We start from the raw sequence: 144,179 nt of genomic DNA, 5'->3' as shown, positions 1-144,179 counted from the left end.
TACAGTCGTGCTCCTCTCAGAATTCTATGTCTGGCAATATGCTCGATCTAGCAACATGTAGACTGCGGCACTTCCCAGAGGAAGTCTTGACTCCAGTCTTAGTACATTACTCTTGACTACGACCGTAGTCTTGAGGTAAAACGCGAGACCAGCTAATATGATATTGTAGATTCGCTTGAATTACACTCATAGCTTCAGCACCGAGAGGAAAGGGGCGATAAAAATTTTGTCGATATGTGCTTTCGGTCGACAGACGTCATATTAGCTGGTCTCGCTTTTTACCTGAAGACTACGGTCGTGTTCCAGCAGCGGTATGAATAAAATGATAGTAATAATAACAGTAATAATCGAATTATCCGGCAACTTCACACTTCACAGTGGATTTTCTCGAACTAAGAAATTTGCTGAATTTGTGAAAAATCAAAATGGCTTCACATCCAGCCTATGATGCCTAGAAGAGTCTTTACATCCTGCTGACATGAGAATAGCATAATCTCTGCGTCAGAAGCTTGCTTCTACTTGACCATTTAATAGACTCGCATTTTTTCCACCGTGACTAATTTTGTAAGCTAAGCACATCATCCGTTACAGCACACTCTTGGGGCTGGGTAATGTGGCCACAAAGGTATGGTGGATCGAGCTATCACAGGTGCAATGCGTGGGTTCAGGCATTTACTTTTAAGAGGCACAAACAGATTTAATTTACCTGTGGTAACCTCAAGAGAAAAACGTTATAATCCAGAATCCGCATTAAACATCATGTTCCTTCATTACCAACTGGGCAGAGCCGGTTTACGTTGGGAAATGACACAGCGGAAGTCATGGTAAACAGAAATACAGTCGCCAGTAAGCTTACTTACATTAGAAAATTTTATTTTATTTGATGAACCGATAGCCATTTAAAGGGACAGGGCTCTTATTTTACTTGTACTTGATTGAACTAGAGACGTTTAAAAATTTGGTGCTGGACTGTGATTCGAATTCGTATCTCCTCTTTCGAGGATCTGAATCTCTCGGAACAGTATAGTCCAGTCATTTCGTTCCTTCTCCCAAGACTGCAATCTTCTCTAGGTCTCCTCCAAAGGTAAGTATGTGGGTCTGAAACCTGATCCAGTACAAAAATATTCATAATTTCATTTCTAGCTTTATCAAGTGCACACCCACCTGCTAGTGAAAATTAACGCGCAATTTCAATGTCTGTTCATGTGTTTCCAACAATCGCAACAGGTGTCGTTATTTCTGGTCAAACACGCACACATCTTACTGTTCATGAGTAAGCAACTGATACTTAAGCTATATTCGTGGATGCACGGTAGGTGTGCAGTTCGATTGTCGCTTAGGCACAAAAGTTTGTATCCTTATTTTAGATTCAGACACCTAGCGGCTCGTAAGAAAAACCGATACGTAACATTTGTTTTTTCTTAGTTAACAATCGGATTACGTGTTGGGTTCGTATCTCCGTCACAGAACTTCACATCATGCACTTCATCTTTAAATGCATGCACACTTTGTTACTTCAGAATGGAGGCACATCAGACATCTTTCGTGGTTAGATAACAGGGACGAAAGGGTCTTGATAGGAGTCACGGTTTATTACAAAAATTGTCGTCTTTTATTTTCAAGTTTAGATTTGGTTACTGGTATGGGCCAAAATTTCGGTAATTCATGACTCTTCATGGCTAATCATCAATATGATGTGATTAGATTACATTAGATTAACTCTTGTTCCATAGATCATGAATACGACATTTCGTAATGATGTGGAACGTGTCATTTTAATGAAAGATTTCTTTAAATACCATGATTCAATTTCTTTACAACAATTTTTTACACTCTCTCTCATTGCTTTTTATTTATCTCTCTCTCTCTCTCTCTCTCTCTCTCTCTCTCTCACAAACACACACACACACACACACACACACACACACACACACATACTTTTTTATTTTTATTTGTATGTTGTGCTCGACTATCGGCGAGGCACGAAAACGCGTGTGAATGACTTTCTTAGTTTTGAGTACACTTACGAAAGAAATATAAAAACAACAATGAGAGTTACTGATTTATGATGCTCAGTTTGCAGTCAGTTCTGAGTATTATTAGTAACTACGCTCCAGTCCCTAAACCTAGTTACAGAAAGCGAATCAGACGCATTACGTATTCCAGGCCGTAGCAGCCGCGACTTGGAGACACCAGCTATGGTCACTTCCCAGACCGCTGTAGGATCACATCGGTTCGTCTTCTTCCTGCTGGTACTGTAACTGAGATTTGGCAACAAGGCAACGTATGTTTGGCAACTCTGTGATCGACGAGTTACTTCCTGGTGTGCACGGAATTAAGCCTCAAAGTTCACTTGATTTTACCTGTCATTTCCATTGAATAATCTGAGTTATTATCGCTTGAAGGGTAACAAAAGATTGAAAATTTACGGTTTTCAGCCCAGGAAAGTCGTTGCAGGTGGAAACCGCAACTAATCTCGACCTTCAAATAGCGGTTTACGAGTTCGAGTTCCTATTGCCCTCGTAATAGGAAGCTCAGACCCATACCTCCTCGCCAGCTCTGTGGTATCGTGTTGACCTGTGAAAAAGCGTCTGTTACGGTTCGCAGTTCCAGTTTCACTGACTGTAACGTTTTTATCCCTTCTGTGAAAGAGCTACAAGCAGTCAGATCAAACATCAATAAGGAAATCGCAAGAAAATGCTTTCAGCTCATAGTGCAATGTTGAAAAACTTACAATGCTGCACAACAGGTAAGGCCTCTTTCCGCTGCTGCCAAGCGAATTTTGGGTTTCTAGGAATACGTAACTATATTTATGAATTGCCACATTTGCATACCTCTTGAGTATGACACAGCATACCAATTAAACACAGACCCAATCAAAATCTAAGTGAGTAGTATTTTACTAATTCATGTCGATAGAGGCATGCTTGTGTACAGATACTTTCGTCGTAAGGTTATCATGGTTAGTTTTATTTCATTTCTTATAATACAGTGGACAATTTTCGTAAGGTTTCCTTTAGTGTTGTTAAAACAATAGTAAACATGAGAGAGAAATTAATCATCAACGATATATGCGAATTCTCTGATGTTACCTATGACAGTCTGACAATGCACATGCAGTTTATTGATTACATGCATGTAGAAAACTTGTTCTGAGTTGAAGCTGTCAAACAAAGTTTGAAGAAGAATAAAATATCACTACCACACGACGGCTAATGTAGAAAATACTTTTCTGACATATTATGGCACGATGCGCTCTCCCTGCACATCTTCGAGATGCATCTGCTGCCTGCTGTCTATTAAACCTGAATAGAACAAAATGTCACAGTAGTTAGCCCTTTTTCCACATGCGACTACTTTGGGTTGAGAAGTGAAGGGAATTATGTTCAAAGTTCCATTAGATTGATAGCTTCAGCAGAGAGCAGAATTGCGTTTTAAAAAATGTAGCACTGAATGTATTCGAACTCGCGACATCTTATCTGTGCTACAAGCTGACACGTAGCTACATAAGCTCCAGAACTCGGCAACTATTCCTCCAGAACTTTTGGATTCCACAGCACTGTGAGATTATGCATATGGCCAGGTCTTGACTTCTGAGAGACAAACAGTTACAGCTTTTCTTTTGGACTGAACGACGTTTTCTAGTAACAGATAGCGCAATAGAATAGCTCAAGTGGAAAGGAACACTTCCTATTTAAACTTCTGCATCCTACACTGTTGGCAGTTGTGTGTAGGTGGCAGTTACGTGATTTTATTTCTGTGATTACAAAATAGTCGAATGTGTGCACTGGGTAGCCGAGGCAGCTAGTTCATGGTGATTCGGCCAACCAAGTAAATGAATTTACTGAACATGCTGCAAATTACTACAGGGAGCCTGTGTGTCAGAATTCTCATCCAGTGTGGCGCAACTGCGTTACGATAGAAAAATGACTCGCAGAGAAGAGGATTTCGTGGTCTGTTGGACGGATGGTAGGTTGTTATACCTATGGTCTGGGTTCGATTCCCACTTCCGTCAATGATTTTAGATAGGGAGAGACAGATTCCATTCTCTCCTGGCTACACCAAGTGAAGGAGATATAATGGCTGCGTGGTCTGAAAATTCACATTAAAGATGATATTCCTTCTTTACCACGCAGACGGTAGGTTGAACCACGATAAAGTCTGGAGTGGCGACATGTAGAAACTCTATCACCAGTAACCTTTCTTATACTAGTTATTTATTTCAAGTGACGACACAAACGCTATGTATGGTCACAGGACACTTATTCCATCTTTTATTTGAGCTTCTGTATGTCGATAAAATTGGTTCTAAACTGGGAATGCAACTCAGACCGCCCTTAATGCGGAATTTGATCCCTTCGTGGCAATACAGCTCGGCTACAATTTGTTGTTTGTTCAAAACTGCAGATTCCTCAACACCTTCACATATTACGTGTGAATGGGATCGAATCCTGGCCCGGCACTAAAGATTTAATTATGTATTATCAAGCTCTATCAGGAGAACACCTATCTGCTGGTGGATAATAATTTTGATTTTTAATGTATTTTCATTCGTTGTCAACACTAACGATATCTGACGTTTTTAACTCCCAGTGAGACACAGAACTATTTGCGAGATGACTGTAAGTTCAAGATGCTATTCTGAGCAGCTGGTGGAGAAAAATTCGGTAGCTGACGTCTCTTTGTGTGTAGTCAACAACGATATGTGTGGGGCTCTATTCCCAGTGAGCGCTGAACTCTTCGTCATATTATTTCAGTTCGTCGTGTCATTTAATGTTCATACATATTCTCAACTAGCTGCTCGTGAATAACTTTAATTTTTAAAGTCATTTTGTGTTAAATAGTTCAAATGGCTCTGAGCACTATGGGACTTAACTTCTAAGGTCATCAGTCCCCTAGAACTTAGAACTACTTAAACCTAACTAACCTAAGGACATCACTCACATCCATGCCCGAGGCAGGATTCGAACCTGCGACCGTAGCGGTCACGCGGTTCCAGACTGAAGCGCCTAGAACCGCACGGCCACACCGGCCGGCCCCCACCATCTGGTATCAATGCATTAGCTTATCATCCATTATATATAATCATTGTCATAGTACACTTGATATTATAGATGAGTAGGACACAAGACAGGACATAGATAATGTCCGTTTGACGTCAACAGTGTGTAACATTTTACTTTTTTTTGAATAGGACAATGTTCCTCTCCAATAATTTTTAGATTAGTTACAATAAGCTTACGCTGCAAGAGAATTCGCTTGTATTTTTCAATATGTGGTCTGTTGTCGGTTTGAAGGCCTTCCATAACATCGGCAACGTAGTGCAACTCCACCGAGGGCTGTCTGGAGTAGGGTGGAGATAGCAATGTGAAAGTTGCGAGCTGTCGAAGACGATCTTCATATTCCTAATGCGATTAGGACATCGTATACTCTTGACGACGTTTAGCACCTGTGCAGTCAGTCACCCAATTTCAGAATTCATTTTGAGTAATCCTGCTAAATTCCCAAAATATTGTCTTTTTATATTGATGAGTAATATGGATAGTCGTCACGTTCACGTGTCGTCTACACCGCAAATTTAATGTTACTATCCTAGGAACTAACCTGCAATACGTTTTGTATTTCATAATCGGAACTATCTGCATTAACCGTCATCAGAGCAATGTCAGGGAACAGAATGCAGCAGTGCCTTGCTACCTACTTGAGGACCTGCTTGAGTCGTGTTCTAAGGAAAGGGTAGTTGCTGGTTCACATTATATTACACTAGCGAGAAGTACCGACTTTTCCTTTTCTCTGCAAACATCCAGAACTAAATTCAGTAACTAAATGCTAAGAATATATTTGCATTGTGCCAACTCAAAAATCAGTAGATATGGATATAGATATAGATACAGATTTTTATATTTAAAGCCATTCTCGTTCTGCGTTGGAATAAACATCATTCATTATTTGCTTGTTCTTGTTACGATTGTTATTGTCATTCTCTCACCCGCAAGAGTTTTCGCATTCCTATTTGGTATCGATGCACATGAAGAGTGGCTATGAAAGAAGGGAATACTGAATGTTACGTCATGCAGAATACACTCATTTACTTCGGCTCCTCGTGATCTACGCTACAGGAGAAGTGAGATACATAAAGTTGACAGTGTGAGGACAGACCTGGTAGCACAACTGTGCAACTACACAGTGTTACCAGATAAAATGGTGCTGCGGAATCGAAAATGTAGTACGGACTTTGCCACAGTAGCAGACAGCTGGTAATTTAGGACCATGACCGTGGATTACACTTTGGTCAGTGCTGGTTAGAGTGCTGCAACTGTAAATGGAAGGCTTTGTTTGATAGTCTTATGCTGATGCTGTCTGAATAAATTATGCCATTGGATACAAAGCGGTTTAGTTTTGAGACCTAATCCACGAGGGGGGAAGGCACAGTGGTCTGCTTCAGGAATTCCAAGCAATAAAACACAAAAAACAACCCAGGAAGGGAGACATGCATTTGGAATCTGTTCATCGTTACGGGGTCAAACAAGAGGGTAACATTACTGAAACAATGATCGGGCTACTTAGTATATAATAGAGCATACAGATTTCAAGGAGGAAACGTATGAAGACGCAGACTTCCTCGTTATCAATATGTGCGGCATATCTTTCGTGTTAACGAAAGTAAATTCCCGCTTTACCTCTTCTTACGTGTCAAATGAAATGAATGCCATGAGGAATAGAATATTTGTTGACTGCGTCTCTTCTTGCTTCCATCCTTACCAACATATTTCTTCATTCTCGTGGTAATCATGACATTCTATGTGTATGCTGCAAAAGATTGCAAGTGGACAAATTCGACATCGAGGTGCAAAGCGTTATATTCAATTCGAATAAGCTACCGGTGTATTTTTACTTCGTTTGTATTTTTAGATGATTATGAACGTTACGGAAAATTATTTCACATGCTTTATGTTGAATGAGAAACATTGAATGATCCGTTTTGCTTTCCCTACGTTGAAATGATATAATGTCGGCGTCAACAGCCTTCTTCCACGCCGGAAGCTGAAACTTGTATGATTCTGGATTAATGATAATTGAATGTCTCATACGTATACATAACCCACAAGGCGACGTCAGAAACCATCAGGGGAGAACGCCGCATAAAAAGCAAACGTGCGCGCGCGTCTCCACTCTGAAGAACCGTATCGGAGAATCACGGCCAGCATTTCGCTGAAGAGCTGCCTCGTCAGAGAGCCTAGAAATGGCAGCGTCGTAGCAAGTATTTGTCAACACTCTGATAGTGCATTTACTTCCGGGTGTAGGCCGGCGTTACCTCGCTAAATTCACTTGACATTCGTTTTCCACATCGAAGACTCGTACGATATAATCCAGTGCAAGATGACACAATTAGAAAGTATATTTAATTTCTGGACTCCAAGAACGGCGTTCTTCACATAAGTAACACCTGTTTGTGTGTGCATTCGGGAGGACGACGGTGCAATCCCGCGCCCGGCCATCCTGATTTAGGTTTTCAATGATTTCCCTAAATTGCTTCAGGCAAATGCCGGGATGGTTCCTTAGGAAGGGCACGGCCGATTTCCTTCCCCATCCTTCCCTAATCCGAGCTTGTGCTCCGTCTCTAATGACATCGTTGTCGATGGGACGTTAAAACAGTAATCTCCACCTCCTCTGTTCGTGTGTTTAAGGTTGCGTTTTGAGGCTCACGCAACATCGCAGTGACTATATTCCGCCTCTGGCAGCCAGTGTGTCGTTAGCTCAGAGGTTCCCTTGTGCGTTGCAGTGCTTGTACTATAAGACATAGCAGTTCGAATCACGGTAGAAGCCGCTGACTACAACCTCTTATTTTCCATTTTAATTAATGGAGTTGCAAACTGCTACTAAAAATTTCTTATGCGAAATCTGAAGAATGCCTTTAAACATCAATCTTCGTCCGATTTCGACTTAGTAAATTAAGTTAATATCACGGATTTCTGCTTTGAAAATTCCAAGGTGCTTCACTGTAAAATAGACCCTGAAAAGATTCAAACCGACTGTCAACGATATAAATTTGAGCTTTGTTCGTCATATAGGTCTAACATGTCAGAAGGTTGTTTATGAAGTGCACATGTTCATTAATATAGTTCCCTTCTTCTAAATTTTTGCAATAGCATTTAACTGTAGACGTTTTCTAACACCGGCGTTAGCAATTCCTTTCCGTTCTCTGAAACCTTCAAAACGACACATTTTTCTGGTTTAAATCTGATGACCTTAACTATCACTTCCGATCAACAATAAATACTTCATGAACTCCAAATGTGCAGTGTTCCTGCACTGCTACAGAGCATGCATTGCAAGGTATTCACACAGTTTATCGCATAGACTTACCATAAGGAATGAAACAAGAACTGTAATACACTTTACACCACAGACGCTCACTCTGGCTTGACGAAAACATCCAAACATTGACCAAAAGTTGCACAAATAATTGAGTTTGAAAGGAAAAGAAACGAGGTATGAAGCATTTGCAAATTCATCAAATGTAGTGAGGTGGTTTCATTTCGTCCCAGTCTATAAAATTAATTTCGGGCCATACTCAGCTCTTGCCGATTACTGTAATATAATACCCCCTACTAATCAGGGCGTCTGTCTCCGTTGCTTTTGAGCGTGAATGGAAATTGTAGAAATTTTCTGTGGAGCAACATTTAATAATAAAGCATTTTAAATCATCAAAAGCGATGAGCGGTAGCAGGCGCTTTCGATAAAGAACGGGGGTGTGCAGCGCCGCTGCTGTCGCCACGGCCGCTGCCAGTAGCCAGCAAATGGATCCCGGAGCTTTGCCGCATACGGCGTCCAGGGGAGGACAGTCTGCAGGAAATCTGCCGCAAAATCGTTACTGGATAAAATTTTGATATCGGTGTGTCACAAAGCGAAATAGATTGAATCTGCGCTACCATTACATTCACGTCTTCAGCATTCAGACAGAAGAGGCTATAAAAATATTTTATGCCAGCTGCTCTCGATCCACTGACATTATGAACAGAAACAACGCACGCTACCGCTAGACCACAGGCGTAATCAGCCTAGAGTTTCTCTATCATGGGACAAGTTTTCCTCCAGGAAGTGCCGCAGTCTACAGTGTTGCCAGATTGTGCAGATAACCGGACTTAGAGAATTAGCGAGTTGGCCAGTTTTTTTGTCCCATATCGCGATCGGCGCGGACTTAGCCTCTGAAGCGGCCGGCCGCCGGTCAAGTTTTATGTCAAAGAGTGTACATGAAGGAAACAGGGTGTGGAAGACAATTGCGTTTGGTAGCAGAGTACTAGCCAAGAGTGAGAGGAATTACGCAGTAACCGAGTTAGAGGCGCTGGCTATTGTATGGGCGTTTGAAAAATTCAGATACCTTCTGTTTGGTCGCAAGACGAGGATCTACACATACCACAAGGCACTCGAGTTCTTGATGACTGCAAAGCTTAATCACAGGCGGCTCATTAGGTGGGCATCATATCTGCAGCAGTATAACTTTTCGATAGAATATATCCCCGGCAGTCAGAACATTATTGCAGACGCCTTATCACGGTCACCGATCGGATTTGAGCACAACATTGAAGAAGATCTGGAGGAAAATCACTACTGCCTTTTCTATATTCAGAAAGTAGCCTTTGAAAATTTTATTACCTGTAGTATGCAGGACATCAAGAAGGAGCAAGACAAGGACCCTGCCCTAGTGTTATTGAAACAGAAATGGATAGACAGAAGACACGCCACCATCAGGCAGTTCTACCTCTTGCGGAAAGGCATAATTTTCCACCGAAATTATGCAAATGACACTGAATGGGAGTTATGCATCCCTGAACACCTAATAAACAAATTTATATGGCATACTCACGTCAGCTATGGACACTTCGGACCACACAAGTGCAATCTCAAGCTAAGGACCATGTGTTACTTTCGAAAAATGGGCGTCGAATTCGGAGGGTACTGTCGGTGTGTAAAGACTGCCAAAAGGCTAAGCACACCACTGTGAGCATGCAGGCACCATTATACCCAATCGTACCGACCAAATTAAGACAATTAGCAGCAACAGATTTGATGGGACCTTTGCCAAGAACAAGAAGAGGATATACTTACGTATTAGTGTTTGTTGAACTAACGTCCAAATACGTTACCCTTACGCCACTGTAGAGGGCGACAGGACGAACTGTACCACGAGCCCTAATCCGGGATTTCCTACCACAGGCTGGTCATGTGAGTAGAATTATTTCTGATAACGGGCCACAGTTTAAGTCAAAAACATGGAAGGAGACGTTGCGTCGATGTAAAATTGATCCCATTTTTATATCTTCACACCATCCGAGCTCAAATGCTGCAGAACGGGTTATTAAAGAACTCGGAAACTTGTGCCGGTTGTACTGTAACAAACAGCACACGATATGGGACGTTTTCCTTAAAGACTTCCTGGAGGTGATCAATGAGGCACCCCATGGGATAACAAAATTGGCACCCATTACAGTACTGAAAAACCGGATTCCTAAGGACTTGATAACCGAGGTCGTAAACTTCCCACCAAGGGCGCGAACGCAGCACCAAGCCATAGTGGATTTGGCTCTCAAGAGGATACGGGCTGCAGCAGAGGTCGGGAAGAGACGTGCCGACAGGGGAGCTCGTCTACGACACTTCCAAATTGGACAAAAGGTGCTCGTGAAGTCTTTCCGACTTTCGAACAAACAAAAAATGAAATGCCAAAAATTCTATTCTGTTTACAACGGCCCGTACCGTATAAGGAGAGCAGCTCCCCACAATGCTTATGAATTGGAGACGCTGAAAGGAAAGAAGTCCATAGGACTCCACCACGTCTCTCACATAAAGAAGTTCGTGGAATAGTAGTAGTGTAAGTGGTGTACATAGTAGAATAGGCAAATATATGAACCTTTCTTTGGGGAACAATAATCGTTGCATTAATAGATTAAGATTGTTAAAGTATTAACACGCTGCGTTTTCTCACATAAGAATTTACTGCTGTTAACTTTTTTTTTCCATGTTCGGGATCTCATCTGTCGTTGCGATAAGAGGCACTACCTTTCCATGAGCAATGTTTTTGTCCTTTCCTATCTGGTGTCCATGTTAAGGGATAAAGAAGAGTGACGAGATGTCGCACAAACGGGCGCATACAAGAACGTGCTCTTAGAAGCGTTCTGAGAAGTCGTGATACGCTCCATAGCGGCCACAACCAGTTCGTGAGACGTTCATACCAATGCTTGCAGGCACGCGTCAGTGCACTGCAAGATTGTGGTATATTGCGTGATTTCGAGGATGAATATGGGCAGTATAGTTTTTTGCAGAGCTGCGCCAGCGTCGTTGTCTTGCAAGACGGGGTGAACCTGTGAGCGTTTGACTCCAATGGTGCCCTAGACGAGAGAAATGCGGGCATAAAGCCTACCATGCCAATGTGCTGGTTGGGGATTTAGCGTGCTGCTCGTGACTGTCACAGATGAATAACCAGGGACTTATACTTGGATATTCGTGACATACTGTGTAGCTGGCGTGTGTTGGGCGACTGAATCCTCAACAGGAACCAGTCCTGGCTTGGTCATATTACATTGCCTCTGGAAAGATGTGCTTTGATCGCGAAAACCGCATCACATAGAGAAGGAAGTTGCAACTATAAATTTATTGTCGTGTATAGCCATGGCTAACCCAGTCTTTGGAGTTTCAGTGAGGCGTAATGAAAACTCGGAGGTCATGTCGTACGGCGCGCACATCACTGTCGTCAATAGCGGCGAGCAGCGAGACATCTCAACGTAACAGGAATTATGTAAGAGTATTGTATAAGGTAAACAAAAAAAAAAGGTACGATATACTAGGATATGTTAAACTGTAGGATTTAACAATAACTAGATTAATATTGTGGGGGTTTTCTACCACAAGTGTTTGGCGCGCGCCTGTTGGGATGTTATTTTTCAGGTCATCATATCACAGACCCAAGATGGAGGGACGACCGGCGAGCGAACGTAGAATAGTTGCTTGTTCTTTATAAGCTCAGTAAAACTTCGACCTGCATAATAACATAATTTATTCAAAAACATAGAATGTAGATCGTTGGCCAATGGTAGTTAATTCTTGAGCATGTCTACTGTCGATCTATATAATTAATAGTAATGTCCGCCCCAGTAGCTGAGTGGTCAGCGTGACGGATTGCCGTCCTCTGGGCCCGGGTTCGATTCCCGGCTGGGTCGGAGATTTTCTCCGCTCAGGGACTGGGTGTTGTGTTGTGTTCATCATCATTTCATCCCCATCCGGCGTGCAGGTCGCCCAATGTGGCGCCGAATGTAATGAGACCTGCGATATGGCGGCCGGACCTGCCCCGCGAGGGGCCTCCCGGCCAATGACGCCAAACGCTCATTTCCGTTTCCATTAATAGTAATATTAGTGCGGGCCCGCACATTTAGCTGTTCATCCAGTGTAGCGTCACACACGATGTACAGTAGTGAGACCGGTCTCTACACAAATATCAAGATAAATTATTTCCGCGTCTAAATTTGATACACCAAGATTTTGTTATAATGATAGCCATAGATTAATAACTATAAAAGTAAAATAAGAGTGTCTGAAATGAGAGACCATCAATGTGTCATTATGTAAATTTATTATAACATAGAAGGTCATGGGAAAAAGTTAGGCATAAGATTTTTGTCAGAACTGTGTAGATGACGGGTATCATGGCAATGCAGAGGCCAGCCAGCGCAAAAACAAGAGGTCTTCGGCTACCTGCAAGAAGGCGAGTGTCCGGTCCTGCAAGCTGACAGTCACCGGGCCGTATACTTGAGGGATTAGGCGGGATCCTCGCAGGGCCACAAGCGAAAGTGAGGCTGGCCGTTGACACTGACACGCGACCCACACGCGACGGCCTGCTAGCTCTCCGGACGCGGCACCCGTTTGGAGGGATTCCCGGCGGCAGACCACATTGTCGTGAGTACACGAAGAAGATCACATATCGTGTCAGAACCTGCGCCTCATGTGCCTCAGGACAGAAAGGGACGCTATATACTCACCTGTTTGGGTTTTTACAACTCACTAGCATTGGCCGATCTGCATACACAAAGCAGTATCATGCCACACTATCAAATGTATGGTCTCATTTCTAACTTCTCCTCTCTATTAGAGAGCAGTTTTAGCAATCGTCGCTCCTAGTTCGATCCTGTATGGATGACCTCACACACTTGTGGAGTCACTCCACGTGCCATCATCCCTCGTCGAACTGCAATATTGGGAAACGTAAAGTACTGTCCAGCGAGAGAAGAGACCTAGACTAGTGATGTATCCCAACAAGGAGACCTCAGAGACAATTAATCGACGTGAGGAGAGCCTATCACTGTGTCTTCCTACCGTACTGCCGTGATCATATGCGTGGGTCTTGGTGCAATCTCAACAGAGTACTGCAGATGCTCCAGCACACCCTATTGCCGTTGCAACAACATAGCAACAACACCTGACGTTTAGCCCTATGTGATGTCAGTACTGTGGAATTTGTGAAGTGCTTCGAATATTTCTAACAATGTGATTTAGTGCCTCATTCTCAGCACAGTCGTGAACTTTGTGCAATGTGCATGCACAACTTGATGCCCCATGAACCTTGTTTTTTTTCTTAAATTTATTTCTCTAGTGTTGTTTTTGTAATGTAAGTTATACCTTGTATGTGTTTGTGTTTTACACTGTAATTCTTATTACAAATTACTGTATTGTTCTCCACACCATGTTTTTTTTGTATTTTGTATTTATTGTTGTGTGTATGCAAACAGTGTGACTGAAGTCCCCATAAACTGAACCAGATACCACCACTGTCATTGTGAATGGACCATCAGTTCAGGGAACATTTTGTAAAGGTTATTCTTGCTGCAGGGAGACAGAATGAATCGGAGGTTGTAATTATATTCTGAAGGCTCACAAAGAGATTGTTAACTTAAATAGTATCATGTGTGAGTGAGTTCAGGTTAGTTTAATGATACAAATTGTTGTAACATCTTGGGCATTTAATTGCGGAGCACTCCAACTCTGATTGTAAAGAATAAACTGCTCCATATTTGGCTCAGATGCCGGGCCATATTTAGAGCGTGAATGTCCGTGTGAATCGGTGTTTGGAAGGGGCTCCCTGGGTATGGATGTGTGATGTGAGTGTTAGTGTTCCATATTAAGAAGGTGAAGTTGGCTACATCATAAATAATCCTCCCTCTATGAGCTGCATTTTTCAGTTGCAGTGATTTTCTTTATAGAGTGCGGCATGTGGAGTCAGTTTGCGAGATTGTTCATGGGCGATTGACTCACTACCTTGCTCCTAAGTGAGCCAACCGCTCACCAATTACAATCTAAAATGGCATAGGGGCTATGATAGGTGGCATGAGCCCCCTCTCATATTTCTATCTTACGATTTTCGTCTCTAATTGTATGTGGTGACAAGTTGCTATTCCTTCACACGCGGACTTCCCACGCAGCGTCTCTCGTCATCTGGGTGGTCTGGTGACAGGCGGGCTCTGCTGATTTTGAAAGGGTGAGCCGACGGGTGTGAAAGAGTCAAGTGAATGCTTTCCAGACGCCGACATTGTCAAAAGACACGCCCGGAGGGGTCTGAAGTAGCGGCTGGGCTAGAGGTTCTGTTACTTCACAGAAACTAAGCGAAAAAACTTTCTGGCGGGCTACCAGCGAGGCGTGGGAATGACTTGTGTACCCAGGCAGTTGTGGCGGGAAAATTTCCGCGCTTTCTGCAAAATAGTAACTGTGATTGGCTTGCTCAGGGCATAGCTCCGTGACGTAGCAAAATCAGCGCAGAAATTGGCGCCAAGAATCTCCATTGGTGGAATGGTAGTGCTCCGGCAATAGAGTGGAATTTTCCGCCGGTTTTCGAGTTGCTGATTGGAACGTTTAACCACGGCCACTGTCGTGGAGGCGGGACTGTTGTGTGTTCGGCCTGTACGGGTGCTGTAAGTAGTCGTCTCTCGCTTTTCGGTTGAGGACGTCGAAGCAACCAGCCATCGCCTCCGGTACGCCAAATCGTGTTCTTGCAGTTAAGAAGACAGATTGGTAATGTATGTCCGCAGCACCGGCAGACAGGGATTTTCCTAGGTGATAATCAGAGCTCAGCAGAGTGCGCCTGTTCATCTTTTTCTAACTTTGTTCTGTCATGGGTAGCAGCAATTAATGTTGGGTTGGCTATGTGTTTTCTCTTAAGATTTGAGTTGCAAGGAATTGGCTCCACATACCACTTCGTCATAATCCTCACAATCTAGTTTAGGGAAAACTTCACATTCACAGCGTTTGTTGAGTATCCAATTTGAGCCATTTGATGTATTGTAAATGTTTCATGTGTTTTTGTTTATTATTTTGTGTTCAGTCTTAATAAATCATATTGTTATTTTGGAGAGAACTTTCATTCTGTTATCGGTAGAGCAACCCTACCATTCCTCACTATGTTAATGAAACCTTCGTTTATTTAACTTATTTATCAAATTAAATTATTGCAGGTGCCAAACTCTCTTCTACTCCACTGTCAGGGTTGATTAGAGTCATTTTATTTAACTTATTTATCAAATTAAATTATTGCAGGTGCCAAACTCTCTTCTACTCCACTGGCAGGGTTGATTAGAGTCAGTTCGCGTATTTTTTTTAAATCCTTGTGCAACAGCAAAAGTCGGAGTTAGAATAGGGGGGGGGGGGGCTTAGAGCATCATTTACATATGTAGATTCTAGAAGAATTTAGTGTTAAATACACTGCTAGCCCCGGCACCCCGCAACATGCGATGGACTGTGTCCTCTGGCCCAACTGAACTGATCATTGACTGGAAATGGCTATGTTCGGTTACTTGGAGATCATTTGAAACCATTCGTGGACTTCACGTTACCAACCAACGATGGAATTTTTATGGATGACTAGGTGCCATGTCACCAGATCACAGCTGTTCGCGATTGGTTTTAAGAACATTCTGAATAGAGCGAATGATTTGGCAGCCCAGATGGTCAGACATGAATCCCATCGAACACTTATCGGACATAATCGAGAGGTCAGTTCGTGCAGAAACTTCTGGACTCGCAACACTTTAGCAATTATGGACGGCTGAAGAGGTAACATGGCTCAATATTGCTGCAGGGGACTTTAAACGACTTGTTGAGTCCATGCCACGTCGAGCTGCTGCACTGAGCTGGGTAAAAGGAGGTCCGACACGATATTAGGAGGTATCCCTTTAGTTTCTTCACCTCATTACTTTGCCCCACAGCTTGTCCCTTGGTCCACAGTCAAGTGCAACCTGCTTTCATAGTGGCTCCTTATCTAGGTGTAAACGCAATTAAACATAGGTGAGCCGTTGTAAAAATTGATGTTTTGAAGAGCGCGCCGCAGCGCGTAGTGTGAAGAAGTCGCCCTCCGTTTCTGGCGGTGGCGCCGCTGTGGCAATTTGGTGTCTCCCTCTGGTGGGAAAGGGGAAAGGTTGCCCGTTCACGTGCTATTAAGGGGCGCTATGAACTCGCTAGTCAGTCTGTCTGGGTCAGTCTCTCGTCCCCAGCTTGCTAGTCTGTCTCTCGTCCGCATTTGTTAGACAGTTAGTGTCTGTCTGTCGTTCGGATCAACCTTTAAAGCCGGCAAAATGAGAGTCTACCCACTCCGCCAGTAAGAGAATTCAGCGAGTGGTCGCCCGGTCGGGGCTTAGTTCCTGCATGTGAGTCAGTGCGTTAGGCCGCCAGTCTACTCGAGTTTGCACAGGCAATGGTCATCGGCGTGTGGATCGATTGGTTGGTCGGTCGCGGACTGAGACACAAGATGACTTGTCCGTCATGAGCGTCGACGCATGTGACGTCGCCACGTGAGTCCAGTGGGCCGCGGCGTATAGGGAGGGGTAGTGACTTCGCGGTTGACACGAGATCAACAGGAGTCAACCACGACATCAGTCTGGCCGGTGCGAGCTGCGACGCCGTGAGACGGGAGATCGGCGCGCCTTCCTGCGTCCTCTGAAGCGGCTGGCAGCGGACGGTTCGGGAGGGCGATTTGGGGGTGCTGCGCCAGGTCTTCTCGAGAACTCGTAGTTTATTAGAAGTTAAGTGATTGGTGATATGTTGTTTGATTTACTCTTGTTAAATTCTTCTTGTTTTCTTGGTGAGGTCACCAGCCGTTTTTTGGGGTCGTCCTACCATTCTTCTCCGTTTGACCACCCACGGGAAGGTGGTTGTTTATAAATTGAGTGGTCCGTTTTTCCCTTGTGGAGTAGAGGCGGGTTAGAGCAACTTGCGGTTCGGGTTGTTCGGTAATCTCCCTATCAATCTACCGTACGTTAGTTGCTGCCTCTGTCATGTTTGTCGGATTTGGTGTGTTAACGAATTCATTGCTTGGAGTGTAACGGCCTAATACCTGAAATATGTTTTGATCTTTGGAGACTTTGATATTATTACCTATGATCTTGAGAGCCGGTATCTGTGTACTGTAGACCGTCTTAACTATTGTTTGGCGAACCTCGTAGAATTTTATGTAAGATTGCATTTCATGGGCTTTTATTTAAAATCATTTTAGTATATAAAATTGCCACCCTTTCACCGTAAGACTTTTCTTAGAAGTTAAAATGAAGTTGCACCTTCGGTGGCAAGGTTAATATTTTAATTGTTAGTATTTTGTACCATTTCCATCCCTCATACGGGGGCTGCATAGTTTGTGTGCTTGTGTAAATTGTTAAAACTCTTAGTTTAAAGTAATCTGGTGTGTCGCAGATTTGCACCAGTGTAGTCTTTCAGAGACTGCTGCGAGCGTCGTAACTACGGCCGTGTCAAAAGGGAGCGGCAAGGTTTTCTGCCAGAAAGCTCATACAGTCAAAACTTGTTTCTTTCTACCTGTGAATAAATTGTAACTTTGATATTTAGAGGATGGTTTCTGATTATAATTTTAAATCTGTTTCTCTTAAAAAATGTTTCCAGGCGCTATTAAAGTGAATAAAATTCCCATTTGTTAAAAGGAATTTGGTTATGATTTCATCAGTTACTCCCTGGCAACTACTTCCATGCTTACATAGTGTGATTAAAGGTGTTAATGTTCTTGATGAATCGATAGTAAATAAAATAAATTCCTAAGAATATTCCTTGAAAATAAATCACGGTTCAATAGGAAATTGTAATGTAAGCAATTAAGTATTGGCAGCCAGCAGTACTGATTCATATTTCATTTTCCGGTGGAAATTAACTAATTCCGATTTCATTTGACTCTTTCTTTCGGGTTTTACATAGGTTGCAGAATAGTTTGGAAAAATGGTTCCGTAACACCGTACAACTATTAGTGGATATAAACGTGGCGTGTGTCCACTCTTCACCTCTATGACGGCCTGAGGTCTAGTTGGGACTCTTTCTATGTAGTGTGTGAATGTCTGTGGAGGAATGGCAGCCCACTCTTTCTCAAGAGCAGATGTTCCCATTGCAGAGAAGCAACTCAAATCACTTAATAAAGGCAAACCTTCCGGTCCAGGATCCTTTCAGAGTATGGTGATATATTTTCGTACTTAAAAAGCATGTAGAACCGCTGACTCCACGAAAAATCCGTACGTAAAGATTGGAAAGTAGCACAGGTCACAACAATACACAAGAAAGGAAATATGATTTAATCCATTGAATTTCAAACCTCTATCACTGACTTCGGTTTGCAGAAGGATTTTGGAACATATACTGTGTTCGAACATTATGAATTATCTCCAAGGAAACGATTTATTGACACGTATCCAGCACAGATTAGGAAAATATCGTTCTTGTGCAACACAGTTAGCTCTTTACTTTTAAAAGTAGTGAGTCCTATAAACAGGAGGTCTTGAACAGATTCCACATTTCTAAATTTCCAGAAGGCTTCTGATACCGTTCGTCACGGGCGGCTCCTATTTAAAATGCATGAAAATGTATTATCGCGTCAGTTGTGCGACTGGACTACAGATTTCCCGTCAGAAATGTGACAGTTCTAGTAACCGACACAAAGTCATTAAGTAAAACTAAAAGTGATATCTAACGCTGTCCACGGAAGAGTTATACGCCCTTTGAAGTTCCTAATCTGAATCAATGATTTAGGAGATAATCCGACCAGCTCTCTTAGATTATTTGCGGCTGATGTTGTTATTTACCATCTTCTAAACTAAAAATGGTTCAAATGGCTCTGAGCATTTTTACTTAATATCTGAGGTCATCAGACCCCTAGAACTTAGAACTACTTAAACTTAACTAACCTGAGGACACCACAAACATCCATGCCCGAGGCAGGATTCGAACCTGCGACCGTAGCGGCAGCGCGGTTCCGGACTGAAGCGCCTAGAACCGGCTCTTGTAAACTAATCAGCATATCAAAGCGAATCGAAAAATGATTCAGACAAGATAACTGTATGGTGCTAGAAGTGGAAATTGTTCCTAAGTAACGAAAAGTGAAGGTCAACTACATGAGTATTAAAAAGAACCCGCTAAATATCGGTTACACGGTGAAACAGACAAGTCTCTAGGCTCACAAATCAAGTAAGTGGATAGGTACTACTACAAATATTTAAGTTGGAACGATCACTTGAACAATGTTGTGAGGAAGGCGAATCGAAGATTGTAGTTTACTGCCGGAACATGTAGAAGACGCAACAAAGCGACTAAAGAGACTGCCTGCACTACGCTTGTCCTCCCTCTGCTAGAATACTGCTGCGCGGTATGGGATCCTTACCAGATAGGATCTACGTAGATATCCAAAAACTTCAAAGAAGGGCAGCTCGTTTTGTATTATTGCCAGATAGAGGAGAGAATGCCACGAATATGACACGCGAGTTGGGATGGCAATCATTAAAACTAAGGCGTTCTTCGTTGCGCAAAAATTCAATCACCAGTTACCTCATCCGGATGCAAAAATATTTTGCAAACGCCCACTTACATAGGGAGAAATGACCAATGTAACAGAATAAGAGAACTCAGAGTTCGCATGGAAAGATTTAGGTGTTCGTTTTGCCTACGCGCTTTTCGAAAGTGTAAGGTAGAGAATTAATCTCTGAAAGTGGTTTAATGGACCCTCCTCCAGGTACTTAAGTGTAAGTTGCAGAGTAGTCAAGTGGATGGGGATGTAGATGAAGAGCCCAAAAAAGATGATGTTGGATGCTGGGGTCAGGTCAGAAGTCGACGTTCTAACTCACCTCAAGAGTGTTCCATTCAATTTAGTCCGGGTCTCTGGGCAGGCTAGTCCATTTTGGCAACGTTATTCTTCACAACCACTGTCTCATATATGCTGCTTTATGACAGTGTTCATTCTCATGCAGGTGCAATCGTCGTCTATGGTCTTCTACCGCATGCAGGACACAACGCTGTAAAATGTTTTCATATTCTTAAGCGCAGTAAGGAGACCACACGCTAACCACGAAAATCACCCACATACCGTAACACAATCTCATTCGTACTTCATTGTTGGCACTACACGTGATGTGAGGTAAAGTTCTCCGGTCTCTCTCCACATCCAAACTCTTCCGCTTGATTGCCACAGGTGATAGCGTGATTCACCACTCCAAATCGCTGATTTTCACGTACAGTTTTATAACTTGGGCAGCCACAGCCGTTCGAATTCGTGGTAAATTGAACTTGAATAAAACCACAAACAGGTGTAAACTGATGACTTATCCACACGACCAGTTGCGTTAAAGCAGCATTTCCTATGTGAATTTTCGTTTCCTACTAGTTTTTTATTGTGCTTTATCCCCTGCACTACTCGCCCCAATGCTCTGCCGGTTACTGTTTGTTGACTACTTCCCCTCTTCGTGGTGTAGGTTCCTGTGACTAAGAACTTTGAGGCCGTCGCCGTGCGGTATTGTGTGTGGCACTGTTGGACAGCTTTACATTTAGGTTTGTTTTTATTGATTGTAATTTTTTATTTATGTAGATTTCGAGGGCTCTTTTCCTTCTCTGTGATCTCACCAGGAGATGCCACCTTGACCCTCAACGTCCCAGGCGCGGTCTCGCAAACTGCTAGCGTTTGTTGTTACTTTGGGTAGAAGATTACGGCTAGTTATTCTATCCCGAATCTTCCGTGGTTTCCTTTGTCGCTCGTGACTTGAGCGTGATGATGTTGGTTTGTGGGGCGCTCAACATCGTAGTCATCAGCACCCGTACAAGTTCCAGTCTTTCCATTTACAGTCTCGCCGCTACCCGAATGACGATGAGATGATGAAGACAACACAAACACCAAGTCCTCAGGCGGAGGAAAACCACGATCCGGCCGGAAATCGAACCATGGACCCCGTGACGCAAAGTCAGCAACCCCAGCCACAAGCCGCAAAGCTGCGGACTCTTGAGCGTGATGTGGACTGATACTATTACTATCTCCTTCATGCTAGCGGTCTCTGACACTGCACCTGGAATTTTGCTTTGTGGATTCAGTAGCCAGATCTTCGTCTACTGTTCGTGTTACAAACCCTGACTTTGAGGATACTGTTTTTAAGTGGTCTAAGGACGGTTTACGAACTTATATTGAAGCAGACAGGGAATACAAAATAGTAAGTGAACACAATTCAGAATCCGAACAGTATCTAAGCGAAAACGAAATTGTTTTGCTTAGCTAAAAATTCTTCTAGAAATATATTTCATCGAAGCAAATATCGCTGGTCTTCGAAGACCCTTCTCAAACAATTTTGTGTTCGACAGCATGACAGCATTCGTTTGCCAACTGTGCGACCACCTGCTCTAGTAGTTAATAATGCGGATCCGCTTACCATTCGGAATTTGCATATGACTGACGATATTTTGGGTGTCATATTGAAATGGGCTAATGCAAAAATAAACAAATAAGAGCCTGAGAATGATCCACATGTTTGTTATCAAGCTAATTTATATCAACTAAAACCATTTTTCCTGGATGCACTCGCCGTGTTTTGGGTGTAGCAGAAACAAGAGCACAAGTTGTCCTAGAACGATTAGAAAAACGCAAAACAAGCCCCACCTGTGACCTAAAAAAGAAGATGGAGCTACCCATGTACGCCATTGTTAATAGAAGCCAATCTTCCTCGAATACTCAACAAATATTTGCAGCGAGTGCAAAGAAAACTTCTGAGAAGGAAACTAAAACCTAAAAATTACCAGAGTAATTTTCATTAATTTTCAGGGTTTTATGGAAGTTTCATAAGTTTCTGGTGTTATATGTATAATAAACAATAACAATATAGTAAAAAGTAAAATTTAGATTACAGAGTATACGAGCTTTACAGCAGCAGCATTATCGTGCAGTGTGATGTTCATTTTGTGCAGTTTTCTGTTTAAATGTATTTTTTTGTAAAAATTAACTATAAATTGTATTTGGATATATATATTTTTTGCTATTACTGCAACCTTTTAGCCGGCGGCAGTGGCCGAGTGGTTCTAGGCGCTACAGTCTGGAACCGCACGACCGTTACGGTCGCAGGTTCGAATCCTGCCTCGGGCATAGATGTGTGTGATGTCCTTAGGTTAGTTAGGTATAAGTAGTTCTAAGTTCTAGGGGACTGATGAACTCAGAAGTTAAGTCCCATTTGAACCATTTTTGTAACCTTTTACATAAATAACTGAATTGCTTCACTGAAACTGCTGAATGTATTTTTTATGGCTGTTTAAATGTAGCGGTTTTATGACCGCACCTAGGCCAGAGTGTGACAAAAATGACCTGGGAGGTTAAGGGTTAAAGCAGCTAAACCTGTCGTGTCAATAAATCATCAATAACAGCTGTGTGCGTTTTTATTCAAGTTCAGTTTACCACTCGTTTTCAATCACCCACTGTCCAGTGGCGTCGGTTTTCACCTCAAGCGTCGTTTAGCAATAACTACACGAATGTGTGCTTATGTGCAGCTGCTCGACAATTGTATCCCATCTTTTTAACTCCCTACGCAAATTCATTGTTCCACCTGAAGTCATGGTAGCTCTTTGGAATTGACGAGTCAATCATTACGCTGATTTTAACCGGTTTTCTACAGCCACCTTCTGCAGTGTTCGACGTCTCTGCCTGTTATTTTATGAAGTGTCCCTGGTCTTGGCTTAGCTATGGTTGTTGCTTCGCCTTTCCTCTTCACAGTCACTTCATCAACACTCGACTTGGACAGATTTAGAAGGGCTGAAGTGTCCCTAATCGATTTGTCACTCAGGTGGCATCAAATGACTAGTCCATGTTCGAAGTAGAACTGTTAATATTTTTAAAAATATCGGATATCCGATACATCGATATTTAAAAAATAGTGTAGCTAATCTCAATATATCAAAACAATGCATCGATATTCAGGTATATCGACGGAAAAAATATCGACATAGCTGCCTATAAAAATATCGGCAGCACATAGTAAATATTCTGCCGTTTGGTTTATTTTTAGATATTCTGTAAATCAACAAGCTAGCAGCCTGCTTGTCCTTCTTTGACTAAGAACTGAAAGAAAAACGATGCACGTTCACACTTTGCGATAACCACTTTGCTAACTACGGTAACTGCACGTAAGTTGTACGATAAAATGTGTCCTATGGGTCCGTCGTTCGGTTTCGTCACATATCGGATTTCTCCGGAACACATCATGTCGACTTCCTCGTTTTCTCATTGCTGCCAACGCCTGCGACCTAGCAGCTATAGTGTCAAAATTGCGTGGTGAAGCAGATTCTGTTGGTAGCGCCGAGCTCCGATTACATCAGCATTTCCCCTCACGCATCTCCGCCCAACATATAGACAAATTTTTCTGCTTTCAACATTGCAGCCCAGTCAGCAATCCTGATAATCTAATATATAAGAAACTATAAGCCTCGATTGCGGTAATGAAACCAACCTTTACCTAGGTTTCAGCCCAAATAATTGAGCTTTCTTCAGAAGATATACCTGAATCTATAATTTGTCTAAAAGGATAAGGTCTAGAAATAAAACTGAAACAGCCCGAATAGGCTTCAAATGGTTCAAATGGCTCTGAGCACTATGGGACTCAACTGCTGAGGTCATTAGTCCCCTAGAACTTAGAACTAGTTAAACCTAACTAACCTAAGGACATCACAAACATCCATGCCCGAGGCAGGATTCGAACCTGCGACCGTAGCGGTCTTGCGGTTCCAGACTGCAGCGCCTTTAACCGCACGGCCACTTCGGCCGGCAATAGGCTTCTTAGACAAATTGTAGATTCAGGTATATCTTCTGAAGAAGGCTCAATTATTTGGGCCGATACCTAGGTAAAGGTTGGTTTCATCATTTTCAGCAGCTGTTTTTAAAGAATGCCAATGTGAAGAAATAGCACAACTGCCGTGCTGCATCTTCACATCGGAAGTCTTGTGATTCCATTCACAGCGCAGTCTCCCAGTGCAATCGGATTTGTCCTTTTGTACCACATATGCTTGCTTCACACAGTCAAAGGGAAAGATTGAACGTAATGAACGTCAGACAGTAGAAAGACTCCTTCACAGAGTGAAAGTAAAATTATGTTCTTCTACAATTTCAAAACAACAACTTCAAATGTTTGCCGAAAATTGTGAAAAAATATAATATGAAATAAAAATATTGGCGCTCGGTATTGCCATTTTAATATCGATATATCTGGGGAGAAATGTCCGGTTTATTAATCGATAGTTTTTGAATATCGATGTATCAATACTTTATAAACAGCCGTAGTTCGAAGTGACCGAACCGTTCTTGGTTACTACTTCTTTACTGACAACACTATACTGTTCGTCGCCTTTTATACTGGCAGGCACACCTGTCGTGATAAAGAGTGACCAATTACATACGGGATATGGATATTTCTGATTAGATAGTATAGTTAAGAGTGACATTCTGGATGCGGTCGTGAGATGGACCTCGCACGATGTCACGGCAGCACCCAGAACGGGACTAAAGGAACGTCTCAAACAGAATTTGGATTCTTATGGAGTCGAAGATTAGATATCTGCTACGAAATCATTTTTTGATTAGTTTTCCGCACACTTAAATAGCAGTACAGGAGTCATAGTAGAGAACAAATGAATTCGACAAATCTCATTACATTGAGAGCGATATCGAAAAGTGGGAGTGGGAGGGAAAGCAGGCGAAGCCACTTTGCAGAGCTGCTGTGAAAAGCCGTGTAACGCAACACGACCTTGGCATACGAAGAGCGTGCGATATAGGGAGCTGGCTGGGATGGTGGGATGCTGCTACCAGGCAATCCCGGTGCGAAGAGTCGTGATCGGTCGGCGCGATTGTCAGAGGCGAGCGGCCACGTCCCGGCTCGGAGTGGTAGGTTGGGTTAGAGCGGCTGCGATCCGACCGGCAGTTGGACCTTCTTTACGAGATTTGAATCATATTTGCCTTCCAGCATTCCAAGACCCAGACAATGAGCAAATAACACGTTATTAATTGAATATAAAGACAGACATCTGCGACCAGACACTTCTGAAGTACAGCTGACTCTTCTAAAGGCAAAGTATTTCATGTTCTGTGCATCCGCAACTATCAAAGGGTATGATGTTAAGAATTCCGGTGTCAGCTGGTAAAATTGTTATTCCACTGATACACAACCGGTTTCGCGGCCTAATGCCACATCAACAGGTGCAACCTAAATGGTAAGGAGTAATATATAGGCTCTAAACTTTGTGGATATTAAAATTAATAAAGGTAATATCTAAAATATACTCACAACCTTAAAAGGTCATAGATGTAGCCATCACTCCTAGTCACGATATATTGTTCAGCGAATATTGTCTACACTGCATTGGCGAAAGAAGGGCCAGGAAGACGTGATTCATATTAATGTATGAAGTGACCCTTACTGGTGAAGCCCAAATGGCTGAATATGAAGTTATGCAGTATATAACGTATCAAAACGGTTAACACCTAGAATTTGTTAACGCTAATAATGGAAGTACGTTGTTCTTTCCCATAGCGGATCAGGCGCAGATCTTATAACGCTTAGACCAACCGATCATACGAAGGAACGCTCTTACTTTCAGTAGAATGCCATATTTGGGTGCACTGTCCTAAAAAGCAGGCGGATGTATGAGACCAGCGTATTTTACTTCTTCGGTTCTACGTAATAAAATCAGGCATAAGGAAAACCTTTTAGCAAATAAATCTAATGACGCTGGTTTATGCTGTATTAAATGTAATGGTTACTCTAAGAAATGTATAGAGCAGAAAGGTTGTAAAACAATAAACTGATAGCCAAGATCGCAGGAATGGACTAAAAAGAATTCCTGCGATCTTGGCTACCAGTTTATTGTGTTACAAGCATCTAGATCGCTCCCACATGAGCACAATGTGCTCCCTGCAAAAGAGCAAACAGGTTATTTCGCAAAAGGTTTCAGGAACACCTTAATGTAAATAACCTCCGATCTGCACCAACAAACACTTACACGAATAGAGGCACTGTATCTCAAGCCCTTCAGAAAATTTAAAGATACGTCACAAAAAAGAAAAAAGCCGCATTTTGAATAAATTAGAGGAAGTCGTACTTTTTAGATATAAAAAAGAAAATTCAAAGTTCACGTTGAATAATCAGTTAGAATTAAAGCAGTGTGGCATTCTGGCTAATTTTCTTTATACGATTAAGTCGTAAAGTTCAGTATTAAACTGGCTTGTAAAGGAAGCTACCCAGCGCTCCTAGCCATGAGTTCATGAAGTCACACCGTCCACAAGCGAGGCCCACGAGAAAGATAGGCCGCGGTGCGTACGTTACGAAGGTGGGCCTGAGATTGCTCGCTTACTTAACTCAGCAGACAATATGCGTTTATAAACCTGTTAACTCACAACTGGTTGTGCAGTACTAACGTGAATCGCATCTTCCACTGGAATCTGCTACTATAAAGTCTTACTGATTACTACTCGTACAAGAAAACTTAAAATCAATTCACGACGTAAATGGTATAACCGCTTGTTTGTAGCATTTAGTCTCTTCTGTGTAACAGTCCTCATTTCATACAAGATGTGGTGCCTTATCCAGCTGATAGTGATTTTGACATGATTTCAATTTTATTGTACCCCAGTATAGCCATACCAAATTATTAGCAGATTCATGCACTTTCACTCACTATACGAGGTGCATTCAAGTTCTAAGGCCTCCGATTTTTTTTCTAGTTAACTACTCACCCGAAATCGATAAAACTGGCGTTACTTCGCCCTGCAGACGTACACATTTTTCACAACGCTGACGCCATGATTCCATGGCAGCGGCGAAGGCTTCTTTAGGAGTCTGTTTTGACCACTGGAAAATCGCTGAGGCAATAGCAGCACGGCTGGTGAATGTGCGGCCACGGAGAGTGTCTTTCATTGTTGGAAAAAGCCAAAAGTCACTAGGAGCCAGGTCAGGTGAGTAGGGAGCATGAGGAATCACTTCAAAGTTGTTATCGCGAAGAAGCTGTTGCGTAACGTTAGCTCGATGTGCGGGTGCGTTGTCTTGGTGAAACAGCACACGCGCAGCCCTTCCCGGACGTTTTTGTTGCAGTGCGGGAAGGAATTTGTTCTTCAAAACATTTTCGTAGGATGCACCTGTTACCGTAGTGCCCTTTGGAACGCAATGGGTAAGGATTACGCCCTCGCTGACCCAGAACATGAACACCATCATTTTTTCAACACTGGCGGTTACCCGAAATTTTTTGGGTGGCGGTGAATCCGTGTGCTTCCATTGAGCTGACTGGCGCTTTGTTTCTGGATTGAAAAATGGCATCCACGTCTCATCCATTGTTACAACCGACGAAAAGAAAGTCCCATTCGTGCTGTCGTTGCGCTTCAACATTGCTTGGCAACATGCCACACGGACAGCCGTGTGGTCGTCCGTCAGTATTCGTGGCACCCACCTGGACGACACTTTTCGCATTTTCAGGTCGTCATGCAGGATTGTGTACACAGAACCCACAGAAATGCCAACTCTGGAGGCGATCTGTTCAACAGTCATTCGGCGATCCCCCAAAACAATTCTCTCCACTTTCTCGATCGTGTCGTCAGACCGGCTTGTGCGAGCCCGAGGTTGTTTCGGTTTGTTGTCACACGATGTTCTGCCTTCATCAAACTGTCGCACCCACGAACGCACTTTCGACACATCCATAACTCCATCACCACATGTCTCCTTCAACAGTCGATGAATTTCAATTGGTTTCACACCACGCAAATTCAGAAAACGAATGATTGCACGCTGTTCAAGTAAGGAAAACGTCGCCATTTTAAGTGTTTAAAACAGTTCTCATTCTCGTCGCTGGCGGTAAAATTCCATCTGCCGTACAGTGCTACCATCTCTGGGACATATTGACAATGAACGCGGCCTCATTTTAAAACAATGCCCCTGTTTCTATCTCTTTCCAGTCCGGAGAAAAAAAATCGGAGGCCTTAGAACTTGAATGCACCTCGCAGGACTAATAACACTAAGATTCCATGATAGTGGATTCCAGCAGAAAATGCGTTTCTCGTTTGTACATACACACCCAGTTACGAGTTAACAGGTGTAGAAAGCGGTTTCTCTGCTGAGCTGAGCTGAGCGAGCGAGCTCAGCCTACCTTCGCAACGCACGCGCCGCGGCCTGTCTTTCTCTTAGGCCTCGGTCGAAAAGATTGTTTCCGCTCCGCCAGCCTGTTAGACTAATCACTTGTGCGGGTCACCTCTACTCTTCCCAATGCCCTCTTGCCGTGGCCGTCTCATCAGTAAGAAAATGCCACCTTATACTACTCCACATTGTATATAGCACTGGACTCGACTAATCACATAAGCAGGGACTATTTCGTAGCCAATCCAGATTAAACAGAATTAGCGTCCTCTCAATACGGATGACGGAGGATGACATTAATATTATTCTTCTTACGCAATCTGCCTATTTTAGAAGACACGTTCGCGACATATGGAAGGGACGCAGTTGATTTATAGTCATCTTCAGTCTCCTCAGAGCGTTGCTTCTTGTTATTATAATCGTGCATGGTCTTCGATATTTGACTCGAAGTATAGTCTTTCTCTTTAAAAATCTTGTTGGTGACGGCTATCAGTATCCGATATTATATGCGCCCGATGAATTAAAGTACTGAGAACACCGGCGGTTTGTGCGGGGTGATGGCAGCTGGACGCCTGAAGATATACATCTGTATGTGTGGGTTTCCTGTACACCCAAAGACCCATCATTCTTACGGCGTACTAACACGTCTTGAAAGGTTAAAGTCGCATATTCCTCAATCTCCATAGTAAACTTGATGTTCTCATATAAAGAGTTTAAATGACAAGGGATTTTTTCCAGTTCTTGTCTGCCATGAGGCCATCATCAACGTAGCGCCAGAAAACCGTAGCCTTTAAGACGGCAGACTCAACAGCTTTCTCCTCAAAGTCTTCCATAAAAAAGATTTGCCAGGGGACAAAGGGGACAAAGGACTTCCCACGGCGACACCGTCAGTATGTTTAACAAATTCGTTAGTACAGGACACACTAACTTGGAGAACTGCATTAAAAAAAGTCTTCGGACTGAAGACCACAATAGTTGTCTAAAAAATTGAGAATCCACAGTCATAAAACACTCTGGATAACATTTTGGCACGTGCCTTCTAACTGTTGATACATAATTACTGTTTTTAACTCATAGAACCTGCAGCAGATAGTAGACAGTTAATACGTTAAATGAAATTCAGTTCTTGTCTTTGATGAGCTTTCTGACCATAAGTATGAGATTTAATTGCATTCTAGAATAACATATTCATTGATACATGAAAAATACACGCTAACTGCGCTAACCGTGAGTATTCAATCTAATATGTTTGCGTTTTCACTTATTTACTCGTATTTTTAATCTCAGTTGATATTGTGCAAATGAGTGCTGCACATCCATAAATCCTTTCTCACGGATGCCTATTAAATTGCAACTGAAGTATGGAAGTGCGAGGTATATTAGATCGGCGAAATACCTTACAACCTGAAAAAGAATGTAATAATTCCTATTCCAAAAAAGAGAGGTTAATAAGTCATAATGAAACAAATTATTTCCAAAAGAACGGAAAACTAGCAGAATCTGGCCGCGGAGAATTTCAGACTGTATTCTATAAAAATGAACAAAAGCGCGGGGCAATACTGATCCTACGACTTGTCCATGAAGAAAATCAAACCTGCACTTATACCATTTGTACATTTAGTGGAAGCTTTTCACATTGTTGAATGTAAAACACTCTTTGAACTTCTGAAGGCAGCACGGATGAAATACATGGAGCGAAAGGCTATCTACTACTTGTTCAGAAAGCAGACAGCCGTTGTACAGGGTGTCCACATGAAATCTCCCTGATTTCCGATAGCAATTAAGGAAAGAGCTATGAGGTATAGATAATTGCAGTTTGCGGCGTTGAGTAAAGTAACTAAAACAATTTTTTACAAAAAATGAATGCCCTTCTACATGCACTCCCTTCGTAATTCGTAAAATGTCTTCAAAAAATGGTTCAAATGGCTCTGAGCACTATGGGACTTAACATCTGAGGTCAGCAATCCCCTAGAACTTAGAACTCCTTATACCTAACTAACCTAAGGACATCACACACGTCCATGCCCGAGGCAGGATTCGAACATGCGACGGTACCGGTCGTGCGGTTGCAAACTGAAGCGCATAGAACCGCTCGGCCACACTGGCCGGCGTAAAATGTCTTGACGATAGACTATGTCTGGGGTGCTGGATGCTATTACAGCCACAGTTCTGCCGGGATCGTGAAAGTCACGTAGATGTGAGGCATACACAATTTCTTTTTCATATAAACCCACAGGAAGAAATCCAGAGGGGTTACTTCCGGAGATCGCGGTGGCTACTTGGTAGGTCCGTCATGTCCTATCCATCGCTGTGGAAATATTCGGTCCAGGTAGTCATGGACGCCTAAGCTGGAGCGCATTGGTACACCATCCTGCTGGAAGATGAGCTCTCGTTCAAAGGTAACAAACTGAAGGACAGTAAATTAATTACTTAGCATGTCCAGATTTCTGTTCCTTGTTACTGTTTCCTCGATCAAGAAACATCGTCCAGTTACGCTGTCTTTCAGCAGCACACAATACACATTCACTTTTACGCTGTCTTTGATATTTTCGCGAAAACTTTGGGGTTTTCCGAAGCCCAGATGCGAAAATGTGCCGATTAATCTTTCCACATGTATGGAAAGGTGCTTCGTCAGAGGAAATGACATTTCCTAGATAGTTGTGGTTTCGGTTGAACCGATCCAGCATCTCAGTACCAAATTCATGGCAAAGCTGCAAGTCATTTCTGTCCAACGCTTACACAATTTTAAGTTTGTGAGTGTGCAAGCGAAGTCTTTTAGGCAGCGCCTTGTGAACTGTTGAGTGAATGATGTTTAACTTTGGTGATGCTTGGCGAACTGACTTTGATTGGCTTCTCTGGAAGGTCTCTTTGAGCTTCTCTATCATTTCATTAGATATGCATTTTCTGCCAGAACCAGACTGTTTGCTAATACCCGCACTGGCTGGGAACTCGTCATACCATGCTAATAACTGGCGGCTACCTTTGACATTCACGTCGTGAATCTCTTTGGACACCAATGGATGAATATGTTTGCGCTTACCAAACCACACATTGGACTCTGTCCCAAGGTGTAGTCATTTATGGTAGTTATTTAGCACATGAAACAAAAGTTCTCGAGTTGCTTTATGATACCGCAAACCACTAGTACCTATGTCCCGCCTTTTATTATTTTTGTTTTAAATTGAACTTTGAAATCAGAGCGATTTCATATGGACACCTGTACGTAATGTGCTCATGTTACATTTTCTACTGAGGCAAGAAGGATAGCTAACTAGATAACGGAATTTTTATAGGGTTAAAAGGTTAATAAGAGTAGAAAGACATGTAGGCGAAGCAGTAGTTGAGAAGCGTGTAAAACAGGGTTGTGGTGTGTTTTTCAGTCTTTACATTGAGCTTGCAGTAAAGGAGAACCAAGGAGAAAGTTGAAAAAGGAATTAAAGTTATGTAAAAGAAATAAAAACGAAATGGTAGTTCTGTCAGAGACGGAAAAGGACTTGGAGGAGCTGTTGAACTAAATAGATAGTTTCTTGAAATGAGGTTAGAAGACCATCAGCAACACAAGTAAAATTGGGGTAATGGGATGTAATCGAACTAAATCAGGCGATGATGAGAGAATTAGTTTAGGAATTGAGACAGTAGAAGTAGTAATCGAGTTTTACTTTTTGAACAACAAAAAACTATTGATGGCCGAATTAGAGATGGCATAAAATGCAAACTAGCAACAAAAAGTAAAGCATTTATGGGACAGAAAAATTTGTGACATGGTAGGAAAGGAAGTCTTTTCTGCAGGTACTTGTAGCCTTGTAAGGAAGTGAATCGTGGACGATAAATAGTGCAGAGAAGAATGGAATCGAAGCTTTTGAAATGCGGTGCTACAAAATAATGCTGAAGATTAGATGGGCAGATCAGATAAGTAATGAGGAGGTACTGAATCGAACAGAAAAGAAATTTATGGCCCAACTTGAGTAAAAGATGGGAGGTAAAGATGGGACACAGGCTGAGACATCAAAGAATTCTCAGTTTGGTAATGGAATGAAGCGTATGTTTGCGTGGGGCGTGTGGCGAGGAGGCCCTGTGGAATGATACCAAGGCTTTACTACAGTAAGCTGTTTCAGATGGATATAGGTTGCAGTAGTTATGCGGGCATGAAGAGGCTTGCACACGATAGACTAGCTCGGAGAGCTACTGTATATCAAACCATTCTTTGAGACCTCAATATCAAAATGGAAGTGCAATTAAAAGACGATATCTTTAGCGCTATTTGTTTATTTTATGTTATTTTGTGCTCGCCGCCATTGTATCGAAGTAAAGTCCATTACCATGTGCTACGAACGCCACCTGGCGAGTGGTTGGGTAATCTGCCTTTTTGAGAGTGGTGATGTAATCGGCAGTTGGCAAATGTACATGGTTCGGTTAGTACAAAAATTTACAGAATATGTAGATAAATGAAATGAATTCTGCACAGTTCTTTGATTGTATAGCTACATCATGATCGCTGACCTTGTCTATATAAGTATCAGCAATGACAGCAGCTGGACATCAACTAAATATAGGAAAATCAGCCGTATTTGTCTCCCTTGATATCCGAAAAGCCTTTGACCACGAATGGGATTCTGGACTGACTGCTTTCGAAGCTACAAACCTGTTGACACTATGTGTGCATTATAGCGTCCTTTTCCTTCACCGCCATCCTACATGTGGTAAATAATCCACTCCGCTCTCGCACTTACACTCTACCGTAGGTGCACCTCAAGGCTATGCCCTAACCCCTCCCCCCCCCCCCCCCCCCGCGCATCTGCATCCTGTACACTGCAGGCATTCCCAAACTGCCACTCTCATCCTACCTCGTATAATATGCCGACGACACCGCCTATCTAACTACCCACGACACCCTGTAATTCTCTCATGCCTCCCTCCGACACTACTTTAATCTCCTGATCCAGCAGTGTAACACGTGGACATTTCAAATGAATCCACATAAAATGCAAACCACCATCTCTGATCGCACAGTTCGGCATTTCCATCGTCCAAATTTCCTCTGGCTAACACAATAAAGTTTTTGTGACTAACTCTTGACAGAAAATTAACATGGAATGCAACTCCTTATCATCTGACACAAAGTTCAAAATCGACGAAACTTACTAAACTAGATTCCTGGGGTCTACATCCTTTTACCATTATCCTCAACAATAAATCATTCATCTGTGCCATCCTCGCTTACGTCAGCATTGCCTGGATCCCCACTTACATGCCTATGTTCGACGTCAAAGTACAATGACCACTCACAGACGGCAGGCAGCAGCACCAGCGCTGGGGAGTATGTAAGGCGTCCGTGGCGGAAGGGAACCGGAAAACGTGTAATCGTTGTCGCAATGAGGAATCGGAGCTATTGCCTGACGTCCAAAATAGCATGATCATTGGATTTCAGGCGAAAGGTGGAAGCTTTTCCTAAACGACTATAGTTCCGTTGTGCAAGACGCGACAGTTGGCTGCGACTGCGACGCTGCCCCCTCCTCTTTTCCCACCCTGGCAGACGGCGACACGGCCGCAACACGACTGGAGTCGTCGCTCTTTCCCAAGCTCCGGTCGGCGGCGGCGGATTCAAATACATAAGAAAATAAGAATTCCGATTTTCTTGCTGTAAAAAATACTGTATGTTAATGCAACAAAGTTACATCGGCTCCCAGAGTTAGTTTTTCGATACAGATTCTCCTTTTACTGTAAAAAATTGAAGAGTATCTCTTCCAGTTTTGCGTGTTTTTTTTCGCTGTATATTACTTCTCTATCAATTTTGAGGAAAGTAAAAGGCACAAAAAATTGATGTTTGCGTATCTTACAGTTTCACATCACAGCTTGATAATGAGGTGTCTATTTTTCCGATATTCGTCACAGTTATTCCGATACTTAATTTACAAGTGACCTACTGCATAAAATTTGAATTGTGTACAGTGAAAAATGTGGTCGCTGGCTACTTTACGTATGGTTCACGTTAGGTCATACATCGTTGCCGATGAAAAGAAGCTAACATATCGAAATTATTTTTAAAGTTGAGATCAGAATGATATCGATTTCCGTTTCCGAGTTTGGGCTCATATATCTCCGGGAGCCTCGCGACTAGCCGCCAGTTCTGTCGACGCGCAACGAGAATCGTGTGGTCATCACACGATAGAGAATGCATTTGTTTTGTTTCGCTGACACATTTCACATTTGGACCTAATGAAACCATTTTATGTCATATATTTCTCCGGTATGAGTTACTAATATTTCTCCATATGCTCTTGACAATTTCATTTAAAATGCCACGAAATGTAGGTTTCTTAAAGCCAAGTGATCAAGCAGAACCCATTTTCTTGGTTTTGCTGAGGCATCTGAACCTGTTCCAAACTTTCTTTCTCGTTTATTTCTCTGATACGAGTCCCGAATATTCCTCCATCTGTTTTTGCACATTTCACCTAAAATTCCAATGAAAGATAAGTTTATTAACAATAAGCGCACGCTAGCGTCATTGCATTGTTTCAAGTTCTTGACAACAAGATAGGGTTACACCTTAAACATCTCTAGAATTTTCATTCTGAACGTCTACAGTATACACTGGCAGAAATGTGGAAGAAATAATGTACGTGCTTGTTCAGAAAATTTCCCCAAATTATACTTGTCAGTTTCTCCCATGCAGAAACTTTTGGAACAAGCTAAGGCAACTTTCATAGCCGACTGACTCTTTATTCCCATCCAAATGAACTTCCATATTCCTATATTCTGACAGCATACATCGTTATGGATGACATGAACATTTAATCTTGCCAAACTGCACTCAAAAGATGACTCCAGGATTTACAAAAGACGAATTTCAATTGTGAACTGTGTCAGACCAGAAGGGCCTTGTAAAACAGTAGTGCACTTTTGGCACAAGTTTTTGAGCACCATCTTCTACCAATGACTTGAAGTGAATGTGACAAATTACTTATTGCAGCATACTGTTTGCGCAATCTGTTGAGAAACGCCTTCCTCAAAAACGGACATCTATTGATTACAGAAAGCTGTACAACAATCTGGTGGTGGTTTTTCACAACTAGAAGGTATCATCAAGATACCTATGTACCGTTTACTTTCGAAGTGAAGGTATTGTAAAATGTAACTTTCTCGTTGTACTTTAGATTGTTCATTTTATAATGTACTTGCCGTTTTCAATTTTTATCGTCACAAAAAAGAGTAATGCGAAAATTGACCTTCAAGTTCATTTTCATCATTCTAATTCTACACCTGCATGGATTATACTGATTTTCATAACAGGCCTGAAAAATTTGCATTAATGGGAAAATATTATATATTTCACTCACCTGCCAGTTTCAACTGTGCACCAATTTCTTCCCAAATTCTGTCTCTGAACATAGTGTCTCTATATTTAGGGTTCTTCAAATCGTAAAGGCGAGGATGTTGTGAGACCAGCTCATAGAGGAGCACATCCTGTGAGTGGCTCATTTCAGTTTTCCTTGACTGGCTCGACATCTTTCTGGCAGCCGTACGTCTTTGTGTCGTCCGACTTCCGTCGCAACACTGCTCACTAGAGTTGTGGCGATTCGTGAATGAGTCGTTCATTTGAACGACTCTAAATAAAGAATCGTAAGAATCGAATCGTCATACGGACGAAACGTCGTTCAAAAGAATCGTAAGAACGATTACGTGTTTCCGAGTCGTGACGATTCCAAGTTCCAACGATTCATCGATTCTTGGTACGCTATGCTTCGAAGGGAACTTCCGAATCATGCCGAGTCGTGCCGAATGATTACGACTGCCAGATGGCAGTCAAGTGGAGGATACGCGTGAACAGAGGAAGCTCGGAACGAACAAACAAAGCTGACACTTGGCTGTGGCTGACGGGAACGAGCGTAAAGGCATTTCCCATTTACTGTCGCTACCATCAGCCACCGCGCCGACGTCAGCTTAGTTTGCGCGAGTAGTACACGAACTAGTGATGACAGAAACGATATACAGCGAGTACACAGCTCCCAATACACACGATTAAAATCAAGAAATCCAAGTATGATGAGTAAATACGTATCTCTAATTGTTGCAGATGCAATGCAAAACACACACACCTTCTTTACACACGAGCAATAGCACTTGGATTATGTATTATATTTCGCGTATCTCGAAAACGGCCCTAACGATTTGGATGAAATTTTGTATTTAGACTGGTTTTTGCTTTTTGAGTTCACCTACATAGTTCCATTCTTTCGTAAAAGTCAATTTTACAATATATACAGGGTGTTTCAAAAATGACCGGTATATTTGAAACGGCAATAAAAACTAAACGAGCAGCGATAGAAATACACCGTTTGTTGCAATATGCTTGGGACAACAGTACATTTTCAGGCGGACAAACTTTCGAAATTACAGTAGTTACAATTTTCAACAACAGATGGCGCTGCGGTCTGGGAAACTCTATAGTACGATATTTTCCACATATCCACCATGCGTAGCAATAATATGGCGTAGTCTCTGAATGAAATTACCCGAAACCTTTGACAACGTGTCTGGCGGAATGGCTTCACATGCAGATGAGATGTACTGCTTCAGCTGTTCAATTGTTTCTGGATTCTGGCGGTACACCTGGTCTTTCAAGTGTCCCCACAGAAAGAAGTCACAGGGGTTCATGTCTGGCGAATAGGGAGGCCAATCCACGCCGCCTCCTGTATGTTTCGGATAGCCCAAAGCAATAACACGATCATCGAAATATTCATTCAGGAAATTAAAGACGTCGGCCGTGCGATGTGGCCGGGCACCATCTTGCATTAACCACGAGGTGTTCGCAGTGTCGTCTAAGGCAGTTTGTACCGCCACAAATTCACGAAGAATGTCCAGATAGCGTGATGCAGTAATCGTTTCGGATCTGAAAAATGGGCCAATGATTCCTTTGGAAGAAATGGCGGCCCAGACCAGTACTTTTTGAGGATGCAGGGACGATGGGACTGCAACATGGGGCTTTTCGGTTCCCCATATGCGCCAGTTCTGTTTATTGACGAAGCCGTCCAGGTAAAAATAAGCTTCGTCAGTAAACCAAATGCTGCCCACATGCATATCGCCGTCATCAATCCTGTGCACTATATCGTTAGCGAATGTCTCTCGTGCAGCAATGGTAGCGGCGCTGAGGGGTTGCCGCGTTTGAATTTTGTATGGATAGAGGTGTAAACCCTGGCGCATGAGACGATACGTGGACATTGGCGTCATTTGGACCGCAGCTGCAACACGGCGAACGGAAACCCGAGGCCGCTGTTGGATCACCTGCTGCACTAGCTGCGCGTTGCCCTCTGTGGTTGCCGTACGCGGTCGCCCTACCTTTCCAGCACGTTCATCCGTCACGTTCCCAGTCCGTTGAAATTTTTCAAACAGATCCTTTATTGTATCGCTTTTCGGTCCTTTGGTTACATTAAACCTCTGTTGAAAACTTCGTCTTGTTGCAACAACACTGTGTTCTAGGCGGTGGAATTCCAACACCAGAAAAATCCTCTGTTCTAAGGAATAAACCATGTTGTCTACAGCACACTTGCACGTTGTGAACAGCACACGCTTACAGCAGAAAGACGACGTACAGAATGGCGCACCCACAGACTGCGTTGTCTTCTATATCTTTCACATCACTTGCAGCATTACACGTATAAATCGAGAATCACACTTGTAACGTCATATGCATGTTTACTTATAAATAAACTATTTCTGGCATATCTCGTCATGACACAGTTCGATTCTAACCCCATTGACAACTTCAGACATGTCCTGCCATCTGTGAGTAAGATGTAGAACTTTTTGCATTCCGTAAGAATCGTGCCATTGCAGACTAGAATGAATCGTGAAAGAATCGTGAACGAATCGTAGGAATCGATTCGCTATGTGAGATTGAATCGTAGGAATCGAATCGGGAAAAAGAATCGTGTTGCCCAGCTCTACTGCTCACTGGTTCAGTGCTGCGGCAGCTGCCGCAACAGTCGCGCGTCGCATCCCAAACTCGAACTGCGCATGCGCCAGCAGGCAACTTCTGACGTCACGTAGCGACCCGTCGCAGTCGCTAGTGTGCGTCGCGTCTTGGACAATGTACCTTAAGTTTGTAAACTTTTCGCCGTGGTTAGAAAATACCGTGCATGGTAAAATGACGCTACCCAAAACAGGCGCCAAGGCAACTATGGAGTACACCAGGCCATAGACGACAGGTGTGAACAACAGCTGCGGAGATGTGTACAGGAGAATAAATGCGCAACTACTGAATAACTGACCACCCAGATGAACCAAAGGGCTACCAACAGTGTCTCCTCAATGACCGTTGTGTTTGGGCCTCCACAGCAGGTACGTGTTTCATTCACTCACCCTGATCACAGCCAGTTCCATACAACATAGATAAATTTCAGTTGAAATGTACGTGAATCATCTTAAATTTATCCAGGTTGTACGGAATTGGTTGCGATGTGCGACTCTGTTATAAACGTATGAAATAATTTTTACTGCTTTAGTTACATTCAACTAATATTTATTAGCACGATGGATTTCGGCAGCATATTGCCATGTTCAAGTGCTTTACTGCTACATGTATTGTAAGGTGGTCATGGCACTTGGTTTTTACTTGGCTTTTCTGTGTTACCGATGTGTATGTCAGAGAGGGAGCAAGTTAAGTTACTGTTAAGCAATCTTTGGTCTTGTCATGGCACAGCCTTTGCCTCTGCGCTGACTGATCCATTCTTAGTTGAAGTGTGGTAGATTATGGACGTATTTTGTAGTGCTGTGTGGATTTGTGATTGTGTCTATTGGATGGGAAAAGGGCAGCAAGGACGAGTATGATGGGTACATTGGAAAATGAAAGGAATATAAATTTTTGATAATGTCATATTTTTTGAAGAGAAGGAGTTTGAGGTAATACTGCAGCATTGCGCAGCTAGGAATGATTATTGTCAGCTAGAGTTGCTCAGAGTTGAGAGAAAGACCAGCCCACTTCGCTGAGTCATGGATTTGCATATTAATTGATTAATCTGTTTGATTTTTATAGAAATTCTCTATTAATTTTGTATCCCTTTTAAATCATTGACAACCTTGTTAAGCATGCTAGTGTTCAAACCCACGTTATATGTAAAGATCACGCGAAATATTAGTCTTTGAATATATATTTCGTTATAAAATCTTTGTCTTGGCATATCGTTTTACAGGAATAGTTACTCTCCCTACCCTACTGTTTATCATTGCGCATTACCGCATGCAACAGTTTGAATACGTCTTTAGAAACAGAAATCTAGCTTAGCCGCTGCCTGTTTGCTGTTGTGCTTTCGAGAAATCTGCAACATGGTGTCAACACGCGAGGTTCAAATGGTTAAAATGGCTCTGAGCACTATGGGACTTAACATTTGAGGTCATCAGTTCCCTAGAACTTAGAACTACTTAAACCTAGATAACCTAAGGACATCACACACATCCATGCACACGGAGCACAGTAATAAATACAAACGATTTTGTGCATTGCCAGACCGTGTCTTCGCGAGAATTTGAAAAAAAAAAAAAAAAAAAAAGGAGAGCCGGTCTTAGTCTTCGCTTATTGTGCCATTGTTCCGTTCTGCAGGTTATAATTCACAGTGTAAAAAAGGATGAAGGCAGATTAGGGGTTAACGTCCGTTCGACGACAAGATCATTAGAGACGGAACACAAACCCGTATTCGACAAAGATGGAGAATGAAGAAGGACGTGTGTTTTCCCAAGGAATCATCTCTTGTCCGCAGTTCGTGGTCTAGTGGCTAGCGTTGCTGCCTCTGGATCAAGGGGTCCCAGGTTCCATTTCCAGCCCGGTTGGGGATTTTCTCTGACCGGGGACTGGTTGTTTGTGTTGTGCTCATCATATCATCATCATCATCATCATTCGTGACAGTGGCTATATTGGACTGTGTAAAAATTGGACCGTGTAAACATTGGGCACTTGTACGGGCGCTCATGACCGCGCAGTTGAGCGCCCCACAAACCCAACATCATCATCAACGAATCATCTCAGCACTTGCTGTAAACAGTTTACGGAAATCATGCAAAGAGGAGCTAAAAATTAAAAAGATGGACGAACCAGTGGAAGGGACCCACGGAGTCGGTGGCGGTCGGATGCCGCTTAGATGCCGCACTGAGATACGGCAGCTGGCCACACGAGTTCGTGGCTGCCATTGCCCCTGTCCAGGAGCAACGGGCCCGCGACGACAAACATCGCAGCCGACGACCTCCGGCGAATGTCTGTCTGCTGTCACTGCCGCAGCCAGCTGACGTCTCAGGGCCTCCAACATCTCGCAGCCGTTTCATGGAACCCGTCAGTGCGTACTGCGGGAGCGGCGCTCGAACGAAACCCAGAAAGCACTTGATATATCTGCAAGGACAGTAAGACTTCTAGGAAGACGTGACGTTTCTTTACACAGTAGTTTATTATCTTATGAAGCTGAGATTCAATGTCTCGTTATTCAGAACAGCCTGGCACATAGTTTCATTAGAGGAGGATCGAAGAATTTTATTATTAATCGGATGTCTGTATTCTTTTAAAATAATGGAATTTGATCCCCAACTTTTACCTATCTGTCCATAGCTCAGTGCTAAGATAATATTACTTTTGACGACTAATGTCTATAACAGCACATCTATCCTAATCTTTGTATTCCGCTGTTTTACCCGAACATGGTAGAAAAAAGTGCGTGTAAGGTTTAAAAATGTTTTAAAATATGCTTAATTTCTTTTTTATAGCTTCTTTTATAATTTAATTTTGTTTTAGCGAGCTAAATGATTGAAATTAGACTTAATTTAAAAAAATAACACTTGAGTACAAGCTATAGAAATAAAACATGAACTCTAGTGCTGACTGATCGGCGGCTTAGACCAAGGGATAGGTGAGTTTGGAGAGGTACAGTTTGATTGTGAGTTGCCGAAGCTAAAGAACGTGAAAGTTAACCAGCTGGTTGTGGTGATAGACTGATCTGTAGCTTAGCCTGAGGCCTAGTTTAGGTTGGAAGGTGACAGTTGGGTTGCGAGTTGGTGAAACCAACGAATATGAAAGCTAAAACCTTTTCTGTGGTGAAAGGTTGGCTACAACTTAGCTCGAGGTATAGGTTAGGTTGGAAGGTGACAATTTGGTTGCGAGTTGATGAAACCAACGAATGTGAAAGCTGTAACTTGTTTGTGGTGAAACACTAATATGCAGCTTAGCCCAATGTCTAGGTTATATTGGAAGGTGAAAGTTTGGTTTGAGATGCCGAAGCCAACGAATGTGGAAGCAAAACACCTGATTGTGGTGTCACTGATCTGTAGCTTAGCTCGAGGTCGATGTTTGGTTGGAAGGTGACAGTTTGGTTGTGAGTTGGCCAAGGTGATAGTGAAAAAAAAATCCTGGTTATGGCGAAGAACAGATCAGTAACTTAGCCTAAGGTCTCGTTTAATCTGGAAGGTGACAGTCTGGTTTCGAGTTGGCGAAACCAATGAATCTGAAAGCTGAAAGCCTTACTGCGGTGAAAGACTGATCTATAGCTTAGCTCGAGGTATAGGTTAGGTTGGAAGGTGACTGTTAGGTTGCGAGTTGGTGAAACCAACGAATGTGAAAGCTAGAAACCTGTCTTTGATGAAAGACTAATATGCAAATTAGCCCGAAGCCTATGTTAAACTGGAAGGTGAAAGTCTGGCTGTGAATTGGAGAAGCCAACGAATACGAAAGCAGAAAACTGCCTGAAACATCTTGGGCTCTACAGAAATGCCAACACATTCCATCTCCACAGAGGCGTCACTCCACACAACCGTCACAACCTCGTTCAAGCATGTTGGACCCCCAATGACTACGACCAATAACAACTTCTTACGTCAATGACAATGAAACTATCAATTAGGTGTGGTGGCGTGCTTGGTTAGCCTAATGGTTAAAGTGAATTATCATGAAAGACAGGAAATCTGCATTCTAATGGCACTCTAGCACAAAGTTTTAAGTGCCACAACATACACATTACATTTCAGAGTCAGCACATCTGAACAGTTTGCTCCCATATCGTTTCAAGTCCTTGCATCTCCATTGATTTCGTTCCTGCGGATACAATCAGTTCATTTCAGCGCATCTAACCACATAAAAAAATAGAACTACGCAAATAAATTTCTGGCAACCGCCCTGGCAAAATAGTATCTAAATTGCATACAAAGAGAAAGCTTGTGTTAGGAAAAAACAACAGTAGTAGTATACAAAGCGTACCATTACAGCTTGTCTTTTAATAGGTTATGATCGAAATTATCAATGAAACTTCGTGACAAATAAAAAATAAGTGCTGGACCGTGACTCCAACCAGAAGCTTTGCTGTTTACCGACAGAGTTCTCATGGTTCAAATGGCTCTGAGCACTATGGGACTTAACTTCTAAGGTCATCAGTCCCCTAGAACTTAGAACTACTTAAACCTAACCAACCTAAGGACATCACACACATCCATGCCCGAGGCAGGATTCGAACCTGCGTCCGTAGCGGTCGCGCGGTTCCAGACTGTAGCGCCTAGAACCACTTGGCCACCCCGGCCGGCGATTTCTCAAGGAACCAATGATGACTCTCTCTAGCAGCTTCAATACTGCCTGTATCTCTCTTCTGCAGTCAACACTCCCCAGAAACTCTCTGCACTAACGCTACTAATAAGAATCCACGAAAGTCCCTACTCAGCGTCTTACAATAGACAATGTGGAACAGCCTCCCAAAGTGGATTGAAAGAATTGTAAGTAGGCTGTTTAGGTTCTTATATTGGTAACGCCACGTAGCGCTCTGTATGAAAATCACTGGCTGTGCTGTGTGCAGTCTGTGGCTAGTTTGCATTGTTGTCTGCCATTGTAGTGTTGGGCAGCTGGATGTTAACAGCGCGTAGCGTTGCGCAGTTGGAGGTGAGCCGCCAGCAGTGGTGGATGTGGGGAGAGAGATGGCGGAGTTTGGACATTTGTAACACTGGATGTCATGAACTGATATATATAATGTGACTTTTGAACATTATTAAGGTAAATACATTGTTCGTTCTCTATGAAAATCTTTCTTTTGCTAACTGTGCCTATCAGTAGTTAGTGCCTTCAGTAGTTTGAATCTTTTATTTAGCTGGCAGTAGTGGCGCTCGCTGTATTGCAGTAGTCCGAGTAACGAAGATTTTTGTGAGGTAAGTGATTTGTGAAAGGTATAGGTTAATGTTAGTCAGGGCCATTTTTTTGTAGGGATTATTGAAAGTCAGATTGCGTTGCGCTAAAAGTATTGTGTGTCACTTTAGTGAGTGTTTGAGTACGTTCAGTTTTGCTCAGCTGTTTGAAAAGCAAATAATGTAAGAGGTTTATCAGCACAGTAATTCAGAAATTTTTCTGAGGGGACGTTTCAGAATATGTAAAAGCTTTCCTTCTTATGTGATTGTATGCAATATCATTAAATTTTGTGTCAAAAGAGGCGAGTGGGGAAGCCAAAAACTCACAAAAAATTGTGCTTGCGAGGCTTGAGGGTACCATGAGCTATTTCAGTTGCTCAATGAAGAGAATAAAGCATAGCTACAAGTACTTCCCAATGTTTCACTACTTCAGAAAGATGCGAAACCTAACATAGCTGCAGGCCGCGCTGGCCGAGCGGTTCTAGGCGCTTCAGTTCGGCAGCGCGCGACCGCTACGGTCGCAGGTTCGAATCCTGCCTCGGGCATGGGTGTGTGTGATATCCTTAGGTTAGTTAGGTTTAAGTTCTAGGGGACTGATGACCTCAGATGTTAAGTCCCATAACGCTCAGAGCCATTTGAACCTAACATAGCTGAAAATGTTGTCAGGGGACTGACATGCAATTTCTACATTGCACATGTTGTTTACTCTACATGTCAGTATCGTAGTAAGCAATTTGGTCTGCTACGCTTCATCTCTACAACTTTTTTTTTTTTTAACGCGATTTTCTTGTGTTAGCATGTCGTAAATCTACTTGGTATTGCAGTGCCTGTGTTATTCCGAGTTAGCATGTAACGCTCCTTTGGACATGCATGCATGTCTGGTCCTGAGTCGTGCTCAGGTAGCCTAAAGGTAAGGCGACCGGTCGCGATAAGTGGAAAATCTAAGTTCCAGCTCCGGTCCAGCACGAATTTTCATTGTCGTCATTCCATTATACTGCTGATGGTTGTACATATTCGCAATTGCGAATACATTTCTTGTGGTAAATCTTCTCTAGCTTTGATTAACCCTTTGCTTAATGCAACTTTTTGTCCTCTGCTTAGAAGCTGTTGACTATGAAAACCTATATTTGTCGAATTATTGGTCGTACTCACGTAATATGTGAATACGATCGTTTCGCAGATGCTAGCTGTAGCGTACAAGTTATACAGATAGGTCTGTGCGTAGGCTTCAGCTGTCGGACTGCACCTCCCCTACCTCGCGGTGGCCCTTTGCAACGGAGTCCTCCCCCCACCTCCCCCAAGTTTGATTTTTTAGTATTAAAGACCACAACTTGTCTAATCTCAGTCCTTACAGCTTTTGAGGGCGTCTACAACATTAGGAGAATAAAAGTTAGGCACAGCCTAGTGCCCAAATAACCAAAAACACCAAGAATGGAAACACCAGCTGTGAAATGCTATATCAACTGTTCTCATCAGGTTCTGTACCGCCCACAGGTGGCCAGTGATGATGGGGCTGGGGGAGCTGGTGAGTTGAGGCGAGATTTTGGTCCAAAGCAAATTTAGGGGTCGTAGAAACGCTTGTACGAGAAAAATTAATAAATAAATAAAACATAAAATATCTAAATTCCTTCCCAGCAAAGTAATCAGTTTTCATTCGTGCGACATTTTCGAGGAGTACATGTCATTTTACTTAGAGAGTAAAACTTGTCTTATTTTATGTTGCTGTCTTTCCTTCAGCAGGCATATTGATGCGCTCTGATATCTGACGCGTTTGCGCAATGAGAGACTAGTGGCGTGTGCATTTCTCAACACTGGGTGCGATTGTTACCGCTGACTCAACAAAGCTTACTTTATAACAGTCTGCAGTGGTTCGTGGCAAGATAACATCCGTGCAGAATAGAGACGGAATCTGTGTTTTCAGTGGTTCATTTAACATTACAGTACTTCAGATAGTGATGCTTTCTGTTCACATGAGATTTTTTCAGAGGTGGTTCAGAGCAGCCTTCGGACCTCTACACAGTACATTCAAAGCGTTATTTACATGGACCGCTTGTTAAAAATGTATTTCTTTTGGAGTAATTGTCTACAATAGAGGAAAGATCACATATTTTATAGAATTATTTGTTTATTATTTCCTCCGGCGACTGACGTTGGTAATGTGAAGAGTGGTAACTGAACACACATTTATATGGATTATAATTTCATGTGTGTAAAGATTTCAGATAACAAATAAAGTAGCGTGCATTGTATGTAATATAACGGCAAAATATTGAAGTACTGCTTACCTACATTTCGAAAACTGTGAAATTACCCAAGGTATTGCCTAATCAACCACTATAAAAAAAACGAATATATTATGCGGACAATATATCGTGGTAGGCAGCCGCAGCCGTAAACAAACGAGAATTTATACTGAGTTGGTTCAAATGGCTCTGAACACTATCGGACTTAAACATCTGAGGTCATCAGTCCCCTAAAAGTTAGAACTAATTAAACCTAACTAACCTAAGGACACCACACACATCCATGCCCGAGGCAGGATTCGAACATGCGACCGTAGCTGGCGCGCGGTTCCAGACTGAAGCGCCTAGAACCGCTCAGCCATATACTGAGTTCTTCATAAGAATAAACTTGATATAAACATTACACAATGTATTCTTCCGCATTTGCTTGAATCTCATTGGATTTCGTTTCACAAGGGACGGAAGCCAAGCTTTGTCCCGCACAGTCAAGTAGGATCATAAGGATACATATCATGCTGTGTTACACGCACATACGCGTAGACTGAGCGGTAATGCAGGACAACAGCTCTACCATCGCATTTAACTTGAAAAGCACTTGTCAGCTAGCTGGTCCAACTATCCTGCAATGATGTGAGCAGTTGCAGTTCAGCCATAAAAAGAGACGAGCAAAGAAACAATATAGCTTTGAATGCCATTTACTTTTTATAGAGAATGAAAAATAATCGCCGTAACTCCAGTACTACCGCACTCTTCTTAGGTGACCAGACAGAAAGCATAAAATGCTCTCGTTCTCACCTAACATAGTATTCCAGCAACAAAGAAGAACAATGAAAATTCCTAAGAGAAACACAGGGTAATTTTTCTGAGCGAGCTATGTGTGATCCAAAAGCATACTGCACGATTTCACGGTATGGATGAATGTTGGAGCCACTGAAGATATTAATTACAGTCAATCATCTTGTAATCTCTCAGCTGCTTCCTTAGCCGAGACCGAGAAATACATTTCAATTCTGGAACTGTCATATGCTAATCAACAACAGAATCCACGAAGCCACCAAGGCGCCGCATTTTCTCCTCCTCTTTTCTGACGTGCTGTTCTGTGTCCAGCGAGCGTTTGGTCCTGACATGTGAGAAACCTGCACACGTTAGTTCCAGCACGTCTGGCACCTTAACAGTCTAGTATGTAACTAGAAACAAGAAGAGGTTCGTTATTAGTAGAAAATGAGATCAATTTTACAATTAAAATGTATGTATTTCGAATTGAAACAAAAGAGGATGACTAAGGTGACTTGCACGAGCGCTCCAAATATAGTCCCACAGAAAACTTTAAAGCCGATTTTTGTCTGTAAATTTATGAAAAAATTAAGAACAACCTATTTCTCGGCACTTTTTAACCGTGCTGCAGACACGTGTATCACTACGGATCAGGAAGCAGCCTCAGCCATTTTTCCATACTGCGTATTAACAGCACGACAGTCAGAGCACAACACTACAGAGACTGTGACTGTGCACGATTTTTGAAATAAAAACTAGATAGCTAACGTGTAATTAAGAAAAACTTCGATGGCTGTTAATACATTAGAATATCTTAAAGTTTCATTTAACGTAACTTAGTAATAGGATATACACTGAAGAGCCAAAGAAACCGGTACACCTGCCTAATATCGTGTAGGGCCCCCACGAGCATGCGGAAGTGCCGCAGCACGGCGTGGCATGGGCTCGACTAATATCTGAAGTAGTGCTGGAGGGAATTGACTCCTTGTATACTGCAGGGCTGTATATAAATCCCTAAGAGTACGATGGGTTGGAGATCTCTTCTGAAAAGCATTTCACAAGGCATCCCAGATATGCTAAATAATGTTCATGTCTGGCAGTCTGGTGGCCAGTGGAACTCACGAGTGTGTTCCTGGAGCCGCTCTGTAGCAATTCTGGACGTGTGAGGTATCACATCGTCCTGCTGGAATTGCCCAAGTCAGTCGGGATGCACAATGGACGTGAACGGATGCAGGTGATCAGACGGATGTTTACGTACGTGCCACCTGTCAGACTCGTATCAAGGAAGGGTCCCATATCACTCCACATCCAAACGACCCACACCATTACATAGCCTACACCAGCTTGAACAGTCCCCTACTGACATCCAGGGTCCATGGATTCATGAGATTGTCTCCATACCCGTACACGTCCATCAGCTCGATACAATTTGAAACGAGCCTCGTCAACCAGGCAACATGTTTCCAGTCATCAACAGTCCATTGTCGGTGTTGACGGACCCAGGCGAGGCGTAAAGTTTCGTGTCCTGCAGTCACAAGGGTATTGTATTGTATTGTATTGTATTGTATGTAGAACGACGGAGAGGCTCTGTCCCCGCCGCAGCCGCAGTGGTCCACAACCCCACGACGACTACCGCAGTCCACTTCACCCCTCCGCCGCCCCACACCGAACCAAGGGTTATTGTGCGGTTCGGCCCCCGTTTCCCCGCCCCCCCCCCCCCCCCTGGGAACGTCTCACACCAGACGAGTGTAACCCTTATGTTTGCGTGGTAGAGTAATGGTGGTGTACGCGTACGTGGAGAACTTGTTTGCGCAGCAATCTGCGACATAGTGTAACTCAGGCGGAATAAGGGGAACCAGCCCACATTCGCCGAGGCACATGGAAAACCGCCTAAAAACCATCCACAGACTGTACGGTTCACAGCACCTCGACACGAATCCGCCGGGCGCATTTGTGCCGGGGACCAGGCGCTCCTTCCCGCCGGAGAGCAGTGCGTTAGGCCGCACGGCCAACCGGGCGGGCAGTCATCAAGGGTACACGAGTGGACCTTCGGCTCCGAAAGCCCATATCAACGATGTTTCGTTGAATGGTTCGCACGCTGGAACTTTTTGATGGCCTAACATTGAAATCTGCAGCAGTCGTCATTGGTGCTGTTCTTACAGGATTTTTTTTCCGGCCGCAGCGATGTCGGAGATTTGATGTTTTACCGGATTCCTGATATACACGGTACACTCGTGAAACGGTCGTACGGGAAAATCCCCACTTCATCGCTACATCGGAGATACTGGTCCCATCGCTCGTGCACCGACTATAACACCACGTTCAGACTCACTTAGATCTTGATAATCTGCCATTGTAGCAGCAGCAACTGATCTAACAACTGGGCAAGACACTTGTTGTCTTACATAGGCGTTGCCGACAGCAGCGCCATGTTCTGCCTTTTTACATATCTCTGTATTTGAATACGCATGCCTATACCAGTTTCTTTGGCAGTTCACTGTACATCGGTAGGATCTACTCACAAGAGCGAAACAACACCAGTGTACGTGTGCTACGGCTTCCGACCAATCATCGTGTTTGTGTTTGTTTACATGACATTATTCTTATGATGAACAGAGTATGGACTGAACGAGAGGAGAAGAGTGGTGTGAGAAAACAAGCCCCGTCTCCCTCTCGCACGGCTGCCATCCTACGTCCACGTTCTGCGCTTCCACGAAAGGAGAACTGACACAACGGTCATAGGGATCGCTGATACCTTTTGCTGCGGTACGAGTTGCATTCGAAATCCTTCATACTCATTTCAAAATAATAAATAAAATACAAGCAATTGACAACACAGAGCAACTTGACGAACACAAAGCATTTGGTAGTGGCTACAGCGTAATTGTTTGTTGCAGTTGGCAGAGGTAGTGCACACCCGACCTCAACCGGTATCTTATGCAACCTTCATTCAAAACACTCACACCTAAAACTGCCACGCTATGGTGTCTGCATAATACCTCGTGAAGACTTTGGCCGTCGAATCATCGTTCGAAAAGTGTGTTATGATCAAAACTACTTGGAAAATTTTGTATTATTTATTTATGGATCGGGGCTGTCCGATTTGCTTTCTCTGAAAGAAAGAAGGGGATGTGGGCGTTGAGTAACTTTTTCTTCGAAAACGGGGCCCTGTGTAGGAAAAGGTTGAGAACCTATGGCCTAGGTTCTAGAGTTAATGACTCGTTTTGGACACATAAGGATTAATGTTAAGGATTCATGATTGAAGACAGAATAATGAATGAATAGCAGACGCTAGAGCGCAGAGAGGGCGATTAATTAGTCTCAAGAGAAAACCATTCTACAAGTTTATGCTGTTGGATAGCGAACTTCGCAAGCGTTTCTAATAAACAGCTACCTTGTGAGATTGCAGGAAAGCGCCCGCCACGAACTGGTACGCGGGCGGAGCACTCTGAACTTTTATCGGAGGCCCTGAGCCGTCAGGTGGCTGTGACAGTGAGAGATCGATGTGCTGTAGAGGTCAGCGACTTCAGTGTTTTGCCACGGCGAGGCTGCGAGGGCGCGGTCGCTGAGTAGCAGACTCGGTCTGACGCGAGACGGCACTGTTTTGCGTCATCACGCAACGTTGTAGCTCTTGGCAGTCATTCTCCAAAGAACAGAGAATATGATGTTCTTAAATGATGGGGAGGCAGAATGTAATTGGGATCTGTTCGTTTCAAATACAGTGCAGTAAAGCTGGCTTGGATACCTTTGGCAGTTAGTTTCAATAGCCTAATTTGTTCACATTTCCGTCCCAATTATGAATGTCATATCTCTGTACGGCTATTTACATTAGTTGAAATTTGGCCCCTAGCGGGTTACACTGGTCCCGCGAGCACTACGCCAACAGGAAGTGTAGTGGTACAGTCGGCTCTCCCACTAAGCAAAGCACTGTGCGTATCAGTTCTCGAGTAGAGTACTTTTCCCAACACGAAAATTCTGCCTAATTAAATTCCTACCTAATTAAAACGAAGAACAGCTTTCTGATATGCTCATAGATGCCGTAGGATCTATTCAACACGTGAATTTCAGAATTTTAATATGATTTTTAAAGGACATATAGATTTCAATGTATACATGTTACGAGTAAAATATTGACATAATTGCAAAAAAGGACACCATTATCCGGAACGTATATTGGATGGTCAGAATAAAACTGGCCCAAAAAATATTTATATTAAGAGTGATGCGGGAATGATCCATGTAAATGAATATAACAATTTTTAATCGCTATAGATCTAGTTTCGCCCCATTTTCCATTGCAGACTATGCAGCAGGTGTTGCCAAAAGCACCTCCAGTCTGGCATTTTTGCGCAAACAATCCTGCACACGTCTTTCATGTATACAAGATATCTATAGATGATTAGCATTAGCATTAATGAGCACATAATTATTTTCAGTGCTACTCATGCAACTACAGTTATCTTTTACTGACTATCAGTTTTGAAGTGCAAATTCGTCATTGCTATAGGAGTAGCCCAGGAGAAGTGGTTTTAAATTAGATTTAAAACTTGCTTCGCTACCTGTCAGGCATGTAATGTTACTGGACAAATGATCGAAGAAATTTTTTTCTGCATATTGAACTCCTTTCTAAGCCACTGACAGCTCCAAAAATGGGTAATAAAGGCCATTTTTCCCTCTAGGTTTGTAGGTATGGACACCACTGTTATTCTCAAATCGTGATGGATTTGTTACGACGACTTTCGTTAGGGAATATTTCTATTGTGATGGCGCAGTTACAATTCCTAGCTCCTTGAAGAGGTAACTACGTAACGTCCGTTGGTAAACACCGCATTTTATTCTTACTGCACGCTTTTGGGCAATCAGTATTCTCTCCCTAAGTGATGGGTTACCTCATACAATTATTCCATAGGACGTTACTGGATGGAAATGCGCAAGATATGTCAGGAGGTTGTTCCCGAGATTATCAATTATACAAAGAGCAAAAGTATCTCAACTTAATTGTTTGTGAAGTTCAATAATACGTTTCTTCCAGTTGAAGTTATCATCAATGTGTACACCCAAACATTTGAAGCATTCTACCCTGTTTACTGACTCCTGCTCATATACTACTTCAATTATTGGTATGACTATTTGTTGTATGGAACTGAATGTAGTGTGTTTTCCCTAAATTCAGAGAAAGTCGATTTTCGGAGAACAACTTAATTATTCTTTGGAAAATATCGTTTACCAAATCTTCTGTTGCTTTCTCTGTAATGGGATACATTATAACACTAGTATCGTCTGCAAAAAGTGCCAATTTTGCTTCTTCAATGTTAAGTGGAAGGTAATTCACAGAAATAGGAGTGGACCCAAAATTGAACTTTATGGGACTGACTCCCTTTGTGATTTTTACTCGAGTCACTAAAATTTTCTACTTCTCCGATATACTATGAATTATTCAGCACAAACTTTTGCATTCTCTTTGTTAACTATGAGTCAAACCAGCTGTGTGTAAAATCATCAGTTCCATAAAACTTGAGTTTTTCTGAGAGAGTAACATGATCTACACAATCAAACGCCTTGGAAGATCACAAAAAATGCCAGCCGTCTATACATTATCAATTAATGCTTGTACTATTTGATGAGGGAATGTATAAATAGCATTCTCGGTTGAGCACCCTTTCTGAAATGTTAAGTAAATTGTTTCTACTTAAGTGTGCGACTACTCTTGGGTACATTACTTTTCCGAATATTTCGGAAAAATATTTCAGTAAGAAAGTTTGACGATAATTGTTTAAGTCTTCTTATCATCTTTCTTGTGAGGTGCTTTAAAATTGCGGATTTTAAGCTGACAAAAATTTCCTGTGCCATTGATGCATTACATATATCACCAAGGACATTGCTTATTAAGTTGGAACAGCTTAACAGAATGAATTGTGCTTTCCATGACACTCAGCAATGAACAAGTGCTGTTTTAGTGTGAGCACGAGTTTGTGTTGCATTGAAATGGTCACTAAACACATTTGCTTCTCTCTTTCTCTCAAAGCACAGTACTCAAAATAGGGCGTCAGGAAGAGGAGCATGACATGTGGCAGCAGTCAACTGGCGCATCGAAATCAGTTTTGAGCATTTCCTGTGATGGGAAGTTCTCCTGTTTGTTAAGAATGGTCATTTTCGTACCAGTCCTATAAATATTTTGCCCACCATGTATCTACGAAAAGCTATTTATTTATTCATTTATTTATTGGTAAGAGGTAGCGATTTCAGATTCCATACTTATTATGAGCTAAATATTGACATAATTGCAAGAAAAAGCCGTTTTCTGAACCTGATACATAGCCAACTTTAAGTAATATGAATCTTATGGAAAGATCCATTGCAGAATGAGGTGTTTGGCAATCAATGAACTAAAACGTATTGTTAATCTATTAATTAAGCTTTTTGTCAGAGTTGCAAATAATATTTTTATTAATGATTAGTTTTGAATGTATCGATCATTCACAAAACCTAAATACAAATACAATATGATTAATAAAACATGAAAAACATTTTCAAAAATTTTGTGTGCACAGATTAGAGCAGTGCAAAAAATCTTTTGTGACATTCCTACATTTGTAATATTTCACTGTAAGTAATACATTTGTTTTTACATCAGATTAATATAACAAATGTTAAGAGTGTGTTATGATTGTCTATATCATTCAAAATTCAGATTATCGCAACATATAGAGTTTCAACAAATATTTAAGACCATTTTATAGTGCCCATCTGGGCACAATGTTGTTGTTGTCTTCAGTCCTGAGACTGGTTTGATGCAGCTCTCCATGCTACTCTATCCTGTGCAAGCTTCTTCATCTCCCAGTACCTACTGCAACCTACATCCTTCTGAATCTGCTTAATGTATTCATCTCTTTGTCTCCCTCTACGATTTTTACCGTCAACGCTGCCCTCCAACGCTAAATTTGTGATACCTTGATGCCTCAGAACATGTCCTACCAACTGGTCCCTTCTTCTTGTAAAGTTGTGCCACAAACTCCTCTTCTCCCCAATTCTGTTCAATACCTCCTCATTAGTTATGTGATCTACCAACCGAATCTTCAGCATTCTTCTGTAGCACCACATTTCGAAAGCTTCTATTCTCTTCTTGTCCAAACTATTTATCGTCCATGTTTCACTTCCACACATGGCTACACTCCATAAAAATACTTTCAGAAACGACTTCCTGACACTTAAATCTATACTCGATATTAACAAATTTCTCTTCTTCAGAAACGCTTTCCTTGCCATTCCCAGTCTACATTTTATATCCTCTGTACTTCGACCATCATCAGTTATTTTGCTCCCCAAATAGCAAAATTCCTTTACTACTTTAAGTAATTCCCTCAGCATCACCCGACTTAATTCGACTACATTCCATTATCCTCGTTTTGCTTTTGTTGATGTTCATCTTATATCCTCCTTTCAAGACACTATCCATTCCGTTCAACTGCTCTTCCAAGTACTTTGCTGTCTCTGACAGAATTACAACAGACTACTGACATTAAATGTTAGATGGAAACTAATTTAAATTAAACAGATGTTTAGTCTACTGTCTATGAGCTTTTCGTGTAGAGCAGTTGTTCTTACAGTGGGGGTAACCCGCGTTGGGAGGTAAACTGTAATTTTCTGAGGGATAAAAACGAAAAAAAGTCTAGATTAATCATCACAATAAATTGTTTTTCGCTAGTCAACCGAGAAACAACAACTGACAAAATGTTTATTCCCAAGCTACCATCCTTTGTGGACCCCCAAGGAAGAATAAATACACTAATCGTCTATTGGGAGAGAAATACAGTGAATATTTAATAGTACAAATTGTGAGTGCAAATTTTCAACCTGTTTCAATGTTCCCTGGAATGACATTGAGAAATAGTCATTCACATATGAAAGAAGTTGGCATTTATCGCCAGTAATAATTTCTATCAGCAACTATTATCTTGATTTAGAGAAACATCAAAGAAATGTCTGAGTTCTACGACAATTTTTTGTAAGTGAAGAAATATTGTAATTTGAACCAAAGTTCAATTGATTGAATTCTGGGGGAATGACAGACTGAAAACAGATTTTGATAGAAATGACAAATTTATGCCAAATATTTGGGTATGGATGCACATTACTATAGGAGAAAATCTTTAGAGTGGTGATTCCATTCGCTGCAGCTTACAGGTGTTAAAGTTGGTTCTCAACTGAATTACATTGGCAGATAGTTAACAGAATATGAAAACAGAATGTTAGAAATGAACAGTATTAAACATCACACGGGTATTACTTCTCACTTTTATAAAACACCCGCAGAACATTTAATTTTGTAATTGATATTTGCAGCCATTATCGCTCAGTTGCTCTTTCAATTATGTTTATCTTGTGGATAAAGATACTCCAATTTTGCAATTGAATGTTACTATTTGAGCCGTGCTCACTCCGAACTATGCGTTTGCTTGGACTTGGCTTTCTATCTGCATTTGGTTTCCCGCCGTTGTTGCGGTTATGTCGTGGTTCTTCCTCCTTCTACGTGTGGCAGCAGCGATGTGTATCGTATTTGCACCGTGCACCATCTTTAGTCTTGTGCATATATTTTCCGGCTAGGGCGTGTGTGCGCAGTCGGTCGGTTGGTATGGACCAAGGAGGATATCTCCGTGCAGCGCAGTCGGCTGGGTCCGTTGACGGTCCCTGCGCAGTGTCAGAGCGTGTGTGGAGCTGTCCGATCGCTACGAGCTTCGTGGCTTACAGACCCAGGACGTCAAAGTTGAGTGGTGTCGTAAGTATCCAAGCCACGTCCGTTCAAATTGTCTCGTTCGTTTCGGTGGTTCGCTGTTGGGGAGCTTTTCCTGTGAGCAACACCGAGTGGTTGTAGTTGTGAAATCGAGCTGCCGTGCACTTGAATTAACTGTATTGGTTCACTACAATTCAAGTGCACCAGCGGAATTTTCTGTCTTGTGGCCGTTAGTCTCCGCTTACCTGCCGTGGCCACTAATGTAATTTCAGGCAGTGTCCTTTACTCACCTGTTGTCACTCTCCAACACAATGTGTAGTTTTGACAGCCTAATACATATTTCAATGTGGATAATCACGTCCATAACAGTTTGGTCTTTGAGCTTTCATGTACCAATTGGTGGCTAGAAAGTCGTTTGGTCAGCCGGTCCGCGACTGTCTCTTGGTTGGGTTACCGACGGATCAAGTGTAGTTGGGCCCACCACCTGTCTCACCTACGTGAACGTTAATGTTTCGAGGTCAGGCCGCCCCCTCCCCCCCCCCCCCCCCCTGGAGGCGTCTGAGTGCCGTTGTCTATACTGTTCTTTTCATGGGTGTTTAATGGTCTGTTGGTAATCTACTACAGCCAATACTTCAAAAAAAAATTATTGTGTTTTATGTAAATCAAGGGCCGTGAGCCCATATAAGTAAGTTTGAATTCTGGCAAGTGGATATTTTGCTGAAAGTTACTGTTGTGCTATCTTTTTATTTAGTGTGCTGTCAGGCACTTAAAACTTAAAGGTTGAAGGCATTTTGAATTTTTGGAAACTCAATTGTGGGCCTTCAGCCTCTTGAAACCTTATTCTTAAATTTAGTTGCTGTCGTTGCGTTGATTTTCCATTTAGTGTGCTTTCGGCCACTTGAAACTTAAAGGTTTAAGTTATTTTGAATTTTTAGAAAATCAGCTGTGGGCCTTTTATTTGCAATTTTAACTGTGTGTCTTCAGTCACTTGAAATTTATCTTGTTGATTTTTAAGATTTCTTGTTTGGAGGCCTTCAGCCGTGAAAGAATTGGACTTTGAAACTCGTAGTTGAAAAGATTCGACTACGTGCCATTTCGGTTTAAATGTGTTATGAAATTGCAATAAATGTTTAAGATATGATAAGTGACTTGGATCAGCAATCATTAAAACAAAGGCATTTTTCGTTGCAGTGATATCTTTACACGAAATTTCAATCAACAAGTTTCTCCTCTGAATACTAAAACATGATGTGTGGCCATAAAATAACGGGACTATTGTTGTAAATATTTTATTTCAAAAACATACATATTTATTTATTGTGACTCACAATATCTATCCCTCCAACGCGCCACGAGAATTTTCCATTGATGGAAATGTTGCTGGAAGTCTTTCTCTGTGAGCTGCTTGATGATGCGCGCCGCTTTTTCTTTTGCCGTTACATTGGAACGAAATCTTGTTCCTCTTAATGCAGAATTGACGTTGGCGACTAGATAAAACACACATGGTTCTAGGTCAGGTGAATAAGATGTCTGGTTCAAAATGGCTCTGAGCACTATGGGACTCAACTGCTGTGGTCATAAGTCCCCTAGAACTTAGAACTACTTAAACCTAACTAACCTAAGGACATCACACACATCCATGCCCGAGGCAGGATTCGAACCTGCGACCGTAGCGGTCGTGCGGTTTCCAGACTGTAGCGCCTTTAACCGCTCGGCCACTCCGGCCGGCTAGGTGTCTGGTCTGACACTGCGATTACTATACTTGGCTAGAAACCTTCTAAGAGACACAATACGGTATGAGACAGTCCGTTGTCTTGAAGTAAAACCCATGACTTGTTCTTCCACAATTCGGGTCGTTTTCTTCTTATCTTCTGACTGGTTTTGCTCACAGAGTTGAACAAGCACCTCAAGGTAATGTCGACTAATAGAAACAATTTCATGAATTTAGAAAAAAAAAAAAAAAAACAATCTCGATTGGCTCATTCGAGATCATTTCGCTCTCGGTGAAGATGGACCCTTCTAATGCATGTACTGGAGCATACATTCTGGATCATACAGTGAGGCGACAAAATTCATGGGATAGCGATATACACACATGCAGATGTCGGTACTATCGCGTACATAAGGTATAAAATGGCAGTACATTGGCGAAGCTATCCCTATGCTCAGGTGATTGATGTAAAAATGTTTCCGACGTGATTAAGGTCGCACGACAGGTGTTAACAGACTTTAACGCGGAATGGTAGTTGGAGCTAGACGTATTGGACATTCTGTTTCGGAACTCGTTAGGAAATTCAATATTCCAAAATCTACAGTGACAAAAATGTGCCAAGAATACCAAATTTCAGACTTTACCTCCCACTACGGACAAAGCAATGGGCAACGGCAGTCACTTAACGACCGAGAGCAGCGGTGTTTGCGTAGCTTTGTCAGTGCTAACAGACAAGTAACACTGCGTGAAATGACCGCAGAAACGAATGTGGTACGTACGACGAACGTATCCTTTAGGATAACGTTGCGAAATCTGGCGTTAATGGGCTATGGCAGCAGATGACTGACGCGAGTGCCTTTGCTAACAGCACGACATCGCCTGCAGTGACTCTCCTGGGCTCGTGACCAAGTCGGTTGGACCCTAGACGAGTGGAAAACCGTGGTCTGGTCGGATGAGCCCCGATTAATTTGGTGAGAGCTGGTGGTAGGGTTCTATTGTGGCTCAGAAACTACGAAGCCATGGAGTCAAGTTGTCAATAAACACTACCCAAGCTGGTGGTGGCTCCATAATGGTGTGGACTGTGTTTACATGGAATGGACTGAGTCCTCTGGTCCGGCTGAACCAATCACTGACTGTGAATCATTATATTCGGCTACCTGAAGACCATTTGCAGCCATTCACGGACTTAGGTTTCCAAACAACTTTGTTATGTCACCGGACCACAGTTGTCTGTGATTGATTTGAAGAACATTTTGGACACTTCGAGCCAATAGTTTGGCCCTCCAGTGAACAAAATCCTGCACTGGAAACGCATTCAAAATTGTGGACGGCTATAGAGACTGGCTCAATATTTCTGCAAGCGACTTCCACCTAATAGTTGAGTCCATGTCACGTCAAGTTGCTCCGCTACGCCAGGTAAAAGACGGAGGTCCGACACCATATTAGGAAGTACCCCATGACTTTTTTCTCCTCGGTGTGAGTGAGGTATTAAGATTCGTCACATATTATCACTCTTTCCAAGAAATTAGGATCCTTTTCAGTGCTATTCAGTGTCAGTACAATCATTTTCAGAAGCTTCCTTTTGTTCGATCGTGAGAATTTCAGGCGTCAGTTTCACGCACACTTTTCTCATTTTATAATTGTTATGCAACATTTACCTTATGCATTCTTTGTCAATTCCTACAGTTTTAGCAGCGGATGGAATATTCTGCCGACGGTCCGATCGAATCATGTTTCCTACTTTTCCAATATTTTCACCCATTTTTTATGTTGAGGGCGTCCCAGGTGTGAGTCATATTCAGCAACTTCTCGGTCATCTAGGAGAAGCTTGAACAACTTAAAGGCTGATAAAACAGTCTTCGCCATACACTTGTTATAGTGAAAGATAGGATACAGTAAGAGTTTTCCCAGGTTTGATGTGAAACTCTTCGACAATTCGATTCTCTATTATTACACTTATCATTTTTCTGGGAAAACAGAATAACAGCTCTTACACAAACGAAAGTCACGGCCACACCAGAGATGTCGCATTCGACTGAGAATTCTTCACTCTTTACAACTTTTCGCCGTTTGTCTTTGTTGCATGCGTACTTACGATGTGCCAGCATCAGTCCCGTTGTTTTATAATCGCATGTATTTTATTGCCGCCAACCTGCACAGGGAGAAATGATGACCGCAATACAGTAAGAGAAATCAGAACTCGTACAGAAAGATTTAATGTTAATTTTTTCCTACGCGCAGTTGGAGAGTGGAACGGTAGAGAAGTAGGCTATATGTGGTTCGAAGAACCGTCTGTTAGGCATTTAATTGTGAATTATAGAGTTGTCATGTAGATGTAGATGAATGCTGAGACAGTCAACTAAACGGTTCTATCCAACGGACAGATCAAGAGCAAGAAAATAAGATTAGAATTTAACGTCTCATCATCATTAGAATGGGTTTAACATTTTTTCAATATCGAGGTCATTAGAGATGGTGATTACAGATGGGGCACAAGTTCACTTTGGGGAAGGAAAAGAAACGAAACAGGTCGTTACCTTTCAAAGCGATCCATCCCGTTCTACCTTAATATATTGTGTGAAATCACGGGAAGCCTGAATCCGGATGGCCGGGCGGGGTTTGAACCATAGTTCTCCAGTGGACACTGTCTTACCTCTGTGTCACCTCACTTGCTGATGGGAACAGGTACAACATTGTCGCCGGTTTCAGATACCTGCACTCCATGCAGCACGGCCGGGACGTAGCGGACCGGAGCCAGACGAGGTCTGTTGATCAGGAATGTTATGCCAGGAATTCCTCCCTCCTTAACGCCCGACACGCAGCTGATGAAAATGTATTGAGTCTTCAGGAGTCGAGAATGATAACACTAGCCGAATTTTGGAAACAAACTGTTGAGAACATAGATGAACGCACTAAATGTGGTATTTTATGTAGCAAGACATTTACGATTAAATCGTTTAGAGAAATACGGTATTTTGACAGCGTTGAGTGGAATACATCCTTTGAAATTGATAAGGTAGAAGGGATAAAACGCACATTCGTGCAAACGAAAGTGTCACTGTCGTCCAGCTGCACTGTATCCGTGATGAATACAGTATGTCATTCAAACGTAGACATTTCCACAATTGGAAATTTGTAGGAAGGTCTTATGGGACCAAATTGCTGAAGTCATCTGTCCCTAAGCCTACACACTACTTAATCTACCTTAAACTAACTTACCCTATGGACAACACACACACATGCCGGAGGGAGGAGAACCTCCGACGGGGCGAGCCGCACGAACCGTGCAAGCCCCTAGACCGCGCGGCTACCCCGCGTGGCAGACATTTCCAAAAATGTGCATTTTTACTACACGGGGTGTTTCGCAATTCATGTTACGTATCTCTAGAGGTTGTAGAGGAGACTTAGTAGATCAATTTTTACATCGGAACCCATATCCGAAAACGTCATCCAGCGACGCTACACAGCTTCAAAAGTATAGGGGCCGGCATCTGTAAATGTATGTTGTAACCTCCCCAAAAAATATTAAAAGATATTATTTTAAATGCAAATGGACATTGAGCTAAGTGTAACCTCCCAGAGAAATTTTGAACACAAAACTGCATCTGCTCTTATTTTTCGCCATAGCTTGGAGGAAATTCATTGCAAAAATTTTGAATTTAAGGGAAACTTTTCTTTAAGGAATAGCAAGGGAAATATTTCTTTCATTAAAGGATTCTTTGTTAAAAAATTGCTTTGAAAACAAAATTATTATTGGGGCGATTCTTGGACAAATTAGTTACAGTTAATTTACATCATTAGCTGAGCGCAATGCTGCTTCATTACCTTATTTAAAAATAATATACCTCGTCCTGAATCTTGACCAGAATGCCATGTCGACGCCCGCCGACTGCTCACACACAACTGCTAACCCGCAACTGAACTGTCTCGTAACTCGACTGCCACAGAACTGAACTCTCGCGCGGTCAAGCGCAGACTAGGAACGACAAATAGCTCTCTGGTCAGAGACTCTGCAATGCCTCGCCATCGCCGCCACACAACATACGTGTTTCATAACCCTCCACTGGGGGGGGCAAAAATTTGGCAGCGATGGTGAGTCATTTGGACTTGCCAAGCGCGGCAAAATTTTTTCTCTAATTAATCAATTTTTACAATTTACAGAATATTCAAATGTAGTACATAAATTAAATGTGGTGCACATGCACCGAGTACAAAACATTTCAGACAAAGACAAAATGAGTACAAAACATATGAGCAAATCAGAAAAATGTATATACAAATTATTTGATAGATAACAAAGTGCACACGCACTGAAAAAATTCTTTAGCATTTTCAGAACAAATAAACAGAATGGTAAAAAATCATGTTGACAAGTGACATGAGTGTACATGCACTGCAGTTCAGAACATATCAGTAAATGACGAAATGTATATACAATGAGTAACAAATGACATAAGTGCATACGCACTGAAGTATTGAACATATCATAAAAGGTATACAGAATGAGTACAAATCATATTGAAAAATGAGAAAAGTGCACAGGCACTGAAGCTCAGTAGAAAACATATTAACACATAACTTAGGTGCACATGCACTGAAAAACTGTTTAATATCTTTACGACAAATATACCTAATGAGTACAAACTATATTGACAAATGACAAAAATGCACACGGAAAGTAGTACTCTCTAGTATTTTTCTACAACAAACAAACAAATCAAGGAGTGTAATAAAGTGTACATGCACTATAGAAGTCTTTAGTAATTTCAGGATAACTGATCTTATTAACAAAAGAAAGGAAGTGCATACGCACTGTATATGACTTTTTCATTTTACAAGAATTAGGGAAGGAATAGGAAGGATTGCGTCATGATTGTAGCACTTAGGTTGCACGCAGCTGCACTGAAAGTCCATATCTTTCCACAGAAGTACAACACCAAGTGAGACAATTTGCAGTTCTTTTCCCAGAAGTATTTATCAGCGTATCCAAGACACTGAAATGTCGTAGTAATATTTCCTGTTATCATTTAGGCAGTACATCAGGTACACCAAACAGTGGGACCATAATAACGTCTTCATCGCTCACGGTGGTGGACAGCATGTCGTGTCAACACCACGCTCTTACAAAGCACACCAACGTAGAATTAGTGCAAAAACCAAATATAGTGCTCCATGATCATGAAGATGGACAAGACAAATGGATATTACAGTAATTCCAGGTAGTTAGGTCAGAAGGTGAAGGACATTAAGTCACAGACTAGTCTTGATTAGGAATTACATTAGTAGTTTGCGGCATTCATAGCCCAGTTATTGAACATTTCTGTACCATGTATTTAGTATTACAGAATAATGTTCATAAAATTAAATTATTGGCATCATGGGTAATCGTATTACAATAAACAGCGGCAGTCTTTGGCCAGTTACAAAGCATATTTAGTATGCCAGAATAATGTTCATCAGAACTCTTCATTGAAAAGAAGAGTCAATTATTGGCGTAGCATAATACATTGAGTTATACAAATTCTTGGCACTCATTGGCCAGTTACCAAAACATGAAAAGTCATCATTGAAAACAAGAGCTAATTCATTTAGTTACATTAATTATCGGCACTCAGTGGCCAGTTACTAAAACATGAAAAGTCATCATTGAAAACAGGAGCTAATTAATCTCATAATTAATAACATAATTCATTTAGTGACATTAATTATTGGCACTCATTGGCCAGTTACAGAACATGAAAGGTCATAATTCATTTAGTTATATTAATTATTGGCACTCAGTGGCCAGTGATAGAACACCAAAGGTCATCATTGAAAACAGGAGCTAATTAATGGCATAATTAATAACATGATTCATGTAGTGACATTAATTATTGGCACTCAGTGGCCAGCAAGTATTGAATAGTATAAAACATTGTTCATCATTCAGTATTATTCAGATCATTAGGAAGTCATTATTAAAAATCAGTTAATTACAATCATAGCATTAATAATCATGGGCATTATAAGTAGTCTCATTACAATAAACAGTGACAGTTATTAGCCAGTTACAAAGCAATATTTTATATATATATTTTTTTGTATCATTAAGAAGTCATTACTGAACTGACATACTATTCAGAGCTGATCAGCATTATTCAGAATACTCTTAAACTAGTAACATTATTTGGGACTGGTAATACATTTTTTGTTAGCAATGCATTGCGTTAGGTAATTACAGCGGAAAGCAAGAGAGAAGAATTTGCTTCTGGGTTGTTGGTATAAATGAAAATGTGTAACGTCATCCGTCATAAGTCAGTTGTGGCAAGATTATGAAACAAGTAGAGTATATGTAATCACATTCATAGGTTTAATGAACAACTGCTTATAGCACATTAATCTCATAAATAATTTCTCCTGCAAAATATATATTAAAAAAATGGATTATTAAACTGAAAAGAGAAATGCATCTTATGCTGAAAAGTAGTGAACTTCGTATTAACAGGTAGTGAAATGTGTATAAAAAATGTGTTCCATAGCTGTCCTTTCCAAAACCTTCAGTCATCATACCATATGATATAAAACATACTGTCAAAAGAAACTGCAACAAATACTTAAATAACTACATAGCATAAATACATAAACTTCAACATCATCGTCATCTGTAAAGAAAAACTTCATTATCCATATTATCATAACTTCATTATTATCATCACCTGTAAAGACAAACCTCATTATTCATAGAATCATACTCTTCATCATTATTATTCATCAGCATTCATTATCATCTGCAAAAAAATCACTTCCTTACTCATTATACAATTATTCCTTATCTCTAGCATATTTCATCACTAAAACTAAGATATGTAGTTCTGTCTGACAGCTTGCATCAATCGCCTTGTATTCTGAAAGAAAAATTAGTTAAGACTGCTATTCTACAACGAGTATAGTATATTCTTGTTAATGCTTGTTAATCCTGATCCATTTACTCTTCCTCATAAAGTTATTGCATCTTCTTTCGTTTATTCCGTAGATGAAATCCCCATTTCTGTTTAATTTATTTCCTTTACGTATCATTTCTTTCTGAAATTGATGAACAAAGATTAATGCCTTGCATTTAAATCATATACCCACTAAATAATGACTGGTTAATGGTGACATAATTAAGCATACAGCATAACATGACAGAAAACGTAATATATCAAAAGCATAGACAGTGTTCAAAGGCAAAAATGTACCGAGAATATCACAATGCAGCAGAAAAAAAAGAAAAATGTAAAATAGTCACGATGTTGAGATACCACAGGGCAAAAAAATGTCAAATTCAACTGGTGTGTTATACCTTAACTATTTCACAGTGCATACAAACAAAACATGAAAACAATCGTACATACATAAAAAAATGGAAAATGTGCACGGTCTGATGTGTAACGACAAGAAAAGCGACCTGCTAACCTTACCTTGCCGGGCACTTGCCAAGAAAAATACGATAATCATCAGTAATTAGTCATGTGAATATAATTGCGTAAGTGGTCATAAAGATTAGTAAATGGCATCATAGCATATTACATTATAAAGTGGTTTCATTCAATAAACGGTTTAATGTTGGAGATATGGTGATTGCCTTTGGATTTTCTGGTTCTCAAAGTTTCGACGTGTACAACATTCGGGCGAGGAATGCTGCGAATCCGATATGGACCTGCGTATAGAAGTTCAAATTTACTGCACCTACCTTTTCCTTTGTTGGATAAATAGTGTGTACGTACTAATATCTTCTGTCCAATGTGAAAGTCTCGGCGTGTACAAACCTGTTTTTGCTGTCTTCTCCGGCGCTCTGCGGCACTTTTGATGTTGTTCAGCGCAATGTCAATTATTTCGTGGTGTCTTAGTCGACGACAGGTAGGGAAGTTTACTAATTCTTTAATTTTGTTTGGTGGTTCAACGTTTTTCAGTATAACAGACGAAGATAGCATAGTGGACACATTTGGAATGGAATTAATTACATCTTGGAATGAGAATATGTGTGTATCCCAATTAATGTGTCTTTTGTGGCAGTATATTCTACACAGTTTACCAATTTCTTTCATTAATCGTTTACAGGGGTTCGAAGAAGCATGGTACTTAGATATATAGATCGGAGAAATGTTTCTAGCTCGTAACATGCGTGTCCATATAGCAGAACGAAATTGTGATCCATTGTCAGAAATTACTTTCATCACATGCCCTACATGAAATAGAAAATGTTTTACAAATGCTTTCGAAACAGTTTTAGCAGTAGCTTTGCGTAACGGAGTGAAAGTAACAAATTTTGAAGTGAGTTCAACAGCGACAAAGATGTAGCAAAAACCTCTATTAGTTCTCAGAATTGGACCAAAAATGCCTACTGCGGCCATATGTCTTAATTTAACAGGTATAATAGGATATAATCGAGGAATATGTGAAGTGGTGTCTGACTTAGCTTTCTGGCAAATTTTACATGACGCTAAAACTCGTCGTATACGTTTCTCCATGTTGGCAAAATAACAGTTGTGTCTCAGTATAAGAAAACATTTTCTGGCTCCGTAATGTGCGTAGCTTAAATGAGTGTACCAGATTAATTTGTTAACAAGTTCGACAGGAATGCATAATAACCAATTGTTGCTGTCTGGATGAGAGCGGCGAAACAGAATGTCATTGCGTACAGTGTAGTGGTTCCTAATCGTAACATTATTCTTATCTTGCCAGAGGTGTTTAATTTCTGTCCACACGTTGTCTTTATTTTGCTCTTTTGCTATGTCCTGTAATGACGACGAAATAAAATTTTCAAATGGAACTTGCTGAATGTACATGACACTTAAATTTGCTTTGCAGAAGTTGGTTACTACGTCTTGCTGATTGTTGCTGAGAGAACGCGATAGTGCGTCTGCTATAACATTTTGTGAGCCGGGAATGTGAACAATCGTAAAATTAAATTCCTGTAAATAAAGTTTCCATCTGCTTAATCTGTCGTGAGTGAATTTAGCCGAAAGTAAGAATTGTATCGCTCTGTGGTCTGTGTAGACGGTGGTATGTCTGCCATAACGAATGTGCCGAAATCTCGTAAAAGCCCATACAACACATAATGTTTCCAATTCTGTAACGGAATAATTTCGTTCAGCAGGTGACAGAATGCGGCTTGCAAATGCGATGTTTTTAATTACTGTTGAGCCATCTTCTTCAATTTCCTGAAAAATGTGTACGCCTAAAGCGGTGTTAGAACTGTCGGTGGCAATGGAAAAATTTCTGGTAAGATCTGGGTGCGATAAAAGTGGAGAATTCAACAAAGCATGTTTCAGGTTCACAAATTCAGAATGTGCTTGCTTATCCCAAGACCAAATACTGTTTTTACCTGTTAAATGGCATAATCTAGGTGTGTCTAAAGCAGAATGATGAATAAATTTGCGAAAAAAGTTAATTAAGCCCAAAAAACTGCGTAGTTGCTTTTTTGTCGTAAGAACAGTAATATCACGTAGAGCTTGAAGTTTTTCCGGGTCAGGCGCAATGCCTTCTGCTGAAAGTATGTGTCCAAGAAATTTTATAGATGTTTTACCAAAATGCGATTTACTGAGATTAACTGTGAGTCCTTGTGCATGAAAAGTTTGCAACAGTCGTTCTAAAATCACATTGTGTTCAGACCAGTTAGCTTCTGCGATAAGAATGTCGTCTACGTACGTCGTAATTCTGTCCTTAAGTTCTGTCGGAAGTATAGTGTTCAAACCGCGAATAAAAGCTGCAGAAGAAATAGTTAAGCCGAACGGTAATTTACAAAATTGATAACAGTCGCCAAAACAGAGAAAAGCTGTATATTTTCTGCAATTCGGATGAAGCTGAATTTGCCAAAATTCCGATTTCAAATCTAATGTGGAATAAATAGCTCTACCGTGAAATTTCTGCAGTAGTTCTTCTAATGTCTGTGGTCGATCTGTTTCATTAATAATTATGTCATTGATGTGACGTGAATCAAGTACGAGGCGAAGTGAGCCATCTTTTTTCTTAACAATATGTAGCGGGTTTATGTACGGACTAACTGCTGGTTCTATAATTCCTTGGTCAAGCATATCCTGCAATTCTTTCTTAACTTGTTCTCTATGGATATACGGAATGGGATAATGTTTAGCTTTAAATGTATCGTGCTGTTTGACTTGAAATTCATACATAAATCCGGACATAGTACCAGGAATGTTGTCAAAAACTGGAGCTTGCTGTAAAAGAATTTTATGTAGTTGCGTACGTTCGTCGTCTGTATTTGCACTACTTTGTTTAACTTTATCAGAAATCATCTGCATTACGTAGTAGTCAGCTTCGTCTGGAGTATCATAGTTATGTACATACGTGTCTGTGAACAATGTGGAATTACAGTCTATGTTACGTAACACGGAAGTGACCTGTGTACAATTAATTGTTTCCTCTTCTGCCGATAATGAGTGCTGAAATTCTAAAGCCAATTGCACATCTTCATCCTTCAACATTAAATAGGAATTCTGAAAATCAACCACTGCGTCGTGTTGTATGAGAAAATTAGTACCTAAAATAACGTCTGTTGTCAATAAAGGAACAATCCAAAAATTTGAGTGAAAAGTATGACCTGCAATACAAAATGATAAATGCGTCTGTAATTTAACATCTACTCCTTTGTTCGATACTGCTCCTTTCACTTTCGTTTTGCCTAGTGGTAATGTAGGATAGGTATTCTCTTTGTTACATTCGTTAAAAGTTTCATTTATTACTGACATAGGTGATCTGGAATCGATTACTGCAGAAAATTTCGTTGAACCAATTTTAATTTCGATGACAGGATGTGAAATAGTTTTCTGAACAACTGGTCTTTCCTGCAAAAGAGTGTCTCTGATATCGTCAAAATTAATTACACTTTCGTGAACAACATTTTGCGTGTCTAAAGTAGTGCTTGTATTACTGGAAGATGCGACCTGTACTGTATCTAGTCAAATTCTATCTGACGTGTTATTATTATCAGGAGGATGCTGTGGCATTTCTATTATTTGAACAGTTCTATTACTTCTTCCAGACGTATTACGCTCTGGATGATACCTACTGTCTGGTTCATTCATCAGAATAGGTTCTTGTGGATAATTCTGATGTTGGTATGACCGACTGTTGTTATATGTACGCTGAAAATTGTCCTCATTATTTTTACGTCTGTCGTAATAGTCATTCCTATACGGTGCATTGCGATAGGAATTGAAATGCTGTGTTTTCTGTACGTAGTTGTTTCTCTGCTGCCGTGAGTTACTGTTTGTTGTACCAGGGACTATACGTTCACGCGGCGAGACATTAAAGTTTGGTTGACCTTGTGCATTACATTGTTGGTTAGGTATTCCAACCGGCTGGCTTTCATGTTGTTGTGGTGGAAAACCTCTATTGTTACTAAAATGTGGTTCCTGTTGCTGAAATCTTTGACGGTACTGATAATTGGAATTTTGTCTGTTATTAAAGTTTTGGTGGTTGCCATTCCTAAAGCGACTGTTACTTTTACTATTGAAACTACGTGACTGATCGTAATTACTGTAAGTTTGTTGGCCATGATTATTATACGAAAAATTTTTGTTTACAAAAGAATAATCAGATCGTTGTACTTCCAAGAGCTGTAACAGATCTCTGAATGCCGAAATGTTTTCTTTTTGCTGACCCGTTAGAAGTGTTCTGTCATTTTTAAACACTTTAAACTTTCTCACTGACAGAAAATGTTTGTAATCAAAATTATCGTCTCTATATGACGGAACAGGTTCTGTATTGTAAGAGAATCTATTGAACTGTGATTGTTCGGAATCTAAGTCCCGTACTCTCTGTAGATTACCCAAATTATACGCGCTGCGCGAGTCTGACAAATGTTCGCAAAGTGGCGTCTGCTGTGATGTGTTATTAACTGAAATACTTTTCATCTCTGTTACTTCTTGCTGTAAACTTGACAGTTTTCTACGCAAGGTGTTATTAGATGAATCGATCTCATTAATTGTCTGCTGGAGATTTTGAAATTCAGGTGTTTGATTAAATGAAACCGGTGAAGTATCGTCTGATTTGCTGTCATTATTAGTTTCAACAACGTCAATACGACTGGCCAGTTCATCACATTTTTCAGTCAGTATTTTTACCTGATCATCGGTTTTAGAATCAGACGCATTAATCTGTTTTTGCAACTTACGTGTAGTTTCGTTCAGTTTTTTAACGTCGGCTTGAATTACATCGGAATCCTGTGTTAGTTCTAATTGTTCGAGTCTGTCTGTCACTGTCTGAAAATCTGTTGTGTATGTGTCTGTTTTCGATTTAAGATCGCAAATTTCGTCACGTAATTCTGTGTTCGACTGTTCGATAGTATTAATTTTGTCCGACACTGTAGCAATATTGTTGTCTACATATGTTTTTGCCTTTGCAAACATTTTACGTTTGTCTTCTTGTCTCTGTGCAGTGATTGTTTCCATGACTTGACGTTTTACTTTATTTTGATCCTGAATAAATTTACGGAAACGCGTATCACTGTTTTGTATATGGTGATTAAAGCGTTCGTCAATCTGATTGTTCTGTTGGTCGAATTTCGCGTCGATCTTTTCATCCATTGTGCGCGAAAGTTCTGCTGTCATTGCTTTAAACTCGTCGCGCAATTGTGTAGCTTTTTCAGAGCATTGTTTAGCGACTGTACTAATTTCCGCTCTAAGTGTTTCTGTTGCAGCTCTTTGCATTTCCCTTAATTCTTGAGCAACAGATTTAATTTCTTCGCTACTTTTTCTTGAACAAGCCTCAATTTCCTCGCGTAACTGTTCCTTAGTGTCATGACATTGTGCGGCAACGTCTCTAATTTGTTCACTAAGCTGTCTGGAACTGTTGTCTAATTTATCATTTAGCTGTCTGGAACTGTTGTCTAATTTATCATTTAGCTGTTTGTTCTGTTCACTAAGCTGTTTGTGATTGTTGTCTTGTCTTTCATTCTGTTGTTTGAAATTCTCATTGATTTGTTGTAGCAATATTGCCATAATTTGATCCAAGCCATTATTACCTACTCTATTCACTGTGCTGTTTAATGGTGGATCTGGAATTGTCTCGCTTTCTGTAACCATTTGGTTATTCTGAGATTTACAAAAAGGTTTGCCAGTCGAATGTACACTGTCGGTCACTATTTCGGAATTAAATGGATCCGTCGTACTTTCAGTACCCTGTCCATTTTCATTAGAAAAATTTGTCTGTACGTTACTTGAATTTTCCAAACCGGGTGTGTTAAGCTGGGTATCGCTCATTACAATAGTGCGTCCCGCGTCATCAATTGTCGTCAAATTAACAGAGGAGACAATTGAGTTCGTTTGTACATCAGTAAGATAAAAATCGTCATTAGTGGTTGGAACGCACTGATTGTCAGTGAACGCAGGATTGTCATCATTACACTGCGTGTCACAATTACTATCGGTCACGTTGTTTAAGTCGGCAATTTCGTTCATAATACCTCGCGATGCACTATTCACAGTCTTTCGCGGCATTTTTGCAATAGTCACAATTGTTCACACATGAAATAAGCACAATGCAAAAAGCAACAAACACAAATACAACAGAGCAAAGAATTGCCGATGATCTGAGGAAAGAAAGTCATAAAATTAGTAAAAGCGTTGGGCCAAATGCTAATTATATTTAAGCAAATAAGAGCACATATCTGGCTGTTTCTTAGAAGATTCCCAAAGAAATACGATCCTGGACTGGATGTCGCCAAGTGTAACCTCCCCACAAAATTTTAAAAGATATTATTTTAAATGCTAATGGACATTGAGCTAAGTGTAACCTCCCAGAGAAATTTTGAACACAATAATTGAATGTTAACTAGAATACAACTTAATGTAACTTCCCAGCAAATAAATTTAATGACAATGACAATTAAATAAAAATTAGCAATCTGACCCAAGTATAAGTTCCTCGCAAAAAATGAAAGTCAATTCAGTGATAATAAAATCTCAGTGACAATGAAAACACAAATAGACCGAAATGTCGATCTTAGGCCCTGTTCACTAATTAAACTGTAATACTTACCTTAGTAAAACTGCATCTGCTCTTATTTTTCGCCATAGCTTGGAGGAAATTCATTGCAAAAATTTTGAATTTAAGGGAAACTTTTCTTTAAGGAATAGCAAGGGAAATATTTCTTTCATTAAAGGATTCTTTGTTAAAAAATTGCTTTGAAAACAAAATTATTATTGGGGCGATTCTTGGACAAATTAGTTACAGTTAATTTACATCATTAGCTGAGCGCAATGCTGCTTCATTACCTTATTTAAAAATAATATACCTCGTCCTGAATCTTGACCAGAATGCCATGTCGACGCCCGCCGACTGCTCACACACAACTGCTAACCCGCAACTGAACTGTCTCGTAACTCGACTGCCACAGAACTGAACTCTCGCGCGGTCAAGCGCAGACTAGGAACGACAAATAGCTCTCTGGTCAGAGACTCTGCAATGCCTCGCCATCGCCGCCACACAACATACGTGTTTCAGTGTACATAGAGGCTGATTCCGTGATAATATTACAAACTTCCAAGGATGACGGAGACGGATTAATTTATCAATTTGAGGTAAGGGTCCGCGGTTCGGACGCTAGAAGCGAAAACCAATTCTGATACCTCTGACAGCGGAATACATATACCAGAACTGTTGTTGCTAAGAATATAGGGTCCGCAACTTTGAGAACTGGTAGTACCGACCAAGACAAGAAAAAAAAAGTCTAATAAACATGGGTTCTAAAATGCGTATCTGAGGAACTAAGAGCACTTTTCCATCTTCACTAGTGTGAAACACATTTTCTCTATTGAACGAATGTTCGTAGCTCTGGTATGCATTTTACATTACATGTTTACTGAACTTTTTTTTATTTTGGTCTATACTACAACCTCTGAAAGTTCCCTACCCTTCATTCTTGGCAACAATAATACCGGTACACGCATTCCTTCGTCAGAGGTATCAGAAAAGATTTCGCTCATAACTTTCGACTCCTTCATTTTCGGTAGATGCGCTCTTACTTCAAATTGATACATGTATCAGTCTCCACCATCCTTGAAAGTTTGTAGCATCATCAGGAAACCACTCTGCATGTACTTACATTGACAAGTGTCGGCGCCTATAACTTTGACGCTCTGTAGCTTCGTTGGATGACGTTTGTGGACATGGGTTCCTATGTAAAACTTAATCTAACAAGTCCCCTCTACAACATGTAACATGAATTGTGAAACACACTGCATATCGCCCGCTGTAAGAACTTAAAAGCCTCAGTGGAGTGCTACGTGTTTGAACACGCCCATTTGCACAAATTTCTTTTAATCTGTTACTTTGACAAACCTGTGTATAATGTGCTGTATATTCTCCACCATTATAACGACATGGCATGAGTGGTAAATTCATAATGGAACAAAATTTATTAACAAAACTTTTTGAGAATCAGAAGCTAACACTTTCATTTGTCGAAAACGGTCGTCAATAATAAGTATTAGTTGATGTGATCTTGTCTATAAAAAGTTTTTTCATGTTAAGAATACATCGCTCCTTCCATTTTCTCAATACGAGAAACTTCAACGGAATTAGATTAGGAAATGAGACGCTAAAAGTGCTATAGGAATTTGGGCAGTAGAATAGCTGATGATGGACGAAATTGAAAGGATATAAAATGCAGACTGGCTGTAGCAACAGAAGAATTTCCGGAAAATAAGAAAGATGTAAAAAAAGTATTGGGAAGGCTTGCCTGAAAGTATTTCCCTGACGTGTAGTCTGGTACAGACGTGGAATTTGGGTGAGAAACGGTACAGAAAGAAGAAAGTAGAACCTTCTGAACTGTGTTGCTTCTGTAGAATGCTGATGATTAGATGGGTAGAAGAAATAAGTAATGAGGCAATACTGTATCGACTTGGGGGACCCAACGGGGTAACACACTGGTCGGCACACTGGTCTCTCATTCGGGAGGACGACGGGTGAAATCCCCACCGGACATGGTGCCTTGCTTGCCGGAAATCGCTGCAACCAAAGCTCACGACGGTTCGTTTGAAATGGACATCCGAATTCCTTTTCGTTCCTTTCGTAATCCGATCTTGTGCTCAGTCTCTAATGACCGCGATGTCGACGGGACGTTAAACTCATATCTTCCTTCGTTCCTTCAGACTGAGGAAGAAAAAAATTTATGACACTTGACTAAAATGGGGTTGACTGAACGCGACATATCCCAATGCATCAAGGAACCATCAGTTTGGTAACGGATACAAGTGTGGATAGTAAAAATTGTAGAGGGATGCCATGTGATGAATGCAGTATACTCAGAGTCAACTAGTCTTAAGTTGGAATAGCTTTTCGAAGATGAAGAGGCTCTCACAGGATAGACTAGCGCAGAAAGCTGCATCGAACTTGTTTTCGGACTGAAAACAACAACAACAGCACGACATTATTATGTGGCTCTGAGCACTATGGGACTTCACGGCTGAGGTCATCAGTCTCCTAGAACTTAGAACTACTTAAACATATCTAACCTAAGGATATCACACACATCCATGCCCGAGGCAGAATTCGAACCTGCAACCGTAGCGGTCGCGCGGTTCCAGACTGAAGCGCCTAGAACCGCTCCGCCACTCGTGCCGACCGACATTATTATAGTGTGAAGGTGACTGTGTGACTCGGATTGAGTAATAATGGGTACGAAATCGGCGATGTCCTTTCCCATGTCCGAGGGAACCATCCCGTCATTTATCTTAACTGATTTTTGTCGGAACGGGGATTTGAACTCCCCGCCCCAAACGCGACAACCGTTTGTTGAGCACGCACCGCCACGGTCGATGAAACTCGTCCGAAACGACGCTTTGTTGTCACTCGGCTTACCACTTCTATACTGGAAACACCCTTCTTTAGGCACAACGGACATGTAGCTCAAAGTATGTGTAAAAGTTATTCGGCATGCAAACGCCGTTGTTGGCAACCTTGGAGTGAGCGGGAGGGGGCAGGAGTGAAGGGAAGACAGGTGATGATACGCCAAGAAGAGTATTTAAACATTGTGTCAACACTCGCCACGAAGCTGTAAAGTTCCCCACTGCCAAGCAGTTGATAGGTCTGTCACCACGTGGTGATGTCATACTACTTCGTTTGCTACCGGGTTTACAACACTTATCACTACTTCCTTCACGCTCCTCATACACCACAATTTCACCACTCGACAAATAGGTCTTCACAAATAACTTTCAACGGTCCTTTAGCTCAATTAACACGAAAGCCTATAACGCACGTTTACAGAGCGCTCCCCATCCTGTGGCCGAGCGGTTCTAGGCGCTTCAGCCCGGAACCACGCTGCTGCTACGGTCCCAGGTTCGAATCCTGCCTCCGGAATGAATGTGTGTCATGTCCTTAGTTAGGCTTAAGTAGTTCTAAGTCTAGGGGACTGATGACCTCACATGTTAAGTCCCATAGTGACTAGAGCCATTTGAACCATCTGAGCTCCCCATCCCATTTCATGCACGTTCCGTGTCGTTACTTATTTAACTTATTCGCCGTACATAGCTCTGAATCCCCCCAATGAAACATGGACCTTGCCGTTGGTGGGGAGGCTTGCGTGCCTCAGCGATACAGATAGCCGTACCGTAGGTGCAAACACAACGGAGGGGTATCTGTTAAGAGGCCAGACAAACGTGTGGTTTCTGAAGAGGGGCAGCAGCCTTTTCAGTAGTTGCAAGGGCAACAGTCTGGATGATTGACTTATCTGGCCTTGTAACACTAACCAAAACGGCCTTGCTGTGCTGGTACTGCGAACGGCTGAAAGCAAGGGGAAACTACGGCCGTAATTTTTCCCGAGGGCATGCCGCTTTACTGAATGGTTAAATGATGATGGCGTCCTCTTGGGTAAAATATTCCAGAGGTAAAATAGTCCCCCATTCGGATCTCCGGGCGGGGGCTACTCAAGAGGATGTCGTTATCAGGAGCAAGAAAACTGGCGTTCTACGGATCGGAGCGTGGAATGTCAGATCCCTTAATCGGGCAGGTAGGTTAGAAAATTTAAAAAGGGAAATGGATAGATTAAAGTTAGATATAGTGGGAATTAGTGAAGTTCGGTGGCAGGAGGAACAAGACTTCTGGTCAGGTAAATACAGGTTTATAAACACAAAATCAAATAGGGGTAATGCAGGAGTAGGTTTAATAATGAATAGGAAAATAGGAATGCGGGTAAGCTACTACAAACAGCATAGTGAACGCATTATTGTGGCCAAGATAGATACGAAGCCCACACCTACTACTGTAGTACAAGTTTATATGCCAACTAGCTCTGCAGATGACGAAGAAATTGAAGAAATGTATGATGAAATAAAAGAAATTATACAGATAGTGAAGGGTGACGAAAATTTAATAGTCAAGGGTGACTGGAATTCGGTAGTAGAAAAAGGGAGAGAAGGAAACATAGTAGGTGAATATGGATTGGGGTTAAGAAATGAAAGAGGAAGCCGCCTGGTAGAATTTTGCACAGAGCACAACTTAATCATAGCAAACACCTGGTTCAAGAATCGCAAAAGAAGGCTGTATACATGGAAGGAGCCTGGAGATACTGACAGGTTTCAGATAGATTATCTAATGGTAAGACAGAGATTTAACAACCGGGTTTTAAATTGTAAGACATTTCTAGGGGCAGATGTGGACTCTGACCACAATGTGTTGGTTATGACCTGTAGATTAAAACTGAAGAAACTGCAAAACTGAACAGGAATTTAAGGAGATGGGACCTGGATAAACTGAAAGAACCAGAGGTTGTACAGATTTTCAGGGAGAGCATAAGGGAACAATTGACAGGAATGGGGGAAAGAAATACAGTAGAAGAAGAATGGGTAGCTCTGAGGGTTGAAGTAGTGAAGGCAGCAGACGATCAAGTAGGTAAAAAGACGAGGGCTGGTAGAAATCCTTGGGTAACAGAAGAAATATTAAATTTCATTGATGAAAGGAGAAAATATAAAAATGCATTAAATAAAGCACGCAAAAAGGAAAACAAACGTCTCAAAAATGATATCGACAAGAAGTGCAAAATGGCTAAGCAGGGATGGGTAGAGGACAAATGTAAGGATGTAGAGGCTTGTCTCACTAGGGGTAAGATAGATACTGCCTACAGGAAAATTAAAGAATCCCTTGGAGAAAGGAGAACCACTTGCATGAATATCAAGAGCTTTGATGGAAACCCAGTTCTAAGCAAAGAAGGGAAAGCAGAAAGGTGGAAGGAGTATATAGAAGGTCTATACAAGGGCGATGTACTTGAGGACAATATTGTGGAAATGGAAGAGGATGTAGATGAATATGAAATGGGAGATACGATACTGCGTGAAGGGTTTGACAGAGCACTGAAAGACCTGAGTCGAAACAAGGCCCCCGGAGTAGACAACGTTCCATTGGAACTACTGACGGCCTTGGGAGAGCCAGTCCTGACAAAGCTCTACCATCTGATGAGCAAGATGTATGAAACAGGCAAAATACCCTCAGACTTCAAGAAGAATATAATAATTCCAATCCCAAAGAAAGATGTGAAAATTACCGAACTATCAGTTTAATAAGTCACAGCTGCAAAATACTAACGCAAATTCTTTACAGAAGAATGGAAAAACTAGTAGAAGCCGACCTCGGGGAAGATCAGTTTGGATTCCGTAGAAATGTTGGAACACGTGAGGCAATACTGACTCTACGACTCATCTTAGAAGCTAGATTAAGGAAGGGCAAACCTACGTTTCTACGATTTGTATACTTAGAGAAAGCTTTTGACAATGTTGACTGGAATAATCTCTTTCAAATTCTGAAGGTGGCAGGGGTAAAATACAGGGAGCGAAAGGCTATTTACAATTTGTACAGAAACCAGATGGCAGTTATAAGAGTCGAGGGGCATGAAAGGGAAGCAGTGGTTGTGAAGGGAGTGAGACAGGTCTTTAGCCTATCCCCGATGTTGTTCAATCTATATATTGAGCAAGCAATAAAGGAAACAAAAGAAAAATTCGGAGTAGGTATTAAAATCCATGAAGAAGAAATAAAAACTATGAGGTTCGTCGACGACATTGTAATTCTGTCAGAGACAGCAGACGACTTGGAAGAGCAGTTGAACGGAATGGATAGTGTCTTGAAAGGAGGATATAAGATGAACATCAACAAAAGCAAATCGAGGACAATGGAATGTAGTCGAATTAAGCCGGGTGATGCTGAGGGAATTAGATTAGGAAATGAGACACTTGAAGTAGTAAAGGAGTTTTGCTATTTGGGGAGCAAAATAACTGACGATGGTCGAAGTAGAGAGGATATAAAATGTAGACTGGCAATGGCAAAGAAAGCGTTTCTGAAGAAGAGAAATTTGTTAACATCGAGTATAGATTTAAGTGTCAGGAAGTCATTTCTGAAAGTATTTGTATGGAGTGTAGCCATGTGTGGAAGTGAAACATGGACGGTAAATAGTTTGGACAAGAAGAGAATAAAAGCTTTTGAAATGTGGTGCTACAGAAGAATGCTGAAGATTAGATGGGTAGATCACATAACTAATAAGGAAGTATTGAATAGGATTGGGGAGAAGAGAAGTTTGTGGCACAACTTGACTAGAAGAAGGGATCGGTTGGTAGGACATGTTCTGAGGCGTCAAGGGATCACCAATTTAGTATTGGAGGGCAGCGTGGAGGGTAAAAATCGTAGAGGGAGACCTAGAGATGAATACACTAAGCAGATTCAGAAGGATGTAGGTTGTGGTAGGTACTGGCAGATGAAGAGGCTTGCACAGGATAGAGTAGCATGGAGAGCTGCATCAAACCAGTCTCAGGACTGAAGACCACAACAACAACAACAGCTCTGAATATGCAATATTGCACGTTCTTTCGATGTTTCCTTCGTCGTGAAGCAACTTTATTCAACGAGAAGCTTTATTTTGGAAAGAAGAAAATTTTGTTTGGACCGTTATTAAATGTATTTATTCAAACTAGTTTTTTCCACCTATTACGGCATTTTCAGCTGACAGCTCACTATTATATGAATCAATGCATATAGAAGCTTTCACGTGTCAGTTATTTATAGCACTAATCTTCTAATCTGCCCCCCGGCTTTCCGGGCGGGAAGGGGCGCCTGGTCCCCCGTACGTCGAGGTCCGGTGAACCGGCCAGTCTGTGGATGGTTTTTAGGCGGTTTTCCATCTGCCTCGGCGAATGCGGGCTAGTTCCCCTTATTCCGCCGCAGCTACACTATGTCGGCGATTGCTGCGCCAACAAGTTCTCCACGTACGCGTACACCACCATTACTCTACCACGCAAACATAGGGGTTACACTCGTCTGGTGTGAGACGTTCCCTGGGGGGTCCACCGAGGGCCGAACCGCACAATAACCCTGGATTCGGTGTGGGGCGGCGGAGGGGTGAAGTGGACTGCGGTAGTCGTTGTGGGGTTGTGGACCACTGCGTCTGCGGCGGGGACGGAGCCTCTCCGTCGTTTCTAGGTCCCCGGTTAAAATACAATACAATACAATACAATCTTATAATCCGGCTCAAGATTCATGGTTCATAGACCGCAGTGCCCATTGCAGAATGCCTAACAGCTTCCAGGGGTGACAAAATCTTGATTTACTATATCACTTTCACATAATTATGATCGGGTTTAAAAATTTAAAACTCACTCGCAATCTGTTCATTGAGAGGTATAATGTTACGTTAAAGATTTACACAGTGAGGCCAGTATTAGTGTTAGACACAATGTATATGCCTTGAGCCAACGTAGCTCACTCTATGCAAATTACCATAACTACCTTGAGGCGACAAACGTTATTGGATACCTCCTAATATCGTGTCGTACCTCCTATTTCCCGGCGCAGTGCAGCAACTCGACGTGGCATGGACTCAACAAGTCGTTGGAAGTCCCCTGCAGAAATACTGAGCCACCCTGCCTCTACAGCCGTCCATAATTGCAAAAGTCTTGCCGGCGCAGGATTTTGTGCACGAGCTTACCTCTCGATTGTGTCCCATACAAGTTCGAAGGATTTCATGTCGAGCGATTTGGGTGGCCAAGCCATTCTCTCGAATTTTCCAGCATGTTATTCAAATTAATTGTGAACAGTTGTGGCCCGGTGACATGGCGCATTATCATGTATAAAAATTCTATCATTTTTCGAGTCCATTAAGTCCATGAATGGATGTAACTAAGCTCCAATTAGCGGAACATAACCAGGACCCAGTCCATTCCACCGTTATGGAGCCACCACCAGCTTGAGCAGTGCTTGTTGACAACTTGGGTCCATGGCTTCATGGAGTCTACGCCACATTCGAACCCTACCATCAGCTCTTACCAACTGAAATTCGGACTCACCTGACCAGGCCACGGTTCTTCAGTGGTCTAGAGTCCAACCGATACGGCGGCGAACCCAGGAGAGGTGCAGCAGTCGATATGGTGCTAATAGCAAAGGTACTCGCTTCGGTCATCTGCTGCCATAGCCTGTTAACGCCAGATTTCGCCGCACTGTCCTAACGGATCGTTCGTCGTACGTCCCACATTGATTTCTGCGGTTGTTTCACACAGTATTGCTTGTCTGTCAGCACTAACAATTATACGAAAACACGGCCTCTCTCGGTCGTTAAGTGAAAGCCGTCGGCCACTGTGTTGTTTGTAGTGAGAGGTAATGCCTGAAATTTGGTATTCTCTGCACAATCATGACACTGTGGATTTTGGAATATTGAATTCCCTCAAAATTTCCGAGATGGAATATTCCATGCCTCTTGCTCCAACTACCATTCCGCGTTCAGACCCGTTAAGGCCGTGTCCTACGTGTGACAGAAGCGACCACAACCGAGCAACTTCTGGATACGCGACACTCCATCGGCAAGCAGCAGCATCTGGCGAAAAGCTCGAGTGTCCTGTGTGCAAGCGACCGTGTCACGGAAAGCGGAAAGGAATGCTGTGCATTACATTTACAAAGGGAGGAATCTCCATGGAGAATTTCATAAATATCATCAACTACGAAGACCACCAGACAAATTCTTCGAATACCCGTGAATGAGCAGAGGAGCGCTCGGCTATCTCATCAATAAATTAAATACGAATGTTCTTGCATGACCAGTCACTTTTACTGCCAATAAATGCAGAAGAATGACTGACCACATTCCTAACTACCCTACATACACCAATAAATATACAATCTGAAACACATGTACGGGTTAGCTGTGGTGTAATGGTAGCGTAACACATTGTGATCCAACCAGTCTGTAAAAGCAAAAGCATAATAAATTTTTGGAAAGAAACTCAAACGTTTTGTGTAATGATTTGTCTAAAAAAAAATGGTTCAAATGGCTCTGAGCAATATGGGACTCAACTGCTGAGGTCATTAGTCCCCTAGAACTTAGAACTAGTTAAACCTAACTAACCTAAGGACATCACACACATCCATGCCCGAGGCAGGATTCGAACCTGCGACCGTAGCGGTCTCGCGGTTCCAGACTGCAGCGCCAGAACCGCGCGGCCACTTCGGCCGGCTGATTTGTCTAAAAGTATGAAATAAAAAATATTAGGAAAATATTAGGGAAATTGGGAAACGTTTGGTGCACCTCATTTTCTGTTCATGATTCCGAGCATCATCAAAGACACCAGAACATTTCTCTGATCTACTTCTTTCTTTTCCACAAATCAATTATTAAAATATTTGATTGATTTCTTTCATTTTTTATTTTCAAGTTTTATCCAGAAATCATGATCTTACTGACTCCTCGTTTGCCTTCCTAATCTACTTGATTCGAAGGATGCCTTTTTGACATTTAAATACCGCACCAATTTATCTTTATATGTGCAAACTAGCTAGGCCTTGAACAGATGAAATTTTTGACACTTCATTTACATAGCTTGGCAGCAGCTTTTCGTGAAATATTTCAATTTTTCCTCAACTCATTAATTAAGTTTTCGTTAATTACCCTGATTACTTTCAGTATTTTCATGCAAAACTAGACCTCATGTGGTCACTTTTATACCCCGTTTACCTGTTTCTCTCCCTTTGTTTCGCTATGAAAATTCGGACAAAACCTCATGGTGTAATTTATAGGGAGTCTTTTTTTCACTCTGCTCACGCGTTTACAAAAACGTATTGAGTGTTAACCATACGATAAAATAGTCCTTTCTGCGTGCTGTCATTTCCAAAAATCGTCGTTTCGATATCTTGAAAGGTTTATGAGATACGATTTTTGTGACCACTTGATTCCCGAAGCACAGGAAAGGTTCGGACGCGCCGAGAGCGACCCGCCCGCGGATATAACAACCAATATCTCAAGAATGAAGAGAGATATCAAATGGTTCAAATCGCTCTGAGCACTATGGGACTTAACATCTAAGGTCATCAGTCCCCCAGAACTTAGAACTACTTAAACCTAAGGACATCACACACATCCATGCCCGAGGCAGGATTCGAACCTTCGACCGTAGCGACCGCGCGGCTCCAGACTGAAGCGCCTAGAACTGCTCGGCCACATCGGCCGGCGAAGAGAGATATCATTCCAGCCTCAACTTTAAATACAATTTAGATATATTGGTTACATTTCATATACAATAATGTATGGCCTTAAATGAACTATACGGAAAGTCTACGCAATGTGATTTTACCTCTGCAAATTCTTAAAAATTTCGTACAACCATGTACCCAATTTCGTGCAGCACAGTAACTATGACGAATAACGAAAATAAATTCCGACCTTTATCGTTTAAAGAAACCAAGCTATTAAGATGCGGAAGAATCAAATTTTTTCACCGAATAGTTTTCTTAAAATCGGATGATAAGTATTTCATAGCTGCCGTCGCGTCTGCTCCGCCGCTTTGTCGAGAATACACGTGGCTGTCGCTCTGTGTCGCGCGTGCTGCAGCGACAAGATTCAAACACATTTGAATTCAAACATCGCCAGTTGCAGCGGGAGACAGGTAGCGACACAGATGTCGCTCACGTATGACACTTCCGTAACTACACCTGCGGTTGTGTTTTGTCGCCTGAAGCTGTCGTGAGCTGTCAGTAGCTCTGTCGCTCACGTAGGACACGGCCTAATTCCCGTCGTGCGGCCGTAATCACGTCGGAAACCTTTTTACATGAATTACTTGAGTACAAATGACAGCTCCGCCAATGATTACCCTCTTACATCTTGTGTACGCGATACTACCGCCATCTGCATAGCGTGTATCACTATCCCATGACTTTTGTTACCTCAGTGTATATGCTGGATGCAATAATTTTATCTTGGAACTATTCCATCTGGTCCGTGTTTGCACAGAAAGACAACAATCTCAGAAGTTGAGTCCAACTTGATGCAAAACAACTTGTTATCCGTTTATTTCTTTATTTTCCCAAACTAGTTCCGGCGACAAATATCACCATCATCAGTGGGCTTTTTAATCTTATTTATTGTATGTTACAGCATGTTTTTGAGAATTATTGTCGCTATTTCCGACATATTTTCTGTGTACTTTTTTTTTTTTTTGGGTGTTTTTACTCAGCGAACATCATCTTATCTGCAAGTTCGTTGGATGGTACGTAGCTGATTCTGTGCACATAAAAATGACGTAATATTCTTGATCATAAACAAAGTTATTTCACCACTTTCCATAGATGCTCACGACCGAAGAACGCCAACTGGCGATCAGATTCTTGTTTCGAACCGCAGCGCCACAGTAATGTGCCCTTCGTCAAAACCACTTATATCATCGGATTTCCGCATTTGCGGTCCGTATCTTCGCTATAATGACTGCCCATTCGCCTCTCTTCCACTTATCTCTCCTTACTGCTCGCAGCACCACCAGGAGGAATTTAGCCCTGCAGTGGACAGTGGTCATAATGTTTCGGCTCATCGTTGTAATATAGAGTGTGGCGTAAAGAAGGAGGAAAATAAGAGATAATGTGCTTTCTTCAACTTTTCTTGTCGGAAATAATATGGAATCAGTGAAAATACACAATATAAGGCAAACTAACTGTTAAAGTCATTATGGGCAACAAAGAAAAGACGTAGAAAGAAGTTGCTGATGACTTTTGTTCACAGAAGATAAGGAGAAATCATGACAGAAAGAGTTTGAATATGTGAATGAACATTTAAATAAAAGGACAACGAAACATTTACAAATGACATGGCATAATTTTTAGACACACTTTACAATTTTTACGAGTATATTTCATGTCTATGTAACAGTATGTCCCGTGTAAACTCGAGCAAAAACAGTGTACAAACTTTTGAAGCTTGAAATGCATCAAACTGGATACGGTAATTTTGTCTGCCTACTGTTACGAAAATGGACAGAAGCTAATTGCAGGCCTGAGGCCACGATCTATTCTTATTTTCAACCACAATGACAATGCGGATGTTTTTTATCTCTAAGTTACATGCGGTGGTCTGTATTCGTTTTCATACGCTCGGATTTATTCTTTTGAGACGAATTTGCTAAGTAAATGGTAGTTTATACTATTAGTCGTTAATTTCGTGTTCAGTTCTTGATCTGATAGAAAACAATGTGGTAAACCGCAAACAAAGCAGACTTTTCGATTCAAAACCAGCGCGCTGTTTGAAAGACCCTTCAAATATTCCTTTCACCTATCATTTTCCGAGAACTACAGAGAAAAACACCATATCTGAAAGTCACTGTATGTGCTACCACAGTGCCTTGAGGTGCACTGGATGTTACTTTCACTTCTCTATTGTGAACAACGTACCGACTTCTGATAGAAAGTTTTAATAAAATGAAAAATTTTCTCCTTAATTCTGAAAGAACCTTTTTTTTTTATTAGGCGACAATGCAAAACAGAAGCCACAGTTTTGAGAATTCAAGGAACACTACGTCAGCCTGAGGTCTTTCGTCTACTGCCTTCTGGATCTCATGAGTGAACAAGGTTTCACATGATCGAATTTTATCGAAATCATATTGCATCATGCGGTATCCAGAAAAGTCATCATTGAGAACACAATATACGTTTCTTAATTCCACAACACGTTGACGTCAGTTCCGTGACTCTGTCTCGCGACCCTTCTTACAAATCGAGGGTGTCTAGTTGTCCCAGTAGCCTCTGATAAACTGTTAGAAGCAGAAGGAAGGACCAGTTCTTATGCATATGCATTATATAAGCTAACAGCAACAAGAACAGGTCCAGTTGTTTTCCCTCCACAGAGCGGTTTGAGCTGATACTCAATTCCGTGTTTCTTATTTCTGTTTCTTTGTAAAGGTCGAAAGTAGGAACTGTGTTGCCGTCTTTGGTGACAAGATTTCTCAAGAAGAAATGTACTATTTCAGTGTCCACGTTTTCATCTACCATTTCGGTGGCAACATGAACAACTGTATCTGGACAGATGACTTTGTTCTGCTGATATATTTTGCATGGGAGAAAATATTTTTCTGTAAAACACGTGCGCGTTTCTCTCTCTCTCTCTCTCTCTCTCTCTCTCTCTCTCTGTGTGTGTGTGTGTGTGTGTGTGTGTGTGTGTGTCTGAGCATATGTATGTTTTTGTTTGGGTGGAAAATGATGTTTTCAAAACAACTGAAGATTTTATTAACCACCACACCCCCAATTATGTTGTCAATAGATGGCTATAGTTGTCAATAGATGGTTATAGTTCCCCTTTTTCTTCCTTATTAACATTTTTCGTGACATATATATATATATATATATATATATATATATATATATATAATGAGGGAAGGGCCTTGACATGGATGAATCAGCGAAATATACTCGCTCTTCTTACAAGGGAAGCTCCCCATCGAACCCCTCTCAGGTTTAATGGTAAGATGGTGCAATGGATAGCCCATTAAAAACGGAACACAGATCAAGCATGAAAACAGGAAAAAGATTAACTGAACTGTGAAAAAAGAAGCTAAATAGAAACAATGAATGGACCAAGCCCAAGATGCGCAACTTCGAGCGGGCTCCAGTAAAACTGGCGTCTTGATTATGTGGTCACGCTGTTGGACTGCAATTAGGGAGATCCGTGTTCAGTTCTCCCTTGTGCCCCTTGTTTTAACATCAAAATTGTGAACTGTCCGTCCGGTCATTGACGTGTCTGTTCACTATATTCAAATCTGTGTCTGTGTCATGGTGTAACGTTCGTCTGCAACAGCGACGTGTAAAGATGGGATCTCCAGATGTACGTCCCTCCTATTTGTTCTACACTGTAACACATGTTATATCTCATGCGTTCCGTTTAGGAAGTTTTTACGCTTGCATTCCTTTATTGAAACATAGTCCACACCCATTTATTTCTTGTTTTCTCTTCGTGAGAGTTCCATGTGGCATCTCGGCTGCTTTACTATTCATCACATACATACATACAAACATACATTGCATACATTAATCCTTGTTCATTAGGTCATGAATAGATTTCGTAATAATGTGGAACGTGTCACTTTAACATCAGTTTTCTTTACACAAAATAATTAATTAACTTTTTTATTTTTATTTTTGTTTTTGGTTTTTTAAGAGTTACTACTTCATATCTAAGAATTCATCAATAGAGTAGAAGGAGTTGTCATTCAGAAATTATTTTAATTTGCTTTTAAATGTTGGTTGGCTATCTGTCAGACTTTTAATACTGTTTGGCAAATTACCAAAGATTTTTGTGGCAGCATAATTCACCTCTTTCTGTGCCAAAGTGAGATTTAATCCAGAATAGTGGAGATAATCCTTTCTTCTAGTGTTGTAGCTATGCACTTCTCTGTTATCTTTGAATTGGGATGGGTTATTAATGACAAATTTCGTAAGTGAATATATGTATTGTGAAGGTACTGTGAATACCCTGAGTTCGTTAAATAAATGTCTGCAAGGTGACTTTGGGAGGGCTCCAGCTGTTATTCTGGTTACACGCTTTTGTGCAATGAATTCTTTCTCTCTTAATGTCGAATTGCCCCAAAATATGATGCCATATGAAAGCAATGAATGAAAATAGGCATAGTAGGCAATTTACTGATACGTTTATCACCAAAATTTGCAATAACGCTAATAGCATAAGCAGCTGGACCTAACCATTTCAGCTGATCATCGATGTGTTTCTTCCAATTCAATTTCTCATCAATGCACACACCCAGAAATTTTGAGTATTCTGCCTTAGCAACAGACTTATGTTAATAGTCTATATTTCTCAATGATGTTACGCCGTTTACTGTCCAGAATTGTATAATCTGTGTTTTCTCAAAATTTTGTGAGAGTCCATTTGCAGAGAACCACTTAATAATTTTCTGAAAGACATTATTAACAATTTCCTCAAGTGATTCTTGTTTGTTGGGTGTGATTACTATACTTGTATTATCAGCAAAAAGAACTAGCTTTGCATCTACATGAATCTAGAGTGGCAAGTCGTTAATATATATTAATAAGCAACCAAGACTGAACCCTGTGGGACACCATTCTTGATACCTCCCCAGTTAGAGGAATCTGCTGATTTTTGCAGACTATCTGTACTGTTAATTTCAACCTTCTCATTCTTCCAGTTAAGTATGAATTAAACCATTTGTGCACTGTCGCACTCATACCACAATACTTAACCTTATCTAGAAGAATTTCATGACTCACACAATCAAAAGCCTTTTGAGAGATCACAAAATATCCCAAAAGGTGATGTTCGGTTATTCAATGCAATTAATATTTGATCATTGAAAGTGTATATAGCATTTTCTGTTGAAAAGCCTTTCTGAAAGCCAAACCGACATTTTGTTAGTACTCCATTTTTACAAATACGTGATGCTACTCTTGAATACATTCCTTTTTTAAGAACTTCGGGAAAAGCTGTCAGAAGTGAGACTGGGTGGTAGTTTTTAGCATCAGTCCTATCCTCTTTTCTATGCAATGTTTATCAATCGTGTATTTCAGGCTATCTGGAAAAATACCCTACTTCAGTGAGATACTACATATGTGGCTGAGAATCCTATTTATTTGTTGGGAACAAGCTTTTAGTACTGTGTTTGAAATGTCACCAATTCCATGTGAGCTTTTACTTTTCAGTGAATTTATAAGTTTCCTAATTTCAGTTTTACCAAATTGCATAGGTACTGCCTCTTCCATATACTACCTTGCATTTTCTAATGAATAGCTGGATCCTATTTTCTCTAAAACAATTAAAAAATGATTATTAGAAATGTTTTCCACTTCTGGCTTCTTATTAAGAAACTTTTCGTTGAGGCAGATAGAAATACAGTCTTCCTGAGCTCTCAGTTGCCCTGTTTCCCTTTTAACAATATTCTAAATTCTTTTAATTTTATTATCAGATGTACTAATCTCAGACATAATTCACATACTTCTGAACTTTTTAATAACTTTTCTTAATACAGTACAGTAGTTTGTATAATGTTTCTCTGTTTTGGGATCATTACTCCCTCTAGCTGTAAGATACATTTCCCTTTTCTGTTTACATGATATTTTTATCACTTTAGTAAGCCATGCGTTCTTACAATTATATTTCACTGTTTTCTTAGGGAAACTGTTTTCAAATATACTCACAAAGGTATCATGAAATAGGTTAAATTTTAAATTAGCATCATGTTCCCTGTACACCTCATCCCAATCCAACTGTTGCAAGCTTTCTGTAAAATTTTGAATTGTTAAATCATTAACTGAATGCGCTATTTCGGAGAACTGTTTTTCATTATTGTGCAGAGCTATGTCATACACTGTAATTAGCTGTGCATCATGATCTGACAGACGATTCTTAACAAGGAAAGTTTTTATTTGATTAAATCTATCTTGGTCTACAGAAACATTATCTATCAGTGTGCTGATTTCCTGTACCACCCGAGTAGGAAAATGAATAATTGATGCCAAATTGAAAGGACCAAGTAATACTTCAAGGTCGAGCTTTCTAACGGACTCTTTCAGAAAACCTACATTGAAATCCCCACAAACAATAATTTGCTTTCCTCTGTCTGACAGATAGCACAACATAGAATCCAGGTTTTTCAAAAATAGCTGAATATTTCCCAATGGGGACCTATACATGGCTAGAATTATAAAAGTGTCATTATTTAGTTTAAGCTCACATGCACATGCTTCTATATGTTGCTCTACGCAAATTTTTTTAGTTTCCAAATTTTTCAAACTATGACAGATTTTAACATATATGGCAACTCCTCCTCTTTCCGTAGCGTCTCTACTAACATGTGCTGAAAGCATATATCCATTTACATTTACCGTTTCCATACCTGTGACTATATGATGTTCAGACAGGCATAGTACAACTATTCCACCCTCAGTTTATAAATCTTCTAAACAAACAAGTGGCTCATCTACATGGTTTTCTAATCCCATGATAATCTGATGCAATATACTAACATTATTTCTCACTGTGCTTTTATGTGAATCTTGTGACATACTAACATTATTTTTCACTGTACTGTTATGAGAATCTCGTGATATTTTAACATCTCTAGTACCTGCCTGACTGAACTTCTCATTAAGCTTCATTTCGATCAATATTCGACGATTGGACACTGATGTTAGCCTAAAAAAGTACTCCTATGAGTTTCAGTGCCCCCCCACCCCCCACCCTTAAAGATTTTGCTATCATCCCAGCCAGCTTATCCTTCCCTTTCCTATTGAGATGCATGCCGTGTCTTGTGAAGTCCCACCCACCAATACCATCAACAGGATCCAAACCTATGCCTGACAAAGTAGCCACCTGAAGCAGGAGATTTAGCACCATAGTGACCCTCCTGAAAGAGCTGTTCAGTTGGGGCTGATCATACCGCATGAAAGCAGGAACCAAGCCAACATTTGTATGGTTCCTTGCAGATGCTATTTTTTACATGCTATTTTAATTTTATATGATCATTCCACTTCAAATCGTTCCGCACGCATACTCCCAGATATTTTACAGAAGTAACTGCTACCAGTGTTTGTTCCGCTATCATATAATCATACGATAAAGGATCCTTCTTTCTATGTATTCGCAATACATTACATTTGTCTATGTTAAGGGTCAGTTGCCACTCCCTGCACCAAGTGCCTATCCGCTGCAGATCTTCCTGCATTTCGCTACAATTTTCTAATGCTGCAACTTCTCTGTATACTACAGCATCATCCGCGAAAAGCCGCATGGGACTTCCGACACTATCTACTAGGTCATTTACATATATTGTGAAAAGTAATGGTCCCATAACACTCCCCTGTGGCACGCAAGAGGTTACTTTAACGTCTGTAGACGTCTCTCCATTGATAACAACATGCTGTGTTCTGTTTGCTAAAAACTCTTCAATCCAGCCACACAGCTGGTCTGATATTCCGTAGGCTCTTACTTTGTTTATCAGGCGACAGTGCGGAACTGTATCGAACGCCTTCCGGAAGTCAAGAAAAATAGCATCTACCTGGGAGCCTGTATCTAATATTTTCTGGGTATCATGAACAAATAAAGCGAGTTGGGTCTCACACGATCGCTGTTTCCGGAATCCATGTTGATTCCTACATAGTAGATTCTGGGTTTCCAAAAACGACATGATACTCGAGCAAAAAACATGTTCTAAAATTCTACAACAGATCGACGTCAGAGATATAGGTCTATAGTTTTGCGCATCTGCTCGACGACCCTTCTTGAAGACTGGGACTATCTGTGCTCTTTTACAATCATTTGGAACCCTCCGTTCCTCTAGAGACTTGCGGTACACAGCTGTTAGAAGGGGGGGCAAGTTCTTTCGCGTACTCTGTGTAGAATCGAATTGGTATCCCGTCAGGTCCAGTGGACTTTCCTCTATTGAGTGATTGCAGTTGCTTTTCTATTCCTTGGACACTTATTTCGATGTCAGCCATTTTTTCGTTTGTGCGAGGATTTAGAGAAGGAGTAGTAATGAAAACAACGTAAATTCTTCACTTAATAGCTAAAGAAATGTCTTAAATCTGTATGAAAACCTACGTCTAAAGTACACGGAAACCGGCCCTTCGGTTATGTTTTTGTTTTTTTCAAGAAATACTTTGAAACGAATGAAACCGTGAATCGATAATACAAAACAGACTCGAATTAACGTAATTATGGTGTAATATTAACTTAATTGACAGTTATTACAGAATTAATTACTTATCTTTCACGAGCTTAAAATTCAAGTGTGTGCGATATGCGCCAGTGCTGCCACATTCAACTGAGACGGTAAAAAATTCTTGCCACATTACTTACAAGCTGAAACCAACGCATAGTATGACAGAACGAGAACAGACACTTCAAACCGAACAGAGACTACACAATTTTGTGAAAACAAATGGGGCCCGTTTCGCAGTACAACACCGTAACCACATAACCACGACGCCGTGGTTACTGTAGTTCGCTCGATGTTGCACATTTTGAGCTCGAAAAGTTCGTTGTCTCTATTTTACTTCTTTTTTCACAGTTCAGTACACCTGTTTTCATGCTTGTTCTGTGTTCAGTTTTTCACGTGCTATCAGCTAGGTGGCTGTTGTGGGAAGTTTGCCTTGTTAGTAGTGTTTAGGGCAGTTTCAAACTCCAACTTAAAGATCACTGTATAACCTGTCATTCCGATCCCGCCTCTCAGGAAATTGTGTGTGATATATTCAAGGTCAACATGTAGCCTGATGGCCGTCATGTGTCAGGATAAGGTTCCCCTTCAAAGTCGCCCGTCCACTGTACCAGTTCTGACTTCAAAATCAACGTCATCCTCTCCCCCTTTACCTAAGCCAATTGAATCAACTGAATGACTTAGAAAAGGCTGGACACAAGTCCCCCTTTCCCTTTTCTCTCTAGTCTAGTGTTTTTCAACCTATGGGTCGCGACGCTCGTGGGGTTCGCAAACGCTCGCTCCAGGGGGGGTTGGGAGACGGGTCACGATTGCAGGTTGCAGTATGGGCGACGATAACATATGTTTCGTGGTGCGCATCTGCTATAGTTGAAAAGGCACACCGAAGTGAAAAGGTTTCGTAACAGAACATTGTAAAGTCACTCACGTTCAGATGTGGTACTTATTTGTAGTAATAAATAACAATTTAATTTACACCCGCTGAACACTTCAAATGCGTACAGGCCTGCAGCGGTGAGAAATGGATGTCTGTCGAACTCTCCCGACCCCTGCGAAACGAAACTGCACTACTGGTCATTAAAATTGCTACACCAAGAAGAAATGCAGATGATAAACGGGTATTCATTGGACAAATATTTTATACTAGAACTGACATGTGATTTCATTTTCACGCAATTTGGGCGCATAGATCCTGAGAAATCAGTACCCAGAACAATCACCTCTGGCCGTAATAACGGTCTTGATACGCCTGGGCATTGATTCAAACGAGCTTGGATGGCGTGTACAGGTACAGCTGCCCATGGAGCTTCAACACGATACCACAGTTCATTAAGAGGAGTGACTGGCGTATTGTGACGAGCCAGTTGCTCGGCCAACATTGACCAGACGTTTTCAATTGGTAAGACATCTGGAGAATGTGCTATCCAGGGCAGCAGTCGAACATATTCTGTCTCGAAAAATGCCCGTACTGGACCTGCAACATGCGGTCGTGCATTATGCTACTGAAATGTAGGGTTTCGCAGGGATCGAATGAAGGGTAGAGCAACGGGTCGTAACACATCTGAAATGTAACTTCCACTTTTCAAAGTGCCGTCAGTGCGAACAAGAGGTGACCGAGACGTGTAACCAATGGCACCCTATACCATAACGCGGGGTGATACGCCAGTATTGCTATGACGAATACACGCTTCCAATATGCGTTCACCGCGATGTCGCCAAACACGGATGCGACCATCATGATGCTGTAAACAGAACCCGGATTCATCCGTAAAAATGACGTTTTGCCATTCGTGCACCCAGTATCGTCGTTGAGAACACCGTCGTGGGCGCTCCTGACTGTGATGCAGCGCCAAGGGTTACCGCAGCCATGGTCTCCGAGCTGATAGTCCATGCTGCTGCAAACGTCGTCGAACTGCTCGTACAGATGGTTGTTGTCTTGCAAACGTCCCCATGTGTTGACTCAGGGATCGAGACGTGGCTACACGATCCGTTACAGCCATGTGGATAAGATGCCTGTCATCTCGTCTGCTAGTGATACGAGGCCGTTGGAATCCAGCACGGCGTTCCGTATTACCCTCCTGAACCCACCGATTCCATATTCTGCTAACAGTCATTGGACCTCGACCAAAACGAGCAGCAATGTCGCGATACGATAAATCACAATCGCGATAGACTACAAAAAATGGTTCAAATGGCTCTGAGCACTATGGGACTCAACTGCTGAGGTCAGTAGTCCCCTAGAACTTAGAACTAGTTAAACCTAACTAACCTAAGGACATCACAAACATCCATGCCCGAGGCAGGATTCGAACCTGCGACCGTAGCGGTCTTGCGGTTCCAGACTGCAGCGCCTTTAACCGCACGGCCACTTCGGCCGGCGATAGGCTACAATCCGACCTTTATCAAAGTCGGAAACGTGATAGTATGCATTTCTCGTCCTTACACGAGGCATCACAACAACGTTTCACAAGGCAACGCCGGTCAACTGCTGTTTGTGTATGAGAAATTTGTTGGAAACTTTCCTCATGTCAGCACCTCGTAGGTGTCGCCACCGGCACCAGCCTTGTGTGAATGCTCTGAAAAGCTAATCATTTGCATATCACAGCATCTTCTTCCTGTCTGTTAAATTTCGCGTCTGTAGCACGTCATCATCGTGGTGTAGCTATTTTAATGGCCAGTAGTGTAGATCGGCGAGGGTCACTAGGTCATGTATAGACTGTAATCACGATTTCACCTCTGTGAGATTTGCGGGGACAGGTGAAGGAGCACATTTACTGCCAGGTGGGGACGGCGGTGCGGGGGCAGTGTCTTATGAAGTACTGACAACTTAGTTTTCGTGCTGATCATATGCATTGGTAAAACCATCACATGGAACTGGAACAATTTGTGAATTCCCGTTTAAAAGGTGCTCACGCTGAAATGTGACACAAAATGGCTGCAACAACACACACACAGCTCACGTGCAAAATTTGGCACCACTGTTACTAGGAACATTTGAGTAACCGTGCTTCGAACCAAACAATAGGCTGCTAGGATTTGGATCAGTAAGGGAAGGCACGAAGTGCAGCAGTTTTTGCCATGTGGGTGTAATGACGGTTGCGCTCATCTCAGATTGTAACTGGCACGCCGTGTGTTCACGTTCTTTGTATTTTTTCTTGTCACTTGGTTCATTTCTCATTTCTTTCGTGTTGTTAATCGTGATTGCTGCGAAGCGAATCACTGATATTTGATAGAGCTTTATAAAAGAGATGAAAAATATCTTCTAAAAACTGGTGCGACAATTTGTGATAAAATATACAAAATATTCTCGCAGTTAAATAAAAACAAATGATGTCTTCGTTGAATCTGAATGAAAGTAAACGAAACAACCAGCTCAGTACATGTCTCAGTTGTTGGGGTTCTGTATACAAAAACATGGTCCTGAGCAAACATGAAATTATTACTTATTAAATTTATGTAATCTCTTGTTTAACATTAATTTTGAATTGAATACAACTTAAATTGTTTTATAGTACACCATGTTAACTACGAATAAACGCAAAACATGAAAACTATTTCCAGGAACCGAGAGATAACTAAATGAACAAGATCCAGACAGTAACTTCGAGATATTCGAAAAGAGATCTGCTTCATTGAAAATTGTCATTACAGTGGGCCCGCGCTTAGCGACCATAATTCACTTCTGAGTCTCAGCTGCAATGCGAAACACTCGTTATGCGAAAGAGATTTTTATTTAGGAATTCATGTAAAAATAGGATAATGTGTTCTATTCCGAAAAAATACTAAAAACCTGTAAAATAGCAATATAATGTACACTATGTGATGAATAGTGACCGGACACCCCCAAAAATAAACGTTTTTCATATTAGGTGCATTGTGCTGCCACCTACTGCCAGGTACTCTATATCAGCCACCTCAGTAGTCATTAGATACCGTGAGACAGCAGAATGGAGCTCTCCGCGGAACTCACGGTCATCGAACATGGTCAGGTGATTGGGTGTCACTTGTGTCATTCTTCTGTACGCGAGATTTACACACTCCTAAACATCCCTAGGTCCACTGTTTCCGAAGTGATAGTGGAGTGGAAACGTGAAGGAACACGGACAGCACAAAAGCGTACAAGCCGACCTCGTCTGTTGACTGACAGAGACTGCCGACAGTTGAATAGGGTTGTAATATGTAATAGACAGACATCTATCCAGACCATCACACAGGAATCCCAAACTGCATCAGTATCCACTGCAAGTACTATGATAGTTAGGCGGGAGGTGAGAAAACTTGGATTTCATGGTCGAGCGGCTCCTCATAAGCTACACATCCGCCGGTAATTGCCAAAAGACGCATCGCTTGGTGTAAGGAGCGTAAACATTGGACGATTGAATAGTAGACAAACGTTACGAGGAGTAACGAATTACGGTACACAATGTGGCGATCCGATGGCAGGGTGTGGGTATGGCGAATGCCCAGTGAACGTCATCTGCCAGCGCGTGTAGTGCCAACAGTAAAATTCCGAGGCGGTGGTGTTATGGTGTGGTCGTGTTTTTCATGCAGGGGGCTTGCACCCCTTGTTGTTTTGCGTGGCACTATCAGAGCACAGGCCTACATTGATGTTTCAAGCACCTTCTTGCTTCCCAATTCGGGGATGGCGACTGCATCTTTCAACACGATCGAGCACCATAATGCACGGCCCGTGGAGGAGTGGTTACACGGCAGTAACATCCCTGTAATGGACTGGGCTGCACAGAGTCCTGATCTGAATCTCATAGAATATCTTTGGGATGTTATGAAACGCCGACTTCTTGCCAGGCCTCACCGACCGACATTGATACCTCTCCTGAGTGCAGCACTCCGTGAAGAAGGGGCTGCCATTCCCAAAGAAACCGTTCAGCAGCTGACTGAACGTATGCCTGCGAGAGTAGAAGCTGCCATCAAGGCTAAGGGTAGTCCAACACCAGTTGTCCAACTGGGGAAAGAGAACCTACGGTTTAACATGGAATCCGAATCACGTGTCGTTCCTGGTGAATTTTCTCATCATTGTGAGGTGAATACTAATTAAAGACAGAGCGAAAAACGTCCGTGGTTCGACCTGGATTCGATACCGCTAACTCTCGGTTTCCAGGAGCAACCTTTGCCACTACACCATCATTTGCGCATATAGCACAAATTTTATTGTCTGTGAAGAACTAACTCCTGATATCGTAAAAACTAAAACTTAAAAAGTGCTATGAACATTGTTTTGCATTTAAAATTAACGATCAGGACTAAAAAGTCCTTCCCCCCCTCCTCCCGTATGTCGTTTAGATGCGCAGCACACCTGAAAGGATAGTTAAAAGAAACACGTCATATGACTATAGCGGTTCCTTGTTTTTAAGAGACCCAACAGATAAAACAAGAAATTAATTTATTAGTTTCGTCTGGCAACAGTAGTCGGAATCATCTCGAAGAAAAACAAAAAATACTATGCGCCGTTGTTATTTCCCATTCGCTACAAGACCTGTGCACCACAGTAATTCTTGAAAACATGATTGTGGGTGTATATTAATAAAGGGGACAGAAAAAGGTATATGCTTGAATGAAATGAGCCGCATACTTTGTCCCAAGACGATCTCAACGATTTTGTTCATGATTTAAATTCTTGGAAGCAACTGCCTGAGCTTTTGGATTAGACTTTACACAAACAGTATCTTGTCCTTCATGATACAAGGGTGAGAAGTTTTCTTGCCCACCTTGAGATTTTCACGTAATATTTCTCCGCGAAAAGTAATATGGTATTTTTGTAATGATATTAAATCTATTACAGAGACTGTTTCCCATAATTCATGGATGCTCATACAGTTTCCATGAGAACTATGAATTCCTGGTCACGCTTGTCCAGTATGAGATACACAAATGGCGTGTATGTGTGGCTCTCATGAGGACTGCAAGTATTCTGCGCGGCATACAGGTCTGGTGTAGAAATCACTGCTCGTTTCTATGTAAGTGAGATAGCAGAGACAGAAACAGCCACGTCTGTGCAGCGGAGAACTTAATCAGTTATCAACTAATGTTGAAGAAAAAGAAGTTGATGTGCACATTAAATTGAAATGATACCCTACTAAAAATCTGTTTACGTAATTTTGAACGTACCTGCCTGGTCCTTGTGACAACGTATGCGATGGAGATTATAATCGTTTTATAGTCTACAGAGAATTACATTCTCTGTTTATCTGAAGACCTTCTGGTATGTGCGCCGTTAAGAGCTACAGAGCACCTATTGCCCCATTTGAAATGTGTGTCTCCGCCGTTCAGAGTTTCCAAACAGTTAGTAAGCGACCATGTTTTACTCTCGACTTCATCGTGATCGAACGATCTCTATATTCCGTCTGCCGCGCTGTCCATACGAGTGGCTTTCACACGCGTCCTTTGGGAACACCCCACATTACCTATGTTCGTGAAGAATGCAGCGATGGATCACTGTCAGACTTCTTCGCGTCCTCTCTAAATAAGTGAAATATTCCGTAAAATCGTACCTTCGTTATATATCGACAGTACTTCCCGCTAGCTCACCTGAGAGCCTAGAACTTTGAGCCGGACCACAAATCGACCCCGGACTGTTACTCTTTGCGGTCAATCGTCTGTCAGCTAGACCTCTGAAGCACATCTTTACAGCTTTTATTTGCACTTTGTAAACTCTCTTATATTCTCTCACGATGCTGTGAGATGTGCGCTTATACCGAAAAACTACTAATCATGCAACTGGATCATCGATTTACCAGTGCTAGTGAGCTGCACCAAACTGACCATTCGTCATCATCATCATCATCGTCGTCATATTCTACAGATTCCAGCCCCTGGTTGGGTCTGTTTACAACCGAAGCCTCTTTATCTTTTCCTCTCCTCCTCTCACGTTTCTCTCTCCACTCTGTACCACCCAGTGTCTTTCTCTCTTTATCACACTTCTCTTCACTTCAACGCTCGATCTGTCTCTCGGTCTTCTTCTCAATCTGTTAGCTCCTGTTGTCATTCATGGGCCTGTCTCGGTGCACTGCCAACTCCCTTCCTTTTAACCTAGCCGTACCATTGTAATGTAACGACGTAAGTTTCTTATAAATAATTTTCTTTCGACATATGACCATGTGTAGACTTCGTCACCTACGTCAGTTACAACCCACTTCAAAATTATTTATATTCTTTTTAAATTGTCTCAGAATGGTTCTTGAACGAAACTGTAAAACATCATTTGAGTCGTATGCACAGAATTACGTCACTCGGGCCAATTGGTCTGCGTAAACTCTTTTCAATTTTAGATGTCGTTTGTTTCTCCTCAGAAATTATATTGATACACGTTATCTGATTTAATCGATATTAGAACCACATGGCATAAACTTTCAAGACTCAAACTCGCGATGAACGTTGACAAAATTCAATAATCTTGTCAAATACATTATTAATTCATTCACATAATTCTTCATAAATAAATCCTCGGAACACGTATTTCAACTTTAGTAGCATCCACTAGTTTATTATCTTCCTACATACAGACGTGAATCTGAGCCTTGACGAGACAAAACTAACAGTATCAACAATATTAAACTCTCTACGACGTCATTGTTGTACAAAACATTACAAATTATTCATTTTCAATTTTTAGAAGCACGACGCAACAACTCGGTTTCAAGATCTTCTGTTGCTCTTTGGCTGTCGACCCGCGACGTATAGTGGCTAGCAATTTTCTCTCCGGTCCCGGCAACGAAGATGCTGTCTCCGTTCGTTGCGCCGCCCTCTCCGTACATGAAACATAAAAAAATACAAAAACTTTAGACACTTCACAACCATTACAAATGTTACAAAAATACATAAACAAAACTAAATTAAACTTATATTCACCTGCAAACTGGGCTGACACTGGTGGATGGGTAACGCTTCAATTTCGTCCCACTACACCATCTTGTTCTTATCTTTTGTTTGGTCTCTTTCATGGGCTTCTTTTTCACTATTTCGCTCATTCTTACGCCATCAATTCTAGTAAGTCCTGTTCAACTTCTTTGAAATTTCATCTGACTGGCCCGGATCCTACTCATTTGCCTTTTCTTTGTCACACACGTTTCAGATACCTACCTGAATACTGGAGCATAGTAAGTTGAAGATAACGTTTCCTTGCTGCAATTTTGTCGCATGATGACATGGATGGAGACCGTGGCTGTTATTTGAAGACAAATGTTGATGGTGTTGAGACAGCAACCAGCCACAAATTTATTTCAAGTTCCTTTATTCAAAAGATACCGCTACAGGTTTCTAATCATTACAGTTCATCGTCATACGGCTTTCGTGCATTCATTAGAACATGTGGTGCTTTTTTTATTGAATAGTCGTCCTAAAATATAAATAATACATAATTATAAGCACGTCACACAGATGGTTGCGTTAAAGATTTGCATTGGGATGTGACTCACGTGAAATGCCGGTTTGGAGTGCTTGTTTTCATAGTTTTCATACAGCAGACAGCGTTCGCAGTTTTCGCCACATTCCCATCTTTGCACACATAAACTTGTATAATTGAGCGCTTCAGATTTGTCACTGAATACATTTCCACCACATTCCTACCGTTGCACACGTAAATTTGTATCACTGAGCTCTTCATATTAGTCACAAAACAGACTTCTAACACGCACCGCGTGTTTTGATTGATACGAAGTGTTCACAAACATATGAGTGCAAAGATACTATGATATATCGTAACATTATAAACATGCCCCACGTTTGGAAAAAGATCACATATTCACTTTTACACCAGTACAGAGAGACATTGATTTTGTGAATATTTGAGCGAATACTGCTACACTAATTATAAAGATGTTCCATGTCAAAGTTATATATGGGTGAGACAGTACATTATTTATTTACATTCAGCATAATGAGAACTGCAGTAACATATAAATTTGCTTCTTGATCTGCAGATAGGTGTAGGAATACTATTTGCTTTGGAGGGTGGCAAATAATTTTTGAAAATTTTGCAGGAAAGGGGTGTTAGCCAACTCAGTTTGTTCATTAAGGATAAAGTCTGGGGTGCTGTTTCTCTTTCTCACAGTCAGCCTTTCAGTTCCCCCTTCTTTTTTATCTTTTTTTAAGGCTTTAACAGATTCTATTCCTTTTCATATGATCATACACTTTCTCAGTGTCCAACTTTACTATTCTTTTAAATAAACTTTCACATTGTCTATACGGAATTCAGCTTCGTGAAGCCAATTATGGAGCTAGCAGTTCCAAGATCAAGAAAACCGGCAACGACCGGCAGAGTGACATGCTGACCACATGCTCCTCCACACTACATTCAAGGACGCCATTATCGGAGGATGACACGTCTACAGGTCTAGCGCCAGAACGCGGAACTTCACCTTACCTTAACTATTTGGCTAGCAATATTGCTTCACAACTAATTTTGGATGACATCGATACTAGGACATAAAAAGACGATATAGAAACTTTGTAAAATACAACGATTTTTCTTTTGAAGATATGCTAGGAATTCTGCAACAATGACCTGGATACGATAGGCAACGCAGAACACGCGGTGGAGAATCGTGCAATGTGAAGAATTTTCAAGGCTCCATGCATGACAGATCGGCAATAATAATAATAGTAATAATAATAATAATTGTGAGTGCCTCAGTTGCCTACTGCAACTCTTTCGACTGAACGCCACTTGGATGACTTAATGTGTCCCTAAGCTACCCAGTTACTAAGAGTTGCTTCTCTACCGAGAACAGCTACGCGCATTGTTCACGACGACAGAGCAACATGGCACAATTGTTAATTTTCTGCACTTGCACTCGGGAAAAGAGGTACAAATCCCACTCCAGCCACCTTCCCGTATTACCAGTGAAGACGAACGCCTGGTGCAAAACACCCTTCCGATTCACTCTTCCATTCTTGTCCTAGTATTTGCTCTGTCTCAATTTACATCGCTGCTAACGGGACTTCGAATCCTGATCTACCTTCCTCCATCTTGTCCTCGACGAACTTAATGAGTCTGTCAAGCCTCGTTTACACCGAAGCGTACAGGAGTGAACGAGCACAGTGAACGTGAATTCTCTCTCGTTTAGGTAGGTGAGAGCGGGCGAACGGCATTCGAACCGCATTTGCTAGAGTTCGCTCGTGCTCCGCTGGCTGTCGGTCTTTTAGCGAGCTATCAAAGGAAGTTCACGTCCTCTCTGCTTCGGATTTAGCGGTGCAGAAACCTTTCGTCTCAAGTCTTGTCTACATCTCTTGTTGAGAGGAGTTGCGCGAAAGATAGAGTGGTCTAAAGAGGATGTAACGATGTTGATAGAAGAATATACACTGACGGAAAAACACCACAGCACCAATAAGTTGTTAATATAGAGTAATAAAATTTCGGGGATACACTTATCCAGGTAACATATGGGTCATTCCATGTCAAGTGGCGTAAATTTAGACAAGCTACAACTTTGATGAAATTTTTACAGGATGTACATATAGACCTTAGATGAAGCACTGCCAAATTACAGCTTCATAAGTAGTGTGGTGGGGCCACGAGCCACCTTTCCGTAAAGGCTCTTTTTTTGACATTGCGACTGAAATGAATAAATGATCGAATTTGTTTTACCATTGTTCAGGATCTAAGAGATCTGTCGTGCTGAAACTTTGTTATCCTGTTCAACTTTTTGGGTATAATTGCTTAGTTGTAGTACAAAAGGTCAAACTATGGTAAATTCATGATAGTGTGCTATCAAAGTGGCTCATAAATCTTGTAGTACCAAATTTTGGCTATATTTTATTGCCTTGTATCTACTGAAAGAGTAACTTTCTGAAGCTAATACTTTAGTTATCTGCAACCTGCCAGGATGTCATAAAGCTCTGCAATTGTCACCCAGAATCCCCAAATAATAACTGAGTTATCGAAGTTCAAAGTGTGCTAAAAATTTAATCAGTCAATTTTGGCTCACTTTCAAAAGGTCATATCTCAAAAGGGATCACTCAAATTTGATTTTTCCAGTACCATTGAAAAGAGCTCACCTTTTTTGATCAGAAAAAGTTGTTTTTATTTTGGAGACTTTGCATTTAAGAACAAATAAACTTATATTTTCATTACATTACATTTCTCGACATTGCGACTGAAATGAATAAATGATCGAATTTGTTTTGCCATTGTTCAGGATCTAAGAGACCTTCATGCTGAAACTTTGTGATCCCGTTCAACTTTTTGGGTACAATACTTAGCTGTAAAACAGAAGGTCAAACTATGGTAAATTCATCACAGTGTGCTATCAAAGTGGCCCATAAATCTTGTCGTACCAAATAAACTTACCTTTATATTACATTAAAAAATACATGTACCAGTCGCACTCTTTATGGTTCCCAAGCCAAATATTACAGTTATTATTAATTCATTTGATGAAATTTGTTACTAATAGCAATTACAGTTGGTTCTAACAAGCAATGATGTCGGCCCATTCTTGTTAATAAGAAGTTGCTTTTCATTTTATGGCACAAATTGGTGATTCTCTCTTGTTCCTCGTACTGTGCAGCCATTTTTGAAACTTGCTTCCTGCTCAGTTTTTTATGTTTCAATTTCTTTTTCTGAAACAAAAATGAATTAGATTCCTTGGATTTTCTTTGTACAATATTTAAACAAATCAGTTGGTCTTTGAAGGCTCGCTCTTGCTGCGAGGCACTTTATATTTCCTCCATCACTTGGAGATTTTCCATGGCTAGTAGCAAAAAGTTCCATTCAGCTGAGATTCCAAAGTCATTTTGATGGTGGCAGAGATTCAGAAAATTTTTGAAATTTTTGTACTGCGCTGCTGACCCATCACTGAAGTATTACATGTGCGTGTTTTCTCGAAGGAGACACTTTAGATATTCTATTAATTTCACTATAAAAGCATGTACAGCGATACAGCGATTGCATCATGTTTCAGGCTGTCGCTTATTATACAGTAGCTGATGCTGCTGATGTCCAAGTTATTTCTGAAGTACACAACAAATGGGTGTAAAGTTGCTTGGCTGTTATTCAAGTGAAAACCTTGAGCTGCATCCTGGACAATGAAGGAATAATTTTCAGCAAAGTCCATTAATATGATCAGTTCAGTTGGCTTACCGCTTTCTTTTATGCATGTTAGGTGCTTGCTCTGGTTCTTTGCAACATAGTTATGAGTGGAAAGTTTGTCAATTTTTGAAATCAGATCTTCAATAAAATCCTCGGTGGTTATCTGCTTGGTTTCTAATGTATCTCTATCAGTGTCACCCACTGTATGCAGTCTTTGGATTCCAAATCACGCACTGTTTTAGCAATCAGACTGTTATAATCTCCTTTAATTGGAGTGCTTGCAAGCATCAGTTTCACATTTTGGTGTAAAGTGCAATCAGACTGAGTGGGTTCCTGCAGCACCCACAGTGATGCGCCATTTTGGCCTCAATTCGCAAAATTTGGAAAATCAAGTTTCAGGCCCATGCTGAAGTCGATATGCAGCAAACATTTTTTTCAAATTATTTAGAAGAAGGTATTTTTGCATCAAAACTTTCTTTCCTTCTATTCTAATTGATACAGTCTTTTTCACCTGAACAAATTCGGCTAAATTCTTCATTCTGAAAAAATGTTACCACTCTTTTTTTATGGCATCTGGAATCTCCTTGCCACACTTCTTCTTTGGCAGAGCTAATACACCATTTTCTGCTTGTAACTTCCTAGGTGTTTTTACCATCCCCTCTGAAACACGAAATTCTTGCATTGTCTCTTTTATAGTCCAGCTTTGTGGTACTAATGTCAGTATTTGCAATTTTCCAGGCTGCCTTGACAACTGGAACTTCTCTTTCAATTCTTTAATCATCTGCATATAATCTTCACAATCAGGACATGTCCTGCTTGTACTAGGTGTCTGAAGATCTTTTGGGACGAATCCTCCAGCAGCAACAATGTTATTCGCAATTGCCTCTTGAGCTTCGCTTATTTTTCGTTTTCCGTAACCTTTCACATCCCTTTTTGATACTCTCTGGAATTTTGGAGGGGAGACCCCAAAAGCAGTTAGGCTTGAATCGATTGATACTTCTGGATATGCTTCATCTTCTGACTGGTTTGAAGCTGACTGTGATTTTTCTGCTCTTTGCTGAAAATTGTTTTCTGCGAGTTGGACGGATCTTCTGACCAGGTTTCACATTGCTCTTAGTCACGGCTTGCAATTGTTTTGCTGTTTCCACATCGAAAATCCGTAAACCCTTTTTAACAGAATGGTTGTTTACACCAAAAGGATTAAAACAAGATCTCTGTAGAAAGTCATATTTGTCCATAAGTATTGCTTTGTTGTGAAAGCTTAGTTGTGCATTTTCAGTAAGACATGTCTCACTTCTTTCGTTTATTAATTCCTGTTGCTCTACTGAAAATTCTTTGATTGGAATGAAGCCTTGTTGATGTGTGTATGTTTTCAGATGACATGCAGAATTATCTGCAAGGCCAATGACACATGGTACTGAAACCTCGTTGATATCCATTACACTACAATTAAATTTATGCTTCCATTTGCCGTTTGTTTCAATATTAGATAAAGTAGAAGTGGTGTATATTTCCAACTGAAAAATATTAAACAATCATAGATAATGGGAACTTCCTTGAGAATACAACAGAAAAAAATTAAATAACCTGATGAACATTTCTAAAGAGTCACCCTGTACCTTCAAATAATTTTTAGTTACGGAAAAAAGATGTTTATCCAGTAATGACAACACACTTTACATCACTTAACAAAGCACACACAACATCGGAACACTCTTCACTACACAACAGTGTGCTTCAAACTGATTGTTGAAGCATGTTACCAAACTCCATAGTTGACACTAAACATTGTTGACACTAAACCGGACTGTCTCCAAAATAAAAACAACTTTTTCTGATCAGACAAGGTGAGCTCAGATAACTCGCAGAGCTTTATGACATGCTGACAGGTTGCAGATAATTAAAGTATCAGCTTCGGAAAGTTATTCTTTCAGTAGATACAAGGCAATAAAGTATAGTCAAAATTTGGTACGACAAGAATATATGAGCCACTTTGATAGCACACTATGATGAATTTACCATAGTTTGACCTTTTGTACTACAACCAAGCAATTATACCCAAAAAGTTGAACATAATCACAAAGCTTCAGCGCGACAGGTCTCTTAGATCCCGAACAATGGTAAAACAAAATTGATTATTTATTCCTTTCAGTTGCAATATCAAAAAAGTAAAACTTTCGTTGAAATTGGAGTTGGTCGAGTGGGGACCCTTAGGCCACTTGACATGGAATGACCCATATTTAAGCGACTGACATTGCAGGATCACAGCTTCATGTAACCGTGAGATAAGCCATTGTAAATGTCAAATGTTGGTGCACTAGTGACCGGTACTAACGCCAGAATGTTAAATGCAAGGATGCAAAGCTGTATACATTGTGTTACGCAGGTGCTGGATGTCAGTTTGCGGGATGGAGCTGCATGCTGGTCGTGGATGACGCTGGAGCTGTCGTCCGATGATGACTCATATGTGCTATTCTGGAGATACATCTGGTGATCGAGCAGGACAAGGCAACACGTCGACACTCTCGAGAGGATGTTGGGTTGCAACAGCGGTATGTGGACGTGCGTTATCCTGTTGGAAAACACCTCCTGGAATACTGTTCACGAATGGCAGCACAACAGGTTGAATCACCAGACGGGGTGTGTGGGATGAACGCGAGAGTGCTCATGCTGTCATATGAAATCGCACCCCGACCATAGCTCCAGGTGTGCGTCCAGTGTGTCTAGCACGCATACAGGTTATTTTTTTTTTTTTAAGGGGATGAAATGATAATGGAGACAACACAACACCCAGTCCCTGAGAGGAGAAAATCCCCGACCCAGCCGGGGATCGAACGCGGACCCCTTAGGACGACAGTCTGTCACGCTCACCATTCAGCTATCGCGGCGGACAGGTAAATTATGAGGAGTCGCGTATTAACCACAGGCAGTTCCAAGTATTCACTGACGAACGAATGTCAATCCACCCAGTAATATTTATCAATTTCAATTAGGGAAAAGCTTGTTCATGTGCCTGATACGGACCTCGAACAATTTATAGCCACCAAGGATTTATTAGATTTAATACAAGAAGATGCCAGGCAAAAGGAATGTGGCAATAGTGGGCCAGGATCGAACAGTAGGAACAATAAGGAAATAAATACGAATGGAAACAGTCCCAGAAAAGGTGGACAGATTAGAGAAAGTGATTACCACGCCGACCGCTGTGGCAACAGTCACAGTGGTTCGGCTGGCTACCAATACAATGGGAGTAGTAACCGTTCCGCGAATAGAAACAGAAACGGAAATTTAAATAGGAAACGGAGGAACGAAGGAAGTTTTAACACTTCCTTCGCAACAAAAATATGCGCACTTTGAATGAGCAGTGGCACAAATCTGGCCCTGCGAATTGGCAGACACAGCACGCTTCCGACGACCGGAACGTGCCAGTGAATAACATAAATGTTATACCAATGTCGCCGCCAACTACGCAACAGCACTGGACACCACAACCGCAATATGCCCAAAAATAGCAACAACAGAAACAAAATGAAACAGTATGTATTGAAGAACTGGTTGAAGAGCCGCATCCGGTTGTTCAGAAGCGGTAAACTCCAACCGACCTATGTAAGCCTTCCGCATAGGGTCGGTATGGCACAGGGCGAAGGCAGGCAAAGCGTACGAACATTCATGTTGAGATATAATGAAGGTGAAAACCTCAGGGAGGAATTAATTGCTGAAACGAAGCAAAGATAGCAACTAAAGTTTGAGTTAGTAGAAGCTGGTTTTCAGGTTGGTTGCAGCTACTCAACTCGCCTTCTTTTAGCCAACACACGGCCATCACTGGCATCGATGCAGAACCAGCTTTTACCAGAAGACACAGCAGACCCCTGCCTCCCCTCTAGTGAGCTCTCGCTTGGCACCACTGAAGTCGCAAATGGCGGTGGTTTGAGGTCAGTGGAATGCACGCTACACGGCGTCTGGCTCGGAGCTGTCCTTGAAGTAACCGATTTGTAACAGTTCACTGTGTCATTATGGTGCCAGCTACTGCTCAACTTGTGGCTGCAGATGCAGTACGATGCGCCAGAGCCATACGCTGGGGAAAATCGTGTTCCCTCTCACAAGGGGTACGTGGCCATCCGAAGCCCAGTCTTCTTGAGACCGTACATTCTCGTCATCACCGCCGCCAGCAGTCATGTACAGTGGGACTACATTCCTGTCAAGTCTTTCTACAATATCACAGAAGGAAGATCGAGCTTTCCGGGCCCCTTCTACACGCTTCCGTTCAAACTCAGTGGGGTGTTAATAATAGCGTATTTGTCCTATCTCAAAGTGTATATTTAAAGTAAACCTGATTTGCACCCTCATAGTAGAGCTACTAGCTTCACTCATATACGACTGCCGCGTAATTTGAATAGACTTCATCTGTCAGACGCAGAAATGCGCCTACCAAATTTCATTCATGTCGCACAACTCCTTCTTAGAATTGAGATTCTCCCTTTCCGCCATTGCAGATATCGTTTGTGGTTGTGGCTTCCGAGAGATCTGCACCACAAAGATCATAGCAAAAGAAATATAACTGGTGGAAAATTGTCGAAACACTCAAAGGTCAAACTGGGGACTTGAGAAAGATAATATAATTACCTGCTTGCATCAGGCGTGAACGGAGTGAATTAGCACATCTTTATATTTCTCTTCATTAAAAAGGAAAAGCACAAAATACCTCTTTGAAAATAAACAAGAGCGAATATACAGGATGACCATAAATCCGTTAACATTTGAAAAATTTGTAGGGTGCAGAGGAAGAAATTGACACAATGCTTGAAATGACGTGAAGTTTTGCTGAAACCCAAAAAATTGCACCAACAAGTGTCGCATCATATGATACAAAAGCAATAATTAGCATAACAGTTAATTTATAGCAAACATGATGTTCTTTATGTTGTGACCTGGCAAGACAGCCAAGTCACTACGCGAGGATGCCGAAAGGCACGCGTTAAGCTCACGCAGACTGGCGTGAGGTCTGGAACAGTCAAGGGAATTTATAGTAGCAAATAAAGTACGTAGTTGATGTAATACTTAACTTTAATCCATAATTGGAGAACATCGCTCTTGATGATACATAATTACAATCTCAATATAAACTGGTAATGGCGCCTTGCTAGGTCCTAGCAAATGACGTAGCTGAAGGCTAAGCTAACTATCGTCTCGGCAAATGAGAGCGTATTTGTCAGTGTAGCATCGCTAGTAAAGTCTGCTGTACAACTGGGGCGAGTGCTAGGACGTCTCTCTAGACCTGCCGTGTGGCGGCGCTCGGTCTGCAATCACTGACAGTGGCGTCACGCGGGTCCGGCGTATACTAATGGACCGCGGCCGATTTAAAGGCTACCACCTAGCAAGTGTGGTGTCTGGCGGTGACACCACACTTTACAACAAACGCTCGAACACGTCGATCGTCATTCATCAACAATACCTGCAGTCGAGGGACAACGCTGTGAACAGCACTATACAGCATATCAGTAGATACAGTGAGAAATTGCCGCCGGATATTGTCTTTTAGCATCCCTAATGAGGTCGGACGATCACGGTAGGCTTGGAGGCCAAGCATGACGGAAGTGTCGGCTCAGCACGTGATCCTCACCAATCAAAGTTCGCAAGAGATCTTGCACGCATGTTGCAATACGGGGTAGAGAGCCATCTTGCATAAAAGTTGTACCTTCCATCAGGTGTTTATCAGCCAGGCTAGGGATGGTCTATCTCTAACAACAGCTCATTCTGTACACGGTTCTCATGCGGCGTCAATGACGCGTTGCTGTCCAGTGCCATCTGTTGGCCAGTTTTTGTACTCTTTGTTGGTTTCAATAAAACCCAATATCATTTTAGACATGTCTGCCAATTTTTACCTCTCTACCAACATTATTCCGTGAATTGATGCATTTTCAAATGTTAACAGCCTTTTGAGTCACCCAGTATGTTTAACTCATTAAATTTAAGAATATACGAAAGGCTTGATCATGCTTAGTTCATGGTAGCTACATGGATCACTATTACGTTAGAGAATTTTCGTGATAAAAGTGGTTTACCTGGGATCACGGCCGGCCGCGGTGGCCGTGCGGTTCTGGCGCTGCAGTCCGGAACCGCGGGACCGCTACGGTCGCAGGTTCGAATCCTGCCTCGGGCATGGGTGTGTGTGATGTCCTTAGGTTAGTTAGGTTTAAGTAGTTCTAAGTTCTAGGGGACTTATGACCTAAGATGTTGAGTCCCATAGTGCTCAGAGCCATTTGAACCACTTGGGATCACGCTACATGCACCCCACACAGGAAATGGAGGAAGAAAGGTCCTATGAACATGTGTCCGGTAATGCATCGTTGCCACGGTAGATAGCGCTGAACAACGACGGGTCCTCTGACCAGGTGCCGTGTGTTGCTTGCGTACTGCAGGCAATGTGACTGACGCAGCGTACTGTAAGCAGCAGAGTGATCCGGTATTCATGTCGGGAACAAGACAAGATTGTGTTTGTGTACGTCCAAGAAGATGGAAACGGTCGAGAGGCAGGACAGCTGTACCAGAATAAGTACCCTCACAGACACCAACCACACAAGTCAACGTTTCAAGCCCTTTTTTGGCTTTTGTGTGATCAAGGGTCCTTTCACACAGACGAACATGCAAGGAGGCGGCGGACTGTGCGTACACCAGATTTGGAGCTTGTACTAGGGTTCGCCACAATGTCCTGTAGAACCCGGTCCTCCAAATCTGGTGTAAGGACAGTCCGCCGTCTCCCTGCACGATTTTCTGTCTGAAAAGACCGTTGAACACGCAAACGCCCAAAAGGGGCTTGAAATGCTGTGTGATGTGATTGGAGTCTGGCGTACAATTTTGCACTCACAAGGGGAGGCCGCCAATTGTGAAATTCAGATTCGATTCATACTGCGCATAATAAGAGCTCATGGCCAGAGGTGTAATGTGGCAAAGCACCAAGATGCACTTCTCAGCCGTTGTCGAGAAAATCGACAGTTAAAAGAAACCGTTGCGGTGAAATACTCTCTATGATTGATAATTTCCTAAAGCGTCGTGGCGCAGCGGTAAGCACTCGGGTTCGCAATCCGAAGGTCGCCGGATCGAATCTAGCGCCATGCAACTTTTTTTTATTATTTGTTTTTTGTAATTCAAATGTATACACACACACACACACACACACATATATATATATATATAATTCCCGGCAATCAGTTGCAACAATTATGCATGTAATAAGTTGTTGAAAGTCGTTTGTTGTGGAAAAATAATACTTTAAATAAAACACAATATCACAAATAATATTCAAGTGGATACAATTTACTGAAAAGTTCGGTATACACTCGCACATAATTAACAATTAGTAACCAGAAGTAGCTGGAGTATCGCACGAACCGGAGTGATAGTTATCATAGAAACAAGGAAAGCAGATAATAGCACGACATCGAGCACATCTGATAAACGATGCGTTTTTACGAGAACAATTGTTTTTTAAATTATCTGTTGGGAAACACATCTGATTGACATTCTGAAAAATTGTTCCATCGTTCATGAGGTTTAATGCATACCACGCGTATCGTATCATATCGGCAAAAATCGGAGAAGACAATTGGTGATGAACGATGGATTGGGTTTTTATACAATCGTCTCTGGAGTTGATGTCATGGTTTCGCTCGATTAAAAAAGCGCAATTTTGAAGGCGCTTGATCAAATTTTTTACCTGCCGGTAAAAATACACGTCAGACGGTTGGACGAGAGGAGTGCACTTTGGAGCAATGACTTTTATAGTGCACGTTGGTAACTTCTTATCGTCCTGGAACATCTCATCGTATAACGCCGGGTTCGTTTGCCCACCCCAAGAGTCGATCAGAAGGAGAAATTCTTTCTTTTGTACGTATGGTTGCAAAGCATTACGCAAGAAGTCCATGAACAAACCCGTTGTTGGTTTACCGGATTTGGAGGATGTAATAACAACGTTGGTATACTTCTTGGCGTACTCGTCGACTGTCTTCTTTGCTTTGGGTCCAAACGTACCTGTGGACTCTTGGAGGCCTACGAAAACAAGAGGCAACACTCGTCCAGACATCGTGATTGAATACTGTGCCGTATACGAATGCGCAACCTTGTTCATGTCGTGTCGGGTTACCAGGACAGCCTTTGACACACACACACACACACACACACACACACATATATATATATATATATATATATATATATATATATATATATATATATATATATAAATTTGAATTACAAAAAACAAATAATAAAAAAAATGCATGGTGCGAGATTCGATGCGGCGACCTCCGGATTACGAACCCGAGCGCTTACCGCTGCGCCACGACGCTGTAGAAAATTGTCAATCATGGAGGGTATTTCACCGCAACGGTTTCTTTTAACTGTCGATTTTCTCGACAACGGCTGAGAAGTGCATCTTGGTGCTTTTCCACATTACACCTCTGGCCATGAGCTTTTATTATGCGCAGTATGAATCGAATCTGAGTTTCACAATTGGCGGCCTCCCCTTGTCAGTGTGCGTGGGGTAACCACTAGAGTGTTCCTGCTGTCATACGAAATCGCACCATAGACCATAAGTCCACGTGTACGTCCAGTGTGTCTAGCACGCAGACACGTTGGTTGCAGGTCGTCAGCTCGATTCTAACCACCTTCCTGGCCGTACACAAACATCACCTCGTCTTGTTCCCGGCATGAATACCGGACCATTCTGCTCCTTACAGTGCGCTGCGTCAATCGCACAGCATGCAACACACAGGGAACACACGGCACGAGGTCAGAAGACCCGTGCCGGCCGTTGTGGCCGAGCGGTTCTAGGCGCTTCAGTTCGGAACCGCGCTGCTGCTACGGTTGCAGGTTCGAATCCTGCCTCGGGCATGGATGTGTGTGATGTCCTCAGGTTAGTTAGGTTTAAGTAGTTCTAACAAGGGAACCTCCCCATCGCACCCCCCTCAGAATTAGTTATAAGTTGGTACAGTGGATAGGCCTTGAAAAAATGAACACAGATCAATCGAGAAAACAGGAAGAAGTTGTGTGGAACTATAAAAAAACAAGCAAAATATACAAACTGAGCAGTCCATGTGTAAGATAGGCAACATACAGGTGAGTGTAAAAGCATAAGCGCCGTGGTCCCGTGGTTTGCGTGTGCAGCTGCTGAATGATAGGTCCTTGGTTCAAGTCTTCCCTCGGGAGAAAATTTCAATTTTTTATTTTCAGACAATTATCAAAGTTCGGGCACTCACATATAATTTTATTTTCAGACAATTATCAAAGTTCGGGCACTCACATATAATCAACTTCGCTCTCCAAAATTGCAGGACATGTTCAGATTTGCTTGGACATATGCAGGATTTGACGGTCTACACACGGAAAGATTTGAAAATGTTAAAAACATGTTTTGACAGAGCACAGACAAAACTGTGCGACTGTGAAACTGTTGCATTCGTTTGTTGCAGTTTATGTGACAAACTCTTATGTAAATAATTACTATTAAAAACAGTCTTGATCACAATTTATTTTGCAAGGTGACCGGTTTCGACCACTGCTGTGGTCATCTTCAGACCATTGAGTGGAAACCCCTTTCTGTTGGAGAATCACAAGTTGTGATTCTCCAACAGAAAGGGGTTTCCACTCAATGGTCTGAAGATGACCACAGCAGTGGTCGAAACCGGTCACCTTGCAAAATAAATTGTGATCAAGACTGTTTTTAATAGTAATTATTTACAATTTTATTGATCACTGCTGTTCCCATAATGCATTCAAAAGTAAAACTCTTATGTTTTCACACTTTTTTGGGAGTGATTATCACATCCACAAGAAAACCTAAATTGGGCAAGGTAGAAGAATCTTTTTAACCATTCACCAAGTGTACAAGTTCGGTGGGTCGACAACATATTCCTGTCATGTGACGCACATGCCGTCACCAGTGTCGTATAGACTATATCAGACGTGTTTTCCTGTGGAGGTATCGGTTGACCTATGACCTTACAATCAAATGTTTTCGGTTTCCATTGGACAGGCACGTCCTTTCGGCTACTAATCGCACGGTTTTGCGGTCCGGCCGCAAAACACAGACACTAAATTTATTACACTGAACAGAGACGTCAATGAACGAACGGACAGATCATAACTTTGCAAAAATAAAGAAAGAAAACTTTTCACTCTAGGGAAGATTTGAACCAAGAACTTCTCGCTTCGCAGTTGCTCACGCTAAGCACGGGACCACGGCGCTCCTCAGCTCGAACTCTCCTAGATGATGCCTATCCTGCACATGGACTACTCAGTTTGTATATTTTGCTTAGTTTTTCATAGTTCCACACAACTTCTTCCTATTTTCTCGATTGATCTGTCTTCAGTTTTTCAAGGCCTATCCACTGTGCCAACTTATAACTATATCTGAGGGGGGTGCGATGGGGAGGTTCCCTTGTAAGTCTAGGGGATTGATGACCTCAGATGTTAAGTCCCATAGTGCTTAGAGCCATTTGAACAACTTTCAGAGGACCCGTCGTTGGTCAGCGCTACCTACTGTGGCAACGATGCATTTCCGGACACATGTTCATAGGACCTTTTTTCGTCCATTCCCAGTCAGGAATCTGTCCCTACAGTTTGTCGGTTCTGTTAATGTTCAACCTGTATAGCAGGTTTTATCAAGTAGATAATGTGACAGGCCGGATACATATTTTACATTTCATTAAGTTATTGATGTTATTTTCCTTATATGTACTTCGCTAAAATCCTTGACATGCTTCGCATCTGTCACCACAGACGTCAGAAACTATCTGTGATTTGGCACCTACTGAAATGTGAAACAATTACTAAGCTAAATGTCTCCAATTGCTAATAACCAGAGAGTAAATGCTGGTCGTTCTTCGGAATATGTTGGCTGTCGATAATTAGTGTTCTGCTTTTAAATTTCCTCCTCGATTGTAACGAGAAGGCAGCGATGAGCGGCAACCGGCATATGTGTCGAGCTTCGGAACAATGTTAAGGCAAGCTGTAACTGAGTGTTCACTACACTACCTCCACACATTTCACGCTTACATACAAACTGAGAAACCTAAATTCTTCTTTCCCTACGGTATTTTGCTTACTTCGTCGAAACCAGTGCGTTCGCCATACAAAATAATCCCCTCTGAATGTCAACGTTTTGCATCGTGGCTCTGACTATATAGCACCGTGTCCTGTCTGTCGATTATTAACACCAAAAGGCAATAAAACATAATTCATAGACTATCTACATCCACATCTACATCTACATGAACACTCTGCAAATCACATTTAAGTGCCTGGCAGAGAGTTCATAGAACTACCTTCACACTTCTCTATTATTCCAATCTCGTATAGCGCGCGGAAAGAATGAACACCTATATTTTTCCGTACGAGCTCTGATTTTCCTTATTGTGTCGTGGTGGTCGTTCCTCTCTATGTAGGTCGGTGTCAACAAAATATTTTCGCATTCGGAGGAGAAATTTGGTGATAGGAATTTCGTGAGAAGATTCCGTCGCAAAGTAAAACGCCTTTCTTTTAATGATGTTCAGCCCAAATCCTGTATCATTTCAGTGACATCTCTCCCATATTTCGCGATAATATTAAACGAGCTGCCTTTCTTTGAACTTTTTTGATGTACCCCGTCAGTCCTATCTGGTAAGAATTCCACACTGCGCAGCACTATTCTAAAAGAGGACGGACAAGCGTAGTGTAGGCAGCCTCCTTAGTAGGTCTTTAACATTTTCCAAGTGACCTGCCAATAAAACGCAGTCTTCTGTTAGCCTTCCCCACAACATTTTCTATGTGCTCCTTCCAATTTAAGTTGTTCGTAATTGTAATACCTAGGTATTTAGTTGAATTTACGGATTTTAGATTAGACTGATTTATCGTGTAACCGAAGTTTGATGAGTTCCTTTTAGCGCTCATGTGGATGATCTCACACTTTTCGTTATTCAGGGTCAACTGGCACTTTTCGCACAATTCACATATTTTTTCTAAATCGTTTTGCAGTTTGTTTTGATCTTCTGATGACTTTATTAGTCGATAAACGACAGCATCATCTGTAAACAACCTAAGACGGCTGCTCATATTGTCTCCCAAATTGTTTATACAGATAAGGAACAGCAAAGGGCCTATAACACTACCTCGGGGATCGCCAGAAATCACTTCTGTTTACTCGATGACTTTCCGTCACATAACTGAGACGATATTCCATACGCACGCAATTTCACTACGAGCCGCTTGTGTGGTACAGTATCAAAAGCCTTCTGGAAATCCAGAAATGCGGAATCGATCTTAAATCCCTTGTCAAAAGCATTCAACACTTCATGTGAATAAAGAACTAGTTGTGTTTCACAGGAACGATGTTTTCTAAACCCATGTTGACTGTGTGTCAATAGACCGTTTTCTTAGAGGTAATTCATAATGTTCGAACACAATGTATGTTCCAAAATCCTGCTGCATATCGACGTTAACGATATGGGCCTGTAATTTAATGGATTACTGCTACTACCTTTTTTGTGACCTGTGCAACTTTCTAGTCTTTGGGTACGGATCTTTCGTCGAGCGAACGGTTGTATATGATTGTTAAGTATGGAGCTAATGCATCAGTATACTCCGAAAGGAACCTAATTGGTATACAGTCTGGACCAGAAGACTTGGTTCTATTAAGTGATTTGAGTTGCTTCACTACTCCAAGGATATTTACTTCTATGTTATGTAGGCAGCTGTTCTCGGTTCGAATTCTGGAATATTTACTTCGTCTTCTTTTGTGAAGGCATTTCGGAAGACTGTGTTTAGTAACTCTGCTTTGGTAGCACTGTCTTCTATAGTATCTCCATTGCTATCACGCAGAGAGGCATTGATTGTTTCTTGCCGCTAACATACTTCACATACGACCAGAATCTCTTTGGATTTTCTGCCAGTTTCGTTGTGGAAACTGTTATAAGCACCCCGCATTGAAGTCCGCGCTAAATTTCGAGCTTCTGTAAAAGATTGCCAATCTTGGTGATTTTGAGTCTGTTTAAATTTAGCATGTTCGTTTCACTGTTTCTGCAACAGTGTTCTAACCCGTTTTGTGTACCAAGGAGGATCAGCTCAGTCGTTTGTCAATTTATTTGGAATGGATCTCTCAATTGCTGCCGATACTATTTCTTTGAATTTAAGCCATATCTGGTCTACACTTATATTATTTATTCGGAATGAGTGAAGATTGTCTCTCAGGAACGCTTCAAGTGAATTTTTATCTGCTTTCTTGAATAGGTATATTTTTCGTTTATTTTTGGAGGATTTTGGGCGTTACAATATTCAGTCTCGCTAAGACAACCCTGCGTTCACTAATCACTGTATCCGTTTTGATTCTCGTTATTAACTCAGGATTGCTTCCCAGAGTGGCTGAGCGGTTCTAGGCGCTACAGTCTGGAACCACGCGACCTCTACAGTCGCAGGTTCGAATCCTGCCTCGGGCATGGATGTGTGTGATGTCCTTAGGTTAGTTAGGTTTAAGTAGTGCTAAGTTCTAGGGGACTGATGACCTCAGAAGTTAAGTCCCATATTGCTCAGAGCCGTAACTCAGGATTATTTGTTGCTAAGACGTCAAGTGTGTTTTCACAACCGTTTGCTATTCGCGCGAGCTTATGAACTAACTGCTCGAGATAATTTTCGGAGAATGCATTTAGCACAATTTCGGATGATGTTTTATACGTTCCTCCGGAATTAAACAAGTATTTTCGCCAACATATCGAGGGTAAATTAATGTCACCACCAACTATAATCGTATGAGTCGGGTACGTGTTTGAAATCAAACTCAATTTTCCTTTGAACCTTTCAGCAATTGCATCATTTGAATTGGGAGGTCGGTAAAAGTATTCAATTATTATTTTACTCCGGTTGCCAAAAATTACCTCTGCCCATACTAACTCACAGGAAATATTGTACTTCAGTTTCGCGACCAGTTAAACTACTTCTGACAGCAACAAACACGGCACCGCCAACCGTGTTTAGCCCATCCTTTCGGAAACCCGTTAAGTTCTTCGCAAAAATTTCGGCTGAACTTATATCCGGCTTTAGCCCGCTTTCAGTGCCTATAACGATTTGCTAAACGATATGCTAGTTATCTTGTGTTCTCTTCCGTTCCCTCTGGCACAAACGCTTGTTAGCATGGACAAATAGTTGCTAATGAAATCTGGCGAACTGTCTAGGAACATTTGTTCACTTGGGTTGGCAGCCATTCGCTCCTGTGTAAACAAGCTTTCAGAAGCTTCAAAGCTCTGTATACATCCGTCGAGAATGATCCTACGTTGGCAGTATCCTCTGCACAACGCGATGTGTGTAAGGGTATATTCTCTATGATTCAAGGATTCTGGTGTACTAATACACCGGTCATTTCAGCGCGCGATATTCTCACACTGCACCACATTAGCAATGCAGGCGGTTCTGAGAATACGGGCGTTGTCGTCCATGAAAATGAAGTCAGGGTCCACTGCATCAAGAGAAAGTCGAACATACCAGTCCACTTTCTCTATGGTGCAGCGTTCTTGTGACCATTCCTGGTATGAGAATGTGCAAAGTTGTTGCCCAGACCAGATGTCGGCTCTAATCTCCAAATTCCATCATCTGTTGAGCGTGTTAAAACATACTACTGCAAGCGAGGCAAACCGTTGGATTCCAGACTCTGAAGTTCACACCAACAGCTTGTCATTACACAGTTTTACACAATGATGCTATCTAAATTGTACTGGAGGAAATGTAAGGACATGTAACGCCCAATGGACATAGAGCAATAGTCCGGATGCTTCCTTTCGACAGGTAGGTTACGTTCCGATTTTCTTCGAACTTTCGTTTACCTCCTTGATGCACATACATGTTCTTCTGGTAGCATCAGGTTTCTTCAGTCAGACGATTGGGCGTTTTGCCATTCTCATCGAGCAGTGGTCGACAATCTAATTCAAAATTACCCTTAGACACTTATCAAATGAGCAGTGTTGAGGAAAACTCCGGTATTTTTTAAAAAACCAAACCCACCGATTAATATTATGTTCTCATGGTTGTTTTCGTATTGGTGATTAAATAGTTTAATTTAAATGTCAGTTATTAATTTGTCCAAATCATTAATCCATTCATACAACTACCTTGTTAGTGCCTCATTTCTTGCCCTGCCGGCACTGTATACATTCCGAGAATATTCTCCACCGACGGGCTTGTTTGGTCAAAATCAATAAGTAATTTGGAGAGAAAACACCCGAGAAATTAGTGAAGATCTATAATTTTCTGCATGCTTCAAAAAAGGAGTACTCTGTACTTCACAATCATTACGACTCTACATCAAGTTAAAGTTTCTTAAGTGTCAGTGTTATTTAACTGATTCCTTATATTGTGAGAAAAGTTAAACCACAATACAAAACAAATAAATAAATAAAACTCTTGTGACAGTTAATAGTTGCCTTCAATAAAGGCGACGGCTCTTTTAAATTTGTGTAGGGCTAACTATCTAACATCATCATTTTTTCTGTATTCTGTCGTTCCTTAGTTACCTCAGAATTCATGGAAGTATATTCCGTCTTTGCAAGTAAATGAAAGGCAGTTAGTTTTTGCCATACGCGTTTCGCTTATTTTATTTATGAAGCACCTTCAGTGGCCTGTAATACATGTTTCTTCTTATACATATGGAGCAATTACAATATGTTACTATGTTATATATTCTCTTGTTTTTCATATAAGAAACAACTTTTGCAGCACAAATTTATTGAGGTTAAAGTATCTTTTAGCGTTACTTACGATTTCCAGTGTTGTTAGTCCATATGTGTGATCCTGGAGATGCGTTCGGTTCGCATGCTTTAGCTGGCCGATTTCCGCCGTTTTTCCATCTACATTTTTATTACATCACTTGCACATTTCATTTTGCGACCAATATGCGTGTGTTTACAGTGTGTAGAGTTGACAGCTGTCGCTGTGTGTTTATCTTTCGTCTTTTGTGTGTGGTTTGATATTTTTCAGTTGTTTTATATATATATATATATATATATATATATATATATATATATATATATATATGTGTGTGTGTGTGTGTGTGTGTGTGCGTGTGTGTTAAGTGGGAACACGCACACACACAGCCGGTCTCTGTGGCTGAGCGGTTCTAGGCACTACAGTCCGGAACCGCGCTGTTGTTACGGTCACAGGTTCGAATCCGTAGGTTAGTTAGGTTTAAGTAGTTCAAAGTCTAGGGGACTGATGACCTCAGATGTTAAGTCCCATAGTGCTTAGAGCCATTTGAACACACACACACACTCACACACACACACACACACACACACACACACACACACGCAAAACGAATGAACATCAAACCACACACACAACACAAACAAAAGTCGAAAGATAAACACACAGCAACAGTAAAAACGTATTATAAATCTAATCACACAATACAGCATCTGGAACAAACAGTACACACGTAATAATATTTTTCTGATGTTTTGCAACGGTGCTTAATTTCCTTGTTTTACAATAAGGAAAGCCACCGTTGATGGCGATATTTTCGCTGAAACTAGTTTCGGGAAGAAATTAAACAAAAATTTTTTGCGTAACGGTGGACCCGAAATCTCGTGCTCAAAAGACTATATAATCTGCAGGATTAGTAAAATTTTTATTTTCAATTTCCCGCAAAAGTTCATATCTACGCTTCGAGCTACAGGAATACTAGGCGCACGATGCTTCGACGGAGGCCAAAAACATTCAGCGACCGAAGTTGAAGTCCAGTGGCTGAGAGAGGGACGGTCTGACGCCATTGCATGTATGCCGACGAGAGCTGTTATAAAGTTTTAATCGTCACTCAATAAAGGAAGCTACGATGATGAAACTTGCTGTTCATCCATTAATGTGACCACCTGTCAAAAGCCTGAACAAACACCTTCTGCGCCGCAGACCGCTGCGAGACGTGCAGGAAGAGAATCAACGAGATTCTGGAAGGTTCCAACAGGGATGAAGGACGACGCGATTCCAGTCCGTGGCCAGTTGCTGTAGCTATCTTGGTCGAGGATCAGTGACGCCAAGAGCCCGACTGAGGTGGTCCCAATTTTTCGCGATTGGGTTTAATGCCTGGGAGTTTGCTGACCAAGGGAGTACGGTTAACTCATCCTGATGCTCTTCGAAACGCAAACGTACACTATGAGCTGTGTGGCAAGTCGCATTGTCGTGCTGGTAGATGCAGGCGTGGCGAGGGAAAATAAACTGCACGTATGGATGGGCGTGGTCCCCAAGGATAGATGCATACTTGTGTTGATCCATCGTGCCTTCCAGAATGACGAGATCACCCAGAGAATGCCACGAAAACCCTGCGCCGACCACAACGCTCCATCCTCCGGCTTGGACCCTTCTGACGATTGTTGCAGGATGCTTGCTTTCTGGCGTTTCACGCCGTATACGCCAGTGGCCATCTATCATTTGAAAAGGCCACCTGTCGCCACTCACTGGAGTCCTGTAGCGGTACTGGAAAGCAAATTCTAGCCTTCGGCGCCGATGAACGGCACTCAGCACGGGTGCCCGAAACCGTGGTTTGCTACGGAGGCCCGTACGCAGCATTCGTTGACAGTCGTTTAGAAGACACTGTGGTAGCGTCTTGGTTCATCTCGGTGGTCAGCTGCTGAACATTTGCTCTCTACTCTCCCGTACACATCTCCGCAGCTGTCGTTCACCCCTGTCATCTGTGGCCTGTTCAGCATCACAGTTACTTCGGCACCGATTTTGGATAGCACCATTTTGGTGCTGTAGTTTAACAACGGCGGCAGGCGAACAATTTACAAGCTTAGTCGTTTCGGAAACGCCTCCACCTTTGGCCCGAAATCCAATGATCGTACCCATTTGGACGTCAGATAAACCCGTACGTTTCCACATTACGATAACGACTGCACTGTTTTCCGCGTCCGCCCAGCACACTTTACATACCCTCCACTGCTAGTGCTGCCACCTTCCGTCTGTGAGAGACTGTTACACGTTGACGTCGACCATAGGCTGTGGTCACATTAATGTGACTGGACTATGTAGAGGTCTATGTTTTGGCTGTTCATTCTGGAAAAGGCTGCATGCAATGGTTTTTTGATTAGGTGAAAGAAGAGGTCGCTGGGTGTCGTACCAGGCGAATACGACGGACGAGGCGTAGTTTGATAGCCTGAAGAAGCTGCCTGTATGAGAGTCTCCTGTGCAAAATGATGCGGGGCGTTGTCCTGCAGCAAGAACACACACTTGTGCAGTTTCCCGCTACGCTTCGTCTTGACAGCCTACAGTAAACCTGTCAGGAGATTTCGGCAGTACGCTTCTGTGGCGGTTTGGCCCTGACGAGCATTATCTGTCAGTTCTGCACCATCGCTGTCCCAAGAATCACTCACCATCACCTTGCGCCATGATGGTAGCGTTTCTCACTTTCCGGCGGTGGTGAATACAGTTGACTCCACTGCTTGCTCTACTCGTTTGTCGCGGAATCACGATGAAACATCCAGCACTCATGCTTAATGATTTGGCAGGTATGTAAGTCTTATGGATTGATCTGGCACGGCTGCAGCATATCCGCCACTGCCTCGGCCCGGAATCTTTCAGAATGGGTGTGATCAGTCGTGGAATACAGCGAGCAGCGACCTCTACCGTGTTCTAAATGTCGTGCAAGACGTGGAAAATTGATCAATAAGCGATTTCCACTTTTTGCTCTATCGCCTCCATTCTGATACTCCGGTCTTCGAGCATGAGGGTCACCACTTCCCTTGCGACACCCGGTTTACGAAAGAGAGACAGTCTGCACTTCGTTTTTCGTCATGCATACTTTTTTCCCCACACTGGAATAGTCTGGGCCAGCCAAACACTATGTCCTACAATAGTGCATTGTTGCCTACATTTCTACATACTATCCTTAGATTCTGGCAGCCTTTTTCCCCTTTTAATGCAGAAAACAAATTACCGCACGATACTCCAATTTATCACTAGGGTTCACTATTTTAGTTTTGCTTCTCCAGCGGCGTGCTACTGTATCCCGTGATGGTCCAATACAATATTAATAATGTGCTGCTTGATACAATGACGTCGATTAAATATCTAGGTGTTAAGTCTGCAAAGCGATATGAAATGGAATTAACATGTAAGGACTGTAGTAGGGAAGTCGAATGGTCGACTACGGTTTATTGGGAGAATTTTAGAAAAGCGTGAATCATCAGTAAAGGAGACTGCGTGTAGAACATTAGTGCGGCCAGTTCTTGAGTATTTCTCGAGTGTCTGGGGTTTCCCCTCCCCCAGATCGGATTGAAGAAATATATGAAGTGGTTCAGAGGCGAGCGGCTAGATTTCTTTACTGGTACGGTCGATCAACACGAAAGTATTACGGAGATGCTTTGGGAAACCAAACAGCAATCCCTACAAGGAAGGCAATGTCCTTTTCGACGAACACTGTAAGTAGGCTGTTTAGGTTTTCTTATTGGCAACGTTACGTAGCGCTCTGTATGAAAATCACTGGCTGTGCTGTGTGCAGTCTGTGGCTAGTTTGCATTGTGGTCTGCCATTGTAGTGTTGGCAGCGGCTGCTGGATGTGAACAGCGCGTAGCGTTGCGCAGTTGGAGGTGAGCCGCCAGCAGTGGTGGATGTGGGGAGAGAAATGGCGGAGTTTTGAAATTTGTACGACTAGATGTCATGAACTGCTGTGTATATTATGATTTTTCAACACTATTAAGGTAAATACATTGTTTGTTCTCTATTAAAATCTTTCGTTTGCTAACTATGCCTATCAGTAGTTAGTGCCTTCAGTAGTTTGAATCTTTTATTTAGCTGGCAGTAGTGGCGCTCGCTGTATTGCAGTAGTTCGAGTAACGAAGATTTTTGTGAGGTAAGTGATTTGTGAAAGGTGTAGGTTAATGTTAGTCAGGGCCATTCTTTCGCAGGGATTTTTGAAAGTCAGATTGCGTTGCGCTAAAAATATTGTGTGTCAGTTTAAGCACAGTCATGTGTATAATTTTTCAAAGGGGACGTTTCATATGTCGACCCTTAGCCGAGGATTCCTCACTGGAATCTTCTGAGCTTTTCTTGTAGTTTGTGTAATTAGTGTAGCTTTTGTTTATTGCTAGCGCGTAATTATAGAGAGAATTTCCTTTGTAGTTGTAGTTTTTCATTGTTGTACACAGTTGTGGCATGCATGTAGATTTGCACCAAGTATTTCGCAGCTGCGCTTGCAATTAACTAGATATTATTTTCAATGCTATGTTAATGTGTTTTGTTATTTTTCTCTTCAAATTGTGCTTTTCTGTGTATGTGACAATAATGGCGTGTGAAAAACTTAATACTAGGCTTCAAAGTAAACTGAGAAATGACAGTGAAGACGAAAGCAGCGTGTTAGCGCCGCAGAGTAATGAATTAACTAATGTTCAAAGTTATAACTTGGTAATTGTGCATAGGGAAATGGAGTGGGCTGTGTAGGCAGTGAAACAATTAGTGAACAGGGAAGCATTATCGATCGATCGGTCGGCAACAGCTCGCCTCAGGTATTGGGAATGACAGAACACAATATTGCAAATACTGTAGACTCAGGTTTGGGTTCTCACCGTTTTCTCAAATGAGTCAAGACACATTTTCCGCTTGTCAAAATGTGAATGTTGCCGTCGCAAATTCACTGCCGAAAAGCACTGAGGAACATGTTTCCGACACCAGTGCATTGTTATTACAATTAATGCAACAAATGGGACAAAAGCTTCAAAAGTTAGACACAATGGAACAAAATCAGAGACAAACGCAGCAAAAGCTTCAAAAGTTAGACATAATGGAACAAAATCTTCAAAAGTTAGACACAATGGAACAACACCAGAGACAAACACAGCCACAGTTAGACGCAATGGAACAAAATCTTCACACCACGCTTGAACAAACACGTGAAGATTTAACTACTGAGTTACATAAAATCGAATCGAAATGTCAAAAAGTCTGTAACGACGTAAAAACACAAATTTGTGAGCATTTTCAACCTATTTTTTCGCGGCATGAAAATGCATTACAGAATCACGAAGCAGCCATAAAAGAACTGCAAATTATTGTTCATGAAAATCATGAGACCTTACAAGCTAAAATTGACTCAATTGCATCTACCGATTCGGTTACGCAACTTGCAAACTTAAAGGACACAGTAGAAAGACATATGGAGGAAATTAGTTCATTATCAGAGAAAGTAGTTGAACTTTCGGATCAGCTAAATAATTTATCTACGAAGGTAGATGATAATCTGAATGATACAAAACCGGTAGTCTTTAATGACACAAAACCGGTAGTCTTTAATGACACAGAAGAGTTCGAACAAATTAGGAAATTCAAACAAAATCAGAATCAAATTAATGCGCAACACCAAAGAGAAATCCGGGAAGTACAAGATCAGCTGACACAAGTAATACAAAAATTACATATTTCAGAGGACACTCGCGCTCCAACACGGGAAGAGGGACTTAGAAATACGGAACAACCACAAAATAATAACACAGGACATTTCGGAAATTATGAAAGAAATTGGCAAGGTACGCCGAATTTTGAGATGGAACCGCCGAAACGACGTAACAATGACCGACATGCGACTCGCCGACATGATGATTTTGACTATAAGCTGTTCATTACTACACGTAAATTCAAAACATTTAAGAATTCTGGCAACGACATTCATCCACAAGCATGGCTCCATCAATTCTCTCATTGTTTTCCTCCCAACTGATCATTAGAGCACAGATTAGAATTTATGTGTGGCTACTTAGAGAATGAACCAGCTGAAAGAATGCGATCGGTCATTCACGATTGTCACAGTGAAAGAGAATTTTACCATGCCTTCCTCTCAGCATATTGGTCTCAAGCTACACAAGACCGAGTAAAACATAACGACTATAAGGCTTACATACTTAGAACATATACTGCTAATGAGATTTTAATGCAACATTTTGGTCTACTTGAAAATACATTCTGGATTTAAAGTACTTTCTGTGAGATACCAGATGACATAGTGGTTAGTTTATGTGACAGCTACACGATTTTATCACGACGCTACTAATGAGTGACAATTTACAATGTTGCTTTTGCGCTGTATCTGTTTTATATCTGCACAGTTTTTCTGTATTATTCTGGAAAGTAAAACATGTTTTAGCAGTAACTTTTGTGGTATAGCTACAATGAGACAGCCTTTTCCGTAGCACAACAATACGTTATGTTATAGTACTTTCTTGATCACGGTAAGGTACGTAATAACTACGATATCTATATGCAAAGCATTTCACTTTTATTTATCATGAGGTAAGTACATTGACTTCTGCAAAACTTAGCTTTCAGAGGACGATAACTATGCCACTTCCACAAAGATTATCTTACAACAAGACGCACAGTTTAGCGCTACAGTACACGAATTTGAGTGATTAATTTCGTACTTAATACATTTATTTTTAAAGATATTTGAAGTACAATGATACAAAGTTTTTCCGTGATACATTTCATTCCATTGCAATAATCTGTAACACCTGAGGGTATAATTACATTAATCCTCAGGGGGGTACACGCTTACTTTGTGTACCATGTGTGTGGCAAGCACAAGAAGCCCTAGCTAATACGGTATTTGCTTATACAACTTTACACATTGGTACCATATTTCTCCAACACAGAATTACACAGCTATCTGATTATTTAACAGAGAAACAAAAATTTTTTTATGTCAGTGACACATGTTTACACAATTACACAGTTGGATAATTTCACACTTATGAAATTGTATTTTGTCTGTACTTTGTGAACTCTTCATATTTTTTCAGAACCATTGTGATACTATTAGAGCTTTGAATGATGTATTTGGTATGGGATCATGATTTTAAAGTACGTTTGAGGTAGATGACACTATTGAAATGAGCAGAGAATTTTTTTTTAGGTTTTGAAATTATTGGATGAAGCTACGACGATTTTGAGAGTTGACTGAGGTGTTATGATATTATTACGATGACTATGTGTATTATGCTGTTGCGGTATGTTTACGATCAATAAGCTGATGCTATATGAGTTATTTGATTATGCTACGTATCTGTTATGATGAAATATTGAAGAAGTGTCGAATAATAAGGTAAGGAAAAATGAGTAGTGGTTAGGGACTCTGGTTTGTGAAAAAGGTTGTTGGAAACCAAGAATCGTACTTTAAGAGGTATGAAATGTATGTAAATGCATGAATGTATCACAATGCCGCAAATTCTCGACCTGTGAAATTTTGTATATGAGACTGCCACTGTAGTGCAAACTGGTGTTGTAAATATTTCGGTAAGAAAGTTAAGTGACCACCTGCACGTAATGCGTCGTGGGCACCCAGCTGGGCAAAGTCGCCTGGAAAAAAAGCCATTAGTGTGCGCCTTTCAGAGGCACAGGTGGAGAAAAAGAAAGGGAGGCCATAATCCTCGCTATTGACATTCCTTTGTAGAAAGCATCGCAAATACGACACGCTCAAACTTGAAAACATATGATTATACTGTGGAGCTTTTAATTTATGATATTTACTAAAATGCCTAATGAAACGATGACAAACATTTCACGGCTATTGTCTTGCTAGTTGAGAGAAATGCCATATGGCTTGCTTTATGTATTTATTAACTCATTTTGTTTAATATCTAGTTTCTAGCTGCACTTCAGCGTTGGTTAAAATAAAATTTTATAGATGTACTAATATAAATATTTTCTGTCTACAAATCGAGTAAATAATAATTTTTTTCAAAAAAAAAATGAGGGAGCACAAAAAAACATTTACCTTCACAGGAACTGCATTCATAATTTTCTTTTCAAGTACTTGGTAATTTATTTTGTAGAATAAGTTGTGGTGCACCACTTTAATTAGATAGACATTAAGATGTGAATATACATTTCCTTTATCTGCATTGTTGTCTTTAGTGTACTATTTTTTTTTTTTGTTTTTTTTTTTGTTTGAGTGTTGTCATGTTTAGATATAAGTTATTACATTTGCTGCTGCTGTTTGCCAGGCATAGTGCTACTAAATTTCACTTTGTATTACTCTGTTAAGCTAGTTTTACTACTGATTTATTTTTCTTGTTGCTGCACATTGGCTCATACTAGTTGTAATGTTGCATTGCTTAGTAATTTAGATTTACTGTAGCTTGCTTTGACAATTTCCATTTTTTTCATTGCTGTTTGTGTTAATTGTTTTATGCTGCTGCATTGCCTCATCCCTTAGTTTAGCATCTCAGCTCAGTAGATTTAAGTTAGCTTAAGATGGGGTAGGCTATATGAGAGAACGAGTTGTGATGAATTGGAAGAAATGTATTGAGAAGCTATAAGAAAATGGTTTAGCCAAAAAAAGTATTTTGAAAGAGGATATGAGCAAAAAAGTAGGGTTTAGGGACAACAGGTTTAGGTAGGATTTTCTTGGAAATAAATGATGTAAGATAATGGAAAATAAATAATGAGGTAAGAAATATGTGAACATATAAATACAGAATGCATGCTTGGATAGTATGTTTTGGTGAAAACAAATGTTGAAATAAGACGAAAATCTATGGAATGAAGTTTTGGGTTGGACTGCAGTACCAAATGTTACACTGAAAACGAACCCTGTCCTTTCCATTGTGTTATCCCCCTATGTCTTTGTGTACTCTTTTATATTTGCGTTTTTCCTGTCTTTATGTGTTTAGCTAATAAGAATTATGTTGTAGAATTTTTCTAATAATATGTTATTTACTTTGTAAAGATGTTTAGACATTATTTATTCTGTTTTGTTTTAATGCTGATGTGTTGTTTCAAAAGTTATTCTGGTATTTTTTCATAATTCCTGTAACACTGATGTATATGTTTATTTCTATTCTTTTGTAAAGTTTGTGTTACTACAAATGTTATCTGTATTGTTATGTTCTTTAATGATGTATTTTGTACCTTTGTAATTGCATTCTTATGTTATAAAATTGTAATTGACACCAGTTCATCAAATTATGTAACTTGTAAGTTCCATTTCACTGGACACGTTTCTGTTGGTCATAGTATTTGGACAATATGTGAGAAGTAGGGACTGTTAGTGTTTGCATGTGTGTTAATAATTCAGCAAGGGACTGGATAACAGCATTGTTGGTTCTAAGGACAATTCCAAAAACTTTGCGAGTGCGCAAGTGGTGTTTATGGACTTGCTACATTATCCGCAAGACTCTTCAATGGTGATTGTGCACCTGCACAGACGCAACAGATGGCTGCTGGCCGTCTCTACAAGAACTACAGTGGATCTGCATCTTTGATGGCCCACCATTACCATTATTTCTACAAGGACTGCAGTGGGTCTGCACCTCTGGTGGCCCACCAATACCGTAATCTCTACCAGGACTACAGTGGGTCTACTCTGTGATGACCTACCTACCAATATTCTTCAAAACTTCGACTGACTCTGCGGTGGGTTTGCTCTGTTGTGGCCCATTACCTGTCTGCATGTCAAGAGTCAGCACTGTCTTTTCGTTGGAATGACAACACTACTTCTTCAAGACTGCATCGAAATCCACTACTTCCGTGTGCATTTTCTTCTACTGCTCAGACTTTGAGAAAAACACTGCTATTTTACTGTGATGAACGATCAGGACTGACTTTATGGAATGTGAGAAAATTTTAGCTTTTTACCAACATTGTATCAATAAGTGTGTGCCTTTGATTTCTTTGTTATTGTAATTATGAAAAATTTTATCAAATCATTATTGGCCACTGCCCAAATCAATTTGTAAAATTTTTTGTGGGGAGCATGAGGGCTATGTAAGTAGGCTGTTTAGGTTTTCTTATTGGCAACGTTACGTAGCGCTCTGTATGAAAATCACTGGCTGTGCTGTGTGCAGTCTGTGGCTAGTTTGCGTTGTTGTCTGCCATTGTAGTGTTGGCAGCGGCTGCTGGATGTGAACAGCGCGTAGCGTTGCGCAGTTGGAAGTGAGCCGCCAGCAGTGGTGGATGTGGGGAGAAAAATGGCGGAGTTTTGAAATTTGTACGACTAGATGTCATGAACTGCTATTTGTATTATGATTTTTCAACACTATTAAGGTAAATACATTGTTTGTTCTCTATTAAAATCTTTCGTTTGCTAACTATGCCTATCAGTAGTTAGTGCCTTCAGTAGTTTGAATCTTTTATTTAGCTGGCAGTAGTGGCGCTCGCTGTATTGCAGTAGTTCGAGTAACGAAGATTTTTGTGAGGTAAGTGATTTGTGAAAGGTGTAGGTTAATGTTAGTCAGGGCCATTCTTGTGTAGGGATTTTTGAAAGTCAGATTGCGTTGCGCTAAAAATATTGTGTGTCAGTTTAAGCACAGTCTTGTATAGTTGTTCAAAGGGGACGTTTCAACACTGTTGAGGGTATTTAGAGAACCGGCATTTGAAGCTGATTTCCAGAACAATTCTACTGGCACCGACGTACACTACTGGCCATTAAAACTGCTACACCACGAAGATGACGTGCTACAGACGCGAAATTTAACCGACAGGAAGAAGATATTGTGGTATGCAAATTATTAGCTTTTCGGAGCATTCACTCAAGATTGGCTCCGGTGGCGACACCTACAACGTGCTGACGTGAGGAAAGTTGCAACCGATTTCTCATACACTAACAGCAGTTGACCGGCGTTGCCTGGTGAAACGCTGTTGTGATGCCTCGTGTAAGGAGGAGAAGTGCGTACCATCACGTTCCGACTTTGATAAAGGTCGGATTGTAGCCTATTGCGATTGCAGAATATGGAATCGGTGGGTTCAGGAGGGTAATACGGAACGCTGTGCAGGATCCCAACGGCCTCGTATCACTAGCAGTCGAGATGACAGGCATCTTATCCGCATGGCTGTAACGGATCGTGCAGCCACGTCTCGATCCCTGAGTCAACAGATGGGGACGTTTGCAAGACAACAACCATCTGCACGAACAGTTCGACGACGTTTGAAGCTGCATGGACTATCAGCTCGGAGACCATGGCTGCGGTTACCCTTGATGCTGCATCACAGACAGGAGCGCCAGCGATGGTGTACTCAAGAACGAATCTGGGTGCACAAATGGCAAAACGTCATTTTTTCGGATGAATCCAGGTTCTGTTTACAGCGTCATTATGGGCGCATCCGTGTTTGGCGACATCGCGGTGAACGCACATTGGAAGCGTGTATTCGTCATCGCCATACTGGCGTATCACCCGGCGTGATGGTATGGGGTGCCATTGGTGACACATCTCGGTCATCTCTTGTTCGCATTGACGGCACTTTGTGTACGTTACATTCCAGATGTGTTACGACCCGTGGCTCTACCCTTCATTCGATCCTTGCGAAAGCCTACATTTCAGCAGGATAATGCACGACCGCATGTTGCAGTTCCTGTACGGGCCTTTCTGGATACAGAAAATGTTCGACTACTGCCCTGGCCAGCACATTCTCCAGATCTCTCACCAATTGCAAACGTCTGGTCAATGGTGGCCGAGCAACTTGCTTGTCACAATACGTCAGTCACTACTCTTGTTGAACTGTGGTATCGTGTTGAAGCTGCATGGGCAGCTGTACCTGTATACGCCATCCAAGCTCTGTTTGACTCAATGCCCAGGCGTATCAAGGCCGTTATTACGGCCAGAGGTGGTTGTTCTGGGTACTGATTTCTCAGGACCGCCGTGCAGGATTAGCCGAGCGGTCTATGGCGCTGTAGTCATGGACTGTGCGGCTGGTCACGGCGGAGGTTCGAGTCCTCCCTTGGGCATGTGTGTGTGTTTATCTTTAGGATAATTTAGGTTAAGTAGTGTGTAAGCTTAGGGACTGATGACCTTAGCAGTTAAGTCCCATAAGATTTCACACACTTTTTTTTCTCAGGATTATGCACCCAAATTGCGTGAAAATGTAATCACATGTCAGTTCTAGTATAATATATTTGTCCAATCAATACCCGTTTATCGTCTGCATTTCTTCTTGGTGTAGCAATTTTAACGGCCAGTAGTGTACATTTCGCATAAGAACTACAAATATTACATAAGAGAAATTAGGGCTGGCAAGGAGGCATATAGATGGTCGTTTTTCACTCGCTCTCTTTGCGAGTGGACTAGGAGAGGAAAATCTTTGCGAAAAGGCCAGAAAAGGAAATGATCAGCAGTGGTGCAAGGTAACCCCCGCAACGTATCACACGGTGACTTGATGTGTATGTATGTAGACGTTAGTGAGGAGATTTCAATGTGTATTATGGCTGCAGACATATACCTGTAAGCAAACAAAAAATTCATTACGTTACTTTTTTACCAGGTGATAAGCAAAACTTTGAAATTACCTCTCACATACATGTCACGTGCATTCATTCTCGAAATTAAACTTCCCTGCCAGTGTGTAAAGACTCAGAAGAAATGAGATGAGTTACTTATGTTTTATGTATCATCTCTGCCTTGTATACGAGATACCACGGAATTTACATCAGCTGTCAAGCAATGTTGTACGCCATACAGTAAGCAAATTATCCTCACGTTCAAACTGCCGCGCCAGCTTGTGTACAGAAGATCGACGAAAAACAGGTGCCGCCCTTCTCGTTTGGAAGTTGTCATATAACGGACAGATTAATAAAAAAAAAGCTGATGATACAACTGTAATATCTAATTATTAGGAAAATGAGTGCCTTAAATTTTAGATTAGTTTCAGTCGTCATACTGCAGACGTGGTAAACATTTATGAACAGAATATCGCATACACACAGCATCATTTTTAAGGAATTTATTCTTCCCCGTCCCTAGTTTATTAGTTTAGTTCCGTACCTCAATCGCTAAAAAGAGAACCCTTACAGGATATTTTATTCTCTTTGTGTCTGTATGTCTGTCCGGCTGTTAAGATATCTTCTTCTAAAGAACGAATATAGGTATCAAGTTGAAATTTCCTTTCAACACAAGTCTTGAACGAACTGTGACAGAAGCGCGAACAACTGGAGACTGACATATTAGGACATGCTTTGGTATCATGAAATAGTTCATTGATAATGGCTAGTCTTGAACGAACTGTGACAGAAGCCCGAACAACGGAAGACGTACTAGGACATGCACTGATACCACGAAATAGTGCATTGATAACGGCTAGGCTCTGGCCGAAATTTAGACTTGCCTAAAAAACTTCAAAGAAAAGGACGATTGATTGCTGTGCTCTGTAATTTGAAAGTCATATCAGAGTCGTTGAGTCCTAATGGAAGGTAATTTGATGAAGTTGAAATTTTTGTCAAATACTAAGGTCTCCGGTTCCTTCCTGGTGTAAAAAATTTAAGCATCTAAGTCGATGTAATTAAAAGAGATGGCCATTTATATTACATATTTCGATACTCGAAAACTCAGTCATCAAAACGTACAGCGTAGTTAAAGTTGACCTAGAATCATATGAGAACTGTACGGAAAGTACAGAACGATCGGTCATGAAGTAGAAACCACAGTGAAGACGAAAAATGTTTCATTTTCAACAGTTAACTATTCTTTCCAAGTACTTCTCTACATACTCGCCGCTCCGAGTTAGACATTTGTCGTAGCGTTGTACCAATTTTCCAATACCCCCGTCATAGAAGGCAGCATCCTGTGCTTTCCGACAACTTTCTGGGCTGGGCTGCAGCTCATTGTCTGTGCCAATGTATTGTCTTCATAGCCAGCGCTTCATATGAGCAGAGATGAAAATCAAAGGGAGCGAAGTCCAGGCTGTATGCTGGGCGACCAAACACTTCGCGTCGAAAACGCTGCAGGATCGTCATCACTACCCCTGCAGTGTGCGGTCGTAAACTGTAATGAACACGGAACTGCACGACAGTTGCGTTCTGTGATGTTGCATGAAATCAGGTAAAATCTCTCGGCTGGAAGCCTATAGCAGGAGACGCTATTTTCTAGGTATCTTTACGCGCCCACTTTGCGCTCGGAACTGAGAAGAGCGATGTGACACTACGTACAGGCATACAACAGATATTGCCCGATACATCTGTGCAAAGCTTCATCGGATTTTCACTGTAGTTGGCATTTCGCAACCAATCGACGCTTACTTTTCGTATGTTGTTGTTGTTGTTGTGGTCTTCAGCCCTGAGACTGGTTTGATGCAGCTCTCCATGCTACTCTATCCTGTGCAAGCTTCTTCATCTCCCAGTACTTACTGCAACCTACATCCTTCTGAATCTGCTTAGTGTATTCATCTCTTGGTCTCCCTCTACGATTTTTATCCTCCACGCTGCCCTCCAATGCTAAATTTGTGATCCCTTGATGCCTCAGAACATGTCCTACCATCCGGTCCCTTCTTCTTGTCAAGTTGTGTCACGAACTCCTCTTCTCCCCAATTCTATTCAATACCCCCTCATTAGTTATGTGATCTATCCATCTAATCTTCAGCATTCTTCTGTAGCACCACATTTCGAAAGCTTCTATTCTCTTCTTGCCCAAACTACTTATCGTCCATGTTTCACTTCCATACATGGCTACACTCCATTCAAACACTTTGAGAAACGACTTCCTGACACTTAAATCTACACTCGATGTCAACAAATTTCTCTTCTTCAGAAACGCTTTCCTTGCCATTGCCAGTCTACATTTTATATCCTCTCTACTTCGACCATCATCAGTTATTTTGCTCCCCAAATAGCAAAATTGATTTACTACTTTAAGCGTCTCATTTTCTTATCTTTTCGTATAACCCTCGTAAAATGCGGCAGGAAGCCATATTTCACAGTACAAGTACAGTAAACAATCCAAAAATTGTTAATTTGTAATTAAACTACTTTTTCCCATTTCTGGTCCGCCTGTCTGTCCGTCTGTAAATACCCCTGTTTCTCAGCAGAGGGTATATGTACCAAGTTGAGATTTATGTCAAGTACTACGGTCTACGACCCTTGGCGGGGTACATAATTTAAGCTTCTAAGTCAATGCAATCATAAGAGACTGCCAGATATATCACATATTTTGATACTCGTGAACTCTCTCATTAAACCTAGAGACGAGCTACAAAAATACATGCTGAGCCTGGTGGACTAGCAGACAGCTGGCATGATAACTCAGCGTGTTCGCTTGGATGGCTGGCTGTCTTCTATATAAACACAACGGAGTGAAACATTCAACTATGAAGTTAAAGGGCTGTTCTGTGACGTCTGTCCAGACTAAATGACGAAAGCGATGACGAACAAAATGAATAATAAAAAAAGAAGATGGGAGCGAGAGGGAGATGGGGGAGAGAGAGAGAGAGAGAGAGAGAGAGAGAGGAAAAGCGCGCCTGAGGAAACCAGGAGGCCACAGGATCGAACCTCAGTCGCACTACGAATTTTTCAGTATCTTCACCTCTCAACGATTTGAGGAGTCGTCAAAAAAAACACGTTTTCCGGATTCCACGTTAAACTATAGGCCCCCTTTTCTCCGTTGGATAACTGGGCTACGATCAGGCCACGCAAGTCGTCGAAGTGGCGTCCAATAAAAGAGACTTGCGCCAGTCACAGAGCCACAAGTAATTATTATTATTGTTATAATTATTAGTCGCAAAGCTCCCAGAGTGAAAGACACTAAGTAAAGATGGTTCATTTTCCGTTCTACTTGTTCTTCTGGCTCTTTTTATTTGCCCACAAGTTCTTCATTGTTTTGTGAGAATTTACCTCTTCTTTCTTCACTCCATTTTGTTTCGGTTCTTCGGGCTTTTGTCTCTGGTTTAACCTATCATTTTTCTACTTTTGCTCTAAAATTGTTCCTTACATCTATTTCTTCTTTGGTGATTTTGGCTAATTCCAAATCTTTTTTAACGTTTTGGATCCATTCTCCTCCATCAGCGAGGGAATCTATGTATTTTACCATTCTATTTGTTAGTCTGTGTTCGGGAAGCCTCATTATGTGGCCATAGAATTTGAGGCGTCTTTTCCTTATGTCTGTCTCTATGATAGAATATTCTTCAATTTTGTACGTTTTCTGTAGTTTGTATCCAATCTCCGTCCATCTTGGCCCAAAAATTTTCCTAATTATTTTTCTTTCTGCTATCTTTAGATTTTCTGTATCAGTTTTCCTGTGTAGTCCCAAGGTTTCGTTGGCATATATCATTGATGGTTTGATTACTGTTTTGTAATGTCTAATTTTGGCATTTAAAGATAATCTTTTTATTATTTATTACATACATGACTAAGTTTGTACGGAACCCTCGGAGCGCGTGTTTTACTAGCACTTGTCGAGTTTTTTCATTAGGTTCTGACGATAATTACATTTTATTTCTGGTATTTTCGATTAAATTTATGGTATGTGTTCATTGTTTCCTGAGTCTCTTTACGTGCTTGACGCACTCGCAACTAAGTGCAGGTTGGGCCCTGTGTGTGGAGCTACCCTTCTAAAACAAAAATAAGTGGCTGTACAGAAATTTATAGTCGAATAATATGAGATGGGGAAGGAGGAAAACCTGTAAGGATGTGATGCCAACGTGGAAGCCATTTTCGAAACCACCATCTTGGATGCAACCCGTAATTTTGACGTGGATGTCTTTCATTGGAACACAGCTTTATTCATACCCGATTTATGTGCGTTTGACATGGTGATGCTCCTCGGATGTAGCAAGAGCACTGTAAGAATGAGATTGATAAGACAGAAGTAAATGGGAGTTGGGAAGCAAGAAACAGCTTCAACCGTAGAATGATAGCACTAGCAGCTATTACAGTAAGTGAGCATTGAGCTGAACTGATCTTGAATGTCAGATACGGGTACATCATTCCACTCTGCTTCCAACCGCAGCTCGTGGTCGTGCGGTAGCGTTCTCGCTTCCCGCACCCGGGTTCCCGGGTTCAATTCCCGGCGGGGTTAGGGATTTTCTCTGCCTCGTGATGACTGGGTGTTGTGTGATGTTCTTAGGTTAGTTAGGTTTAAGTAGTTCTAAGTTCTCGGGGACTGATGACCATAGATGTTAGGTCCCATAGTGCTCAGAGCCTTTTGAACCAACTCTACTTCCGCTAGACCAGAGGTTACCAATCGTTGATGCTGGTGGGTAGTCACGTGCTAGCCTGTCAACAACACATAACCAGATGTTTTCAGTGGGTGAGAGAGCTGGAGAACGTGCTGACCAGGACAGCAGTCGAATACACTCTGTATAGAGTCAGGTCAGGACAGCAAGGACAACATGTGGTGTTGCATTTATGTTGTTGAAAGGTAACGTCCCAGAACCTCGAAGATGGATAAAGCAAACGTCCTTCTTTTTCCTGGGAGCTTCCACATACAGATACTGTGGCGTCTCTCGTAATCTTAATGTTTTTTGACTAGTTAGTAGTGGTTAGCCGTCGTTAGTTTCTTTCTAATCTCAGGGCGCAGTAATTTGCTTTGTGAGAAGACGCCAAAATTTACTGTCTTTAAAATTCGTCGTAAAACAGGGTTCGTAGTAGAACTGAATATTTCGTAAAACCTTCATCTCTTTGACTTTGATGGATTAATCAATGAATAAAGACGACAATCTTTAAGCAAGTCCTGTCCAAATTAATTTTACACTCTTGCGAGTACGTTAAAATCGCGTCAAAAGTTGTCTTTTCGAATTATTATAAAGTCAATGCTCATTAATGCTGGCAGTCAAAGATCCTATGCCTATCTCTGACGTCGATCTGTTGTAGAATTTTAGAACATGTTTTTTGCTCGAGTATCAAGACGTTTTTGGAAACCCAGAATCTACTACGTAGGAACCAACATGGATTCCGGAAACAGCGATCGTGTGAGACCCAACTCGCTTTATTTGTTCATGAGACCCAGAAAATATTAGATACAGGGTCCCAGGTAGATGCTATTTTTCTTCAGGAAGGCGTTCGATACAGTTCCGCACTGTCGCCTGATAAACAAGGCAAGAGCCTACGGAATATCAGACCAGCTGTGTGGCTGGATTGAAGAGTTTTTAGCAAACAGAACACAGCATGTTGTTATCAATGGAGAGACGTCTACAGACGTTAAAGTAACCTCTGGCGTGCCACAGGGGAGTGTTATGGGACCGTTGCTTTTCACAATATATATAAATGACCTAGTAGATAGTGTCGGAAGTTCCATGCGGCTTTTCGCGGATGATGCTGTAGTATACAGAGAAGTTGCAGCATTAGAAAATTGTAGCGAAATGCAGGAAGATCTGCAGCGGATAGGCACTTGGTGCAGGGAGTGGCAGCTGACCCTTAACATAGGCAAATGTAATGTATTGCGAATACATAGAAAGAAGGATCATTTATTGTATGATTATATGATAGCGGAACAAACACTGGTAGCAGTTACTTCTGTAAAATATCTGGGAGTATGCGTGCTGAGCGATTTGAAGTGGAATGATCATATAAAATTAATTGTTGGTAAGGCGGGTACCAGGTTGAGATTCATTGGGAGAGTCCTTAGAAAATGTAGTCCATCAACAAAGGAGGTGGCTTACAAAACACTCGTTCGACCTATACTTGAGTATTGCTCATCAGTGTGGGATCCGTACCAGATCGGGTTGACGGAGGAGATAGAGAAGATCCAAAGAAGAGCGGCGCGTTTCGTCACAGGGTTATTTGGTGACCGTGATAGCGTTACGGAGATGTTTAACAAACTCAAGTGGCAGGCTCTGCAAGAGAGGCGCTCTGCATCGCGGTGTAGCTTGCTGTCCAGGTTTCGAGAGGGTGCGTTTCTGGATGAGGTATCGAATATATTGCTTCCCCCTAAATATACCTCCCGAGGAGATCACGAATGTAAAATTAGAGAGATTAGAGCGCGCACGGAGGCTTTCAGACAGTCGTTCTTCCCGCGAACCATACGCGACTGGAACAGGAAAGGGAGGTAATGATAGTGGCACGTAAAGTGCCTCCGCCACACACCGTTGGGTGGCTTGCGGAGTATAAATGTAGATGTAGATGTAGATGTTAATTTTTATTCGATTTGATTAAAAATGACGATCGCTGCGCGGCGCTGTGTAATGTAGCTATGGAAAATAAAGTTATCACAATTCCAGCTTTGAGTTAATACCTATTACTGAAATTCCTTATCTCACTTACCTGGATTCACTTAAAAATTTTAATTAGCTGTTCTTCATAACAATAAAACTGTTGCCTGTGAAAAAGATGATTACTTTCAAAGAAGGTCGAAGGTACTTTTGAAGTTAAAGATTTGAATATTTTCCTCTATATATTTTCACAATTAAGCGTTTACTCGCGCTAACACAGTACAGACAACGTCATACAAGATGAGGTGAGACAGAATGACAAAGGGTGAGCAAGTCACAGTTGTCTCGACTGTTTAGAGACTTAAACAAAAGTTCACGTAACAATAATTTCTTACGCGTAGAAGTTCTTAGTACACTATTTATTCTCTTGAATTGGTTATTCTTAAATAATTCACAATTATACCAAAACATTAACGAAATTTAAAATATTGGCTTATGGCCGCATGAGTGGCTTCAATATACCCATCGTAATGCTGAACTCTGAGCTTGAACTCATGCGAAAACACGACACTTTATCACCCCTCGGTCCAGTGTAGTCGTTGGACGTACCACAATCGACATGCCTCTCTCTGCTCCCTCATCGAGAGTAGTCACAGAGTGATAGCTATGCAGGCAGCCGGTTGTGCTCTAGCCATCGTCGCACTGTCCTTGTGGACGCTTGTCTTTCTGCAAACAAGCCCATTTCCTGAGTCAAAATACGTGACGTAGCTGTACCGTCTTGTACTGCAGAGTGAACAATACACAAACCCTTTCGTGTCCACGGGATCCTGCATCAAACTGCGAATGGACCTCTTGAAACCAGCGATTCCACATTCGTATGACAGCCGTTAGACTCCGATTAACGTGAGCAGCAATATCGCGGAAGGATAGAAGGCGGAAGTTATCTGTATTGTATGAGTTACATGCTGTGTAACTGTGTGTAACTGAATTTCTCGCTAACAATCTGCAATCTATCTGACTTCTAAATTTCCAGTTACAGATTCATAACTAGCTACCCTACTTTTGAACATGAACTTATTTATGCAAATTACATTTTAGAAATTTTAGGAATGTCATTATAATTAATCGGAAATGCATCTGACAGCCTGTAAATTAGACTGCATAAAAGGATGATTCACAAGAACACTTCGAATGGCTACCTGCTACATAATTTAAATGTGACGTATTACAAAAAACGCCTCTCTTGAATTTACATGAAACTTCACTAGTTGAAAACTGTTCCTAATATTCTGTCAAAAATGTTCACTTAGTCCTTATAACAAATTCTTACCTTGCAACGGATAACTTGGCTCTACTCTGGCTGCACTTCAAATGATGATCTGAAATAAATAACTGCACAGCAGTTCGCCTTCCAATCGTTATTTAACTTGATGTTTTAGTTATTAGATTTTTTATTCGCTTTTCGTAATTATTAACTAGTGTTCACTCAAAAGTGCAAGACATTACAATGCGAATTTTACTGAACACGTTGCTTTGTACAGTGAGGATATGATTTGTGCAAAATTTATAAATAACAAAACTAAGTACTTTGAAATTTCTTTAATGACAGAAAAGTGAACTCAAACTAATATGAATATATCCGCACTGTCATACTCGATAATATCTGCTTCCACAAATTATTTCTATTACAAATGGTTCAAATGGCACTGAGCACTATGGGACTCAACTGCTGAGGTCATCAGTCCCCTATAACTTAGAACTACTTAAACCTAACTAACCTAAGCACATCACACACATCCATGCCCGAGGCAGGATTCGAACCTGAGACCGTAGCAGTCACGCGGTTCCGGACTAAAGCGCCTAGAACCGCACAGCCACCGCGGCCGGCTCTATTACAAAAATTTGTTTTCTTAAATTCGTAATGCAGTAATCTTTTGTAATCTAAATGGGGGAATGCTAATTATAGCACTGAACATGTGACTGATAGCTCTCCCTGATTACCAGCACGAAGATATTATTGGATACAAGGAAATACTTGTATAATAATAATTGTTAAACAGCTAACAAAGTCAGTAAGTTGCCTTTTTCTGTGGTGCTGTATCTTCAGGGTGTTACAAAAAGGTACGGCCAAACTTTCAGGAAACGTTCCTCACACACAAATAAAGAAAAGATGTTATGTGGACATGTGTCCGGAAACGCTTAATTTCCGTGTTAGAGCTCATTTTAGTTTCGTCAGTATGTACTGTACTTCGTCGATTCACCGCCAGTTGGCCCAATTAAAGGAAGGTAATGTTGACTTCGGTGCTTGTGTTGACATGCGACTCATTGCTCTACAGTACTAGCAACAAGCACATCAGTACGTAGCATCAACAGGTTAGTGTTCATCACGAACGTGGTTTTGCAGTCAGTGCAATGTTTACAAATGCAGAGTTGGCAGATGCCCATTTGATGTATGCATTAGCACGGGGTAATAGCCGTGGCGCGGTACGTTTGCATCAAGACAGATTTCCAGAACGAAGGTGTCCCGACAGGAAGACGTTCGACGCAATTGATCGGCGTCTTAGGGAGCACGGAACATTCCAGCCTATGACTCGCGACTGGTGAAGACCTAGAACGACGAGGACACCTGCAATGGACGAGGCAATTCTTCGTGCAGTTGGCGATAAGCGTAAGAGAAGTTGCTGCTGTACAAGGTAGCGTTGACCACGTCACTGTATGGAGAGTGCTACGGGAGAACCAGTTGTTTCCGTACCATGTACAGCGTGTGCAGGCACTATCAGCAGCTGATTGGCCTGCACGGGTACACTTCTGCGAATGGTTCATCCAAAAATGTGTCAATCCTCATTTCAGCGCAAATGTTTTCTTTACGGATGAGGCTTCATTCCAACGTGATCTAATTGTAAATTTTCACAGTCAACATGTGTGGGCTGACGAGAATCCGCACGGAATTGTGCAATCACGTCATCAACACAGATTTTCTGTGAACGTTTGGGCAGGCATTGTTGGTGATGTCTTGATTGGGCCCCATGTTCTTCCACCTACACTCAATGGAGCACGTTATCATGATTTCATACGGGATACTCTACCTGTGCTGCTAGAACATGTGCCTTTACAAGTACGACACAACATGTGGTTCATGCACGATGGAGCTCCTGCACATTTCAGTCGAAGTGTTCGTACGCTTCTCAACAACAGATTCGGTGACCGATGGACTGGTAGAGTCGGACCAATTCCATGGCCTCCACGCTCTCCTGACCTCAACCCTCTTGACTTTGATTTATGGGGGCATTTGAAAGCTCTTGTCTACGCAACCCCGGTACCAAATGTAGAGACTCTTCGTGCTCGTATTGTGGACGGCTGTGATACAATACGCCATTCTCCAGGGCTGCATCAGCGCATCACGGAATTCCATGCGACGGAGGGTGGATGCATGTATCCTCGCTAACGGAGGACATTTTGAACATTTCCTGTAACAAAGTGTTTGAAGTCACGCTGGTACGTTCCGTTGCTGTGTGTTTCCATTCCATGATTAATGTGATTTGAAGAGAAGTAATAAAATGAGCTCTAACATGGAAAGTAAGCGTTTCTGGACACATGTCCACATAACATATTTTCTTTCTCTGTGTGTGAGGAATGTTTCCTGAAAGTTTGGCCGTACTTTTTTTGTAACACCCTGTTTATACAATAATCCATCAGTCTCAGGAACATCTCAAACAGAGATCTCCATGCTGTACATCCACTATCCAAGCTGTTCATTCCGCCACGATCTAACAACCTCTGCCGGCCGAAGTGGCCGAGCGTTTCTAGGCGCTACAGTCTGGAACCGCGCGACTGCTACGGTCGCAGGTTCGAATCCTGAGTCGGGCATGGATGTGTGTGATGTCCTTAGGTTAGTTAGGTTTAAGTAGTTCTAAGTTCTAGGGGACTGATGACCTCAGATGTTAAGTCCCATAGTGCTCAGAGCCATTTGAACCATTCTAACAACCTCTACCGACGACACCACAACTACTACTGCGCAAGGCTACGACTGGACTAAACTGTTACCTAGTTGCTCTCCCGCGCTTTTCCGGATAATGCAACCTCTGGAAACCACAGACTGTGCATCGCTCATGTGTTCAACGTGAAAAGTTATTTTGAGTAGTAATATTCCGAATAAATATATAGTTTTCATTATATTTGCATTCAAAGATGCACCAAGTGCCAATATACTAAACTAACTGCGATATACTAGTCTTTCATTTAGTGTATAAAGCTTCTATAGCGCACGATGCTGATAGTGTCAATTTCTGATACATGCTGGTAGACTTTCCTTACTCGAGGCACAACATGTTTTGTTCGAAACAAAAAAGAGTCGAGGGTAATTTCTGTTTTGTTCGAAAGAAACAAGAGTCAAAGGCAATTTCTGAATGAGAAAATCGTTGCGTAAGATTTCCTTATATACAGACCGTAGATTGAGTTGTTGTTGTTGTTGTGATCTTCAGTCCTGAGACTGGTTTGATGCAACTCTCCATGCTACTCTATCCTGTGCAAGCTTCTTCATTACCCAGTACCCACTGCAGCCTACATCCTCCTGAACCTGCTTAGCGTATTCATCTCTTTGTCTCCCTCTACGATTTTTACCCTCCACGCTGCCCTCCAGTACTAAATTGGTGATCCCTTGATGCCTCAGAACATGTCCTACCAACCGATCCCTTCTTCTGGTGAAGTTGTGCCACAAACTCCTCTTCTCCCCAATTCTATTCAATACCTCCTCATTAGTTATGTGATCTACTCATTTAATCTTCAGCATTCTTCTGTAGCACCACATTTCGAAAGCTTCTATTCTCTTCTTGTCCAAACTGGTTATCGTCCACGTTTCACTTCCATACATGGCTACACTCCATACAAATACTTTCAGAAACGACTTCCTGACACTTAAATCTATACTCGATGTTAACAAATTTCTCTTCTTCAGAAACGCTTTCCTTGCCATTGCCAGTCTACATTTTATATCCTCTCTACTTCGACCATCATCACTTATTTTGCATCCCAAATAGCAAAATTTCTTTACTTCTTTAAGTGTCTCATTTCCTAATCTAATTCCCTCAGCATCACCCGATTTAATTCGACTGCATTCCATTATCCTGGTTTTGCTTTTGTTGATGTTCATCTTATAGCCTCCCTTCAAGACACTGTCCATTCCGTTCAACTGCTCTTCCAAGTCCTTTGCTGTCTCTGACAGAATTACAATGTCATCGGCGAACCTCAAAGTTTTTATTTCTTCTCCATGGATTTTAATACCTACTCCGAGCTTTTCTTTTGTTTCCTTTACCCCTTGCTCAATATACAGATTGAATAGCATCGGAGAGAGGCTTCAACCCTGTCTCACTCCCCTCCCAACCACTGCTCCCTTTCATGCCCCTCGAGTCTTATAATTGCCATCTTCTTTCTGTATAAATAGCCTTTCTTTGCCTGTATTTTACCCCTGCCACCTTCATAATTTGAAAGACAGTATTCCAGTCAACACTGTCAAAAGCTTTCTCTAAGTCTACAAATGCTAGAAACGTGGATTTGCCTTTTCTTAATCTTTCTTCTAAGACAAGTCGTAGGGTCAGTATCGCCTCACGTGTTCCAACATTTCTACGGAATCCAAACTTATCTTCCCTGAGGTCGGCTTCTACCAGTTTTTCCATTCGTCTGTAAAGAATTCTTGTTAGTATTTTGCAGCTGTGACTTACTAAACTGATAGTTCGGAAATTTTCACATCTGTCAACATCTGCTTTTTTTTGGGATTGGAATTATTATATTCTTCTTGAAGTCTGAGGGAATTTCGCCTGTCTCATAAATCTTGCTCACCATTGCATTACTCCAACAAAATTTGTATTGTGCTGAATTATTGATCAATTTCGTATGCAAATATGCAGCACACTCCAAGTCAGTTCGACGTTTGTTGCATGCTGCCTGAAGGTATTACTGTTTCAATGGCCAGTACTGTAGAAGATGAGGTGAGCGAAGGGTAACTGAGCGCACCAGAGCGGAGTCTCATAAGAGGATCGCATTTCCCTGGAGGTCGCGGCATTTGCTCGCTCGCTCGGTGGTGGTTGCGGCATCTCGCATTACACCTGTTGCGTCACGTGTTACGCGGTTACCCGCTGGCCGCGGCCTTCGTTACGGGACATTCGCGTTCCAGACGGCATTCCAGGCCCTGCTTCCGGATGCTGCAGCGCATCCTAGCGTCCTGTCCCAGCGGCAGGAAGTCGTGATCTGGCACCGGAAGCGGCAGAGACACGACACGTCGCGGCTATAGCCCCGCCCTCTTCAACGGAAGATGGAATGACTGGAACTGCTCGCTGCTGCAAATACGCTGTCTCACAGTCGGAGAAAACGTCCTCAGGAAGGAATACCTAAAATAAGACGAAACAATACATACACACGGTTGGATATAAGTGATTTCATAATGAGTTCTCTGCGTACGAAGTTATATCCAAAAGCTACTAACATTTCAGTTTTCCACGCAAATAGTTACGAATACACTGAAATACCGCTAGATGTCTTCCCAAAAATTCATCTTGAATCAGTGTGGCAAACTGTTGCGATAAGAGAGGTTTTGTTAGTTTCGTTAGCATATTTCCAATGACGTGAGTTTGCGGTTTTGCGATGGCTGACCTGAAACAGCAAGGAGTGTGTATCAAGTTGTTTTTAAACTAGAAAAAATAGCTGCAAAATCGTACCAAATGTTGAAGCAAACTCTTGAAGACGACGTTTTAGGCGAGACACAAACTTTCTAAACGTTCCAAAAAACAGCGAGCATCGACTCATGATAACCGTTGCGGTTGGTCGTCAACTGGCGTGACAACAGAAAAGCAAGAGATCCCAATCTGCAATATCGTACAAAGACTATCCAACACGTTTCCAGTACTTGGAAATACTTGTGAACGTATTCTGGATGAAGGACTGCAGTGAAGTTTCTGCCACGACTTCTTCAAGACGATTAGAAATCTGCTTGGACATACTGCAAGAAGATGCAGACTTTCTTCCAAAGCGTGACACTAATGGGGAAAGTATGGTTTATTTTTGTGCCTCGAACCAAGCAAGAGTACCTCTTCAGTTCGGAATAAAACAATCAAGAGTAACATGAACGTTATATATGAAATTCCATATTGGCAAATGCAATGTTCCGAATAGTTCCCGAAATAGAACACATGTAATATAACTTTTCTAAGATTTCTTGAATCCCTCGAAACCCTCACCCTCCCGCGAAAACATGTCGCAGTACAAAATTACATTCAGTTTCCTCCAGAAAGAGGACCAATTCATGTTTCTATAGGACTTACAGC

This window comes from Schistocerca serialis, chromosome 2, assembly GCF_023864345.2.
Source record: "Schistocerca serialis cubense isolate TAMUIC-IGC-003099 chromosome 2, iqSchSeri2.2, whole genome shotgun sequence".
NCBI classification, from domain to species: domain Eukaryota; kingdom Metazoa; phylum Arthropoda; class Insecta; order Orthoptera; family Acrididae; genus Schistocerca; species Schistocerca serialis.
Note: the sequence above shows the minus strand (reverse complement) of the source record.